Source organism: Culex quinquefasciatus, chromosome 3 (assembly GCF_015732765.1).
Source record: "Culex quinquefasciatus strain JHB chromosome 3, VPISU_Cqui_1.0_pri_paternal, whole genome shotgun sequence".
NCBI classification, from domain to species: domain Eukaryota; kingdom Metazoa; phylum Arthropoda; class Insecta; order Diptera; family Culicidae; genus Culex; species Culex quinquefasciatus.
Genome location: NC_051863.1, coordinates 194792816 through 194917546, shown reverse-complemented (window position 1 = coordinate 194917546; position 124731 = coordinate 194792816). Strand labels below are relative to the sequence as shown.

The window sequence follows — 124731 nt, the reverse complement described above, 5'->3', positions numbered from 1 at the left end:
GCATGTTTTTTTAAACAAAATGCATGCAACAAATATTTTCAGGTAATGAAATTCTATTAAAACTACTTATTCATGAGAAAATTATAATCTGGTTAAAGCTCGCTTTCAAAATCCAAAAAGTCCAAATTATTCGTGGTGACCTCTACCCACACAAAACATAAAACTCCCTTTCATGCAAAATATGAATTAACTCAATCAATTCTAGAGTGACGGGCAGATTGTCAGCCGGTCAATGCATGTCACGGTCTCTCGTGTCGTTCTTTCATAGTTTTTTTCGGCTATCTTCAGAGTCCAGTCCAGAAACTCGATACCTCGGCTGGCCTTTCCAAAATAAACGCACCCAAGAAAGGTAATGGTCGAATAAAAACAAATAAGCATCAACCGCCTTGTGCTCATACTAAAGTGCACACATGAACGGACGACGACGACGATGGCAGCTGACCGAATTTTAGCTCTTTTTCCAGCGCTGAGAAAGAGTTTGATCATGTTATATATTTTTTTATAATCTTAAAAAAAAAATCATCATTAGATATCGTTACCAAATAGAACTACCTACGAATATTTGAAATTACCAATTTTTCTATAATTTCGAGGGTAAGGAAGTTCCACTTGTCTATGATTTATTTTCGGAGGTGCCAACCATAAAAGTGGGGTCATTCGAGGAGGCCTTTTTTACCCCCTCAACATTTATGTACATTTTCTTGTCACGAGGACAGAACAACCACCATGTTCAGCGTACAAAGCTTGCATGCATGCAGCTCACAATGAGAGGCAGATTTGGGCAAGGCAATTTTAGAACCGAACCTAAAAAACCAAAACTGACTACCAACAGCGCAACAGAGAGGACCTTTTGGGTGGGCAGGCTGGCGGCGAACTTTGGGAAGCAGGTCAGTTGCGTAATTTCGTTAAGTGCACACAAGTACTTGGAGTTGTGCGCGGTAGCTTGAGAGCATGAAGAGGGGTCATTATCGTTGGCGAGAAACCACCAATCAGGGGTCTTTTTTTTTGGGGGGATCTATGATCTATGATGCAAAGGTCAGAGGTCTAATCTATAATTAGTTAAATAATAGAGTTCATGGGATGCAATTGAAGAACAAATTTGAATTGTTGTAGATCTGAAAATTTAGCTTTTTTACCAATACATTTTTGTACTCAATTTCAATCAAATGTTTAAAAACAATTTGTTAAACTGCGCTAAATGTTGGACTTACTTGAGCTATCAAATTTACATACAGAAGATCCCAGTATTTATGAAGCATTTTACAAAGACCAAAGAAAGGCGTCGAAACTAGCAATCATTAGACTATCTACTAACAAAATTAGTAGCTCTGCGTTTTGGGAACATTGAGTAGAAACTTTAAAAATATACATCATTTTGGGCCCCGTCAACTAGGTAAGAATTGGATCAACTTTTGAAGGAACGTTCATGGAATGATGTTGAAAGGAAATTCTAAATTTGGTGTACTTTGGATCCTGGCTCGATTTGCGGCTCTGTCTTGTTTTTTAAACCTTCAAATGTTTTACTGTAAACATTCAGGTTGTACCAGCTAACAAATTAATTTAAAAAAAAAAAACATTTCAACTTTCAAATGCACTGAGTCTAAAACCCAACTCTTGACGAACTTTGATCTCAATATTCAATCCATTTTAATCAATTTTATATTTTTAAAAGTATTTGGAAAAGTAAGTGGAAATTTTTTAACAATTTTAGGGAATTTTAGGTTTTAAATGTTAATTTCATGTGTTGTGATAATGATTAGATTTTTGGGTCATCTCTGGCTGTAGTAGCTGTAAAAATTCCTTTCAAACTGTTCGGTGAAAGCCAATTTTTTTCTCAAGCTAAGCATGTTATCTTTTCCTTATGAGGCGCCGAACAACCCTACTCTGCGCAGAGTGATTGAACAGTGGGGTAACCCTATTTTTGTAATTATAAAATATCACGTTTCTTCAAGTTGTTAGCAAGTTTAATCTTTTTCCAGAAACAACGTGGCACCATACTTTCTTTGGCAATGTTTAATATAATATTCTTCTTTCAAGTGCTGTTTTTACAATTTTTCATTTAATCATAAAATCAAGGGAAAAAAGTATTTAAAAAAAATAATGTGATTATGTTTTGAAATTCTCAAAGATAGGCGACCAAGAGTAAGGTGAACTTTTTTGCTTGTTTTTTTTATATCTTAATATGATTTCAAATTTATAGAAAATGGTCGTCAAAAATTTGAAAAATAAAGATATACTCTCAACATGTACACTGCTTGAAACTGTTTTCAAACATAGCCAATAAAAATGTTAAAAAAATTTAGGCCTTTACACATTTTTTTAAATGTGAGCAGCAAAATGTGTCTGTTAATTTAGAGAAAAATATGTATAATGTAACATATCGTATATTGATTTTTCTATATTTTATTTTGTCACTTATAACAATTCAACGTTTTCTAGTGTCAAACCAGCATGATCAAAATTCAAAAATCTCTGATATGACTGAAATTTGACATGGAAGCCCATACTCAAAAAAAAAAAATTAAACTCATATTTTTTGGGCGATTTGTGTGTTCTTATCAGAAATAAGTTGATCCAATAATGGACGTTTTTTGACGATTTTTGTAAAACTATATTTTTCAAAAAATCGTTGGAATGGATGAACCAATATTTTTCTTCGATTTTTTTTTCAGAATTTTTCACGTTACTCAGCACTTGCGGGACCAATTTTGGCCAAACGGGTCGCTTTTCACTCGGATTAGGGTCATATAAATCGAGTTTGAATAAAGATTAAGTTTTCATAAATAGCACAAAAGTTATGTAAACACATGTTTTTCGTAAATATCCGGATTAGAGGGTGGCGATCCTCGAGATTTTAAATTTCCATTTTCAAAAGTGCCAAAAATTAAAAAAGTTATAAGTTTGTTTCTTTTCAATTAATTCAGTTACAATTAATAAATAATTATTCAATGAAACGTTAGCTTAAGTAGCCTCATTAATTTGAGGAATTTTGTAAACCTTTTGATTTTTTTTCCTGCGAAATTAACTTGCTTAGAATATTTATATAAAAAAAAACAAAATTATGAAGATGCTCGATGCTACGCTCGAGAGAGGGTTTTAAAATTGAACATACCTACCTTGAACAGGGTTTTCCTGTTAGAAATAATAAATAAAATAATATTTAAAAAAAACTTAAGTTTTTCATTTCTGGAGTGTAACTGTTAAATATGATTTGAGGTTAATTTTGGGTTCACTTTTTTATTCTCTCAATTATAGTTATTGAAATTTCACTCAAGAGCAGTTCTCTAGGATTTCGGTCATTTGATTTTTTTTGTATTTTTTAATCCGACTGAAACTTTTTTGGTGCCTTCGGTATGCCCAAAGAAGCCATTTTGCATCATTAGTTTGTCCATATAATTTTCCATACAAATTCGGCAGCTGTCCATACAAAAATGATGTATGAAAATTCAAAAATCTGTATCTTTTGAAGGAATTTTTTGATCGATTTGGAGTCTTCGGCAAAGTTGTAGGTATGGATACGGACTACACTGGAAAAAAATAATACACGGTAAAAAAATTTGGTGATTTTTTATTTAACTTTTATCACTAAAACTTGATTTACAAAAAACACTATTTTTAATTTTTTTATTTTTGATATGTTTTAGAAGGCATAAAATGCCAACTTTTCAGAAATTTCAGGTTGTGCAAAAATCACTGACCGAGTTATGAATTTTTAATCAATACTGATTTTTCAAAAATCGAAATTTTGGTCGTAAAAATTTTCAACTTCATTTTCGATGTAAAATCAAATTTGCAATCAAAAGTACTCTACTGAAATTTTGATAAAGTGCACCGTTTTCAAGTTATAGCCATATTTAAGTGACTTTTTGAAAATAGTCGCAGTTTTCATTTTTAAATTAGTGCACATGTTTGCCCAGTTTTGAAAAAATATTTTTGAAAAGCTGAGAAAATTCTCTATATTTTGCTTATTTGGACTTTGTTGATACGACCTTTAGTTGCTGAGATATTGCAATGCAAAGGTTTAAAAACAGGAAAATTGATGTTTTCTAAGTTTCACCCAAACAACCCACCATTTTCTATCGTCAATATCTCAGCAACTAATGGTCCGATTTTCAATGTTAATATATGAAACATTTGTGAAATTTTCCGATCTCTTCGAAAAAATATTTTGGAATTTTCAAATCAAGACTAACATTTCACAAAGGCCAAACATTCAATATTACGCCCTTTTAAAATGTTTGTCTTGATTTGAAAATTCCAAAAATATTTTTTCGAAAAGATCGGAAAATTTCACAATTGTTTCATATATTAACATTGAAAATCGGACCATTAGTTGCTGAGATATTGACGATAGAAAATGGTGGGTTGTTTGGGTGAAACTTAGAAAACATCAATTTTCCTGTTTTTAAACCTTTGCATTGCAATATCTCAGCAACTAAAGGTCGTATCAACATAGTCCGAATAAGCAAAATATAGAGAATTTTCTCAGCTTTTCAAAAATATTTTTTCAAAACTGGGCAAACATGTGCACTAATTTAAAAATGAAAACTGCGACTATTTTCAAAAAGTCACTTAAATATGGCTATAACTTGAAAACGGTGCACTTTATCAAAATTTTAGTAAAGTACTTTTTGATTGCAAATTTGATTTTACATCGAAAAATGAAGTTGAAAATTTTACGACCAAAATTTCGATTTTTGAAAAATCAGTATTGATTAAAAATTCATAACTCGGTCAGTGATTTTTGCACAACCTGAAATTTCTGAAAAGTTGGCATTTTATGTCTTCTAAAACATATCAAAAATAAAAAAATTAAAAATAGTGTTTTTGTAAATCAAGTTTTAGTGATAAAAGTTAAATAAAAATCACCAATTTTTTTACTGTGTATCATTTTTTTCAGTGTAGTCCGTATCCATACCTACAACTTTGCCCAAGACACCAAATCGATCAAAAAAAATCCTTCAAAAGATACAGATTTTTGAATTTTCATACATAATTTTTGTATGGACAGCTGCCGAATTTGTATGGAAAATTATATGGACAAACTAATGATGCAAAATGGCTTCTTTGGGCATACCGAAGGCACCAAAAAAGTTTCAGCCGGATTAAAAAATACAAAAATTAAAATTGAAGAAAAAAGACCGATTTCGTAGAGAATTGCTCACAAGTTAAAATTTACAATTTTTTAAAAAGGATATAAGAGAAGCATTGGCTTATATGAATTTGACCATCCAAAATTGAAAATCCAATGTACTAAACAATTTCGAATTTTTCAAATGTGTTTTGATTAGCTCATATAATTTTGCTTCGATATTTACTAGTAGAAAATCTCCCGGGAGTCTCGACCAAATTTCCCGGGAATCGGGAAGTCCCGGGAATTCCCGCTCGTCACCCTCTAATCCGGATGTTAAATAAATGACCATAAATCGATCCAAATATCATCTCATTATATATTGTTGCATAAGTTATCAAAAACGATTCCAAAGATCAAAGATCTGGCAACCCTGTCTCAAGTTATGACCACTTAAGTGATATTAATGTACTTCTTGAAGCGATCCATCCATTATTCGACCTATTGTTGGATCAGTAATTGAAAGACCTTTCCAATGAGTCCAAACATTGATGATCTGGCAACCTTGTCTCGAGTTATAACCACTTAAGCGATATTTATGTAGTTGTTTGAAGCCGGGTCTCACTTTAATGTATATAAACTATGTACGGATCCATTATTCAACCCAGAACAGAACTCTGATATTTTGTTTCTAAACAAAATCATAACTCAGAATCTTTTGAATACATGATCTGCATTTTTGGATATTATGTGTAAATCATTCAATGAATTATATTTTCAGCTTGAAGCTTTTTGGTCCCAAGAATTTCAAGTTAGCAAATAAAATATTTATTTGATCTTTAAGTGTTACCAGCTATGTTTTTAAAATATCTTTATATTTTTCATAGGAAGGGAATAAATTGCCAACCACCCTTTGTTGCCAGTCGAAAAAAATGGATCAAATTATTTTGGCCAATGCATTAAGAATAACATTTATTGAAAGTGATAGTATCTTGAAATTTGAAGAAATAATATTGATTAAAAGTTTAAATTATCCTGCAAACTTTGGAGGAAAATTTTTCATGATTACATTTTTTACTTTCATCAGCTAATTTAAAACTGAGCAACAAAAAATAACTTTTACGCAAGACAATTTCAAGCTCCACTTGAAGTCACGTTTGATACGGTGCCTATGATTGCGCACCTCAGGGATAAGTGGCCCACTAGGCCACCAATTGCTCCGGTACACTACAAACAGTTTAAGGTGCAATTGTGTCAGTAGTAGCTCCTCGATGACCCACGGCTGGTGCTTTCAAGACATCAACTGTGCCAGGCACCTTGTATCAACAAAGATGAGATAATAGGTTTAAGGTATAAATCCCGCCAAAATCAACAACCGCCTGATGTGTGTAAAGTAAACCGTTTTCTCTTATGTCACTTTCAAAGTGCAAAGTGCCAAGTGCGACGACTGGCGCTTACTAAGCACTACTTTCGGAGGTCTCAGCGTAAACTATAGTGGAAACAACTGATTTTTTGTTCGTTGGGGTAATTTGTTTTTTAGTCAAATCTGAAAATATTTTCGCAAAATAAAAAAAAACTGAACATTCAGCTACTTAATAGTTTTAAAGAACATTTTATAAATTTATCTATATTTTTCAAAAATGCTCAAATTACCCCATCAAACCGATTGTTGACATTTTCTGTCAATTTTGATGGCCACTGTGAAAAGTACACATCAATTCAGAAAAAGTAAACTTACCGTCATCTGGGGCGAATCGGGACTACAGTCTGAATAGGGACAGCAGTGATTAGAGCACTTAAAGGTTTTAAATTTGGAAATGGGTGAAGACATTTTGTTGGTCTGAGTCTGTTCTATCTGAAACCTACCAGAAAAATCAAAATATTGTGCTCTAACATGGTTAAAATGCTGTCCCAATTCGCCCCATGTGTCCCAATTCGCCCCAGTTGACGGTATCTGATTTGCATTTCGAGATTTAATTTTGGCGGACAACCAAACCTAGACGAAAGAGCAATGAACGATCAAGTCAAGTCTTTTTTTTGCATTTATTTTTCAAGTATACAAGCCGAAGCAAAAATTAACACTTAACAAGTTGACCAACACAGAAAGAGACCGTCAAAACTGCCCCGTCGACAGTCGTGTGATTTGTTGTTGCTGCAGATGTTGTTTGGACAATGGTGCAACAAACTAAACAACCACGCGCGATGGCCACACGTGCGCGGCGTAGACTTTTTTGCGTTTTTTGTCAATTTTTAATTTCTAGAGAGTTCTCCGGTGGAAGTTGAGTCAATTATAACGATGCAAAATTGATTGAAGTGAAGAGCAATAAATAACTCAAGGCAATCTATCTGAAACTAAAAACTAAAAACTAAAAACTAAAAACTAAAAACTAAAAACTAAAAACTAAAAACTAAAAACTAAAAACTAAAAACTAAAAACTAAAAACTAAAAACTAAAAACTAAAAACTAAAAACTAAAAACTAAAAACTAAAAACTAAAAACTAAAAACTAAAAACTAAAACTAAAAACTAAAAACTAAAAACTAAAAACTAAAAACTAAAAACTAAAAACTAAAAACTAAAAACTAAAAACTAAAAACTAAAAACTAAAAACTAAAAACTAAAAACTAAAAACTAAAAACTAAAAACTAAAAACTAAAAACTAAAAACTAAAAACTGAGCATGAGCATGAGCATGAGCATGAGCATGGTTGACTGCCAATGAGCTGCTACTCCGTTATTGACGGATCAGCTGAAGTTACACAATGAACCAACAGATGAATAGTGGGAGCTAATCATCCTCACTGTATAACCCCTGAAGATCTCTGCTTTAAGTCAATACCGGCGCCCCCCCAAGGAGATGCAGTTCAACAAAGGTAGGAATGTTAGTCCGATAGTTGAAGTTGCAGACTCATCAGACACAGAGTTTGTCGCTCTATACCTGTTGACACCGCATGAGACCGTTGAATCCACAGCATCTCCTTCAAGCATCACGGGAAGTGGGGGAATTGTGTTAGTAGGGGAAGGAAAGGGAAGGTCAGGATTCATCTTGGTAGATGATATGACCAGAAAGTGAAACATAATCGTTGCCTTCCGAGCTACGACGCTATGAGAAGGACTTATCAATCGCGTATTGTTTTATTTCTTACCGCCGGCATGCCATCCGAGCAACGATGCTTTGGGAAGGACTTTCAAAACGAAATGAATTTTGAATTAACGTATTATTCGGTGATGTACAATTTAGGATAGATCAGGATTCATTTTTGTAAGATGATATAACCAAAAAGTGAAACATTATCGCTGCCTACCGAGTTGCGACGCTTTGAGAAGGACTTATCAATTCCTCAATCGCGTATTATGTTTAACTTCTTACCGCCGGCGTGCCATCCGAGCAACGATGCTATGGGATGGGCTTTCAAAACGAAATGAAAATATAACATATAATTCAACGACGCGAATCTCTATTTCAATGCTTTCCCGATCTATTTCTCGCGGGTTCGCGCGCGTCGATTTACTCTCCGATCGATCCAACGAACACCACACGACTGATGGCCCAACTTCTCTAGGCACACTGCGACCCCCTTTTCAATGATTTCGAGAACTTTCTACCACTTTCCTGCGGGCTCGCGCGCGTCGATTCACTCTCCGATCGATCCAACGAACACCACACGACTGATGGCCCAACTTCTCTAGGCACACTGCGACCCCCTTTTCAATGATTTCGAGAACTTTCTACCACTTTCCTGCGGGCTCGCGCGCGTCGATTCACTCTCCGATCGATCCAACGAACACCACACGACTGATGGCCCAACTTCTCTAGGCACACTGCGACCCCCTTTTCAATGATTTCGAGAACTTTCTACCACTTTCCTGCGGGCTCGCGCGCGTCGATTCACTCTCCGATCGATCCAACGAACACCACACGACTGATGGCCCAACTTCTCTAGGCACACTGCGACCCCCTTTTCAATGATTTCGAGAACTTTCTACCACTTTCCTGCGGGCTCGCGCGCGTCGATTTACTCTCCGATCGATCCAACGAACACCACACGACTGATGGCCCAACTTCTCTAGGCACACTGCGACCCCCTTTTCAATGATTTCGAGAACTTTCTACCACTTTCCTGCGGGCTCGCGCGCGTCGATTCACTCTCCGATCGATCCAACGAACACCACACGACTCAAAACTAAAAACTAAAAACTAAAAACTAAAAACTTAAAACTAAAAACTAAAAACTAAAAACTAAAAACTAAAAACTAAAAACTAAAAACTAAAAACTAAAAACTAAAAACCTAAATCATTTTAGCTTGGAAAAAAACGTCTTACTAAGCGAAATGGAAATTGCAGTTACTCTACCCGCAAATTTACATAAATGCAATATCGGACATCCATTAATGGCCCTCCACAAAAGCGGTAATGACGAAGCTTATATTGCACGGTGACCAGTAAAAATGGTTTAATGCAGAGATTTATCCAAAAACCAAAAAAAACGAGGCAAAAAACAAACTCAATGCAAGAATGACAACGCGAATGAATGATCTCTGCACGGCGAACAAAACACGCGAAACGAGCTCAAGGTCATGAAGAAATAACAATCATAAAAAAATACATGTACCACCTCAACATAATGGCCGGCGATACATCGCAAAGTGTGACTACTCCCTTTTCCGCGAGCGCAATTCTTCGCTGATCGCAGCAACCTACGCGCAGACAAGCTGGTTACTCTCGATGGCCGTCGTGACACAAAACCATTGACCTCCTTGGATGTGTTGCTCTTCCGTAGCAGGGCAAGCTATGATTACGCGACGATGTTGACTTCCGGCTTGGGAAACACCGCATGCTACGATAGGGCAGAACAGTCCTTGAAGCGAAGAAGTTCATGGAACTGAACGAAGGTACTCCGCTTTTCAAGAAGTTCCACCATTAATCATAGGAAGTTGTTGATCTCTGGAGATGTTCGAGTAACGAGACTTTGCGAGTTCAAATGTGACAGATTGTCTCTATTAACACTAATATGTATAGATAAGCAATCCAACAACAATCTCAGTCCAACTGTTGGGGCTATCCTGTACTCACTTCAAGGGTAACAGCTGCAAAGTTGGACCAAGAAGCAAAAAACAAGAAACATGCCCCGTCATGACGAGCTTTTGAGTAAGCCGTTTTTGAAGGTTCCGTTGCGCAGATTGTGACATTTTGCCGGTTTCGCTCCACCTAATGAAGAGTGGCAAACTCTTATGCTTTGTTTATGAGAAGGAGCAATTAGCTGGTCGTAGAAAAGAGCAGACCGTCAAGATCTAGATGGCCTTGGTACGGCAGTGGCTCGGACGGACTGTGCAAGTTTACTTGCGGCAGATGACTACTAGATTGAAGTGCATTTTCGGGCAGCGTCTTTAAAGTTTTTTTTTGGTGCGGTACGGATCTATTGGCAATTATCGCCATTATGACTAGGGGCATTTTGCAACAGCGTGAACCTCCTTCAGCAAATAGTGCTGGGCAAAACGGTGGGCAGAGCAGTTAACCAAAAAATGGCGAATGTGGCTAAGTGCAAACGGCTGTTTGTTTATCAAATTTCAAACACGGTCTAGGTCGCGCTTGCGAAGCACTTCGTCGTGTGTTTTTTTGTTCTTTTGTCATTTTTGCGCAAATGTTTAAATTGCAATTTGGTTAAGATAATTGGGTGAATCGCAATTTGTTTTGAGGAATTTTGGCAGATTGTTTTCAAACGGTGTGAGTTTTATATATCTTTTCATGGTACTTTGATTGATTGATGGACACATTGTAGTGATGTTTCAGTTTATTGTTAATGAATCATTTATAACATTAGAAATAATGCATTCTCATTCTTGTTAACGGTTGGAATGGCAGCGTGTGAATTGATTCGATTTAATGCCTCGTTGATTTATGGACGCATTGTTGCGTGGAAATTTAGATATTTTTTGTACACAGTATATTTGTTTCATTTTCCTCAACGACCAAATAAGCCATTTGGTATCATTGGTTCACCCATTCAAGTCTCTTTACAATTTTGGCAGCTATTCATACAAAAATGGTACGTAAATATTTGAAATTTGTTACTTTTGAAAGTGTCGATTTGGTGTCTTCTGCAAGTAGGTGTTGATGAGGGCTGACTTTTTTTTACAGAAAATCAATTTTCCAAAAAAAAAACTATGAAATTTTTAGATTTTCTGATACGTTTTAGGAGTCAAAACCCCGCAACTTTTCAGCCATAGAAGTGTGGACAAAAATTTTGCCGCTAAGTTATATATTTTTTAAAATTTGTAAGAATTGTGATCAATTAAAATTTTCCAGTTTTTTATATGCTAAATTAAATTTGCACTCGCAAAAATTAATATGTAAGTCTTGATTCAAAAACTTTCACATTTTTTTCGATGTAAAAACATACAATTTCACAAATGTTTCATTCTCAACATTAAATATTGGACAAATAATTGCTGAGATATTGGCATTAGAATATGTGTGAATGTTTGGATAAGACTTAATAAAAACTTAAATTTTCATGTTTCTTTTTGGGTAATTCTCCGCCAACTCACACAGCAGTTGCCCCGACCCCTCTTCGATTTGCGTGAAACTTTGTCCTAAGGGGTAACTTTTGTCCCTGATCACGAATCCGAGGTCCGTTTTTTGATATCTCGTGACGGAGGGGCGGTACGACCCCTTCCATTTTTGAACATGCGAAAAAAGAGGTGTTTTTCAATAATTTGCAGCCTGAAACCGCGATGAGATAGAAATTTGGTGTCAAAGGGACTTTTATGTAAAATTAGACGCCCGATTTGATGGCGTACTCAGAATTCCGAAAAAACGTATTTTTCATCGAAAAAAACACTAAAACAGTTTTAAAAATTCTCCCATTTTCCGTTACTCGACTGTAAAAAATTTTGGAACATGTCATTTTATGGGAAATTTAATGTACTTTTCGAATCTACATTGTCCCAGAAGGGTCATTTTTCATTTAGAACAAAATTTTTCATTTTAAAATTTCGTGTTTTTTCTAACTTTGCTGGGTTATTTTTTAGAGTGTAACAATGTTCTACAAAGTTGTAGAGCAGACAATTACAAACATTTTGATATATAGACATAAGGGGTTTGCTTATAAACATCACAAGTTATCGCGATTTTACGAAAAAAAGTTTTGGAAAAGTTACTTTTTGCGTATCTCTTTGTTTCGTCGTCCGTGTCTGTCGCGGGTGACCATGAACGGCCATGATCGATGACGACCAACTTTTTCAAAACTTTTTTTTCGTAAAATCGCGATAACTCGTGATGTTTACAAGCAAACCCCTTATGTCTATATATCAAAATTTTGTTATTGTCTGCTCTACAACTTTGTAGAACATTGTTACACTCTAAAAATAACCCTGCAAAGTTAGAAAAACACGAAATTTTAAAATGAAAATTTTGTTCTAAATGAAAAATGACCCTTCTGGATTCGAAAGTACATTAAATTTCCCATAAAATGACATGTTCCAAAATTTTACAGTCGAGTAACGGAAAATGGGAGAATTTTAAAACTGTTTTAGTGTTTTTTCGATGAAAATACGTTTTTCGAATTCTGAGTACGCCATCAAATCGGGCGTCTAATTTTACATAAAAGTCCCTTTGACACCAAATTTCTATCTCGGTTTCAGGCTGCTGAAAACACCTCTTTTTCGCATGTTCAAAATGGAAGGTCGTACCCTCCGTCACGAGATATAAAAAAACGGACCTCGGATTCGTGATCAGGGACAAAAGTTACCCCTTAGGACAAAGTTTCACGCAAATCGAAGAGGGGTCGGGGCAACTTTTCCCGATTTCGTGTGAGTTGGTAGAGAATTACCCTTTTCTTTTCTTCACTTTATCTCAGCAATCAGAGATACAATCTTCAATGTTTCTTTGAGGAATTTCAAAGAAATTTTCTGAAACTTTCGATAAAAATATTTTCAGAAAAATATTTAAAAAATAGAAAAAATGGAAATTTTTAATTGAAATCAAATTTTCCCGGTAATTTGAAATGCATCGTAAATTATTCAGATTATGCCTCTGATTAATATTTTTCAACAAAATTGTTCAGAATGGCAACTTTAATGCTTGTCTGATTGTATTTTTTATTCTTATCTTGTGTAAATGAATCCATGATCCACAACCAAAATTTGTCTTTAAGCACATGTAAACAGGGATGCCACATGTTTTTTTAAAATGTCTGTAAATAAGTCTGTGTATGTCTGTACATTTGTCTAAAATTCAAATATATCAATTTTTAGTCATAGAAATCCATCAAAAATTGTGTTTTTAAGCATTAGAAGATTAACGAAATAGGTTTCGATTTATATTTTTACATAATATCAATAAAATGAAGTTTTTAAAAAGTCTGTGCACCTCAAAAAATGTCTGACACAAGCTCAAATGTCTGCAAAACACACACAAATCTGTGTATCTGGCATCCCTGCATGTAAATGAAAAAAAATCACCTAAACAATCCAACTTCTCACGCTTTTTTGAGCATGGGCATGAGCATGAGCATGAACATGGTTGACTGCCAATGAGCTGCTACTCCGTTATTGACAGATCAGCTGAAGTTAAACAATGAATCAAAAATGATTAGTTGGAGCCAACCATCCGTTCATTGTTTAACCTCTGAAGATCCCTACTTTATTAGTCAATACCGGCGCCCTCCCAAGAAGCCTGCAGTTCAACGAAAGGGAGGAATGTTAGTCCGATAGTTGAAGTTGCAGACTCATCAAGCACACAGTTTTTCGCTATATACTTGTTGATACCGCTTGAGACCGTTGAATCCACAGCATCTCCTTCAAGCATCACGTGATTATTATTTTTTTGGGTTAGTAGGATAAGGTATTGGCTTTTCGATGCCTCCCGAGCTACGATGCTATGGGGAGGACTTTCATAACAGACCCGTCGGCGAGCCTTCCGAGCAACGAAGCTATGGGAAGGTCTTTTTACACACAAAGTCACTCACACACAGTTATTTCACTCCACTATTAATTAATCCAAAATGTCAGTGCGTCTTTTATAGAAATGGCTTTTTTACCATAAAAAATAAAACCTTATTCAAAAAATCATACACAATTTACCCGACGCCGTGCCTTCCGATCAACGATGATATAAGAAGGGCTTTGAAAATCACAAAACAATTAATTAAGATCACAAAAAAAAATCACAAAAAACACCAATTACTCAACGAAAATTACGCTCAAGACACAAATAATTCAGTAAGCCATGCTATTATTCGATTACCACAATCACTCACCCCAAACGAACAGCGACACAAAAGCACACAAAAAAAAATAACCAGCATAATCACGATTTCGCGTCCCCACTTCCAGCGCACCAATGATGCTATTCAATCCAACTTCTCACGCTTTTTTACTTGAAAAACTATTTCATGATATCTTGGATTCGGACCGGAATGACTCTTGAGTTAGGTGGTCCATTATCAAAAATAAAATAAAAAAATTCATGAAAACTCAAAGTTTTCAAAAAAGGGAGTAATTTCTCGAGAACTATGAAATATTTTTTTCTTGCACAACCCTCTTTGAAACATTAAATGATAACAATTAAATTTTCATCCAATTTGGTCGCGGTAAACAAATTAAAAAAAAAAATCTTAATTGTGATTTTGGCCGATGATATCATTTGACAAAAAATTTCATTAAAAAGGTTACCAAAATCATTTTTTTTCCATTCCATAATGAAGTAATTTTGTTTCCCAACAAATAAGCAAGATCTATTCCCAGTTGTGAATACATCAGAAACCAAAATTCTCTTGAATAACGTGAAATTTTCAGATGGATTAAAATTTAAATAATAAAATAAATAAGTTCTCTCATTATTATTTTTCTTTTTTGTAAATTCAAAACATTGGTGCCAAAATGTAAAGAAAATGTATACCCCTTGAATTTCGGCAATTCCCAGGACACTCTAATTTGAAATCAACATTTTAAAAGGACAACATATTGAATTTTTGACCCTCAAATAAAAGAAACTGCTATTTTTAAGATAAATTCATATTCAAAGTGCGGTGCGCTAAATAAACATTTTTATAAAGAACTTTTTGTTTGGGTAAGATTTCTATTATTCCATAAATAATTGTTGTCAATAAATCAAAACTTTGTAGCCTTCTTTTCTATGGCCCTAAAGTCGCGTATTTTTGTTTTTCAAAACAGATAAGGCTAATGTTTTTTGAAGTTTATTTCCCTCCACTGTGAGCAATGTCGGGAGGGGGCATGGTTTGAAAATTTTAATGAAAAAAGTGTTTTAAAATGCATTATGCATCTGTCCACTTGTTTTGCCATCATTAGTTTCCAAAATATCTAAGTATTGACGAAAATTTTATATTTAGCGAAAAATAAAATTTTTGCGGTGCTTTACATTGGAATTTCATAAAAATTCAAAACATTTTTAATCAAGCCTAAACATGCTACATATGATTTTCAATGCAGAAAAATGCATTTTAGATTATTTTCCAATGCAGAAATAGTAGTTTATGCAACACGTTGCAAGCATTGATTTTGAAAAGTGTTGCTATTCGATTCTGTTATTTTTGGTACAGAAAAGTAGGCTATTTCGTCGTTCAAGAATGACAGGAAAAGTAAGTCGTTTCACGACGGAATTGCAAAAAAATCATTTTAGAAATTTTGAAGTTTTTTGGAAAAATATTTTTTTTGTTCCCTGATTTTTCAGACCAATTTTTAAGGGGGGTGGGGCGACATAAACTTTGAAAAATATTTGCAACGGCCTAACAGAATTTTAATAAAATAAAAATATAAATTTAAATCTTATAGCTTTTTTTTAACATTTCCAATGTATTTATTTATTTTCGAATATTCCTCTCTTTGCTGAAAAAAACCATATCAATCAGAAAATTTCATCAGAAGATAAATATTTTTGAATATTTAGGGGAAATTCTCGTATGTTTGGCACTCTCTCCTAATTCCATACCATTTTCTGATTTTCACTATTTAATCAACTTATTTTTGTGAAACTGTTGATAGAAACTGGCTTCCTAACCTCCCATTGAGCTAATTATCACTCGATTTTAGTTTAAAAAGCTTTTTATGACCAGTAATTGGAGGAAAAAATGGTTTTGGATCAAAAATAAATGAGAAAAAAGACTTTGAATTTTTCAAAAATATTTAGGCAAGGCCGAATGGTTGAGCCTACGCAGAAATCTTCATTGATCGGTGTTATTAGAGGCGCAAATGCAAATCTTGTGTTGGAACGTGCAATTAAATTTTCCTTATTGTAAAAAAAATTAAACCATAAAGCATCATCTTCCATCCAACGAATCACCCTGTGCCACGACGATCACATCGCGATCTTACCTTCAACTTACCTGAGCCGACGCGATGTTTTCGTGTCTTCCATTCCAGCTCGCTTCCACAAGACATTTATCGCCTTCCATTGACGTCTTCCACCGTGATTCGCGATTCCCGAGAGTTTCCTCTCCCTTACTCTGTTTCTCAATAGGTCTGTCATGCTGGTTGTGGCCTTGCCTGTCTTAGCGCAACCAGTCTTATTTTAACATTTCGAGCGGGCGCAGCACATTCCAGTGAGCATTTATCACACCTGAGAGAGAGAGTGAGAGATCACGCGAGAGGGACCAAGGAGCGAGATGTGGATGTTTGCTTTCTCTTTTGCACCTTCGCAGATCCGTCGTTTTCTCCGATCGTAAGGTATTGTTGGGGCGATCCTGGCGCGTGCTTGATCTCAATCGATCACCTTTTTGGAAGATCGAAGTTCTAATTGGTAAACAGAACAGGATGTCGTCGTGAGAATTTCGGCTGCGAGTGGAATGCTAATGAGTGAGTGATTATCGTCAAGTGATCGCGAGTGATCGTCGGGTTGTTGCGAGCGGATCATTAGAAATGGTAGACATCTTGGGCACTTTCTATAACTGTACAGTGGTCGCGGGTGTTTTGCTTGTTTCGTTTGAAGAACTGTGAGAAGGCTTGAAGATGTTGTGTTAATCAGCGTTTAGATCCAGATCAAGCAAGATTAATAGCACGATCTTCAGAAGAAAGATTGCTCTCATCAGGTGAAACGACCACCAAAAAAAAAAAATAGTACCGTTTTCTCGCGAGAAAAAGTGCGGTGAAAACTGTGGTGTTGCCTCTGTTTTGCCACCTCGCAAACAGGGGGTGGCGGATTGGATATCGGAAGCAGGCAGAGTACGAAATTGCTCATCGAATTTCCAATTCGAAAACTCGAATCGATATCACATTCATATCTTGCAAATATGCAGACACGCTCGAATGGTTCAAACACGGACGACAACAACGAAATTGCAGTGCACTGCCTGGTCTTAATGGCTCATTGAGAGAGTTTGAAGACGATGGCGACGGCGACGACGCACTGTCGGCTGGCGGTGTCTCATTTTCCTTACACAAAAACACAATGAAATACGGCTGAGGTTTGCTACAGTGAAGACATAAATTGCAGGGCACCGTGAATGGGCGCTTATTGTTCATAATTTTGAATCGAATAATACGGAAAAGACATCAAAATATCCTTATCTTTATGAAAAATATAATTGTTTCTATTTGTATGCCTGTTTTTAAGGAACATTTGCAAAATACTGTAAACCGGGTTTAAATGATAGGCAGAAATGTTCAGTTCAAAACTGAAAAAATAGATGAAATCACGAAATAAAAAAAAGTCCAGAAATTTTTGTAGAACAAATTTAAAATAAGTGAGGACAAAATGTTATTCATGTTTCAATGTTGGTAATGGTGGTAATCAAAACTAGTATTTTTATTTAACATCTTTTGAATTTCCAGCAAAGTTGTATAATACTTAAAATTAATTTATACTATCAAAATAAAATAAATAATCTAACAACCATTTGAATGTATTTTTTTAAATACTAATGGTTCATTCACTGTAGTCAATTTAAATTGCACTAATCAAAGTGGCTTTTTAAGTTACTCTGGATTAAAAAAATCAATTTCAACAAAACTAAAAAAACATCATTTAAAAAAACTTCTTCGAAAAAGTGTTCTTTGACTTTGTGTGGCCTATATCAGTACATTTTATAAAAATTAAAAAAAAAATATTTGAGAGATTATTTGAAATTCCGTTAATGTCACCCCGGTTTGCGGTTATCCAATCCAGATCAGCTGTAAAAGAAACAAATTCGAGAATATTTTCTGAATGGCTGAAATATTTACAGAAAGAAAAGAGAACTAAATTAAATACTAAATTAACTAAATAACTAAATAAAAAATGAAGCCTATATTTTATATTGCAATTATTTGTAGACCAAAAGTAAACTAGCTTAAAGGCTACTTAAAGGGCTACTTTAAATTATATTTAAAGTTTTTGTAGTTAAAGTCAGTACATTTTATAAAAATAAAAAAAATACTTGAGAGATTATTTGAAATCCCGTAAATGTCACCCCGGTTTGCGGTTATCCAATCCAGATCAGCCATAAAAGAAACAAATTCGAGAATATTTTCTGAATAGCTGAAATACACAGAAAAAAAAGTTGAATTTGGATTGTTGAAAATTTGGTAGGTTGAATATTACCTCTTTTTTGCGTAATATTACATAAAAAATGTGTAAAAATGTGAACCTGATGAATATTCATCAAAAACTGATGAATATTCATCATTTTCTGGGGTAAAATTAATCATTTTTTTGCCACAAAATCTGTCACCATTTCCTGATGAATATTACCATTTTTTTTCTGTGTATTTACAGAAAGAAAAGAGAACTAAATTAAATGCTAAATTAACTCAATAACTAAATAAAAAATGAAGCCTATATTCTATATAACAATTATTTGTAGACCAAAAGTAAACTAACTTAAAGGCTACTTAAAGGGCTACTTTAAATTGTATTTAAAGTTTTTGTACCTCAATTCCAGTTAAGGTCGAGAGGAAGGGGGATAGTTCAAATAACTGTTGAATAAGCTGTCACAAATTTGCAAAATATCAATGAATTTATCACTAAGCCTTTTTTTTCTTTTTATATATTACGTCTTTTCCAATTTTTGGTTTAAAAATTCAAAATTTGTAAAAAATTTAAAACCACATAAATAAACTTTATGAATGAAATGTTTGCAATCAATTTTTCAAGTTTGCTCAATTTAAAGAAAGTGTCTAGCGGAATTTTTGAAGGAAGGTGAGACAAAAACTTAAAACAAATTTCTGTGGCCGAACAAAAACAGAAATCATGTCTTTTCAATCTTTTTCAAATGAGTTATCATGTTTCATAATTACATGAGCGTTGTGACCTGTAATTCATGATAAAATCTAGATACAATATGGTGTGGTTTTTTAAGTCGGCAGAAAACTTATGACGTTTGCAAAAACACCTCGTTTGTATTTACAGAAAAAATGCAATTTATAAATCTCTTTTCATTTTTTTTCACATTTTTACGTAATTTCTTGAAAATGAAAGATATTGATCATAAATGAAGCAATTCCATTTGAAAAGAGCATAAACCGGAAAAAGACCTTCGATGGGGCAGAATATATTTATGGAGAATCATTGCCCAAAATAATTAGACCTGTATATTTGTTTGGCCACTAGGGTGACCTATGCCGTGCTAGGGTGATCCCAAAAATTGTCATTTCGTAAATTTGCGCAAAAACCCATTTTTTTCAAAAATTAATAACTCCACGCCGTTTTGACCAATTTTTGGACGCAAATAAAAGGTTATTGTTGGCCTTTTAAAAATAGTTTCGAGTCTCAAAAACCAAGCCTAACATTTGAAAAAAGGCGAATGAAAACATGCAATGGCGTTTTGACCGTTTCTTGGCTGAAAAGCTTATGTCTGAAAATGTTTTTATCGGATTCCTCGTATGAAATTTTAAATAACAAAACTAAATATTGGAGGTGTCGGCCGTACGATTTTTTTTGATGAATTATAATTGGTATGACATCTTAATCGGTCATAATAGCACAGAGCCATGATTTTTTTGAAAAAAGTGTTTTTTTTTTTGTTTCAAAAATTTACGAAAATTACCATTTCTGAGACCACGTTAACACGGCATAGGTTACTCTAATGGCTAAACAAAAACAAAATTTAGAACTAATCAATTTGGCCAAGGAACTCCCAGAAATATTTTGAGCCTAATTGAAGAATTTTTTTTCGGTTTATGCATGCTCATTGCAAACCGAATTGCTGAATGATTTAAAGTTAATAAAATGTTAAAACATGTTTTGATCATTTTATTTACTTTAATATTTGTGTTATTATGTGAAACATATTTGTAAATAGATTTGTAGAATATTAATGTTTTTCATTGGTTTAATATTGGTCTTAATTTCATTGAGTAGTGCGGAGCCTGTGTGGACGCTCAGTCCTGTTTTTTTTCGTGTTATTTTCCGTCTCTTTTGTGTCGCTGTTCGAGTGCATGGGGTGATTGGTCATTATAATTAAATAATGGCATCAGTAGTGTGGTGCCTGTGTGGACGCTCAGTCCTATTTTTTTTTCGTGTTATTTTCCGTCTCTTTTGTGTCGCTGTTCGAGTGCATGGGGTGATTGGTCATTATAATTAAATAATGGCATCAGTAGTGCGGAGCCTGTGTGGACGCTCAGTCCTGTTTTTTCGTGTTATTTTCCGTCTCTATTGTGTCGCTGTTCGAGTGCATGGGGTGATTGGTCATTATAATTAAATAATGGCATCAGTAGTGTGGTGCCTGTGTGGACGCTCAGTCCTATTTTTTTTCGTGTTATTTTCCGTCTCTTTTGTGTCGCTGTTCGAGTGCATGGGGTGATTGGTCATTATAATTAAATAATGGCATCAGTAGTGTGGTGCCTGTGTGGACGCTCAGTCCTATTTTTTTTTCGTGTTATTTTCCGTCTCTTTTGTGTCGCTGTTCGAGTGCATGGGGTGATTGGTCATTATAATTAAATAATGGCATCAGTAGTGCGGAGCCTGTGTGGACGCTCAGTCCTGTTTTTTCGTGTTATTTTCCGTCTCTTTTGTGTCGCTGTTCGAGTGCATGGGGTGATTGGTCATTATAATTAAATAATGGCATCAGTAGTGTGGTGCCTGTGTGGACGCTCAGTCCTGTTTTTTCGTGTTATTTTCCGTCTCTTTTGTGTCGCTGTTCGAGTGCATGGGGTGATTGGTCATTATAATTAAATAATGGCATCAGTAGTGTGGTGCCTGTGTGGACGCTCAGTCCTGTTTTTCGTGTTATTTTCCGTCTCTTTTGTGTCGCTGTTCGAGTGCATGGGGTGATTGGTCATTATAATTAAATAATGGCATCAGTAGTGCGGAGCCTGTGTGGACGCTCAGTCCTGTTTTTTCGTGTTATTTTCCGTCTCTTTTGTGTCGCTGTTCGAGTGCATGGGGTGATTGGTCATTATAATTAAATAATGGCATCAGTAGTGTGGTGCCTGTGTGGACGCTCAGTCCTATTTTTTTTCGTGTTATTTTCCGTCTCTTTTGTGTCGCTGTTCGAGTGCATGGGGTGATTGGTCATTATAATTAAATAATGGCATCAGTAGTGTGGTGCCTGTGTGGACGCTCAGTCCTATTTTTTTTCGTGTTATTTTCCGTCTCTTTTGTGTCGCTGTTCGAGTGCATGGGGTGATTGGTCATTATAATTAAATAATGGCATCAGTAGTGTGGTGCCTGTGTGGACGCTCAGTCCTATTTTTTTTCGTGTTATTTTCCGTCTCTTTTGTGTCGCTGTTCGAGTGCATGGGGTGATTGGTCATTATAATTAAATAATGGCATCAGTAGTGTGGTGCCTGTGTGGACGCTCAGTCCTATTTTTTTTCGTGTTATTTTCCGTCTCTTTTGTGTCGCTGTTCGAGTGCATGGGGTGATTGGTCATTATAATTAAATAATGGCATCAGTAGTGTGGTGCCTGTGTGGACGCTCAGTCCTATTTTTTTTTCGTGTTATTTTCCGTCTCTTTTGTGTCGCTGTTCGAGTGCATGGGGTGATTGGTCATTATAATTAAATAATGGCATCAGTAGTGCGGAGCCTGTGTGGACGCTCAGTCCTGTTTTTTCGTGTTATTTTCCGTCTCTTTTGTGTCGCTGTTCGAGTGCATGGGGTGATTGGTCATTATAATTAAATAATGGCATCAGTAGTGTGGTGCCTGTGTGGACGCTCAGTCCTGTTTTTTCGTGTTATTTTCCGTCTCTTTTGTGTCGCTGTTCGAGTGCATGGGGTGATTGGTCATTATAATTAAATAATGGCATCAGTAGTGTGGTGCCTGTGTGGACGCTCAGTCCTGTTTTTCGTGTTATTTTCCGTCTCTTTTGTGTCGCTGTTCGAGTGCATGGGGTGATTGGTCATTATAATTAAATAATGGCATCAGTAGTGCGGAGCCTGTGTGGACGCTCAGTCCTGTTTTTTCGTGTTATTTTCCGTCTCTTTTGTGTCGCTGTTCGAGTGCATGGGGTGATTGGTCATTATAATTAAATAATGGCATCAGTAGTGTGGTGCCTGTGTGGACGCTCAGTCCTATTTTTTTTCGTGTTATTTTCCGTCTCTTTTGTGTCGCTGTTCGAGTGCATGGGGTGATTGGTCATTATAATTAAATAATGGCATCAGTAGTGTGGTGCCTGTGTGGACGCTCAGTCCTATTTTTTTTCGTGTTATTTTCCGTCTCTTTTGTGTCGCTGTTCGAGTGCATGGGGTGATTGGTCATTATAATTAAATAATGGCATCAGTAGTGCGGAGCCTGTGTGGACGCTCAGTCCTGTTTTTTCGTGTTATTTTCCGTCTCTATTGTGTCGCTGTTCGAGTGCATGGGGTGATTGGTCATTATAATTAAATAATGGCATCAGTAGTGTGGTGCCTGTGTGGACGCTCAGTCCTATTTTTTTTCGTGTTATTTTCCGTCTCTTTTGTGTCGCTGTTCGAGTGCATGGGGTGATTGGTCATTATAATTAAATAATGGCATCAGTAGTGTGGTGCCTGTGTGGACGCTCAGTCCTATTTTTTTTCGTGTTATTTTCCGTCTCTTTTGTGTCGCTGTTCGAGTGCATGGGGTGATTGGTCATTATAATTAAATAATGGCATCAGTAGTGCGGTGCCTGTGTGGACGCTCAGTCCTGTTTTTTCATGTTATTTTCCGTCTCTTTTGTGTCGCTGTTCGAGTGCATGGGGTGATTGGTCATTATAATTAAATAATGGCATCAGTAGTGTGGTGCCTGTGTGGACGCTCAGTCCTATTTTTTTTCGTGTTATTTTCCGTCTCTTTTGTGTCGCTGTTCGAGTGCATGGGGTGATTGGTCATTATAATTAAATAATGGCATCAGTAGTGTGGTGCCTGTGTGGACGCTCAGTCCTATTTTTTTTCGTGTTATTTTCCGTCTCTTTTGTGTCGCTGTTCGAGTGCATGGGGTGATTGGTCATTATAATTAAATAATGGCATCAGTAGTGTGGTGCCTGTGTGGACGCTCAGTCCTATTTTTTTTCGTGTTATTTTCCGTCTCTTTTGTGTCGCTGTTCGAGTGCATGGGGTGATTGGTCATTATAATTAAATAATGGCATCAGTAGTGCGGAGCCTGTGTGGACGCTCAGTCCTGTTTTTTCGTGTTATTTTCCGTCTCTTTTGTGTCGCTGTTCGAGTGCATGGGGTGATTGGTCATTATAATTAAATAATGGCATCAGTAGTGTGGTGCCTGTGTGGACGCTCAGTCCTGTTTTTTCGTGTTATTTTCCGTCTCTTTTGTGTCGCTGTTCGAGTGCATGGGGTGATTGGTCATTATAATTAAATAATGGCATCAGTAGTGTGGTGCCTGTGTGGACGCTCAGTCCTGTTTTTCGTGTTATTTTCCGTCTCTTTTGTGTCGCTGTTCGAGTGCATGGGGTGATTGGTCATTATAATTAAATAATGGCATCAGTAGTGCGGAGCCTGTGTGGACGCTCAGTCCTGTTTTTTCGTGTTATTTTCCGTCTCTTTTGTGTCGCTGTTCGAGTGCATGGGGTGATTGGTCATTATAATTAAATAATGGCATCAGTAGTGTGGTGCCTGTGTGGACGCTCAGTCCTATTTTTTTTCGTGTTATTTTCCGTCTCTTTTGTGTCGCTGTTCGAGTGCATGGGGTGATTGGTCATTATAATTAAATAATGGCATCAGTAGTGTGGTGCCTGTGTGGACGCTCAGTCCTATTTTTTTTCGTGTTATTTTCCGTCTCTTTTGTGTCGCTGTTCGAGTGCATGGGGTGATTGGTCATTATAATTAAATAATGGCATCAGTAGTGCGGAGCCTGTGTGGACGCTCAGTCCTGTTTTTTCGTGTTATTTTCCGTCTCTATTGTGTCGCTGTTCGAGTGCATGGGGTGATTGGTCATTATAATTAAATAATGGCATCAGTAGTGTGGTGCCTGTGTGGACGCTCAGTCCTATTTTTTTTCGTGTTATTTTCCGTCTCTTTTGTGTCGCTGTTCGAGTGCATGGGGTGATTGGTCATTATAATTAAATAATGGCATCAGTAGTGTGGTGCCTGTGTGGACGCTCAGTCCTATTTTTTTTCGTGTTATTTTCCGTCTCTTTTGTGTCGCTGTTCGAGTGCATGGGGTGATTGGTCATTATAATTAAATAATGGCATCAGTAGTGCGGTGCCTGTGTGGACGCTCAGTCCTGTTTTTTCATGTTATTTTCCGTCTCTTTTGTGTCGCTGTTCGAGTGCATGGGGTGATTGGTCATTATAATTAAATAATGGCATCAGTAGTGCGGAGCCTGTGTGGACGCTCAGTCCTGTTTTTTTTCGTGTTATTTTCCGTCTCTTTTGTGTCGCTGTTCGAGTGCATGGGGTGATTGGTCATTATAATTAAATAATGGCATCAGTAGTGTGGTGCCTGTGTGGACGCTCAGTCCTGTTTTTTCGTGTTATTTTCCGTCTCTTTTGTGTCGCTGTTCGAGTGCATGGGGTGATTGGTCATTATAATTAAATAATGGCATCAGTAGTGTGGTGCCTGTGTGGACGCTCAGTCCTGTTTTTTTTCGTGTTATTTTCCGTCTCTTTTGTGTCGCTGTTCGAGTGCATGGGGTGATTGGTCATTATAATTAAATAATGGCATCAGTAGTGTGGTGCCTGTGTGGACGCTCAGTCCTGTTTTTTCGTGTTATTTTCCGTCTCTATTGTGTCGCTGTTCGAGTGCATGGGGTGATTGGTCATTATAATTAAATAATGGCATCAGTAGTGTGGTGCCTGTGTGGACGCTCAGTCCTATTTTTTTTCGTGTTATTTTCCGTCTCTTTTGTGTCGCTGTTCGAGTGCATGGGGTGATTGGTCATTATAATTAAATAATGGCATCAGTAGTGTGGTGCCTGTGTGGACGCTCAGTCCTATTTTTTTTCGTGTTATTTTCCGTCTCTTTTGTGTCGCTGTTCGAGTGCATGGGGTGATTGGTCATTATAATTAAATAATGGCATCAGTAGTGCGGTGCCTGTGTGGACGCTCAGTCCTGTTTTTTCGTGTTATTTTCCGTCTCTTTTGTGTCGCTGTTCGAGTGCATGGGGTGATTGGTCATTATAATTAAATAATGGCATCAGTAGTGTGGTGCCTGTGTGGACGCTCAGTCCTGTTTTTTCGTGTTATTTTCCGTCTCTTTTGTGTCGCTGTTCGAGTGCATGGGGTGATTGGTCATTATAATTAAATAATGGCATCAGTAGTGTGGTGCCTGTGTGGACGCTCAGTCCTGTTTTTTCGTGTTATTTTCCGTCTCTTTTGTGTCGCTGTTCGAGTGCATGGGGTGATTGGTCATTATAATTAAATAATGGCATCAGTAGTGTGGTGCCTGTGTGGACGCTCAGTCCTATTTTTTTTCGTGTTATTTTCCGTCTCTTTTGTGTCGCTGTTCGAGTGCATGGGGTGATTGGTCATTATAATTAAATAATGGCATCAGTAGTGTGGTGCCTGTGTGGACGCTCAGTCCTGTTTTTTCGTGTTATTTTCCGTCTCTTTTGTGTCGCTGTTCGAGTGCATGGGGTGATTGGTCATTATAATTAAATAATGGCATCAGTAGTGTGGTGCCTGTGTGGACGCTCAGTCCTATTTTTTTTTCGTGTTATTTTCCGTCTCTTTTGTGTCGCTGTTCGAGTGCATGGGGTGATTGGTCATTATAATTAAATAATGGCATCAGTAGTGCGGAGCCTGTGTGGACGCTCAGTCCTGTTTTTTCGTGTTATTTTCCGTCTCTTTTGTGTCGCTGTTCGAGTGCATGGGGTGATTGGTCATTATAATTAAATAATGGCATCAGTAGTGTGGTGCCTGTGTGGACGCTCAGTCCTGTTTTTTCGTGTTATTTTCCGTCTCTTTTGTGTCGCTGTTCGAGTGCATGGGGTGATTGGTCATTATAATTAAATAATGGCATCAGTAGTGTGGTGCCTGTGTGGACGCTCAGTCCTGTTTTTCGTGTTATTTTCCGTCTCTTTTGTGTCGCTGTTCGAGTGCATGGGGTGATTGGTCATTATAATTAAATAATGGCATCAGTAGTGTGGTGCCTGTGTGGACGCTCAGTCCTATTTTTTTTCGTGTTATTTTCCGTCTCTTTTGTGTCGCTGTTCGAGTGCATGGGGTGATTGGTCATTATAATTAAATAATGGCATCAGTAGTGTGGTGCCTGTGTGGACGCTCAGTCCTGTTTTTTCGTGTTATTTTCCGTCTCTTTTGTGTCGCTGTTCGAGTGCATGGGGTGATTGGTCATTATAATTAAATAATGGCATCAGTAGTGCGGTGCCTGTGTGGACGCTCAGTCCTGTTTTTCGTGTTATTTTCCGTCTCTTTTGTGTCGCTGTTCGAGTGCATGGGGTGATTGGTCATTATAATTAAATAATGGCATCAGTAGTGCGGAGCCTGTGTGGACGCTCAGTCCTGTTTTTCGTGTTATTTTCCGTCTCTTTTGTGTCGCTGTTCGAGTGCATGGGGTGATTGGTCATTATAATTAAATAATGGCATCAGTAGTGTGGTGCCTGTGTGGACGCTCAGTCCTATTTTTTTTCGTGTTATTTTCCGTCTCTTTTGTGTCGCTGTTCGAGTGCATGGGGTGATTGGTCATTATAATTAAATAATGGCATCAGTAGTGTGGTGCCTGTGTGGACGCTCAGTCCTATTTTTTTTCGTGTTATTTTCCGTCTCTTTTGTGTCGCTGTTCGAGTGCATGGGGTGATTGGTCATTATAATTAAATAATGGCATCAGTAGTGCGGTGCCTGTGTGGACGCTCAGTCCTGTTTTTCGTGTTATTTTCCGTCTCTTTTGTGTCGCTGTTCGAGTGCATGGGGTGATTGGTCATTATAATTAAATAATGGCATCAGTAGTGTGGTGCCTGTGTGGACGCTCAGTCCTGTTTTTCGTGTTATTTTCCGTCTCTTTTGTGTCGCTGTTCGAGTGCATGGGGTGATTGGTCATTATAATTAAATAATGGCATCAGTAGTGCGGTGCCTGTGTGGACGCTCAGTCCTGTTTTTTCGTGTTATTTTCCGTCTCTTTTGTGTCGCTGTTCGAGTGCATGGGGTGATTGGTCATTATAATTAAATAATGGCATCAGTAGTGTGGTGCCTGTGTGGACGCTCAGTCCTGTTTTTTCGTGTTATTTTCCGTCTCTTTTGTGTCGCTGTTCGAGTGCATGGGGTGATTGGTCATTATAATTAAATAATGGCATCAGTAGTGTGGTGCCTGTGTGGACGCTCAGTCCTGTTTTTTCGTGTTATTTTCCGTCTCTTTTGTGTCGCTGTTCGAGTGCATGGGGTGATTGGTCATTATAATTAAATAATGGCATCAGTAGTGCGGTGCCTGTGTGGACGCTCAGTCCTGTTTTTCGTGTTATTTTCCGTCTCTTTTGTGTCGCTGTTCGAGTGCATGGGGTGATTGGTCATTATAATTAAATAATGGCATCAGTAGTGCGGTGCCTGTGTGGACGCTCAGTCCTGTTTTTTCGTGTTATTTTCCGTCTCTTTTGTGTCGCTGTTCGAGTGCATGGGGTGATTGGTCATTATAATTAAATAATGGCATCAGTAGTGTGGTGCCTGTGTGGACGCTCAGTCCTGTTTTTTCGTGTTATTTTCCGTCTCTTTTGTGTCGCTGTTCGAGTGCATGGGGTGATTGGTCATTATAATTAAATAATGGCATCAGTAGTGTGGTGCCTGTGTGGACGCTCAGTCCTGTTTTTTCGTGTTATTTTCCGTCTCTTTTGTGTCGCTGTTCGAGTGCATGGGGTGATTGGTCATTATAATTAAATAATGGCATCAGTAGTGCGGTGCCTGTGTGGACGCTCAGTCCTGTTTTTCGTGTTATTTTCCGTCTCTTTTGTGTCGCTGTTCGAGTGCATGGGGTGATTGGTCATTATAATTAAATAATGGCATCAGTAGTGTGGTGCCTGTGTGGACGCTCAGTCCTGTTTTTCGTGTTATTTTCCGTCTCTTTTGTGTCGCTGTTCGAGTGCATGGGGTGATTGGTCATTATAATTAAATAATGGCATCAGTAGTGTGGTGCCTGTGTGGACGCTCAGTCCTGTTTTTTCGTGTTATTTTCCGTCTCTTTTGTGTCGCTGTTCGAGTGCATGGGGTGATTGGTCATTATAATTAAATAATGGCATCAGTAGTGCGGTGCCTGTGTGGACGCTCAGTCCTGTTTTTCGTGTTATTTTCCGTCTCTTTTGTGTCGCTGTTCGAGTGCATGGGGTGATTGGTCATTATAATTAAATAATGGCATCAGTAGTGTGGTGCCTGTGTGGACGCTCAGTCCTGTTTTTTTTCGTGTTATTTTCCGTCTCTTTTGTGTCGCTGTTCGAGTGCATGGGGTGATTGGTCATTATAATTAAATAATGGCATCAGTAGTGTGGTGCCTGTGTGGACGCTCAGTCCTATTTTTTTTCGTGTTATTTTCCGTCTCTTTTGTGTCGCTGTTCGAGTGCATGGGGTGATTGGTCATTATAATTAAATAATGGCATCAGTAGTGCGGTGCCTGTGTGGACGCTCAGTCCTGTTTTTCGTGTTATTTTCCGTCTCTTTTGTGTCGCTGTTCGAGTGCATGGGGTGATTGGTCATTATAATTAAATAATGGCATCAGTAGTGTGGTGCCTGTGTGGACGCTCAGTCCTATTTTTCGTGTTATTTTCCGTCTCTTTTGTGTCGCTGTTCGAGTGCATGGGGTGATTGGTCATTATAATTAAATAATGGCATCAGTAGTGCGGTGCCTGTGTGGACGCTCAGTCCTGTTTTTTCGTGTTATTTTCCGTCTCTTTTGTGTCGCTGTTCGAGTGCATGGGGTGATTGGTCATTATAATTAAATAATGGCATCAGTAGTGTGGTGCCTGTGTGGACGCTCAGTCCTGTTTTTTCGTGTTATTTTCCGTCTCTTTTGTGTCGCTGTTCGAGTGCATGGGGTGATTGGTCATTATAATTAAATAATGGCATCAGTAGTGTGGTGCCTGTGTGGACGCTCAGTCCTGTTTTTTCGTGTTATTTTCCGTCTCTTTTGTGTCGCTGTTCGAGTGCATGGGGTGATTGGTCATTATAATTAAATAATGGCATCAGTAGTGCGGTGCCTGTGTGGACGCTCAGTCCTGTTTTTCGTGTTATTTTCCGTCTCTTTTGTGTCGCTGTTCGAGTGCATGGGGTGATTGGTCATTATAATTAAATAATGGCATCAGTAGTGCCTGTGTGGACGCTCAGTCCTGTTTTTTCGTGTTATTTTCCGTCTCTTTTGTGTCGCTGTTCGAGTGCATGGGGTGATTGGTCATTATAATTAAATAATGGCATCAGTAGTGTGGTGCCTGTGTGGACGCTCAGTCCTGTTTTTTCGTGTTATTTTCCGTCTCTTTTGTGTCGCTGTTCGAGTGCATGGGGTGATTGGTCATTATAATTAAATAATGGCATCAGTAGTGTGGTGCCTGTGTGGACGCTCAGTCCTGTTTTTTCGTGTTATTTTCCGTCTCTTTTGTGTCGCTGTTCGAGTGCATGGGGTGATTGGTCATTATAATTAAATAATGGCATCAGTAGTGCGGTGCCTGTGTGGACGCTCAGTCCTGTTTTTTCGTGTTATTTTCCGTCTCTTTTGTGTCGCTGTTCGAGTGCATGGGGTGATTGGTCATTATAATTAAATAATGGCATCAGTAGTGCGGAGCCTGTGTGGACGCTCAGTCCTGTTTTTCGTGTTATTTTCCGTCTCTTTTGTGTCGCTGTTCGAGTGCATGGGGTGATTGGTCATTATAATTAAATAATGGCATCAGTAGTGTGGTGCCTGTGTGGACGCTCAGTCCTGTTTTTTTTCGTGTTATTTTCCGTCTCTTTTGTGTCGCTGTTCGAGTGCATGGGGTGATTGGTCATTATAATTAAATAATGGCATCAGTAGTGCGGTGCCTGTGTGGACGCTCAGTCCTGTTTTTTTTCGTGTTATTTTCCGTCTCTTTTGTGTCGCTGTTCGAGTGCATGGGGTGATTGGTCATTATAATTAAATAATGGCATCAGTAGTGCGGTGCCTGTGTGGACGCTCAGTCCTGTTTTTCGTGTTATTTTCCGTCTCTTTTGTGTCGCTGTTCGAGTGCATGGGGTGATTGGTCATTATAATTAAATAATGGCATCAGTAGTGTGGTGCCTGTGTGGACGCTCAGTCCTGTTTTTTCGTGTTATTTTCCGTCTCTTTTGTGTCGCTGTTCGAGTGCATGGGGTGATTGGTCATTATAATTAAATAATGGCATCAGTAGTGTGGTGCCTGTGTGGACGCTCAGTCCTGTTTTTTCGTGTTATTTTCCGTCTCTTTTGTGTCGCTGTTCGAGTGCATGGGGTGATTGGTCATTATAATTAAATAATGGCATCAGTAGTGCGGAGCCTGTGTGGACGCTCAGTCCTGTTTTTTCGTGTTATTTTCCGTCTCTTTTGTGTCGCTGTTCGAGTGCATGGGGTGATTGGTCATTATAATTAAATAATGGCATCAGTAGTGTGGTGCCTGTGTGGACGCTCAGTCCTGTTTTTTCGTGTTATTTTCCGTCTCTTTTGTGTCGCTGTTCGAGTGCATGGGGTGATTGGTCATTATAATTAAATAATGGCATCAGTAGTGTGGTGCCTGTGTGGACGCTCAGTCCTATTTTTTCGTGTTATTTTCCGTCTCTTTTGTGTCGCTGTTCGAGTGCATGGGGTGATTGGTCATTATAATTAAATAATGGCATCAGTAGTGTGGTGCCTGTGTGGACGCTCAGTCCTATTTTTTTTCGTGTTATTTTCCGTCTCTTTTGTGTCGCTGTTCGAGTGCATGGGGTGATTGGTCATTATAATTAAATAATGGCATCAGTAGTGCAGTGCCTGTGTGGACGCTCAGTCCTGTTTTTCATGTTATTTTCCGTCTCTTTTGTGTCGCTGTTCGAGTGCATGGGGTGATTGGTCATTATAATTAAATAATGGCATCAGTAGTGCGGAGCCTGTGTGGACGCTCAGTCCTGTTTTTTCGTGTTATTTTCCGTCTCTTTTGTGTCGCTGTTCGAGTGCATGGGGTGATTGGTCATTATAATTAAATAATGGCATCAGTAGTGTGGTGCCTGTGTGGACGCTCAGTCCTATTTTTTTTCGTGTTATTTTCCGTCTCTTTTGTGTCGCTGTTCGAGTGCATGGGGTGATTGGTCATTATAATTAAATAATGGCATCAGTAGTGTGGTGCCTGTGTGGACGCTCAGTCCTATTTTTTTTCGTGTTATTTTCCGTCTCTTTTGTGTCGCTGTTCGAGTGCATGGGGTGATTGGTCATTATAATTAAATAATGGCATCAGTAGTGCGGAGCCTGTGTGGACGCTCAGTCCTGTTTTTTCGTGTTATTTTCCGTCTCTTTTGTGTCGCTGTTCGAGTGCATGGGGTGATTGGTCATTATAATTAAATAATGGCATCAGTAGTGCGGAGCCTGTGTGGACGCTCAGTCCTGTTTTTTCGTGTTATTTTCCGTCTCTTTTGTGTCGCTGTTCGAGTGCATGGGGTGATTGGTCATTATAATTAAATAATGGCATCAGTAGTGTGGTGCCTGTGTGGACGCTCAGTCCTGTTTTTTCGTGTTATTTTCCGTCTCTTTTGTGTCGCTGTTCGAGTGCATGGGGTGATTGGTCATTATAATTAAATAATGGCATCAGTAGTGCGGAGCCTGTGTGGACGCTCAGTCCTGTTTTTTCGTGTTATTTTCCGTCTCTTTTGTGTCGCTGTTCGAGTGCATGGGGTGATTGGTCATTATAATTAAATAATGGCATCAGTAGTGCGGAGCCTGTGTGGACGCTCAGTCCTGTTTTTTCGTGTTATTTTCCGTCTCTTTTGTGTCGCTGTTCGAGTGCATGGGGTGATTGGTCATTATAATTAAATAATGGCATCAGTAGTGCGGAGCCTGTGTGGACGCTCAGTCCTGTTTTTTCGTGTTATTTTCCGTCTCTTTTGTGTCGCTGTTCGAGTGCATGGGGTGATTGGTCATTATAATTAAATAATGGCATCAGTAGTGCGGAGCCTGTGTGGACGCTCAGTCCTGTTTTTTCGTGTTATTTTCCGTCTCTTTTGTGTCGCTGTTCGAGTGCATGGGGTGATTGGTCATTATAATTAAATAATGGCATCAGTAGTGTGGTGCCTGTGTGGACGCTCAGTCCTGTTTTTCGTGTTATTTTCCGTCTCTTTTGTGTCGCTGTTCGAGTGCATGGGGTGATTGGTCATTATAATTAAATAATGGCATCAGTAGTGCGGAGCCTGTGTGGACGCTCAGTCCTGTTTTTTCGTGTTATTTTCCGTCTCTTTTGTGTCGCTGTTCGAGTGCATGGGGTGATTGGTCATTATAATTAAATAATGGCATCAGTAGTGTGGTGCCTGTGTGGACGCTCAGTCCTGTTTTTTCGTGTTATTTTCCGTCTCTTTTGTGTCGCTGTTCGAGTGCATGGGGTGATTGGTCATTATAATTAAATAATGGCATCAGTAGTGTGGTGCCTGTGTGGACGCTCAGTCCTATTTTTTTTCGTGTTATTTTCCGTCTCTTTTGTGTCGCTGTTCGAGTGCATGGGGTGATTGGTCATTATAATTAAATAATGGCATCAGTAGTGTGGTGCCTGTGTGGACGCTCAGTCCTGTTTTTTCGTGTTATTTTCCGTCTCTTTTGTGTCGCTGTTCGAGTGCATGGGGTGATTGGTCATTATAATTAAATAATGGCATCAGTAGTGCGGAGCCTGTGTGGACGCTCAGTCCTGTTTTTTCGTGTTATTTTCCGTCTCTTTTGTGTCGCTGTTCGAGTGCATGGGGTGATTGGTCATTATAATTAAATAATGGCATCAGTAGTGTGGTGCCTGTGTGGACGCTCAGTCCTATTTTTTTTCGTGTTATTTTCCGTCTCTTTTGTGTCGCTGTTCGAGTGCATGGGGTGATTGGTCATTATAATTAAATAATGGCATCAGTAGTGTGGTGCCTGTGTGGACGCTCAGTCCTATTTTTTTTCGTGTTATTTTCCGTCTCTTTTGTGTCGCTGTTCGAGTGCATGGGGTGATTGGTCATTATAATTAAATAATGGCATCAGTAGTGCGGTGCCTGTGTGGACGCTCAGTCCTGTTTTTTCATGTTATTTTCCGTCTCTTTTGTGTCGCTGTTCGAGTGCATGGGGTGATTGGTCATTATAATTAAATAATGGCATCAGTAGTGCGGTGCCTGTGTGGACGCTCAGTCCTGTTTTTTTTCGTGTTATTTTCCGTCTCTTTTGTGTCGCTGTTCGAGTGCATGGGGTGATTGGTCATTATAATTAAATAATGGCATCAGTAGTGTGGTGCCTGTGTGGACGCTCAGTCCTATTTTTTTTCGTGTTATTTTCCGTCTCTTTTGTGTCGCTGTTCGAGTGCATGGGGTGATTGGTCATTATAATTAAATAATGGCATCAGTAGTGTGGTGCCTGTGTGGACGCTCAGTCCTATTTTTTTTTCGTGTTATTTTCCGTCTCTTTTGTGTCGCTGTTCGAGTGCATGGGGTGATTGGTCATTATAATTAAATAATGGCATCAGTAGTGCGGAGCCTGTGTGGACGCTCAGTCCTGTTTTTTCGTGTTATTTTCCGTCTCTTTTGTGTCGCTGTTCGAGTGCATGGGGTGATTGGTCATTATAATTAAATAATGGCATCAGTAGTGTGGTGCCTGTGTGGACGCTCAGTCCTATTTTTTTTTCGTGTTATTTTCCGTCTCTTTTGTGTCGCTGTTCGAGTGCATGGGGTGATTGGTCATTATAATTAAATAATGGCATCAGTAGTGCGGAGCCTGTGTGGACGCTCAGTCCTGTTTTTTCGTGTTATTTTCCGTCTCTTTTGTGTCGCTGTTCGAGTGCATGGGGTGATTGGTCATTATAATTAAATAATGGCATCAGTAGTGTGGTGCCTGTGTGGACGCTCAGTCCTGTTTTTTTTCGTGTTATTTTCCGTCTCTTTTGTGTCGCTGTTCGAGTGCATGGGGTGATTGGTCATTATAATTAAATAATGGCATCAGTAGTGTGGTGCCTGTGTGGACGCTCAGTCCTGTTTTTTCGTGTTATTTTCCGTCTCTTTTGTGTCGCTGTTCGAGTGCATGGGGTGATTGGTCATTATAATTAAATAATGGCATCAGTAGTGTGGTGCCTGTGTGGACGCTCAGTCCTATTTTTTTTCGTGTTATTTTCCGTCTCTTTTGTGTCGCTGTTCGAGTGCATGGGGTGATTGGTCATTATAATTAAATAATGGCATCAGTAGTGCGGTGCCTGTGTGGACGCGCAGTCCTGTTTTTTCGTGTTATTTTCCGTCTCTTTTGTGTTGCTATTTGTGTACATGGGGTGATTGGATTTCTTCTTCTTCTTTTTTTATTTATTTTTTGTTCGCGCGTTCGTTGGCCGATGAATTTTATTTTTGTTCTCTTTATAAAGTTTTCGATAGAAACGATCCGATTTTTGTTTTTTGAGACAAGCAAGTCGTATTGCTGGATTAAGTCCTTTCCATATCATCGAGGATCGGAAGGCACGTCGACGGATATGTTTTAAGGCTTATGATATAAAATAATTTTAATGAATGAAGCCCTTCCTACATCACCGTTGATCGGAAGGCACGCCGACGGAGAATTTTTGGAGAATCGCGGTCGAATTAATACTATATTTAAATCCCTAGATAGGTATCTTTCCGCAGCCGGCTGGCTAAGATTTTTAAAATTTCAACCGATAAACAAATTGCTCATGGTCGCATCACCTACCACAGTGAATCCTGACCTCATACCCATCTTACTAACCCCTCAAAACTCATGTGATACTTTGTCGGAGACGCAGTCGATTTGGCGGTCCCATCACTCAAGTATCGGACTAACATTCCCATCCACTTCCCCGTGTCTTACCACTGGTCGTGGCCGGCGTCGGTATTGATCAGCACGATAGGGACCTTTGAAAATTGCGAAGGGGTGATGATTGGTTCCTACTTTTCATCTGTGGTCCACGGAGCAATGTTTGGGGGTTCTGGTCAATAACGAAGTAGCAGCTACGGGTAGACACCAATGCTATGCTATGGTTTAATATTGGTCTTAATTTCATTCAAAAACAAACAAAATTTTTCGTATTGTAATGGAAACGCCACAAAATATCCTTCTAGGTAAAATTGATCAAGTATTTTCAAAATAGTGATTTAAGTGGGTTTTATTTTGCAAATTCCAATTCATTCGATGTACATATTTTCCAATTCGTGCTATGAAATTTCACAAACAAAATTTTGCATTTCTTCAAAGATGCATGATTACACAAATTTACGGTACCTCCTCAAACATTATTGCATTGATTGTTCCGCACGCACGTTCCCTTTCGTTAACAGCGCTAAAATAAGCTCGCGCGCGACTCGCCATACCATCCTTAACTAATTAGTCCCCAAGTGTCGCGTGTATAAAAAGTGTGGGTGTGTGGGTTGAGAAACTTGGCAAGCACACAACAGAAATGAAAAAATGAACCTCTTGTCGTGACCCCGTCAAACGACGATTGCTCCAGAGAGTGGAGAGCTCAACGGTGGCACAAGACAGTAACCTCGATTTTTCCTTTCCTTCTTTCCTCATTGTGTGCATCTTTCTTCGTGAAATGGTCCGCGCAGTATTAGATGTTACCATAGAGCGACTTGAACACATCTTGACCGTCTAAATCAACCGGGGGCTAATTACGGAGGAAAAGTTGCACTAGCTAAGGCGGGCAAAAATGAAGCCACGTCGCGGGGGTGCCTCCCGGGGCTACGAGGAGATGGACGGTGCCAATGTTCCGACGTACGGAGGAACCCGAAACGGAACCAGTTCCGGCGGACCACCCAGCAACGATCCGTCCAGCCCGATCAATAACAACAACAACAACAGCGTCGTCGGAGGTGGAGTTCCGCCGGAGTTTGAACTGGCCTCGGTGTCGGTGGTTCCGGACGATACCTTCACCGTAACGCAGGCCGTCAACGCCCTCGGCTTCGGGTGGTTCCAGGTGAAGCTATCGCTGTGTGTTGGGCTCTGCTGGATGGCCGATTCGATGGAGATGACCATCCTGAGCGTGCTTGGGCCGGCGTTGCACTGTGATTGGGGCATTACCAGGTATCAACAGGCGCTCGTTACGACGGTGGTGTTCCTCGGGATGATGCTGAGTTCGACCTTTTGGGGACACTTGAGCGATCGGTACGGGAGGAAGCCGGTGAGTTTGGTGATGATTTGTTGATATTTCGGATTCTAATATGAGAATCTTGTTGTAGGCATTGACGTTATGTGGAGTTTTGCTGTTTTTGTACGGACTGTTGAGTTCGGTCGCACCCAGTTTTGGATGGCTGCTGTTGCTGAGAGGATTGGTTGGATTTGCAATCGGCTGTGTACCACAATCGTGAGTATCTTGAAGTTAATACTATTTGTGTATTTCAATATTTATTTTTTTGGTAATCCAAAAACATTTTTTTCTGCACACAAAAAACAAATTTCAAAGACACTAATAGTAAAATATTTATTTTATTTATAAATTTTTAAGATCTTTTACCTTAAAACATATTATTTAGTAAAACATAAAATATCTCTTAAAATCATTTGAAGATAAATGAAAACTTGAAATGTGATCCCAACGCAGTAGGGCTGGCCATTTTAAATTGTGCAATACTTTTTCGGGTGTTCTCGGATGTACTGCAATGAATAATAATGACAAGAATAGGGACGTAATCTAATCACAAGACTTTCCAGCATGCTTTTTCGGACTGGCTGCGTTTGTGTTAGATTAGGTTATATTAGATTTTTGAAACATGTTTCAACCATAAACATTAAAAAATAACGAAATTTACTAATTACAGTTTTACAAAAATCAAAGACAGAAATCAAATCAAGGGGCGAAAACATAATTATCATAACTTGATTACCTAATCATAAATCTATATCAGAAGTAAACAGTTTTTAACAAAAATTCTTAGGTCTATTCTTAACGGTGCTGATTAACCAGACATTTTAGTTTCTCATAAAGTATGGACATTTATGTAACAAATTTTTTAATTTCTCCTGAAGCATTTTTTAAAATAGGATTTACATCAAAGTTAGTCTAAGTTCCACGATTTAATTGTTTTAATATTGTGTCCAATAATTCAACAACTAGGAAGAAAAAATAATAGAAAAAATATATATGTTGCATAATTTGCATTAAATTCATGACTTTAAATTTAATGGGAATCTATATTTAGATTTATTTTAGTTTTTTTTATAAATTAAAGGTGTAAGTCATTTTATTCTGTGCTAAGAAGATGAAAATAAACATAAATTTAAAATAATATAACAAAAATTTTTACATTTCAAGCAAAAATTGATAAAAAAATTTCAATGTATCAATACTTGACCAAATGAAGAAAAAAATATTTAAACAGGATTTTTTTTTACAATCAATTGCACGTGTTTTTCACAAAATTAGTCAATTAATAATCATTATTTTGGTTACTTGACAGCATAAAATAATAAAATGGAATAAAACTTTGAAAATATTGTTGATAACTTTAATTATTTTTAATAGAAAAAGCTAATTCTAAAAAAGTGAAAGAAAAAAACATTGCATTAAGGAAAAGTTTTTTAAGGAAAATATTGTTGTGTTTATAAAAATATTTTTTTTGCAATTCCGCCGTGAAACTATTTACTTTTCCTGTCATTCTTGAACGACGAAATAGCCTACTTTTCTATACCAAAAATAACAGAATCGAATAGCAACACTTTCCAAAATAAATTCTGAAATGTTCTACTTTTCAGCACTCAAATGGGTGCTGAAAAGTTGAACTTTTTAGCACTTGTTTCGAAAAGTAACACTTTTCAACATTTTTTTTATTTAAACGATTTATTGACAAAATACATGAAAATTTGACATAAAATTTCACTCAGTGTGTGTTTTTTGGAATTGCAAAAAATGTTGTATGGAACTCGTTGCAAAACTTGATTTTTCAGCACTCGGTGAACCTCGTTGGATAAATGTACGACTCGTGCTGAAAAAATCCTCTTTTTGCAACTTGTTGCATAAACTACTATTTAGGCATTCTTCGATTATTACTTAGTGTCACAAAATTAATTGTGTAAATTTTTCTCATTGTATATGCTTAGTAAAATTTAGAAAAGAAATTTTACATGAAATAACACAAAAAGAGTTAAATTGAATCTTTACCAACCTTACCAAAAAATCGTATATTTTCTGAAATTATCACTTAAAGCAGCTTAATTTAATTTATACTAGCAAAAAAGTTGGCTATTTCTGAAAATAATATTGCAAAAAATAAGCAGAAATCAACTAGCAAAATGCCATGTGCTCACTTTTGGTACCGTGTAGTGAACTCCGAAATTTTTATCACCATCATTAATATCAACTTTACAATCATCATCAATATTACACAGTTTTCCTAATCAATAGATCAACAGAAGTTATATTACCTTGAATTAAATTAAGTTGAGTACAGAATATGAGTCACTTTAACGAAAATATGAACAAAATGTTGCCACAATTCATAAGGTAATGTAAGGTTTGAAGATGATTATATTTCAAAAATGTGTCAAATAATCTGCAAAAAAATTTAAACTGAATTACAGAAATCAATGTAAGAAACATTGACACAATCATGTAACTTGAAATTAATTCAATGAATAAAATTCAATCCTTAAATCTTAAATAAAGATGGCATAAGTAGAAATTACTTTATACCATGAAAGAGTTCCAAATAGACTCATCTAATGATTAGCCTTGATTTTAAAGACATTTGCAAAAAAATAGTTGTGGAAAATAATGTATGTAATAATTTATTAAATAAGATTTAAAAGAGATACTAAATATGTAGATCTATTCAATACATCATTTTGATATTTCATAATTTTATTATTTTCGAAGGTTCGACCTTTTATGGACATACCGTAAACCGGGGTATCATTGATAGCAGGGGTGACATTGTCAGGCTGAAGATTTTTTTTCAAAATGACAATAAAATATTTGAATGAACAGATATGGAATCATACTGCGCTTAATGGGAAAGCGTTTAAAATTCCTCAAGAATCAAATTTCAAATAAGTTTTAATAAAATTTTACGATAGAATTTATTAGCATAAGCATGAGCATGACAAAATTTTACAAAAAAATATAAACAGGATTATTTTAATTCTCCTACAGTTTCATGATTTTCTCAGTAAAAGTAAGTTCAGAAATCAGACTGCATATTCGAATTAAGTTAAGTTTATCTATTTACACTTAGAACAGTGTTTGTTTTCAAGTTAGATTTAAAAAATATGTTAAAATTTGCAGACATTGTCAGTAGAACAAGTTCAAGCTGTGTACCACAATCGTGAGTATCTTGAAGTTAATACTATTTGAGTATTTCTTTATTTCTTTTGTTGGTAATCCAAAAACATTTTTTTCTGCAAACAAAAAATCATTATTTCAAAGGCACTAATAGTAAAATATTCATTTTATTTATTTATTTTTAAGGTCTTTTACCTTAAAACATATTATTTAGTAAAACATAAAATATCTCTTAAAATCATTTGAAGAGAAATGAAAACTGATAGAAAATAAATGGCCATTTTAAATTGTGCAAAACTTTTTCGGGTGTTCTCGGATGTACTGCAATGAATAATAATGACAAGAATAGGGACGTAATCTTACCACAAGACTTTCCAGCATGCTTTTTAGGACTGGCTGCGTTTGTGTTAGATTAGATTAGATTAGATTTTCGAAACATATTTCAACCATAAACATTAAAAATATATCGAAATTTACTAATTACAGTTTAAAAAAATCATCAATCAATTTACACTAAGAACAGTGTTAGTATTCATGTTAGATTTAAAAAAATATATAAAAATTTGCTGACATTGTAGTAGAACAAGTTTCTTGGCAAACATAAAAAAAATGTGATTCATGCTACGAAATTGTCAAAGTGGCAATAATAATTGATTTTTTTTATGATAAAAGTTATTCCTACTAAATTTTGATTGAACTTATCAATTGATTCAATTGAAGTAACCTTACTAATGGTCCATTTGACACAAAAAATAGATTTACACACTTTTAAGCTGAAATTTGTACGAATGTAAATGTGAATGAATAAAATGTTCAACCCAACTTTATTCACTATTGAAAAAAAAACTTTATAAACGCGCATGGAAATTTTGTGTTATGTTTTAAAATGGTAAATTTTGAAACAAGCCTTACCGGCTGAATAATATCTGAAAATTGAATTTAACTCCTAGCAATGTAACCCCGGTTTACGGTACTTATCATTTTTTTGTCCTTTCTCCTTCCAGCGTAACACTGTACGCCGAGTTCCTCCCAACCAAGCAGCGCGCCAAATGCGTCGTCCTGCTGGACTGTTTCTGGGCACTGGGCGCCTGCTTCGAGGTTGCCCTAGCCCTGGCCGTCGGTCCCAATCTAGGGTGGCGTTGGCTTCTGGGCCTTTCAGCGGCACCGCTGTTCGCCTTTGCCGTTATCACTCCGGTAACTAGATTGGCTTGATTGGCATGTTTTTCAGAGGTTTTTCAAATATTTCTGCTTTTTGCAGTGGTTACCAGAATCTGCACGCTACCACGTGACCAGCGGTCAAAGTGACAAGGCGTTGACCACGCTTGAACAGGTTTGTGGCTCTTTTTGACGATGTTGTAGAAAAGGTTAAAACATTATTATTTTTAGATCGCAAAAGATAACAAACGACCGATGCTGCTCGGTCGCCTGGTGGTGGAGGGTCCCAGCGGATCTCGCGGCAGTTTCAAAGCCCTGCTGGGAAGTTCGCTTCGCAGGACCACCCTGCTGCTGTGGTTCATCTGGATGTCGTGTGCGTTCTGCTACTACGGATTGGTCCTAATGTCGACGGAGCTGTTTGGCGGCAAGAACAAAACCATAACGCCGGACACGGAGAACGACTGCCACCCGTTGGCCACCACCGACTACATGGACCTGCTGTGGACGACGCTGGCGGAATTTCCGGGCATTTTCGCGACGATCTACGTGATTGAAAAGTTTGGGCGTAAAAAGACGATGGCGTTGCAGTTTCTGTTTTACGCTGGCTGCGTCCTGCTGATTACCGTTACCGAGGTGTAAGTTGGTTGGTGTCTTTGCTGATTTTGACGTTTCTCACGATTTTTAACTTTTTTCAGTCGCGTCTTCCTAACGATCATCCTGTTCATGGCCCGTGGCGTTATCGCCGGACTCTTCCAGGCTGCGTACGTGTACACGCCGGAAGTGTACCCAACGGCGCTGCGTTCCGTCGGAGTGGGAGGATGTTCGGCGCTGGCACGGTTGGGCGCCATGGCGACGCCCTACATCGCGCAGGTTCTCTTCCAGACGTCGATCTGGAGTGCGGTGTCGGTGTACGGATTCTTTGCGGTTTGTGCCAGCGTGGCCTGCATGCTGCTGCCGTACGAGACGCGGGGAACCGATATGGGGCAGTAGGAGAGGGGCGCGGACGCGATGCCCCGAAACACCAACACAAAGATACCTCTTCGATGGGATGCACTCACGCACACTTTAGGAGATAATGCGATTGTTACTCTTTGATACAGTTAAGCTTTTTGTTTGCTTTTGTTGACCGAAGATTCGAGTTGTTTTTTGTACGTTTTAAGTAGTGTGTACAAAATATATACAAGTATTTATTTATATTAAATATTGTCCTATTTAATTTTATTGTTTTTTTTTTTTTCGAGTAAAGTTTGACTTGTCGTAATTTTTGAAGTTTTCTCTTTTAGTGAAGGGTTTGGGAAGCCATCTCGTACTGTTTCACGAATCTCACCAATCGGACAATGGTTGACGGAGTGATGCCTTGGATCCGGCTGGCTGCGGCGATCTGGAAGTGTCAAGATTTTTTTTTGTTATTATTTGACTTAAGATTTTACAACTTACAACTCACCGTCTGAGGTTGTATGTGAACCAGTTTCTCCTGTTCCTCAAAAGATAAATTTAGAGATTTGCTAAAACAATTAACAAAAATTAAAAGTTGTGATCTTAAATCAATATTTTGCTCAACTTACGAAAGGTAGTCAATAGACTTTGGAATATGGAGTTGTTCATGTTTTTGAACTTCCTCAACCTCCTTAATCTGGTCTTGAATGGACAAACTGTAGAGGGCCTCAATCTGAAATGAGTACTTCTAAGATTCCAGCAACTCTAAACTTCCTTCAAACCCACCTTCAACCGCTCGCAAAGCACCCGATCCTCCGAGATCCACCCTAGCACCGTCGGTTCCAACTCGCACAGCTGCTCCGTCTTCACATCATCCACCGAAATCGCCAACATCTCGAACGCACTCTTGTAGACGCTGGACTTGCCCTGTGCCAACCTCAGCTGCTCCTTCCACGTGTTGCTCCCCTTCTTGATATCACTGAGAAGTTCAACCGCCCGCCGGATTTTGCTCCGAATTGTGACCATCTGCTGGTAGCGTTCCTCCGAAACGAGTCCTAGTTGGTAACCCTTCTCCGTCAGCCGCAAGTCGGCGTTGTCCGGTCGAAGACTGAGTCGAAATTCAGCCCGACTGGTGAACATTCGATAGGGTTCGTTCGTTCCGAGTGTGGTTAGGTCATCTACTAGAACTCCCAGGTATCCCTCGGTTCGACTGATTAATAGTTGATCTCGTTCGAGGACCTTTGCAGCGGCATTTGCTCCAGCAAGAACGCCCTGTGCGGCCGCCTCCTCATACCCGGTAGTTCCGTTGATCTGACCTGCGAATAACAACCCGCGAACGCGCTTTGTCTCCAGCGTCGGCAAGAGTTCCCTCGGATCAACAAAGTCGTACTCCACGCCGTAGCCGGGTCGAGCCACTTCGGCCTTCTCCAAACCACGCAGGCATCGAACCAGCTTGACCTGTTCCTCCTCCGGCAAGGTACAGGACAATCCATTCGGGTAGATCAGCTCACTGTCGAATCCCTCCGGTTCCAGCCAGATTTGATGCGTTTTCCCCCCGAATCGAAGCACTTTAGACTCGATCGAGGGACAATACCGCGGACCGGTCAACTCTTCGGTCACGTGCCGATTGCAGTGCAGATTCCGCTTGACGATCTCGTTCACCTCTGGGCTGGTGTGCGTCAGGAAGCAGTCCAGCTGATCCTCGGCATGCAGCCATACGCGATCGTTCATGAACGAGAACGGCACAGGTGGGTTGTCCCCCGGATGTCGTTCCAACGTGCTGAAGTCGATGCTGGAAGCTTTTATTCGCGGAGGAGTTCCCGTTTTAAGCCGGGCTAGCTTGAACCCAAGCTGTTCTAAGCTGGTAGCAAGTCCGATCGCTGGTTCATCCCCGATCCGTCCTGCTGGACGCGTCTCCAACCCTATGTTGATCTGACCCCTCAGGAAGGTCCCCGTCGTGATGACCAACGACTTTGTACGGATCACATCACCGTTCTTCAAGCTGATCCCCTCAATTCTCCCACCTTCCAACACAATATCCTCAACGGACGCCTCCACAATATCCAACCCTTCCGTCTCACCAAGCTCCCTCTGAATCACCGCCCTGTACAACCCCCGATCGATCTGTGCCCTCGGTCCCCAAACGGCCGGCCCTCTCCTTTTATTCAAAACCTTGTACTGAACGCCACTGCGATCACAAGCCCTCCCGCAAACCCCGTCCAGCGCGTCAATCTCGCGAATCAGATGACCCTTCCCGATGCCCCCGAACGACGGATTGCAGGACATTTCACCGATGGTGGCCCGCTTTTGCGTCACCAGCAGTGTCCGGGCGCCCATCCGAGCCGCAGCCGCGCACGCCTCTGTCCCGGCGTGGCCGCCGCCGACCACCACAACATCGTAAGACGCGGAATCTCCTTGAGTTAGATGGCTGTAAGCGGGGCACTTGTTATGCAATGGTTTGACGCTTGACTTGTAATGCTTACCAAATGCTTTGAAGCTGATTTAGGGCTAAAATACGCCTAGAAGCTAGCAGCTTCGAGTATTTCAGCATTATTTCGGATTTAGATAATGCTTTCCAGACTTAGATTTATACTGCTATGGTGCACCGGTGGATGGACCACTCTGTGTTACGAATCAGCGCAAGAAGAGAACGTCAAAAGGAATGTTTTGGTCAACGCATCGAAGCATGCGCGATAAGGTACGTCAAACAATTATGTTTCATTGTGTGTTTTGAGAGTGTCATCATTACGACTATTTAATTGAACAAAAAATTAATTTCTCATTAATAATTTACAATTTCAATAAAAAAATTAAAAAAAAAACTATTTAATTTTACACCAAAGTGCGACCAAATTGATTATTTCTAAAAGAAATACTCAAAACAAACCAACTTCAATACAACATGCCCTTACCAAACAACGCAACATCCGACCACGCTGCAACACGCGCCCTCTCGATCGCAGCAGGCGTCGCGACGTTGATCGCGCTGAAACGCGTTGCGCGCAGCGCAGCGCAACGACGTCGGCGTCGACGTCGTCATTCGTTAGATCGCAGTTGGCGCGTAAAGATCGCATAATTCAGCGCGCGCGCAATTTTCGATATTTTTTTTCGGAAGCAAAAAAAAACAATAATCACTGTTGGTGAGCAACGGATTACAACTTGAAGGTGACAGCGATTAGTTGTGGTCAATTTAACTTTACCGCGGATATTTGGACGGTGTTGATTGCTGGCTCGTTGCTGAATCGGCCCAGCGCGACTAGTCATCAATTGTATGAGTGTGTGGTTATTCCGGTGCGCAAACGGATATCCAGCAAAACGTGGCACAGTTTAGAATTGGAACAAAGTGTAATTATCCCACACTCAGATATGGGAGCTGCGAACGCATCGGGTCGACTGCAGTCGTGCGTGATTTGGATGTGATAGAAATTTGCAATGGAAAATCAAACGTGGCGAAAAAAGTGTTTTCCAAAGTGCATTCAACGATTTTCATGAGGAAAAAAAATCAATTGATCATTGTGATGAAAAGTGAAGCGATTTTATCACTTTTATTTTTATATTATGCAAACAAAAAAAACTAAAGATATTCACAGAAGCTCACGCTAGTGGAAAACTCATCACAAACAATTTGCATGAATAATGACGAATTAAAAGCATCCAACGAACTGATTGATCTCATTTGGCTGGTTCTAGGTTTCGTTTAATTAGCAATTAATGTTGAGTCTTTGGAACATATTATTACCCTGTGTACTATTGTAGCCTGGGAGTAATGATTTTTGTGAAGTGATAGGCCATTATTTTGGTTCTGATCAATATGAAAACAAATGATTAACAGTAGACTTGAAAGTAATACAATGAAAAATTTGACAACAAAATATACCAATATTTGACTTATTGTATTGCAGATACTGTGTTTTCGCTAAAATCATTTGCATTTACAAAAATCTTTAGTAAGTGAGTGTTCAATTTCCAAAATCCGTCAAATTTTGCTCTTGGCCTTAATAACCTTTAGAATTACATATAGTTTTGTTGAAATTGTTGATTGACAAATGCCATGGATAGTTTAATGTGTAGTTTAAATTGATAATAGTTTTAGCTCGTGATTTTTTTTTTCTTAAACACAAAAGAATGTAAAATTATGAAAGTTGATGCTATCATATTTTTAAATCTCTGTTTAATGTGTTAAATGAGAATATAATTTGCATATAACGTAAGAAAAAGTAAAAATTTATATTAAAAATATTGCAAATACATAACATAACAATACATAAACTCTTTGCATTCACATTTTTAAATTATTTTCTGGAATTATCAAAACCAAAAGTTTCGTAAACCTTTCTGAAACATAAAAGAAATACTTAAAGATGCTAACTTTTGATGAATAGGCCGTTTGAGATTTGCTGCATTTTGCAGATATGTTTTGCATATTGTTCCGATTTTTGACTTTCTCAAATTTAATATAAATTAGATTAAAGCCGTTGAAAATATTTTTCAAAGTCTGTGTCCATGGCATGCCACGAAATTTAAATTTTTGACCGCGAAAAATTATATAGTCTCTATATATTATTAATATCACAGCTTAATTTTCAGAACAATTGCCTATTTATTCCAGTTGTTTTGCAATATCACTGCCATTTTGTTTTTTGTTGTTTTGTACATCGAAGTTCATTCAAATTCAAAACATTTTTAACAAGCTCAAACATGCCAAAAAAGATAGCCAATGCAAAAAATTGCATTTTAGATTGTTTTCGGTTTATCAGACGTCTAATTCCAATAAAATTTTTAAGCTTTCTGAAAAGAAACCATAGATTTTTCGGACCAATTTTAAAGAGGAGTAGGGGGAGAGACATTAACTATATTTGCCACGGGCCAACTCCTAGAATAATGGCCTATCTACAATCACTTAGCTTAGAATAGTTAAGTAAAGTAAAACTTAGAAAATGTACACAACTTACGGCCGTCATCCACAATCAACTTAGAAAATTTGCTGGGCTGATATACGTTGCTATGCAGTTGTTTGTTTACCTTTGATATGGAAACGTCAACTTACCGTAGATTTTGAAATTTTCCAAACCATACGTCAAGTTTCTAATTTTATTCCTTTTCATTGTAGAAGATCAGATTCATTTCCATTGATTCAAACTCCTAAGCTAAGTGAAATTTTCTAAGTTAAGTGATTGTAGATAGGCCATAAGTAATTTTCACAAAATTTATACTTCAACAGGCTACAAAGTTGGAACTAGGAAGTTGTTCGTCAGCGTTTCGAAAATATTTTTGATGATTTTTGTTGCTTTTTTTTCATGAATTATTTTAACATTTAAAAAAAACATTATTCGAAAATCAACATGCAAACGGTGCACTTTGTCAAACAAAATTGAAGCCATTTTCAATCGCAAATTCTATATAACAGTCCAGACTAGATTATCCAATGCTTTGATTATCAAAAGTTCGATATCCGATGGTTTCTCAGGAACTTCGGATATTGTGGATTCTCTTTTCAGTCACATTTTAATCAAATTTGAGTATTTGAATGTCTGTTACATTACTAAATGCATCATTTTAAAATTTTATCGCTGACATTTTGGCCGCCAACTTTGATTCAAATATATTATATTATTGATATTATATCAGCTTGAAGACACAAAACAACGCAAACAAAACCAAAGTTCGTGATTCGCTATGTAGTCAAAATTTATTTTTTCCGAAGACTTTCGGATAATCGAGTTTGCAACGTACTCCCAAAAAATATCATAAGTCATATGAAGTCATATTTTGTCCAAAGATGATTTTTTTGGTTCCTTACTAAATTTGAAAAAAAAAAACAAAATTAGGATCAAAAATTATGTTGAGAACTTAACAAATATTTATTTATGTATATTTATTTTAAAAAGGGTATTATTCTCTGCAGGCTTTTTTTCAGAAAATCACTATAACCAACAACTTTGAAAAATCGATCAGAAAATTCCTTTTCAAGATACAGATTTTCGATTATTCACATGACCTTTTTTTATGAGCAGCCAACAAGTGTTTCAAAATTCTAGGAAAAGCAACAAAAAAATTGCAAAATGGTTCAATTTTTTTTCTTCTGTGAAATTATGTCATCAATATTTAATCCGGATAACCCAAAAAAGCATAAGATTAAATAATCCCCCCAAAGATGGTAATGTTCCACTTAATTAACTTTGCAACTACCACCTAGTAGTACCCGCTTTCGGCCAAAGTGATTGTGATTAGTTCTCCTTTTTCGCACATTTGCTGGGTGATTGTGGCCTGGCCCTCTAGCCGCGAAGCCTAAAAATAGCCCCCAGGGCTGTTTGCCGCAGAGTTCATAACCGATCAATAAGCGCGCAATCGTTGCGTTGTCTGCGAAAAATTCGCCACCACCTGTGTGACCTGTGATTTTTTTTTATTTATGGTTCATTAGTCATTTTTGGGTTCTCCTACAGCCAATTGAAACGTTACCCAAAAATGAAGCAAATTAGCCTTTTTGGCAGGTGTGTGCAGTAAATCAACACTAATTGAGATGGTGTTAGATAAGTGGTTGAAGTAAAACTCTGGTAGAAAAAAAAGTGAATAGAAATATCTCGAATGAATATCGGAACCTGCCTGCAACAACCGGCAGCAAAATGGCTCAGAAAAACGACGACATGTTTATGATCACCAGCATTTGCCTAGCCGCAGCCATACTCATCTTTGCGTTCGTGTACTTTGTAAGGTAAGCAGCTCCGTAAAAAAACAAATCTGTAACGATCGCAGATCGAGGAGATCAACTGGATTTAGCTTGGTTTAGATTTAACTATATCTTAATTAGCGCTGAGGAAAATGCAATCAGTTTCGAACAAATGCAGTCTATTTGACCTTTTGCATATTTTGAGCTATGTTTGTCGAAACTGAACTAGTTTGGCGCCAATCATAGAAGGCGCTTTGATTGAGGCACGTGCGTCAAATCTCAGCCTACTGATCCTGTAGAATTGAACAGAGGCAAACGTTTCATTGAGTACTTGTACGTTATTTTATTTGTTCAGCTGAAAACGTTCTTCTATAAATATTCCTCCGATAATCCAGCGTTCTCCAAGGTCCAATTGCCGGCTTTTAAAGAGCGTGGAATATGTTGTGCAGCAGCAGCAGAAAAAAAAATATCACCACGTAGAAACGGATAAGTTCAGTTGCCCCAAGTCCACGATCAAGTCAGAGTTGTGTTGTTGGAGGCAGGTGGCACTTTAGAAGACAAACCGCGAAATCGGAAATACATCTTAGCTCTACTAGGGAAGGCAGACGACGACGACGACGACGGTGAGGTTTCAAGGCTGGTTTGCCATTTTTTGCCTGAACTTCAAACGGGGGCTGGCTTTGCTAACCCAGTGACTGAGCGGATGGATGGGACCCCCTTAATGGAAGGGGGTGGTGCTGACTGGTTTTAATCGGCAAAAGTGATTGGATTTGTGGTTGGTAGGCTGCGTTATGGTTTTATATTATTATCGTATCTGGGGGTGACTATGGACCACAAAACGATACAGCCATAGTTTTTTTTTCTTTTCAAATGAATGAAACTAAAAACCATTCAAACTATATTAATTTAATGCACAATTCACTACGAAACTAACTTTTTATTATTGATTTTTTTATATGGCTGATTAAAGCCATTTCGCGCCATACAATGTTGGCAGTTGTCCATACAAAAATGATACTGAAAATCTGTAGCTTTTGGGAGAAAATTTGTGATCGCAAGGTAGTAGGTTTTATGAGAACCATTGAAAAAAAAAAACATTTTTTTCATATTGAAATTTGCTTCCAATCATCCATATTTTTAATCATTTTTTTTTTTTGTTTTTTTATATGTTCTAGGGGACAACACCCGCAACTTTTGAACAATAGAGAGGTTGTGACCAAGATTTAGAAAAACGTGACTCTAATAAATATTTGGAAAATTTTGGAATCGAGACTTACATTTCAAATAGCCATGACTTTGAATGTTTGGACTTTTGGGTATGTAAGTCTTGACCAAAACCATAGGTCGTTCAATCGTCAGTATTTCTCAGACAAATTTTAAGGACATTTTTTGAACTTTTTGAAAAAAGGTAATGAACATTACTTCGAAACATGGAAAAAACTACAATTTTTCAGTTCAAAATTATTTATTAAGCAACTGGGTCATTCCATCTCTACTGAGTACACTTTTGGACTCGATCTTCACCGATTTGAACCTAACTTGGAGGGAACGTTCATCTATCGATAGTTAACAGAAATTCCATGTTTGGTGCTGATCAGACCATCCCTCTATTTTTGGCACCGCCCTTTTTTTTGGCGATTTTCTTAAAAGCTTTTTTTTCTTTTAATCATAACTTTGCAAATACTTGAGCAAAAGACTTTCTACAGATTGCATTTTACAGAAAATTGTCCAGGAAATTTGATAAAAATAAAATTTTAACCCTTAAATGCCGACTAATATTATAATTCAACGTTTTAAGTATTAAAACTCAATATTGACCTGTTTCTTATATTTTTATTTGATTTATTGTATCACCATCGTATTCCCCTGACAATTTTACATAAAAGTCAATGTAGACATCAAACTAAAATGAACTATTGGCGAGATACAGCGATTTTACTGAAAAAAATGATTAAAGATTAAATTGGACACTTTAATTTAAAAATTTAAAAAAAAAATCTAAGGAAAATAAAAATAAGAAAAACAAAACTTCTGATACTTAAAAAATCTAAAACTCTTTCTTTCTAAAATTAAGTTAAAAATTAAGTTTAAAAATTCTGGAATTAATTTTTTGAAATAAACGAATCCATTGATTATCAAATTTTTAATTCTTAATTCTTATTTTATTAAATTCTTGAAGAATTCAGAAATTCTTTTGTTTTGAATTTAAATTTTTGAGCTTATTTTTTTGATAAATTAAAAATCTTATTTATGCGCAGCGTTTTTAAAAAAATTGAACTTTAAAATTTTTGTTTTTATTTTATTTCAAATTTTAATTTAAACAATATGTCAATTTAATAATTTTAATTATCAAATTAAAGTTTTTTGAATATTTGAGTTTTGAACTTGATTTTAAAGCATTGAATTTGTTATTTTTTAATTTTGTTTTGCAAAAATATTTCACATTAACATTTTTTGAATTTCTCAATTTAAAACGTTGTTTTTGATACTGGAGCAACTCTCTACGAAATCGGCCGATTTAGACCATTTTTATTTTTTGTATTTTTTTATTTGACTTAAACTTTGTGGGGCCCTTCCATATGACCAAATAAGCTATTATGCGTCATTGGTTCACCCATACAAGTTTCTATACAATTTTGGCAGCTGTCCATACAAAAATGGTATGTGATTATTAAGACAACTGTAACTTTTGAGTGAATTTTCTGATCAATTTGGTGTCTTGGGCAAAGTTGTAGGAATTGTTGAGGACTTTTGAGAAAAAAATAGGTACACGGATTTTTTTTTTGCAAATTTTGTGATCAACTTTTTTTTTCACAAAAACTTAATTTCCCAAAATATGTATTTTTTTTATTTTCGAGATTTTTTATATGTTTTAGGGGACAAAAACACGCAACTTTTGAGTTATAGAGAAGTATGACCAAAAAACCTGTCGCTGAGTTATAATTTTTTGAAAAAATTGGTATTTTTGAAAAAAATCTAAATTTTATACAAAAACAAAATTGACCTCAATATTTATGTAAAATTGAATTTGCAATCGAAAAGCACTCAACAGTTTTTTTATAGCCACCGAAAATTTGATTTTAACGAAATATTTGCAGTTTTTTGATTTTGAAAAATAGTGACTATGAGTGACCATTTCTGAAAATATTTTTTTGAAAAGTTCAGATAAATTGCTATGAAATTGTTTAAGAGACATTGAAGATTGGACCTCTAGTTGCTGAGATACAGCGGCACAAAGAAAAAAAACCCGGAAAATTGAAGTTTGCTAAGTCTCACCCAAAAAACCCATCATTTTCTAATGTCGATATCTCAGTAACTAATGGTCCGATTTTCAATGTTAAAACATGAAACATTTGTGAAATTTTCCGATCTTTTCGAAAAAAATGTGTTGAAACTTTTTGAATTAAGACTTAAATTTTAAAATGGCATAATTTTGAATTTTTGGCCCTTTTGGAATGGCCCAAGTTTGAGCCAAATAAAAAAATACAAAAAATAAAAACGGTTAAAATTGGCCGATTTTGTAGAGTAATTGCTCTCTAGCTAAGGTATTTACAAAATATTCTCCTCAAAATGCTGGAAAAATTTCTTCATGATGTTGAATATTAAAGAAAAATATTGTTAGGGAAATAAAAATAAATATAAATTAATTAAAATAAATAAAAATAAATAAAAATAAATGAAAATATATACAAATAAATAAAAATAAATGAAAATAAATAAAAATAAATTAAAATAAATTAAAATATATAAAAATATATAAAAAAAATAAAAATAAAAAAAATGAAAAAAATGAAAATTAAAAAACAATAATAAAAAAATAAAAATAAATAAAAAAATAAAATAAAAGAAAATAAATTAAAAATATATTTCTTTGATAATTAATGCATGCAGATTTTTTTTTTACCATATTTCTTAACATAAAGTTTTTTTTAATTTATTTTCTTTTTGTGTAAAATTATTCAGTGTCAAAACCGTGGAGATTTTCCCCTGTCCCCTTAAAAAAGAGGAGCATCAACACTTCCCGTCTTCCGAATCCCTTTCCTTGTCCATGGTGCGCAGTGGAAATCTGGTTCGGGTGGAATTGATTCTTTTCCCCATTATCTTTTCCTAGGCAACTTGGGTTTAGACAATCATCACTTAACGTAGCAAAATCCAGTCTGCAATCCACTAAAATCACCATCTCCTAGCGAAGCGAAAATTATTCAGTTTCAAAAAGTGAATTCATTTGGCTGAATGCAGTCTATAAAATCGCAGTTCAAATTAAAAAAAAAAAAAAACATTTTTTTTCAACTTTTCAAGTTTTTCAAAGATTCAATCTTTTAAGAACATTTGAACTGATTATTTTCAGTTCTATTTTTTAGCAATTAAATCTCAAATCTCTAATAAAACATAAGAGTTACAGTAAAGTTTGCGTAAAAATTAAAAAAAAAAAACTTCTGATTGTGTATTTGAACGTTCCAAACTCATCCACTCATCCGCAAACATGAGCATTCCAAGCCGGAAGTTTAAAATTCACTTTGTTTACTATTTTTTCAAGAACGTAAAAAATCGAAACCTGTTAATTAACCGAAAGTCATTACACCGTTACTAAGGTAGTCGATAGTGCATTTTTAAGGGATTCTGGGGCCCTATTGGCTACTTACTCACATGCATTCCCACATAATCACTAGAGCGAATTCCACACAACCCCCTACAAAATTCTCAGTAAAGATTGAAAGCCTACTGTGACGAGACGCTTCTGCGGGGAAAAAAATGAGCTTAATCACGATTGATGATGGCTTTACGAGAGAGCGAACAAACAGTTGCAGATCAAGATGCGCTCCGATAAGCCAGACACGCGTCACGCAAGATTTGTGTTCAAACTGCTGAACAAAAGTTCAGCCCAGAGAACGATATGCCAAGGAAAACAATGGAACATTTGCCTCCCTGGGCCTGAGGGTGGATCAGGGGCCAATTAGTGTGTTGCAAACACATACTACGAGTGCGGGGGGTCGTGCATAAATTACGAATGTTCTAATTTAAGTTTGTCGAACTCGATTGAAAACGAATTTTTCAGATGCAAACTATTGATTTGGAAGTAATTTATGGTTGCCCCCTCTTTCAAAAAGCCGCTCATAGCTGTTTATTCATGCACTCCAATACTAGCAAATCTGTGTGAATTGTTTTGATTATTTTATTGTTTGATGAAAGTGTGATGGAATCTCGTTATGAGCTCGTGTACATTCTTCTACAAAGATTGTTATTGTTATCGCGTGTATGTGAGTTTGCGATGCAGTTCGAACACATCTTCACTTTCAAACACACAAACATTCGAACAGAGAAAAGCTGAAAACAGTAGCAAATAGCGCAATAACTTAATTTATGGGTGGGCTGGGCAAATTTGCGCCGGTTTTTATTTTTAATTTCTGCTGACAAATCGTGACGAGCGGCCACTGGGGGCCAGGGGCATCCGTTTTAGGAAGTGGAAGTGATTTGCTATCAAAAGTGTCCCCGAGAGCGGCTGATGAGCGGAGCTGATGTGCGCCCCGGGTAATTAAGTGCGGTGCTATCACTTTGAATTGACCAGGGTGGATGACATTTGCTGCCGGGAGCACTGGCTTGGAATGCTAATGTAGTGCTGTATACTCCCTTGTGGGTTGTGTGCATTTTGAATACTCGATAGAACTTTATCGGAAGACTTGATTTTCATTTTCCAAAATACGGTTTTTGTAAAATATTTGTTGATTTTATGTGGGTTTCAAACCATTTATTTATACTGTCTGTTTATACATAAATTGGTCAGCCATTGCAGCTTTCCACGCTTAAAAAATAAATTACTAGAAATTCTTTGCCAACAGGAACTTTTCATCAATAAAAATATAATAAAAATGATCACCTTTTATTCTGCCCTAAAATATTGAGAAACATGTCATTTTATGGATAATTCTATGTTTTTTTCGAAACTGCAATAACTCAGAAAGGTCATTAATCGATTAGAACAAAAAATATATTTTAAAATAACTTTTTTTCGAACTTTGCAGGGTTTGTTTAAAAGTGTAACAATATTCTACAAGCGGTTGAGCAGCCAGATTCTTCAACAGCTTTCAGAATGTTACGAAAAATTTTGTTCAATATGAAATGATTTTTATCACTTCTGACCAGTTTACCAGTTTGAACTGCAGGGCTGCGAAGTCGGGTCATATTTCAAGCGACTCCGACTCCGACTCCGACTCCGGCTTTCAGATCCAACCGACTCCGACACCGACTCCAACTCCGGCCCACCAACTCTAGCTGACTCTGAATCCGACTCCGACTCCAGCTTTCAAAAAATGGTTGGCTCCGACTCCGACTCCACATATTTTCAAATATTTCAAAAGTTAGTTTACTATTATTTCGAAAACATTGATAAATAGGATTATTTAAAAACTCTTTAAGTGGAAGAAACCGGAAAAAAGTTTCTAGTTTTACAAGTTTTAGACGTTATTGAAACAGAAATAAAAAAAAACATCAGTTTTGGAGGCATTTTCAGAAGAACAGTTTGGTAAGTAAATTTGGTTTTATTTACTTAACCTAAAATTTTCATTAAATTGATTCAAAGCTAAAACATTAAATTGTTATGGCCTTAATGATCAATTTAAGAAATAATTTCAATTTGCTCACTTTTAAGTTGACATTTATAAGAAGCACAGTGACTATCATAGTCACCTTGTATTTATAAATAACAATTTTAAACGAAACTATGTTTTTAAGCTCCATTGAAATTTTTAAGACGTACATGGACATCACGCCAAGGCTGATGAAGTTTATTATTACAAATCAATGCATCTAAAAAAAATCTTCGTGGTAATAACGCTTAAGGGTCCTTTTCAAATATCCGTGACCTAGAAAATAATTTACCTCGGAATTTTGGATTTATTTGAATTTTTATTTTTTTTATATACTTAAAAAGAAGCGCGCGATACTTCTTGCATCTTCACCTAAAACAAAGATTTATGAATGGTCGTGCGCCTTTATGAAAATATATGAAAAAACTTAGAATTGGATAAAAACAAAAATCCACAGGATAAATATTTTCTAGGTCACGGATATTTTTTAAATCTTGAAATCCTGTCCTATCCTGAAATCTTGAGATTTTTTCAACGATAATTTGCAACAATATCAAAATAGTTTGCCTAAGGATCAACATTCTCAGACACTTTTCGATTGACAATTTTGACAATTTTGACAATTTTGACAATTTTGACAATTTTGACAATTTGACAAAATCTACAAAGTTGTATTACAGACAAAAACAAACATTTTAGGCTAATTTTGTGTAAAAATTACCATTTGGACGTCTGATGTGGCTCATGTACTGCTAGAATAAGAGAATTTTTTGTTAAAAAATATGTTTATGTTGAGCGGCAGTATCTGGTTTGTTTCTTTATTATATTTTATTTATTTCTGTTTATGGCTCTAAAGAAAGTATTACAGTAATATATTTTAAAATTTCTTTAAAAAAAGTTAATCTTTGAATTTAATTTTTGAATTTCTTTTAAAAAAACATTGAAAATCAAGATATGTATCGGAAATACAAAATTATTTTTGTTCGAAGATTTAAATCACGCTTGGTTATTTTTTTAACACAAATCATGTGAGTGTGAGTAAAAGTTGCCACTAAATTTAAAAAAGAAGGAAAAATTTAAGAACTTCCCAAATTGAAACAAAAAAATGTTTACAAGCTATGGTTTGAACATTTAAATTAAAAGAATGCTTTTAATTGCATAATGCAGTTGTGTTGCAGTCTTTAGTTTTCTAAAAAACTCGGATTGGAAAGTTTTTTTACAGTACTTTAAAACCATTTTTTTTCAAAATTTCACATATTTCTCAACTGATTTAATAATGATTAAAATGAATTTCAACGAAGCACAATGCATTTTATATTGTTCACGATATTGCAAGTCATATTGGAATTTTGAATACTTTTAAAATTACACGGCTAATTTTTCGAGCCAAATATAACCTAAAAAAAGTGACAAATCTTCAAGAAAACATATTAAAAAATGAATCAAAAATCTAGTTTTTCCCTCAACCTTGCATTAAGTACGTATGAACAAAATTTCATCCAAATAAAAGAAATCTTAAAAAAAAATAAACAAGAAACAAAAAAAAAGTGGAAAAATACGATTTTAACGTCGAATGAAATGTAAGGTCCTAAACATTTCCTTGGAGTAAAAATAGGGGTTTCGTGAAAGTAGATGATTTGATTTTTTTTTCTAAACATTTTAACCTCGGACTTAAACAAAAAAAGCATTCAAAAATTAGAGGAATAATTTAAAAAAATATGTTCGCAGATATTTTTTTTTTAATTTGTATTTTTTTGTTTTATTGGTTACGATAGTTTGTCAGTATAAACTGTGCATCAGGTTAAGAATGGTTTCTAACGATTGTTTTAAATATTATGAAACTGTATTCGAATCGTAGCGTCATTTTTGACATTAAATAGTTTGCCTCCGAAACATCAAAGATAATTTAGATTTTCGATTTTAATATTAATTTTAGCTTATGGAACTTCTATAATTAAGAAATTCTGAAGCTTTCTGATTTTTCCCACTTTTTATAACATTTTGAAGATTTTATCGATTGAACTTTTCTATTTAGCAATGTATTAGATCATTGGATTAGAAGAAGAGTTGTCCAAATAAATTAATAACAAAAATTTAAAAGATTTGGTTAACAAGTACAATTTTCAAAATACAGTCCAGACTCGATTATCCGAAGGACTTCGGATAATCGAATCTTCGGATAACTGAGTCACGAGAAAAAAAACTTGGCTGTTCAGGGGTCACACTCTAAAGTGATTAAGAATTTTTAAATCCAAGAAGGCGGGCAAAATAGCGGTGATGAAACATAAAAAAATGCATTTTGCAATTTAATAGGCAATTAGATATATTAAATTTGACTACACAGAACTCGAATATTGTGTTAAAAGTAAAACAATTAAATAATACGAAAAACATTTATTTTTTTTGTTTGTGATTCGATTATCCGAAGTCCCTTACAAACCTTCGGATAATTGAGTCTGGACTGTATTAAATCACTTTGATTACTCAATAATTACTTTTAATCACTATAATTACCATTATCGACTTACTAAAAAACATACGGGAATTCTTGATTATAACAAACATTTACATAAATCGTCTAATGATATCATTTTTATCATTCTATTCCAGAAAATTCTTCCAAGGAGGCCAGTTCAAGAACAAAGACATCCGACTAGACGCCAAGGTGGTCATCATCACCGGTGCCAACTCGGGCATCGGCAAGGAAGCAGCAATAGTAATTCTTTCTCCCTGTTTTAACACCAATATAAGTAAATAATAACGATTTCCCCGTTCTAGGAATGCGCGAAACGAGGTGCCCGCGTCTACATGGGCTGCCGAGATCCCAACCGGATGGAGAAGGCCCGCCAGGAGATCCTGGACAAGTCCGGTAGTCAAAATGTGTTCGGGTTGGACCTGGACTTAGCGTCGTTTGAGTCAATTAGAAAATTTGTGCAAACGTTGGTTGATGGTGATACAATTTTATATATTTTGATACTAATTGAATTTTATTTATTTTAGATTTTTAAGCATGGAGCGAAGATTGCACGTGCTCATCAACAATGCAGGTGTTATGGCCTGCCCTAAGGATTACACCCGGGAGGGATTTGAACTGCACTTTGGCACTAATCATTTGGGGCATTTCCTGCTGACGAATCTACTGCTGGATGTGATGAAGAGGACTACCCCCTGTGGGAGGATCGTGACGGTGTCCAGTTTTGCGTACAAGTGGGGTAACATCAACAAAGATGACATCAACAGTGAGAAGGACTACCACGAATGGGAAGCGTACACCCAGAGCAAATTGTGCAACATCTTGTTCACAAGACATCTGGTCCGGAAGTTGCGAGGGACCAAGATCACCACGTACTGTTTGAATCCGGGGACGATCAACACCGAACTGACCCGGTATTTGAACCGTTGTATGATGTAGGTTTGAGTCTATGCTAAAAAGTGTTCAAAATATCTCAAAAACTGTTTTCATTTTTAGGATCGCAGCGAAACCATTCCTGTGGGTTTTCTTCAAATCGCCCAAATCCGGTGCCCAGACGACACTGTACTGCGCCATGGAACCCACCCTGGCCGGAGAAACCGGGAAGTATTACAGTGACTGTAAGCTCAAGGAGCTGGAACCACACGCCAAGGATGATGCAATGGCCGAGTGGTTGTGGAACATCAGCGAAAAGCTGACGGGACTGAATCATCATCACCATCATCACCGGTGAACAACAACAGCCAATCGGCTGTCGGAAGGAAGTCAGCTTTTTGCATCAGACCTATAAATTGTGTGCTGGTGGAAGGCCTCCGCCGTGCTGAGGTTACTCCACGCGTTTATTTCGTTATCGTTAAGGAACTATTTTAAAGTCAAAGTAAAGCAAAACTCAATAAATCGTGTGTAATTTGTCACCCGAAACCCTCCCGAAATGATCATAAATCCTTCCAGTTTGGATCGTCAGCAGCCCAACGAATTAGTAAATAAAGTCACGACGTGCTCAATCAAAGTGTGCCAGCAGTGCTGCCATCCCGTCATGTCACACGCCGACTGGGTGTCGCGTGGCACTACTCTAGCCGCCGCCGTAGTAGTAGCTGATGTAGCAGCAGGCCATGATGACCATGTGGGTTTTGCGCGTATCGATGGCACGTGCGCCATGTCCGACCGCCTGTGCCGGCTTGTAATCAAATAAGCTGGAATTCTAGACGGCGGGAAACGTCGTGGAAGGCAAGGGCAGCGCCGGGAAGGAAAATGTGGAAATTATAACTGGGAAAAGCACGAGACGGAGGAGCTTAGGAGAAGGTGGAAAATGGAGAAAGAAATGGTTCTGGCAGGGAGCCCTGAAAGTGCTACATTTCGATTATTGAACAAACATTTTTAAATTGGTTGTTATAGTAATAATAATTTTTATTTTTGAATTTTGAATGCAATATAAAAGAAATTTTCAACAAAATTAAAAAAATAAACATTGTAGCTTAAAGGGTGCAAAATTGATGTATAGGCAGAAACATGATTTGAGCCACAAGTGGGCACCTTAACAATATTAACTGGTCTGAACCGTTCAAGCATGCTACGGGCTTCTATTTCTAATGGCTTGTGGTGGATACTTTTAAGGAAGAAATAGCGCCGAAAATATGCTTTATGGAATGGGCCACGTGACATTGACCTTGAGTGTTGCTTATGGATTCAATCATATGCTTGGTAAATTTTAGCAGGGTTAATTTTGAAAATTTCGGCGGAGACTCAACTCGAGGGGAAGTATGAAGTTTGAGGTCCCCAGAAACACGTGCACTTTGAATTTTTCAAAAATATTTAGATAGGGCCGAACGGTTTTTTCTGCAAGGTTTGTGAGCTTCAATACACAAATATTGAAAAGCAGGTGTGGAAAGGTGATTTGATTGTTTTTCTTTAATTTTACTTCTATTTTCTTAAAAAATAGAGGTCTCCTGATAACTTGCCCCCGGATTGTTTGAGGGATTGGTGGAGGAAGAGGGGAGAGGGAACGGTTTCGTAGGATATATTGGGACCATAAAAGATAGATTGAAAAAGGATAGAATACTTGTACCAATATTAAAAAAGCAAAACTTTTTAGTTTTTCAAAACTATTTAAATTTGAAAGAATGGCAAAGTCTATACAATATTCCACAGATTTCTATAAATAAATTGATTATTATATAATATTTTCAAAATAATCTTTTTTTTTAAGAACCGCCAATATAAGAAAAAATAGAAAAAATAACAAAATCGAGAGTCAAAAAAATATTGTAGAAGCCGAACATTTTTTAGAAGAACTGCTCATGTTTCAAGGGATGGAAAAACTAACAAAAATATTACGACAAACAAGAAAAGGTTTTTTTTTTAAATAAAAATAAACCTTCAACAAATTTTAGAGGTCGATTTTTTTTTGGAAGAACAGCTCATGTTTGAAAGAATGGAAATCTTCTCAAAAATGGTTTGGAAGTTATTCTGTTTATTTTTTTAAAAAAAAAAAGATCATTGGATAAACCAAGTTCACAAAAAAAAATCAGATTTGTCTGTAAGAAATTTTTTTATCAAGAATCTTCTAGAAGTTTATAATAATAATTAATTGTTTTATTTTTTCACATTCGACCTTTTGTCCCTTCGACCTTATGTCTTTCGACCTTTTGTCGCACATCCGATTTAAAGACCTCCGCACCAAAGAGCTTACAGCTGAAAGTATTTTTCTATGATTGTTTAGGAAAATGTGAACATCCATCACAACATCTGATTCTAAGATATTATTTTTGAAAAAAAAAAACGGATTTTGGAATATCAACCGACCTTAAAGTACCATGCTACTCCATCGAAATCAGTTTCCCGTATATATTGCTGGAGACGCATGGTGCTTTATGTTCAAACTAATGCACCGAGTTCCGATAAAAATCATACGTCAAAATCCTTAATGTCCTTGCATTTTTTTTTTTCAAGGTTTATGTCACCCATCCTTTCTCTTAAAAACAATCAGGGAGCAAAAACTTCAAATAAAATTATGAAAATAGAAGTCTAATCAACAGAACACATTTTCTGTATTGATAATCATATTAATCATGTTTGTACTCGTTTAAAAATATTTAAAAAATTTCTAAAATATGTTATATTAAACATTCTGAAAAATAATGCAAAACATTTCGATATTTGGGCTGTTTCGACTCGAGACATTCAAGGCATATACAGTTCAAAACAAGTCTAATTATGTTGTCCAAGAAAATCCCATGTCAAATTTGAAACTCCTGCTGGTTTGGCGTGGAATCGCAAATTTCTTAGCTAAATGATCGTGCTAGCTTGCGGCACGTCACTTAAAGTACTAAAAATCGTGGAAGAAAAAAATATTTGCTATTGATTTAAGCTTATATAGAAAACGTCCAAGCGACGCTTAATAGTGCAATTTTGAGAAAATTTAAGTAGCTGCTGATACATTGTTGGTATTCAGTAGACACACGCACACATTTAAAAACATGTGATACCAATTGAAAGCTATTCAGACTAAACACAGTGAAAAATAATGATAATATAACATCTGAGAATGAGTTCATCTTATATGTCAGAAAAAAAATTTAATTTTACCATTAAAATGTTGAAATTTACCTTCTTTTTGATGTAATACTACTTTTCATTCAAAATTGATGTAATATTATAGCTTCCAATTTTACACTTTCAAAATTTACTTATTTTTTACTGTGATGTACTGTATTTTTTTTTCAAGTGCACAGTCAAAAATTGTGGAAATGTGGAAAGTGTGATAATGATCGTGTGAAAATGATTTTTTTCTTCCTCATTTTTTGGAGCATTTTTAAAGCGAGGAAGCCTAATATCTTTGCAATGGTCTCATTAAAAAACAAAATATTGGTTGAAAATATCAGACTTCTCAATTTGAAACAACGAAAAACTTTTTTTCGATATTTTTAATATATTTCTAAATTTCATTACAATAACTACCATGCGATGTTCTGTATAAATAATATAACATCGTGTCAACTCATCATCTTTTCATTACAACTGGCTAATCCTTATCGCAGCCCCCTAAACCTGCCTCTGAATGAATCACAACACTTTTGTTCATTCATGGGGCTCCAATTTCAAAAGCCGAACGAAACGCGATCTCTTTGGAGGGGTCGCTCACAAATTCCATTTTTTTTTTCTTTTCCTAGATGTTGTTTCAAGCAGGTTTTGGCTTAGAATTCGCTGTAGCTACGATGAACTCAAGCGCCAATCTTATCTCGACTTGTGCGATAAGGTCCGATTAATATGTGCAAAAATCACTTCGCGCTGAATGAAAATAACGCTTCTCACTATAGTATTTTTGTCGAACGTCGTCGTCTGAACGTTGGTAGTGGAAATCTGCTTTGGCTTCCCATTTAGCAGCAGCTTTTTCTTCTGCTTTAGTATTCTATTTGCGTTCACGCGGTCGGGGCGTTCGTATAAGGTGGGTTTCGTTAGGGTGATGTAATAATTTGTGATAGATTTAATTCATATTGGATGTAAGTGATACTTCAAAAATTGGACAGAAATATATTTTTTTACTTTTCAACAAACTTTTTGAAAACTGATCACCCTATTGGAACCTTCGTGTAATCGCTACGACTAAATAAAACCATTTACTTAGCGCGCCCGCCTCGCTAGTAGTGAACCGGACCTCGTCCAAGTCACTTCGTACGAAGAAGCTCCCCTCCTGATAGTGAAAAATTGAGTCATGATTTCCCTTCCATACCTCGCGTTGTACTCATTTCTCGGGCTGGTGGGCTTCCGACTGTTGAGGTAAGTCGCGTAGAACTTGTGCAAGTCAAGGACGCAGCCCTTTGACACTCTGTAATCTCTCTTGTCTCGATTCTCAGGTTATTCATTGAGGGAGGCCAATATCGCAAGCGAACCCGTTGCGATGGAAAGGTGGTCCTGATCACTGGGGCCAACACCGGAATCGGAAAGGAAACGGCCCGCGATCTACTGAAAAGAGGTGCAAAGGTGTACCTGGCATGTCGATCGCTGGAGAAGGCCAACCAGGCCAAACAGGAACTGGTGGCCGAAACGGGTTATCCCGATGTTCACGTGCGCCAGCTGGATCTGTCCTCACTGAAGTCAGTCCGGGAATTCGCCGCCAAGTTTCTCGCCGAAGAACCCCGTCTGAATATTCTAATCAACAACGCCGGAGTGATGGCCTGTCCGAAGGCCCTCACCGAGGACGGGTTCGAGCAGCAGCTTGGGGTGAACCACCTTGGGCACTTCCTCCTCACAAACCTCCTCCTGGATCGGCTCAAATCGTGTGCCCCCAGTCGGATCGTGAATCTGTCCAGTCTGGCGCACCGGTACGGTACCATAAACCGGCAGGACCTGAACAGCGAACGGTCGTACAACCAGGTGACGGCCTACTGCCAGAGCAAGCTGGCCAACGTGCTGTTTACGGGGGAACTGGCCAGGCGACTTGAGGGCACCGGCGTGACGGCGTATGCGGTAAGTGTTGAAGGAAAAGGGTGTTTTATGCTATCGTGATTGCGGTTGAGCGCTGATTTGAGTGTAATTTGAGAGAATCGTAAAATCAAGAAATAATTCCACGCGAAAAACGAATGAATGAATGAATGATGCAGTGACTGAAACCATAAAAGTGTAAATTTCTTAATAACAGTATGGAATTGTTTTTCTTCGGAACTCGTCAGATTTGAGATTATAAGCTCATTAGGCTAATTTAAATGTGAGCTGTCTGTGAAGAAGCCCGTGAACAATTTCAACTCATCAAAAAAGGTTGCATTGTATCATTATCTAATTTTGGAGCTACAACAAATGACGATTTTTTTTAACATTTTCAGTCTCCCACGTTAACATTTTTCTAGTTTCATCGAAGCAAAATCAAGCAAAAAATCAACTTTTCCAATCCAATCAGTCAAACGTGTGACGAAACAATTTTAATTATCCACACTATTCATGCTTTGGACTGATTTTCCTTGCCTCTGTCTGTTAAACGTTTCTTTTTTTGATCAACCTCGAAGCCTGCCCACCGGCAAGGGTTGAAACTAATTGATACTGTTTTGATTGGAAAAGCAGCCTTGTTCATTGGATTTGAAGGTGTACGATTTGTATATTGAAAGCTTTCTGTTCGTGCCAGCGTTCAAGTCTCTCCATTTTGCGTTGGTTATTTTTGTATCCAAGTATGCTTTTGTTCTTCTCGGTGTTTCTTTTGATTGAGTTAACACTTTTAAACTTGACTATTGAATACAGTCGACTCTCTGCATACTGCATACTTCGATTGTCTTTATTCCTCGATATTTTCTCTTGCTTGAAGGATCTCTTCCTCGACGGTCCTTTGGATTCTATTTGCTTTAAATATCTATTCCGGTTGTCAATAATTTTACTTTCTCATGGCTTGCATAGACATTTTTCTTTGAAAAACGAAGCTTTGAAGGGTGTTTGACATTTATTTGTTTTTGTTTGCTGGACGTTGCCATGATTCTCTCCTATAGCTGGTCAGCAAGAAAAAACAAATTTCAATCGAGTCTTCATTTTGCATCGTTCTGTAAACTGATGCTTCTCTTCCTCGACGGTTTCTTGGATATTGACAACCAGAGAGTAGACTGTATTTTGATTTTTGAGTTCTGTCTATCCAACTTTGAATGATTAGAACAATCGAATATTTTTTTTAAATTGACAATTTTTAAATTAAAAAATGTTAGTTAGTAATTCTTTCCCTTAACCCATGAAGAGTATCGGGGCCGCATATGCAAAGGGGATTCAGTGGCTATTTCTTAACTTAATGTTAACAATGTTTGGGTTGATGGAAACATTCCATATGTCGCCTCCCTAAGATGTCATGATAATGTCCAGATAAGGTCAACAGTTGTGTTGGTCCGAGCCGGGATTTTAACCCCGATCTACCGCTTACGAGGCGGAAGCGTTAACACTATGCTACAAGGCGCGGCTAAAAAATGTTAGTTGTCAATATATTTGAAAAATATATTTCAAGCATATTCGGAGAAATATGATGGATGGAAACTTTTTCAGAACGATGTATGGTTATTCTATCTTAGGAACGAAAAGATCAATCTTCAATGATTCTATAGAAAATTTATAGAACATTTTCAAAGCTTTTAAAAAGTTTACTACACTTTTTAACAATAGTTGTTTAGAACTTTTTGATAACAAATTTCGGTTTACACCGAACATTTTAATATTTAATGAAGAATTTAATACCCGTGAGTCAGAATTAAATTGAACAAAAAAAAACATCCGATATTTATAAGGCCAATGCAATTTTTGTGGCAGTGCGTGGCCGAATGGTTACGCTGTTCGCTTTGTAAGCGGATGATTCTGGGTTCGATTTTCATCTGCTGCAACCTTCCATCGGATGAGGAAGTAAAATGTCGGTTCCGGCCTTGGTTGTTAGGCCGTTAAGTCATTCCAGGTGTAGGAGTCGTCTCCATGCCATAAGTACAAACAACACACCAAACCAAGCCTACTCCGATGGAATCGCTGGCGGCGGTTGGACTCACAATCCAAAGGTCGTCAGTTCAAACACTGGGGTGGAAGGTTCCTTGGAGTAAAAGAGGTTTGGGTGCTCTCCCCATTCAAGCCTTCGGACTCGAGCAGAAACTTGCAATAGAGACCACAAAAGAAGTTGTTGTGTCCATCCCCTTCGAAATCTTCCTAAAAAATCAAAATATTTCTTCCCAATTTTTTTTTGCTGTTTTTTTTGTATTTTAACACATCGTACAAATAAAAACTATGTAGTGTCAAAAGTTTGAGTGCCTTTTGAGGGACTTAAACTTGTTTAATATTTTTTTTTCTTTTTATGTTTTGAAGATTGGAGTGGTTCAAAATGTTTTGAAAGATGAATATTTTATCTTAGAATCTTAATAAAACTTATTGCTTCTCGAAAGACTATCAAAGATATGTTTTCGAGAAAAATCAATGAAATCAAGTTTTCTTGAACATATTTCTTCCTTTTAACAGTTATTTTATGTTTAAGCAAAAAATCTTAACGCTGCTCGAAAAATACAAAAAAAAAAAATCAATGATTTCAATGAAAATTTAGATTCACTCACCAATAGTTCCATTTCAAAATTGCACTGGCAGATGAATAGTTTAGATTTTTTTATTAAGGCATCGTTTAGGCCATCTAAATGAGCCAAATTCAATAAATGTCAATATGTAGTAGGTGAATTTAAGTATTTAGAACAAATAAAAAATGTTAAACTTTATTTGGTTAAAAAATAGTTCTTTTGCTAATTCATCATAATTATTTCTAAAATCTAAGTTTTCTGTTTATTTAAAACCTTTTATGTTTGATTTGAAGTTTGTTCTGCAATTATCAAGGTTGGTGAACAAATTATTTTTTTTTGTTATTTTTGAAATGTGTTACTTATTGAGCATTCTGCTGAATTGATGCAAAATCCCACATTCTTCAAAGAAAACGTTAACAATGTTAATTATTGCAAACAACCATTTTTTCATCGCTGTAAATTAAAGAAATTTTAGCTATAATTTTTAATGATGAACCAAAACCTTCGCACAGTATTTTTTACTGAAAGTAGCTATTATAGTAGTTAACAAAATGTAAATTAGTTAAATCTTAATTAATCCATGGCGTTTTTTTTTGCGTAATTAAAAACAAAATATGATGATTGTTCTAATTTTAAACATTTAACGAAAAATTAGTTACACATTTTTTCTGAATTCAAAACATTCAAAATGGACTTGAGAAATGAAAACAAGCAATATTTAGTAAGTTATGCATCAAGTTTCCAAATATTTTTGTATTTTCAACATTCTTATTTCCACACATTTTTTGCGATTGCTTGATTGTTCATGTCAAAAACAAAAAAAAACCTCGAAAAATAATCCGTTTTGGTGGATGATTCGAACGTTTAACTTTTCAGCACTGAAATGAGTGCCATAATGATTGTTTTGCAATTCCGTCTTGAAACTGTTTAATTTTCATGTCATTCTAAAATGACAAAACGGCATTTCTCTACCAAAAATAAAAGATTCGAATAGAATCACTATACAAAATAAGTTCTGAAAAGTTATACTCTTCAGCACCGAAATGAATGCTGAAAAGTTGAACTTTTTAGCACTTGTTTCGAAAAGTAATACTTTTCAACACTTGTTTGACTTAAATTGTAACGCATGGATTTTTGAATAACTTTTTTTTAAACGTATTGGAAAGTTAAACTTTTCAAAACTCGAATGAGTACATGCTGAATTTTCAGCACTTATTTTTTGGGAAATCAAAAGCAAGCCATTTTGGTATTTAAAAATCTATTTTAACTGACATTAAAAGATCCGTAAAGAATTAAAATTTCGTTTACATGATGTTGTAAGCATTCCAGGTGCGGAAGTTGAGCCTCGAAAAATATTTGCAACGTCCTTTTTCACAATCGATTAACCATTCAATTTTTTTTCCACAGGTCCATCCCGGCACGGTGAACACCGAGCTTCCACGACACATGGGATCTTTGTTCTTCTTATTTGAACAGTAAATATAACATAAAGGTTGATAATGAAAAAATACTAAAGTGATTTTTATGTAATTTTCCAGCAAATTTATCAAGCCAATTCTTAGCTTGGCGTTCAAAACCCCCCGTTCTGGAGCCCAAACTAGCCTGTACGCGGCCTTGGACCCCAGCCTGCTTCGTGAAAGTGGAAAATACTACGCGTAAGCATTTGCCTTTTCAATAAACCGATTTAAGGATTTTAAATTTGTTTTTTTTTTCAGTGATTGTGGACCCCGAACACCGAGCAAGGAAGCTCTGGACAAAGATACGGCCAAGTGGCTGTGGGATATGAGCGAAAAGATGACTGGACTTGCGAGCAAGTCTTCCTAATTTTGTTTTGTTATTTTTTTGTTTATGTTGTTAATGGTCAGGGACATGTGATATCGCGAGGACAAGGTCAAAACGGAACGATCTACACTTGTCAATAAAATTTATTTGTACAATAAACTACATATAATAACCACAAGAGATGGAAAGAAATAGCTTCACTGCGTTTGTTTTTTGATTAATTGTACCTTCCTGTCTCTCTCTCGATCTCTCAGTGTGTTTGTGTAGGTTTCTAACCGCTAAGTCGAATACAGATAATACTTACTCAATTAAAGTACAGTTTCATCACGGTGCGCTCTGCTCTTTTCATTTTGCTTGCATGCTTGTAGAAAGTGGTAGGTGTGATGAAGGAATTAAACTGCAGGGGAACTTGAACTGTGTCCGCTTGGTCCGGGTTTACCCGAGTCCAACGTCCAGACACATCATTACCACGAAGCCGGCCACGGTTCCCCAGGTCGCCAGGAGACCGTTTCCACTGGAAATTTTTTTAAATTTGATAAAGGAAATTAAAATATTTTGGTTTGGCTCACCTAGCATGCGCTTCCGGCAAGATATCATCCGCCACGATGTAGATCATGGCTCCAGCCGCAAACGACAGCGCGTACGGCAAGATGATGCTGGCCAAGCTCACGGCCACGGCTCCGAGCACACCGAAGATCGGCTCCACCATACCGGACAGCTGTCCGTACCAGAAGCTCTTGAACAGCGAGAATCCGGCCGCGTGCAACGGCAGACTTACGGCGAGTCCCTCGGGAAAGTTCTGAATGCCGATTCCGATGGCCAGATTGCGGGCCGCTTCGAACGTAGCCGAATCCGTCGTTCCAATCGCTCCAAAGCTCACTCCCACGGCCAGACCCTCGGGAATGTTGTGCACCGTGATGGCCACCACCAGCAGGATGATTCGCTTCCACTGGGACAACTGGGCATCGATCTGGCTTTGGGTGGCGTTCGTATAAAGCGATTGTTCCTTCTGCGATTCGCTGCCCTTCCTGCGCTTCCTCGAAACATTACCATGCTGGGCGTTCAAACAATCCGCAAAGCTCTCCATCCCAATCGCCAACGAATTGTCCGCCGGATTCGGAGCAACCCCCGCGTAAGAACTCCGACCATGCTCCAGCGTCGAAACCTGATCATCAATCGCAATATCCGCCTTGTCCTTGTTAGTGTGCGTCAACGCGATCATCATCGTCGGACTGTTAATCCCCAAAAACGAAATGACCCGATCCGTCCCGTAAACAAACACGGCCCCCAGCAAAAACCCAATTGCCACCGGAATGAACGAAAACTCGCCCTTACTCCCGTACATATTGGAACTCTCCGCCAGCTCAATGGCCGGTGCCAACAGCGACCAGAAACTGGCCGCGATCATCACACCGGCGGCGAACCCCAGCGAAATGTCCAGCGATTTGCGTTGATTGCCGCGCAGGAAGATCACCATGCCGGAACCGGCCGCCGTGAGGCCCCACGTAAGCAGGGTGCCGAGCAGGGCCTGCGTCACCGGACCGTAGCCTTGGATCATGGTGGCGGGTTGCTTGCAGGGCGATCAGCTGTTGTGCAGTCTAGTCGAGAAGGTTCGCGGTGAGGTGGGTGGTGGGTGAAGAAAATCTGTGATGAGAATTAATTATTATTGAAAAATATATAAAACTTTATGTTTTGCAATAACATTATGATCAGAAAGAGTATTATTATCATTGGAATTCTTTAAGAAAATTTGCATCGAAGTTTTCAGAGAAAATTGATTTAAAAAATAAATACTGAAGGCTGGACAACATCTCAAAATTTTTTTAAAAAGAAAAAAAATAGGGCACACCATACATGGTTTATGCACACTCTATAAGGCCATTACAAACTTTTTTTCTCCCTTCTTCACTATTTTCACAAAAACAGGGCAAGTTAAAAAAAGTTATTGGAGATTCATGATTCATTTGAAAAACAAAAACAAAGGATATCGAACCGATTTATTTTGTGACATTTGTAAGCTTGAAAAAAAATTGGTAAAGCAGAACTGCCATGATTCCTTAAACATTTTGTAATATTTTAAAAATTGGGATTGTAATTTCAATTATGAATCGAAATCGATAAACACCTCAATTTATAGTTTTCGAAATCTTTCACTTTTAATTCAATGTTTAGTGGAAAACTAGTGCTACAATAGCCGTAGATAGTAAAACACGCGAACTGAAAAAAACAGGAGGATAAACTTGATCATATGTTTTTAATAACAACATCATTGGATTAATCAACACATGTATGATTTAACCAAAAATAATATTTGAGAGAAAAAAAACCATAAGCAGTACTGCCCAAAATTCCAATAATAATTAAAATATTTCAAAAAACATAAAAATACACGGATAGAAATTATTTAAGCAAATCCGGTAACTCTGTGTTGTTGAATTTGACAACATCGAAATGTTTCAAAAACCGTCAACATTTGTTTCGATTTTGAGAAAAATGTTGTCGGTTTTGAAAACATTACCAGCAAAATCGAGAATTTTTTTTCCGATTTTGGAAACATTTCATTTGCTTACAGGATTTCTTTTCGTGTAGTTAAGTATTTTGTTGATTTTACTAGATTGCAAATAAAAAAATAACAATTACTAAGTCATTTAAAAGACAAAGGGGATGACATTGAAAAAACACTTTGTAACTATTTGCTTTTTAAGAAAAAGTTACGAGATATTTGCAACTTTATCAAATAGACTTCTATGATTTTGTTAAAAACTCAAAAACTAAACTAGGGAACTCAAGCCTTATGTATTTTTTTCAGTTTACGATCGAACAACTATGGTCCCTTTGGAACGAGCTGTCAAGTCGGATGCTTACTGTCAAAAAGACTGCGAAGTTATTTTTATTTTAAATTTCATTAAACATTTATTTTAAATCCTTTGCGGTCGTACTAAAGGTCATTGTGCTGATAAAAATAAGCATTGTCGTTGTGAACAATATATCACAAATTTAAGCTTATTTTAGGACCCAATTGATGCGCTTTATTTCATCAGTTTCAGCAGATTTGGTTTTCTTTTTCAACATGCAATGTTTCGTCATTCTTCTAATTCCTGAACCTCATCTTGTTTTATCAATTATTTGGACCTAAATTCACATCAAAATTGTCAAAACCGTGCCATTAAATGAATTTTTCCACCAACTTAAATTTCAAAGTTATTTGGAGGCTGTAGTAAATGCCACTACGATAGAATAATAAAATGAGAAAAAAATTTGTGAATTTTTGACAGCGTAACGGGGAAGGTTGAGAAAAAAATTATGGTACTTCTCAAAGTTTAATAAAAGCTTGACATTTTGTTTTATTTATTACACTTGTGTATTGCATCTGTATGCAAGCTTCACCAAATTTGAGAATTTAAGTTCCAAAATCCACGTGAATCATGGATGACCCCATTGACACCAAGTTTTTATCTCTAGACGAACTTGAGCTACAAATGATTGAAAAACTTGTCTTTAGAAGAAATCAACAACAAGGAATGGTATCGTGACGATCCGCCTTCATGAGATATCAAATTCGTAATCAGACCGACATTACACTTTAGTGCAAAGTTTCACGGAAACTTTTCAGATTTCGGGTAGAGAATCACCCCCTATATATTATCAGCACTTGTTTTGTTTCTTATCAGTATCAACCAAAATTTGTCAACTTTTTTTTATGTTAAATGGGCAAGAAAGTAACGCGGCGACATGTTTGTTGAAATGTTTATGAATTGTTTCTGGGATTTTTCTTATTTGCTACACAAATCATTGTAAATTTTTCAGTTGTACTCACGTCATATAATCGGTCTCAGATAGCTGAAGCTGGAGCTTTTGCGAATGATAGCCAATCGTTTCGTAGTGGTCCTAAAATATAACAATATCAGTTATTATTCGATGTTTGCAACAAATTAATATCAATCGTTGTTCAGATATAAACTCCGTACCCCAATGACGCGTAGTTACTCATCAGGTGAACGACGTGACACTGTCCGACTAGCCAAAGAAACGGGACGGGTTTCCGGAACCAAAGAACACAGCTAAACTGATCTCTCAAACACGTCCAAAGTGAGAAATGCACACATTTGATGTAATCCGGCTGTGGGCAAACGTTACAGCTTTTATAGTGTTGGCTGCTCCAGATTCCAGCCCCGGGCATCAGTACAGTAAACTTAGATGTGTTTAGTACGGGAGGTAGTCCTTAAGAGCAAACATCGTAAAGCGACTCCCTAGTGTAGTAAAGCCGAGGTTTGTTTGTTCTAATCGACCGCGCGACGAGGGGTTGTCCGATGAACAAAGTAGACTGGTTTTGAAATTCTCCTTACACGGCATGCAAATCATGTGCTACGTGCTCACGGCCATAGCCTGCTGTGCTGGCTCGATTGGGGAAGGTCATGTCATGCGGAGCAGACAACAAGATCAGCGTGATGTTGCAACCTGAAATTGCTGATCCAGCATTACTTGGGCAAATCTTTGAGCAACCCCTCGTCGAACACGGGAGCAATTCCCCGTGTCTTTGCCGAGGAAGTACGTGACCAGCGAGCAGGGCGCGATATCATGGTAGGCCATGTCTTCAGCAGTCGACGCGCGGTGTCTTATCAACTCAAATTACGACCAACGCAGAACGCTACGAACACGAATATATCATAAAGTAATAATCGAGCACTTGCTGCTTAGAGTAGGCGACGATGAAGACGACAACGCAGCGGATACTACAGCTTGCTACGATGTCGAGTACAGAGCGGAACTGATCGCCGCTGGAACGACAGCTGTCGAGAGGACATTCACTTGTGGGAAGTTTGTTTTGATTCGGTGATATTTTTGAGCAGATTCAGCCATTTCTTCTGAACTCCCTCTCTCTCGGTCTGCACTATCAGCCGTCAAGAATCGTCGTGGCAGCTCGGCAAAGATTGAAGCGATAATTGTTGGTATTACGTGGTCAATCGACGACTCACTATCCCACACTTGCGTGTTCACCGTAAGTATCCAGTCTACCGACTAATTACCATAAAATAAAACTAGACTAGCCGTCTTACCTTCACGACGACAGTTCCCGGGTTCGGGCCTTTGTCCAAACCACTCAATGGAGCAGTTTTTCGGTTCAGTTTTTCAAGGCCTCCTTGCCACAAACATTCTCGACCGCCGTTCACCACCCTTTTTTGTTCCTCGCTGGAGGAACTCTTCCACTAAACCGACTTACTGAACTGAAAGTGATGGATCTAAGTTCGCCAGTCAATGAAGATGTGCAGTCCAGCCACACACACACACAGCTCGATTCTCTTTCTCTTCTGCCGTTTTCGTCTGGTATAGTACCGATGGTTGTTACTTGCGCTTGTCAGCCGATACGCCAACATCAAAACCGTGAACGTGTGAAGGCGAAGCAGGCGGTGTGTGGTGGCGGCTTGTTGGGAATAAAGGGGGAAAACAGATTGTGGGATGTGAGTTGGTGGCAAGAGGGTCCTATAACGGGGTGGTGCGTTGTTCGAACTTTTTTCTGAGCATTCCCAACATGAATCACTATTTTCTTTGTTCTTTTGAAAGAAAAGTTCGAAACCTGTAGATTTCAGTTGCAATTTGAAGACAAGACTAATCTTTCGCAATAGGTTTATAAAGAACTTCAAAATTGAACTTGAGATAAACACTTTCTTGACAGCTCATTCCTATCGAAAAATTAAAAATGGGTTTAGAACTGTTTCTTGGCATACATTTTAACAATTACAACTATAACTTACAAAAGGCTTTGGAAACCTATTCGAAAACAATCAAAAAGCAATAAATAGAAATTTTATCTATTGGACCTTTCAAAAACAACAGTCGAATTAACGACTGCGAAATTTTCCAACTTCATAACAGATTTTAAATGTGTGGCCAATAAGACAGTTATGCAATTCTTGAACAACATACCGTGTTTACAATACTGGTGGAAACGTCAATGAAGCAAAAGTATAGTTTGTTTGTCGTTGCGAGGTCGACTTTGGTTGTAGACCGTGGGCTAAAAATTCCAATTGGAATCAATAAAATTAAGTTGGGATGTGCTACATATGCAAAACACAAATGTCAAGAAAGCCGTTTAACTTAACTTAAAATCGTTTAATTCGATGATTGTGTGCTATTTTTGTGTTGCCTAGAAAACAATACCAGCTTAGTAATAGAATGCACTGAATTAAACTGGAGTGACATGGATAAGTAGAAGATTTTTTCTTAGATTCGAAAAACGTACGGAATTGTATGAAATTATACTAACCGTGGTAGATAGTAATAACTTTAGGAAGTAGATTTCATAAAATTTTGAAACTTTTAATAAGTCAGTAAGCTATAATACCGAAAATTCTTATTAAAAAAACTACTATAATTTTCTCGAAGTGTCATGATTTTCTCTATGAAAATGAGATTGAATCAGAAAGCGCAATGCATTTTCGAATTCTTTGGGCAATTCTCCACAAAGGAGAAGATAAAAGTTGTTTTTAATTATTGAATTTTATGTGTATAAATAACAGAAGAGTGCTATCGACTGGTGGATCAATTCTCAAATTTAGTTTTAAATTCTAAAATTTAGTTCTCGGCTTATCATAAAAAAAAAACAAAAATTCGATTTACTTGCTACTGGGACTGATAAGCTGAGAACTAAATTTGAGTATGTGTATAAATTTAAAGGCAATTTATGGGCATAGTTAAGGCTACCAACTGTAGGGTAGGGTAGTCATCAATGAGACACTTTTGGTTTTCAACTTTCAACGATTTTGCTAATTTTTCCATTAGCATGTTTTAATGAGCTTTTAGTTGCATTATCTTTCTTTTAATGTTTTCTAACATTGACCAAAATATGAGATCGATCCGACATCTACAGCCAGAGTTATTCAACTGTCTCATTGTAGACGCACTTGGCAGGAACAATGAGACAGCTGGGGAACAATGAGACACTTTACGAAAATCAAATGTTTTCTAGCAAAACATCATGTTTTTGTATTGTTTCATTGCAAGTGACTTGCCTTGAACATTTTAGAGCAATTTTGCCAACATGAAACTTTTAATAACAAAAGGTACACTAAAAAGTATTGAAATTTTGTAAAATCCATAAATTAATACCAAATAACTTAGTATTTTTGGTTAAATCAAGTTTAAACTCTATAAATATGCCAAAAATCACTTTCAATTCATGTTTTGAAAGATTTCCATCGATTTTGAAAAGTTTATTGAAGAAAAATCAAAGTGTCTCATTGTTACTCATGGGCTAAAATGAGTGGGGAACAATGAGACAGCCCTGGATTCTGGGTATATTCTAAATTTTGGCCAAACTTAATGAAAGGACATTATAGCCCAACTTAATCCCTATGGAACGTCGAAAGAAATTTGAAGAAATATTAGTTTTGGTGTAAATGGCAACCTACGAGCGAAAAAGTATTTGTTGTCCATAATTTACTTTTACACGCATAATCAAACATTTATGAATTACTTTTCAAGGGAGCGCCCATAACTAAAGCCACTAATATGGCAGACGTGTATCCAGTAGACACACCTTTCCCCCAAATATGAGCCTGATTGGTTGAAACTACGACTTGTGAGAGCCATTTTATCATTGTTCCCCGTGTCTCATTGATGACTACTCTACCCTACGATTTTTTTCCTTACAAAACATATTTATTAAATAAAAGATCAAAAGGCTTTCTAAAGCTTGTGAAAACATTGTGTTGTGCTTGTATTTATAGGACCTTTCCTCTAGAAATGTTTTCGTGAAAACACTGACAACGATATTATTCGTAAAAGCAAACTTGATATTTCGTTAACTTTTAAACGTTTAACAAACATATTTCTAATTCTCAAAGGGACCATCCATAAACCACGTGGACACTTTTTTGTAAATCTCGACCCCCCCCCCTCCCCCCTCGTGGACAATTGTCCATACAAAAAAAAAACTTATTTGTATGGTGCGTGGACAATCGCCATATCCCCCTCCCTAAAGTGTCCACGTAGTTTATGGATGGTTCCAAATTTATTCCTTGACATTTTTTGTTATACCATGGTGTCATGTCGGTTAAGTATACGGATTTTTGCTCAGCAAGAGTTGGTAGCCTTAGGCATAGTCAGTAAAGTAAATTTCATACAAAAAAATAAAAAAAAAGATTTCAAATTTAGCGTAAATGCTATACAAAAAGGAAAATTTTAGAATCATTTTTTTTTGTATGAAACTTACTCTAAAATGTTTATAAGCTTGAAGATGTTTTTTTAATTTTGTTTGAAAAAAATCCATATTTTGACAAACAATTAAAAATTAAAAATTATTAAGCAAAATTCAATTTTTTGACAGTTCTACCTGATTTTTTATACATTTTGTTTATTGAAAACTAAACCGGTACATTTAGGCCGCAGCAATTTTTTTTTGAAAGTTTTTATCAAAATCGGTCCATTTCTTTTCAAAAAACTTCCAAATTTCAAAGGATATAAATGTTTAATATCAATTTTTACAATTTTAAATACATTTTCCTGCGTTTAAAATCATATTAAGCATGTCTGGGATCAATCAAAATTGTTTTATTTTTTTTTTTGAATTTTTTTTGGCGAAAAAATATTTCTTTGGTTTTTGGAAATTTTGAAAACTAATAATTGCAAAACAACTGGGCAGGTGTAAAATGCATTTTAAACACTTTTTCTTTCAAATTTTAATACCACGGCATGCAATTTCAATTTGAATATAAATTTTTGTCAAAAGGACTTTTATGTAAAATTTGACGCCCGATTTGATGGCGAATTTCGAAAAAAATGATTTACCATCGAAAAAAAAAAACAAAAATGGTTTAAAAAAGGTTCACATTTTTGTTACTTAACTGTTAAACATTTTGATACATGTTATTTTATGGGAAATTTAATGTACTTTTCAAATCAACAATAAACCAGAAGGGTAATTTTTCATTTAGAACATTTTTTTATTCAAACATTTCGTGTATTTTCTTATGTTATGTTTTAGAGTATATTAATGTTCAATAAATGTTGTTGAGCAGACAATTTAAAAAAAAAAAATGATGCATAAAAAATGGTTTGCTTGAAACCATCAAGAGTTACCTTAAGAGCGAGTTTTTCACCGATGTGAAACAGGTCGTATCGAGGTGCTCCGATTTGGATGAAACTTTCAGGGTTTGTTTGTCTATACATGAGATGAACTCATGCCAAATATGAGCCCTCTACGACAAAGGGAAGTGGGGTAAAACGGGCATTGAAGTTTGAGGTCCAAAAAACATGAAAAATCTTAAAATTGCTCGAATTTCCGTAAAACTTCATCAATTCCAACTCTCTTAGATGCATTCGAATGGTCTTTTTAAGCCCTTCAAAATGTGCTATAGACATCCAGGATTGGTTTTACTTTTTCTCATAGCTTTTGCAAATTACTGTTAAAAATGGATTTTTTTAAAACCTTAATAACTTTTCCCAACAGCCTCCAACACCCATACTCCCATAGGTCAAAAGTTAGGGAATTTCATGGACTATAAGCCTATGGAAATAACTTTTTGGCCAATCGCAGTTTTTCTCATAGTTTGACGATTTTTCTAGAACAAACATTTTACAACGTTAGTTTTTGCCCTGTAGGCCGCCATAGCGGCATTTTTTGGTCTCAATTTTGTCATATTCGGAATCCTCGGACAATTTCACGTAAGTTAGAAGTATTGGAGTTGTAAATTTGATTGGAAAAATTGCCGTTTAGAATGAATTAAAATATTTTTTAACAATTTGTTGGATTGGGGGTAAAACAGGTTTTCGCCTACTTGATACAGCATTTGACGTATTGGTCATAGGGTTAATAAGATCTTTTTCTTTTTTCAAAAATGTTTTATTTAATTATTTTTTAAAGAAATATTACAACTCCAATACTTCTAACTAACGTGAAATTGTCCGAGGATTCCGAATATGACAAAATTGAGACCAAAAAATGCCGCTATGGCGGCCTACAGGGCAAAAACTAACGTTTTAAAATGTTTGTTCTAGAAAAACCGTAAAACTATGAGAAAAACTGCGATTGGCCAAAAAGTTATTTCCATAGGCTTATAGTCCATGAAATTCCCTAACTTTTGACCTATGGGAGTATGGGTGTTGGAGGCTGTTGGGAAAAGTTATTAAGGTTTTAAAAAAATCCATTTTTAACAGTAATTTGCAAAAGCTATGAGAAAAGTAAAACCAATCCTGGATGTCTATAGCACATTTTGAAGGGCTTAAAAAGACCATTCGAATGCATCTAAGAGAGTTGGAATTGATGAAGTTTTACGGAAATGCGAGCAATTTTAAGATTTTTCATGTTTTTTGGACCTCAAACTTCAATGCCCGTTTTACCCCACTTCCCTTTGTCGTAGAGGGCTCATATTTGGCATGAGTTCATCTCATGTATAGACAAACAAACGCTGAAAGTTTCATCCAAATCGGAGCACCTCGATACGACCTCTAGAACAAACCGAGCAGAATCTACAAATACTGCCTCTTAAACAGCCTTGATCAACGAATAACAACTTTTTCAAAACTTTTTTTTTCGAAAAATCTTGATAATAATGGAAAATTGCAAAATGTTACGTCTCTCACTTTTGCCCCCATTTACTTTGTTTCTTCGATGTCAGACAGGGATCGCAGCAACCGATGGTCGACACTCGACTGACATCTGGATCAACTTGATGGTTGTTTTCGCAAGAGTTTTCGTTAGTTTGATTGAGTATTTTTCATATTTTTTTTCATTCATTCTTATCATGTTGATGCTTTCTTGTAGGTTTTTTGCTGGCGATTTTCTGAAATTTCGTTGTAAAAAAATAGTCAGATGTTTTTTGTTACAACCTGCACTCAATCACTGTATGGCTGTGATAACGGGTTTAAACAAAATAACAAAAAAAAAGAAATCAGTTTTTCTTTCATATTTATTCTAGAACCAGTCTTATCATCAGGAAACAACAATTAAAAAAAGAACACCTTGACTAAAGCCTTAACGAATCCGATTTTTCGTCACACAGAAGCAAATTTGTCAGACTGTCCGACTGAGCCAACTCACTGGAAGCACTGTCAAATGGTTTCACCTTCTGCGATTTGAGTATCGCTTCCATGTTGAGCGTTGCAGGACTGCCCTGGAGCACGTGGTCCTGCCCCATTTTGGCTGCTTCAACGTCTATCACAAAGATTGTAACTGCCGAATTGCGCACTGCAGAGGGACTATCTTGTATTTGTTTGTGCTTTCAAAGTTGATTTTGGGACTTACCTTTCGGTGTGAAATTTGAGAGTGGCATGCTTGAGGCAAGCTGTGAGATCGGTCCCTTGACTCCTTTGAGATATGATCGAAAGGTGCAGAGGTACATCTTGTGGGCAGAAAAAATGTTTTTAAAAACACTGAACTTCTTTTTATGGTTAAACCACTCAATCTCACCGTTACGCAAAGACAGCAGAACGCGATAGCCCATATCAGGGTGGGATGCAAATTGAACGGTAGCATCTTGGACTTCCTCTGCTCGATGATCCACTTTCGGCCGGCACTCGATCGCGACTAAACGCAAGAGTCAAGAGATTGAGGAAGCTGCGTGTTGGTCGCCGTCAAGCCGGCTTAGATTAGGGCAGTCCCAATTGTGGCGCGCGGCAGCATCGACGGTTTGGAACGAAAATTGACATCCGAACAAGCAGCAGATAAGGATTATCACCACACAAGTCTGGGGCACTTCGTTTTGGGTTCTGACACATGCGGCTTGAGCTTGTTAGAACAAATTTGTTGTCAATGAAGTTTTCGTGAATGAAATGGTAGCGACACACGCTGTAAACACACTAATTTGCCGAATCATGAGGAAGGTGATTGCAGTCCAAGCGGAAACGCGAAAAGATTTTTTTTGTTTTTTTTTTTTTCAATGAAGATGGATTGAAAACAAGATAAAAGTATTATTAAGATTAAATAGACAAAATTGACAAAATTGACAAAATTGACAAAATTGACAAAATTGACAAAACTGACAAAATTGACAAAATTGTCAAAATTGTCAAAATTGACAAAATTGACAAAATTGACAAAATTGACAAAATTGACAAAATTGACAAAATTGACAAAATTGACAAAATTGACAAAATTGACAAAATTGACAAAATTGACAAAATTGACAAAATTGACAAAATTGACAAAATTGACAAAATTGACAAAATTGACAAAATTGACAAAATTGACAAAATTGACAAAATTGACAAAATTGACAACATTGACAAAATTGACAAAATCGAAAAAATTTACAACATTGACAAAATTGACAACATTGACAAAATTGACAAAATTGACAAAATTGACAACATTGACAAAATTGACAAAATTGACAAAATTGACAAAATTGACAAAATTGACAAAATTGACAAAATTGACAAAATTGACAAAATTGACAAAATTGACAAAATTGACAAAATTGACAAAATTGACAAAATTGACAAAATTGACAAAATTGACAAAATTGACAAAATTGACAAAATTGACAAAATTGACAAAATTGACAAAATTGACAAAATTGACAAAATTGACAAAATTGACAAAATTGACAAAATTGACAAAATTGACAAAATTGACAAAATTGACAAAATTGACAAAATTGACAAAATTGACAAAATTGACAAAATTGACAAAATTGACAAAATTGACAAAATTGACAAAATTGACAAAATTGACAAAATTGACAAAATTGACAAAATTGACAAAATTGACAAAATTGACAAAATTGACAAAATTGACAAAATTGGCAAAATTGACAAAATTGACAAAATTGACAAAATTGACAAATTGACAAAATTGACAAAATTGACAAAATTGACAAAATTGACAAAATTGACAAAATTGACAAAATTGACAAAATTGACAAAATTGACAAAATTGACAAAATTGACAAAATTGACAAAATTGACAAAATTGACAAAATTGACAAAATTGACAAAATTGACAAAATTGACAAAATTGACAAAATTGACAAAATTGACAAAATTGACAAAATTGACAAAATTGACAAAATTGACAAAATTGACAAAATTGACAAAATTGACAAAATTGACAAAATTGACAAAATTGACAAAATTGACAAAATTGACAAAATTGACAACATTGACAAAATTGACAAAATCGAAAAAATTTACAACATTGACAAAATTGACAACATTGACAAAATTTACAAAATTTACAAAATTTACAAAATTGACAAAATTGACAAAATTGACAAAATTGACAAAATTGACAAAATTGACAAAATTGACAAAATTGACAAAATTGACAAAATTTACAAAATTGGCAAAATTGACAAAATTGACAAAATTGACGAAATTGACAACATTGACAAAATTGACAAAATCGAAAAAATTGACAAAATTGACAAAATTGACAAAATTGACAAAATTGACAAAATTGACAAAATTGACAAAATTGACAAAATTGACAAAATTGACAAAATTGACAAAAATGACAAAAATGACAAAATTGACAAAATTGACAAAATTGACAAAATTGACAAAATTGACAAAATTGACAAAAATGACAAAATTGACAAAATTGACAAAATTGACAAAATTGACAAAATTGACAAAATTGACAAAATTGACAAAATTGACAAAATTGACAAAATTGACAAAATTGACAAAATTGACAAAATTTACAAAATTGGCAAAATTGACCAAATTGACAAAATTGACAAAATTGACAAAATTGACAAAATTGACAAAATTGACAAAATTGACAAAATTGACAAAATTGACAAAATTGACAAAATTGACAAAATTGACAAAATTGACAAAATTGACAAAATTGACAAAATTGACAAAATTGACAAAATTGACAAAATTGACAAAATTGACAAAATTGACAAAATTGACAAAATTGACAAAATTGACAAAATTGACAAAATTGACAAAATTGACAAAATTGACAAAATTGACAAAATTGACAAAATTGACAAAATTGACAAAATTGACAAAATTGACAAAATTGGCAAAATTGACAAAATTGACAAAATTGACAAAATTGACAAAATTGACAAAATTGACAAAATTGACAAAATTGACAAAATTGACAAAATTGACAAATTTGACAAAATTGACAAAATTGACAAAATTGACAAAATTGACAAAATTGACAAAATTGACAAAATTGACAAAATTGACAAAATTGACAAAATTGACAAAATTGACAAAATTGACAAAATTGACAAAATTGACAAAATTGACAAAATTGACAAAATTGACAAAATTGACAAAATTGACAAAATTGACAAAATTGACAAAATTGACAAAATTGACAAAATTGACAAAATTGACAAAATTGACAAAATTGACAAAATTGACAAAATTGACAAAATTGACAAAATTGACAAAATTGACAAAATTGACAAAATTGACAAAATTGACAAAATTGACAAAATTGACAAAATTGACAAAATTGACAAAATTGACAAAATTGACAAAATTGACAAAATTGACAAAATTGACAAAATTGACAAAATTGACAAAATTGACAAAATTGACAAAATTGACAAAATTGACAAAATTGACAAAATTGACAAAATTGACAAAATTGACAAAATTGACAAAATTGACAAAATTGACAAAATTGACAAAATTGACAAAATTGACAAAATTGACAAAATTGACAAAATTGACAAAATTGACAAAATTGACAAAATTGACAAAATTGACAAAATTGACAAAATTGACAAAATTGACAAAATTGACAAAATTGACAAAATTGACAAAATTGACAAAATTGACAAAATTGACAAAATTGACAAAATTGACAAAATTGACAAAATTGACAAAATTGACAAAATTGACAAAATTGACAAAATTGACAAAATTGACAAAATTGACAAAATTGACAAAATTGACAAAATTGACAAAATTGACAAAATTGACAAAATTGACAAAATTGACAAAATTGACAAAATTGACAACATTGACAAAATTGACAAAATCGAAAAAATTGACAACATTGACAAAATTGACAACATTGACAAAATTTACAAAATTTACAAAATTTACAAAATTTACAAAATTGACAAAATTGACAAAATTGACAAAATTGACAAAATTGACAAAATTGACAAAATTGACAAAATTTACAAAATTGGCAAAATTGACCAAATTGACAAAATTGACAAAATTGACAAAATTGACAAAATTGACAAAATTGACAAAATTGACAAAATTGACAAAATTGACAACATTGACAAAATTGACAAAATCGAAAAAATTGACAAAATTGACAAAATTGACAAAATTGACAAAATTGACAAAATTGACAAAATTGACAAAATTGACAAAATTGACAAAATTGACAAAATTGACAAAATTGACAAAATTGACAAAATTGACAAAATTGACAAAATTGACAAAATTGACAAAATTGACAAAATTGACAAAATTGACAAAATTGACAAAATTGACAAAATTGACAAAATTGACAAAATTGACAAAATTGACAAAATTGACAAAATTGACAAAATTGACAAAATTGACAAAATTGACAAAATTGACAAAATTGACAAAATTGACAAAATTGACAAAATTGACAAAATTGACAAAATTGACAAAATTGACAAAATTGACAAAATTGACAAAATTGACAAAATTGACAAAATTGACAAAATTGACAAAATTGACAAACTTGACAAAATTGACAAAATTGACCAAATTGACAAAATTGACAAAATTGACAAAATTGACAAAATTGACAAAATTGACAAAATTGACAAAATTGACAAAATTGACAAAATTGACAAAATTGACAAAATTGACAAAATTGACAAAATTGACAAAATTGACAAAATTGACAAAATTGACAAAATTGACAAAATTGACAAAATTGACAAAATTGACAAAATTGACAAAATTGACAAAATTGACAAAATTGACAAAATTGACAAAATTGACAAAATTGACAAAATTGACAAAATTGACAAAATTGACAAAATTGGCAAAATTGACCAAATTGACAAAATTGACAAAATTGACAAAATTGACAAAATTGACAACATTGACAAAATTGACAAAATTGACAAAATTGACAAAATTGACAAAATTGACAAAATTGACAAAATTGACAAAATTGACAAAATTGACAAAATTGACAAAATTGACAAAATTGACAAAATTGACAAAATTGACAAAATTGACAAAATTGGCAAAATTGACAAAATTGACAAAATTGACAAAATTGACAAAATTGACAAAATTGACAAAATTGACAAAATTGACAAAATTGACAAAATTGACAAAATTGACAAAATTGACAAAATTGACAAAATTGACAAAATTGACAAAATTGACAAAATTGACAAAATTGACAAAATTGACAAAATTGACAAAATTGACAAAATTGACAAAATTGACAAAATTGACAAAATTGACAAAATTGACAACATTGACAAAATTGACAAAATTGACAAAATTGACAAAATTGACAAAATTGACAAAATTGACAAAATTGACAAAATTGACAAAATTGACAAAATTGACAAAATTGGCAAAATTGACAAAATTGACAAAATTGACAAAATTGACAAAATTGACAAAATTGACAAAATTGACAAAATTGACAAAATTGACAAAATTGACAAAATTGACAAAATTGACAAAATTGACAAAATTGACAAAATTGACAAAATTGACAAAATTGACAAAATTGACAAAATTGACAAAATTGACAAAATTGACAAAATTGACAAAATTGACAAAATTGACAAAATTGACAAAATTGACAAAATTGACAAAATTGACAACATTGACAAAATTGACAAAATCGAAAAAATTGACAACATTGACAAAATTGACAACATTGACAAAATTTACAAAATTTACAAAATTTACAAAATTGACAAAATTGACAAAATTGACAAAATTGACAAAATTGACAAAATTGACAAAATTGACAAAATTGACAAAATTTACAAAATTGGCAAAATTGACCAAATTGACAAAATTGACAAAATTGACAAAATTGACAAAATTGACAAAATTGACAAAATTGACAAAATTGACAAAATTGACAAAATTGACAAAATTGACAAAATTGACAAAATTGACAAAATTGACAAAATTGACAAAATTGACAAAATTGACAAAATTGACAAAATTTACAAAATTGACAAAATTGACAAAATTGACAAAATTGACAAAATTGACAAAATTGACAAAATTGACAAAATTGACAAAATTGACAAAATTGACAAAATTGACAAAATTGACAAAATTGACAAAATTGACAAAATTGACAAAATTGACAAAATTGACAAAATTGACAAAATAGAAAAAAATGACAATATTGACAAAATGGAAAAAAGCACAAAATTTTATTTTATTATTAAATATTTTTGATGAAAGTATTTTCTCAGAACGAAATTGCAAATATGCATTATCTTTTATTTTAAGAATATGTGACTCGCCATGATTATATAAAAAAGGTTTTAAAAAGACGTTTGTGATATTTTCTACGCATACAACCAAACACTCCAAACTTGTTTTCTTTAAATTTATTCTAACATTTCAACAGTGATTGAAATAACATTTGAATAACATTATATTTTCATGTTTCATTTTTTTGCTGAGTGTGTTTTTTTTTGCTAGATTTTTCTTCTCTTTTCTCTCCACCGTTTGCTTTTTTGCTGGTTTCCACATGTTTTGCTGGTTGCTTTCCACATGTTTTGCTGGTTGCTCTCAATTTTTTTTTAGTTGCGAATTGGTTTCGTTTGCTTTTCTTTTTTTTCGGATTTTACGATTTGCTCGAGACAAATTAATTAGTTTGCTTGCTTCTTATGTTTCTTTTTCTTCTTCATCTTTGCTTGCTTTAAGTACAATACCTCTAATAGTACAAAAGTAGAGCGGGGGAAGGAGTATTTCGTGAGACCAAAGGTTAATCCACTTTGCGATTCGCGTAAAACAACTGGAATGGATTTAGTTCTTTTTTTTTTGTTGGTTTGTCTTGGTTAAAAAATGGTTCGATTTTGTTTAAAACTGATTTGCTTGCACGTGTATATAAGATTTCCTTTTTTTAATTTTAAATAGTGGCACCCCTCTCGACAGAAACGAGGGGTAAACCGATAATGATGATAATACGATCAAGGTAAAAATATACGTTATGATAATAAAGAACTAGCTTACGAACAGTCTATATTCTTGATTGTTTCTCTCACGATTTGTGGTTTTTTCATGTTTTGTTGTCAATCGGTGGCGATTTCTGCCGGCAGAACTTTCTTCATTTGCTTTCTTCGATATCCGATTAGGTGGTTGTAATAGTTTAACTTTGTTTCTTTTTTTCTAAAATAACCCAAACTATTGGGAAAATTTGTAGTTGTTCAAGATTGTAAACGAGAAACCGGGATTAACTTGCACGTCGCTGCTGCGACTAACTCGAAATAGAGGTTATATTTTCATTTCTTTTTTAATGAGTGTGCGAGTGTGTTTAAATAATTTAGTGTGTGTGTGTGTGTTTTTGTGAGTGGGATTAAATAAATAATAATTTAAGATGGGGGTGGGACTGGGCCATTCGGCAGAATGACGGTCGGCGGAATGACGTTCGGCAGACAACCAGAAGGCAGAAAAGGTCATTCGGCAGACAAACATTCGGCAGAAAGTACATTCGGCGGAAAAGTACGAATGGCAGAAAAATGTTCGGCAGAAAAGGTCAAATGGCAGACAGGGTCATTTGGCGGAACGTCGATTGGCAGAAAAGCACATAAGGCAGAAAGGTTCATATGGCAGAAAAGTACAGAAGGCAGACAAACAAATGGCAGAAAAGATCATTAAGCAGAATATATCTTAAGGCAGAATATTATTTGGCAGACAAAGTCATTTTTGTCTAACTTCCTACCAGCAACTTTATCGAGACAGAACCCAGTGAGACAACCTGGACTGAGCTTACGACTTAACCTGTAGGTCCGACGGGGCCAACATTCAATTTCCCGTCCGACGGCAGGCGTGACCAGACAAATCTTTAAAGGGCATAAAATTTCCGATCTTTTGCTGCCCATACATCAATGTTTTCTATAAAACCCACGTTTTTAAATACCTGGGCTTTTTGCCCAGTTTGATCCACTAGAAAAAAAATTACGAAAGTCCATACATTTTTGGCAGATTGCTCAAACGAAACCATAACAACGTTTTTGCTTAAGTATTTAAAAACGTGGGTTTTATAGAAAACCTTGATGTATGGGTATCAAAAGATCGGAAATTGTATGCCCTTTCCAATGCCACAGAGATTGACTTGTGAATCGTGGACCGGTTCGGATGCCGGCGGATTTTCCGACGACGAAATTTCGGGTTTAAACGAAATTCCAACGAAAAATTTATTCTATCGATACAAAGACTCCCAAAACGGTGTTATACCCACAATTAGCAATTCTATGGTAATATATTGACGTTCAGTTAAATTAAATGTTTGCAAAACTAAGTTTAGATAAGTTTTATATAGAATTTCCAGAGTTATTTAAACTTTCATTCTAAGTAAGTAGTAAACTTGATATTCAAACCAAATTATTTTGTTAATCAGTCAAGGATGCCTATTTGGAGTTGGGAGACTGGAATTATGGTGATTTATCAACAAATAACTTTATTTATGTTAATTTTTCGAAAGGTGTAGGGGAGAGTGGGGAGACTTGATCCCCTTTTTGTATCGCACATAACTCTGCCAATTTCTCACAAAACTATGAACTTTTGCAAGAATTGAAAGCTTAAACATACAACTATGTTTGGCTAATAAGGGTATTTCATCAGATAAACTCTTCGAATCATGCCAAGCGTTTTAAAAAAATATATTAAACCGCCATTTTCAAAATGTTGGGAGTAATTTGATCCCCTATTCAACATTTTGAAGAAATCTTAAGCAAAATGTTTCTTATTCATCCAATCTTTTAATTTTCTATAAGTTACAGCAATTTCACATTAAACCTGTACGTTTGTTTTCAAAATATAACAAGTTTAGCATGCAAAATATTTAAAAACTTAAAATTTTCTTTTTTAGACCAAAATTGAGCATGTTTACAAAAGCTGGTAATTTTTGTTTACAAAACTTTTGAAAAATGGTTCAAACTGCAGTAAGTTATGTTCAACTATACTGAAGGAAACTATGTACGAAAACCCAGCTCAATTAATTAATCTTGAGGCTGATTCCAGTGACTGTAAAAATGCAGGGATCAAGTCTCCCTAAACGTACTTTTTCAAACAATTGTTTGTAAAAATAGTATGACGATAAATTTAACGTCAAATGCGGAAGGGTTTTGGAGTTGATATGTTTATCAAGCAATTCATGTATAAAAAATATTTTTTTAAATAATTTTTGAGTGTTTTCTATACTTATCAAAACAAAGAAAAAAGATCTCTTGGAAGTTTTTTGCAGCACTTTTTAGAAAAATGTGTGTAACTCAATCTAAACATTTTTTTAATTTTTTTTCTTTGTTTTCTACAATGAGTTTTAGTTGATTTCACACAACTTTCTAGAACAAAGCCAATTGTTTTACCCACATGCTGACGAGATACAGGCTTGGGATCAAGTGTCCCCGGGGATCAAGTCTCCCCACTCTCCCTACAAACTTTTGTTGCACCTTTTTTATTTCTTTTATGGAAATCATCTTTTCATGAGCTTTTATAGCAAAATGTTCGGCATGAGTTTCTGAATAAAACGTAGTACTAGGTTTTTGACAAACTTTTAATTGTTTATATGTTTCATCACAAAATGTGTATAGTGCCCAAGGGGTGTAAATATTTTTTTTACATACAGTACTTTCTTTTAATGTGTACCAACATTGACCAAAATATGACATCGGTATTACGTCTACAGCCCGAGTTATTCAACTGTCTCATTATAGACGCACTTGGCAGGAACAATGAGACACTCTACGAAAATCAATTATTTTCTAATAAAATGTCATGTTTTAGTATTGTTCCGTTGCAGGTAACTTGCCTTAATTATTTTAAAACAATTTTACCAACTTGAAACTTAAATTAACAAAAGTTATACCAAAAAGTATTAGAATTTTGTAAAATCCATATATTTATACCAAAAAACTTTATGTTTTTTGTTAAGTGGAGTTAAAACTCAATAAATTTGCCAAAAATCACTTTCAATTCATATTTTGAAAAGTTACATATAGTGCGTCCATCCCGGGAATTCCCGGGACAAAACTCCCGGGATTTTTCCAAAACCGGGAATTTCCGAATCCGGGATTTTTATATTTTATCCCGGAATCCCCGAAATCGGTAAAAATATCAAATTTTGGTCTGGAAATTCAGATTTTGTTGTGGAATAGATGAACAACGATTAAAAAATAAAAATAAAATATTAAGCATAATTTTACTTATAGAGAATAATTGTCAGATCCGTAAATTGCCGTAAATTGCTTAGCGCTTGAAATATTTTCGCTTCACTTTTATATTCATGAATTTAAATTGAAAAAAAGTAATTTTAAATATTTTTTTATGAAACATCTTTGGCAACAAAGACGAATGTATCGAATCAGAACAGCTGTTTTAGTTTATTTTTTGCATAATGTTTTGATTTTTCTGATTGATTTCGGTTAAAACAGAAACAGAACAAAACAATCAGTACACCGATCTCCAAATTAATTGCTCTGAAATCTCGTGTACTTATTCAGTTTGTACTTCAGATTTTCTCCAGTTGGCGGTAGGGACATTAAGATAATTTGTAAAATATTGTTTGTTATGATTTTATCTGCTGTTTTTTTATTTGTTGTTTTAGACATTTTAAAAAATTGTTGAAGCTTTTCTGGTCATGTCATATAAAAATAAAAATATGTATTAATAAGAGACTTATTTAATTTGAATCACACTGGATTAAAAATTTTGATACATTTAAAAACCAAAGCACAAGAAAGAGCAAAAACTAATCTTTCAAGCTATTTAAAACGGCTATTCTTGTTCAGATTGAAGAGTAGATTTTCACCAATGAACAGTATTGAGCTAAATCCATGATTTTTATCGCCCTAGTTACATAGATTTTGAAAAGAAGAAAAATCAAAGTGTCTCATTGTTACCCATGGGCTGAAAGGAGTGAGAAACAATAAGGTAGCCCTGGATTCTCGGTATATTCTTAATTTTGGCCAAACCAAATGAAAGGACATTGTAGCCCAACTCATTCCCTATGAAACGTCAAAAAAAAATCTGGAGAAATGTTAGTTTTGGTGTTTACGGCTGCCTATGAGCGAAAAACTAATTTTTGTCCATAATTTACTTTTACACCCCAGAATCAAACATTAATGAATAACTTTTCAAGGAGCTTCCATAACCAAAGCCACTATTATGGCAGACGTGTATCGTGTAGACACACCTTTCCCCAAAATATGAGCCTGTTTGGTTGAAACTACTACTTGTGAGAGCCATTTTATCATTGTTCCCCGTGTCTCATTGATGACTACTCTGCCCTAACCTACATTGTCGTGTTTGCCATTATCATTAGAATTGTGAAATTTTGTGCAGTACAAGTGAAAATTATTCCCAGTCAATCAATCGAAATTCTGAAACAGACCCCAAAATTCGTTTTAAATACTGAGATATTCCACAAAAACCAAAAAAACTTCGTGCATTTTTGTCATTTTCCATATGAAAGAAGTTTCAAACTTGTCGTGCTATCTTGACACAGCCTGAAATTTGATGTAAGTGCGACAATCGGGTACTAAAGCCCTATGTAAATTTTTATGAACAACTGTAAAAACACGATAAAAACCATTTGTGATCACTTTTTTCATTTTAATGCAAAAAATATTGTCAAGACAACATTTTTCGATGGCTCAAGTATGGTCCCCTTGGAACGGGCTGTCAAGTAGGACCTTTCCTGTCAAGAAGGACCGTGAAGTTAATGTTTTAACTGGTGGATCAATTCTCAAATTTAGTTCTCGGCTTATCAGTCCCAGTAGCAAGTAAAACGAAAATTTTGTTTTTTTTTATATATAATATCATTTTCAAGGGTTTTTTTTTAAATTGAATTAAAAATCCATTTTAAATCCTTTGCGGTCGTTGTACTCAGAAAAATAAGCTTTATCGTTATGACCAATAATATCACAAATTTAAACATCATTTTAGGACCCAATTGGCCAAAGGCATTTCAGGTCAGAAAGCGTTTGACACAGATACGAGCTCGACTACCGTAAACCTTTTCAATTATATTTCGGGACTCCGGCAACCAAATTCAGCCAAACTTCGGGGCAATGCACAGAATGGTCAACTAAACATACTGTAATTGTTATTGTTTACATTGCGTGCTCTCGTTTTTGTTTATTCAAGATCAAACTTTAAAACTCGTTTTTCTCGGAACGTCAAATACGACGTACGACAAAACAGCACGACAGCGATAAATAATTGTAAAGAGAGGTTTGGATTATCTTAACGTGAAGACTTCCATCATTGTCATGATTTTTGTTCAAAGATATAAATTTTGCGTCGCTTTCATTATTTTCACAAAATTCCTCCAACAAGTTGTTTAGAATAGTGCCCTACACATGCTGATTCTTTTTGGTAACGATTATCCCATTCCTTGAAAATTTATGGAAATCGTCATTAATCAATGACTGCCAAGTAGGACGTCAATGACTGTGCCACAAAATTTTATAAATTTTGAAGCACATTTGATTTAGATCAAAAATTCTTTCAGTGGCTTCAAGAAGGTAATAACCGGCACATGCTGATTCCTTTTGGTGCTGAAATTCGTTAAATTGAATTTAATACAGAATCTATATATATAAAAAAAATTCGACGGTTTTGTTCGAACGCGAATCAGTTCAATACGGAGTGTCGGATCGAGGTGCTTTTTGTTGCGTTAGGTTGGTGTAAGCCCAAGGAAGGTTTATATGCTAAAAAATTTCCACTTTGGCCACTCTTTGAGCGATTCCGGAGCATCTGCAGATTGTATGGAAAAATGTACGTAAACTCAAATTTTGATCACAGGAGGCTGAATTAGCAAAAAAGCAAAAACGTCAAAAACGAAAAAAGCAGAACGAAGTTTGTCGGGTAAGGCTTGTATTTTATAATGATGATGATCAATTTTCTTCGAAAATGATCAACGGCTTCACCTCAAGCTAAGAACCAGATTATCCGTTCGACGCAGTGATGGACGCAGAACTTTGCGGCTGTCATCATAGCCTGCCTGTCATCGACCATTGAACATAGTATGCTCTGTAGATTGTTCAACTGACAGATCACAGAAAAATCGAACTGGCGCAAAGTGCTGCGTCCACCACTGCGTCAAACGAATAATCTTGTTCTTACCTTTACCGTTTCAAACCTGTGGACACCTAGTTTCGAGTAGAAATCACGCAATAGAGAAACGCCAAGATAATGCTGAAGCTCGAACAAGTTATTTGTTTTGTATGATTGACCTGAAAACCGAAATTACAGCACACCACAATGGTCCTGAATAACAAAACCGTGCGTCGTCGCTAGAAAACCGCTTAACAATGTCGAAAAATATTGATATTTTGAATTTTGACGTCGTACGGTTGCACGGACGACAAACGATGGACGGACTCAGCAAGGTGTACAAAAGTACCGCGAAAATGTGATCTTTTTGTACTTTGATTTTGAGTCTAAACAAATAGATTTTTTAATTCATTATTGTTTTGTGTATTGTTTTCGAACGTTTCCAACTAAGAAGAGATCCTGCCAAACAAAGCTTTCTGCTGAATGGTTTTCTGCTGAACAACTTATTCGGCCCAATGAGTTATTCTGCCATTTGTACTATTCCGCTCAACGACATTCTGCCAAACGACTTATTCGGCCTAACGAGTTATTCTGCCATTTGTACCATTCCGCCTAATGACATTCTGCCAATTGATTTTCTGCCAAACAAGCTTTTCTGCCAAACGTATTTTCTGCCGAATGACCTTTTCTGCCGAATGACCCATTCCGCCGATTGTTTTTCTGCCGTTCGGCTTTCCGCCGAATGTCATTCTGCCGAATAATTTTCTGCCGAATGGCCCAGTCCCTTAAGGGGTAGTCACATACCAAACTAAAATGTGTCTTTAAAACAAAAATACTGCTTTGAACTCTTTTTTTGTGTCAAAAAACGAACCAAAACGGAATCAGGAACAGAGCATGAAACGTTACACTTTCGGGCGGACGATTTCTTTCAGTGTACTGCGTCGCCTACTAGATCAGCGAGCTGTCACTGAAAAAAATCCTCCGAGGGAGGAAAAATGGCTACTACCGAATGCTATGACGAACAACAATAATAACATCGTTTTTTGTTTGTTTTGCTTATTTTTTTTTTGTTTGCCCCTCACACGAGGAATGCTCTACATCCAGCGATTACAACTTTCTGCTTTCTTTAAATGTATTTTGCTTGACTACTACTCGAAATGTTTATACGTATTCTCTGATGCCTTCTTGAGGAGAGGAAAAATGGCGGCGGATGTCTCGTTCTGTGGAAGCAACATCGAAACACGGGGAAATACATTTGCGGAAAAAGTTGTCGGTTTTCGCCTCAATCTCCAATTTATGAAGAATAAACGGTTTGAAAAGTTTACAAAAATACATCGCGAATGAAGAAAAGTTAAGTATTTTGTAGTAGCACATCGGTTTTGAAAGTTCCATGTTTGTGTGTGTTTTTGAATCATAGTGTGTGTGTGTGTGTTGTGTTTGTTTTTCGCCTACTAAGTCTCACTTGCACGTGCGTGCGCTCCAATGTGTGTGTGTGTGTTTTGTAACATCGTGTTGTTTTGTCGATTAAATATAGAAGAGTTGAGCAGATTAAGTCTTGTTTGTTTTGTTTTTATTTTGTTGAGTTGCCTTCAATGTTTCAATTTTCACTTGTATTTTACGGTTGAATGTAGTTGTTTTGTATATATAATCTGGGTTTCATCTTCAAGTATCCATTTTTTTTTTTTGCTTTGTTTCCTACCCAAGTTCATTAAAAATACTTGTTCTCTGAAACGTTAAATAGTCTCTGTTCACTACTATTTACAAATTTTGGGAGGGGATTTTTTTTTTGCTGCAGTTTTTAAGTATCTTTATTTTTGTTTGCATTCCTTAGATTGATAGTACTTTATAGTGGTTCACCTATACATACATACACATTGTTTTGTTTTTGTTTATTCGGTTTTCGCCTGTCAGTTTCATTCCTTTCTCTGATAGTTGTCTAAAGCTATGTATTCTTTCAGTTTTTGTATGATCTGAAGCATTATAGTTTTCAAATTTTCATAAGCTTTTTACAATTTCTCTGCGTGTAGCGTGTTGTTTCTCTTTTCTCTATCGTGTTTTGCTTTTATGTTGTATATATAGAACATTTTGTATTGTCAAGAAGTTGTATTTTTATCTCTCTTTGTTTTTCCTTTACTCTTTGTTTTGCAAATAATGGTATCTATCTGTTGTGTTATCATCTGCTTAAAAATTAATAATACTTTGTCATTTGCTCGGTGCTGCAACACGATCGAGCCACGTTCAGTACAGTTGGGTAAAACAATCCAGAAAGATTGCATTTTTATATCAGTGTGGGTGTGTTTTTGTTTGCATTGGGAAGGAAGGAAATGACGGTTAATGCCCATGTAATTAGCTGATTGTATTGAGCGATATTTTTGTTGTTGTTAGCTAACTGATTTGGCAAACGTAAAAGCTGCTCTAATCCTGTGTGATTCGATATTGTCGAGATATTTGTATCTTTTTCTTTTCAAATTGTCAAGTTAACAAGCAAGTTTTTTGTGTGAGTGTGGTTCTAGTGTAACAAACCTAAAAGCGAATTTAAATTCATTAATTCCAGTCTCGTTAAAAGTGTAGCAATAGTTCAAGCATTTGTTTTTATGTCTTTTGGTGGTAATCTTGTCTGGTTAAAACGCTCTGCTACAGCTTGATATAAATGCAACATTCGACGTAACAGTTTTGGGTGTAGAAAACTAACAGCTGTTTGTTTTTGATATCACACGCATTCCCGGATTTGTCTTGAACGGAACTACGTTAGGTTTCTGTGTTTGAATGTGTGTTTGTGTTGTGTTTTGTGGTATCTTCTCTTACACAAGTTTGTCTTTTTTGATTATTTTTATGTATAACTAGAGATAACATTGTTTGCTATGTACATTTACACACTATAATGTGTTCAAGTCTTTAATAGTTTTTTTGTGTGTGTCCTTCATCATTTTTGGATCGCAGAAAAGCTTGGAGTGAAAATTGGGTCCAGTCTACATTTGAATGTCTCAAAATAACGCTGTCAAAATTGACGGAGGAAACATTTCACAAAGAATCCACCAAAAGCTGAAAATGGGAATATGACTATGGGTTCTCAAAGTTTGATGATGAAATATTTCGTAAACAATCCATCAATGGTTGAAGATTTCACATAGAAAATTAACAAAACAAATCTTCTGTCCAAAATCACTTCTTTTGAGTTATTCTCTCCGTGTACACTCTAGAGCAAGCAGCTGTCAAGTGTTCAGTGCTCTTCGGTTTTTCGAGATTTTTCGCCGTAATTGACCGTAATTATCCGTGGGGGTTTGCTCCTGCAGCATGCCAAAGGCCAACCGCGGCCGTGGCAGTTCGAGTGCGGCCTCGAAACACCCGCGAAGTTCGTCTACCGGCCGAGTTCAAAAAGGTAAACAAACCAACGCCGCGTCGAAAGTCATCGCGCGAAGGAGGCTGTGCGGTGAAATATTTCATTCAAGTTTATTACAATACCGCCAATTGTCGTGTTCAGGAGAGCAGCCCCAAAAGGACAAGGCAACGCACAGGTTCTTCCGGCCAAAATCTGTCGACTAGTACATCAACTTCAGCCAACATTCTCAATAGAAGCTGGATGATGGGGAAAACAATAACAATATAATAGGCAGCACTGGATGCATGAGGTGAGCATTTTCAGTGACGGGTATCTATTTTTGACAGTTTGGCTTTTGTTTACGTCGCGGCATCTGATGTTTCTGTTCGATGCTTGTTTACGCTTCAATCACTCAGATTGTGACAAGCTACTGGAAGTCCTCAGATACTGTCTCAAATTCGGTAAATCGTTAGTGCAAGTGACTTCATTCGACAAAACAAAACTACGACCTGGTTGTGGAAGAATTGAAGCGTACCAACTTCAAGTTCTACACATTCGACCCCGTTTTGAAGACAGCTTTTAAGGTTGTATTACCGAGTTGCCAAGACCGTCCACTTTCTGACCTGAAGGGTCTCATGTGCCGAATTAACGCCACGGAAGTATTTTGTTGTTGGGTATACTGCCGGTTTTACTCCGAGAACCCGATGGAAGTAGCGAATGCTACCGTTTCCGGACTTGGGGGACAACGCTGAGCAAACCAAGTCACGCCCAAGTGCGCAAACTGTGGAGGTAACCACACCAGCAACTACCGTGGATGCAGCGCACGAAATATCTACCTCGAGAAGCAGAAGAAGTATGTTTTTTTTTAGTTTTTTTTCTGTAGTCAAACAAATTTTTGCCATTTTCAACATGAATTAGACGTCAAATCGAAAAAAAAGAATATATATCATTTTTGAGTGGGATTTCCTCAATTCTGGTTGCATTTCCAACTCCAATCTCCTCCAAGATCCAAAATTATGAAGAATGCATCGCTTTAGATATCTCACACACCATCACGCCACCGTGGAATGTCTTTGTCAGGGGGAGGGGGAGATTGTACTGTACTGTATTTTAAGAATTAGATTTACTCTCACTTTCGGGTTACGTGGAAATGAATTTGACAAAACGGAGACAGATTAATGGGGGGGATATTGCATTGTGCGCATTTTGTGGAATTGAAAGGACAGTTTGCTAACCATCAACAGATATGTTTTTTATGTGTGTGTTTTTCACATTGAATTATATCCTGTAACGTTGTTAATTTGTTTGTTTTTTTTTGGAACAAATAGAAACAATCCACTACTAACTCTGGTTTTGCTACACCATTTTTTGATAATGTAATCTTTCTCGACGATCTTCGCCTTTTTGACGGAACGCGCGCAGCGTTCTAAATTATAGGCCGCACAAAAAAGCATAAAAGTTTTCTGTTTCAAGTAAGTAGAAAAGTAAGCTAAAACTGTACAGAAGTTTGCATCAATTTTATTGATTTTTCGTTCAATAGTTCGTTCGTCTTAAAAGAAAGGTAGGAAGTAAACTTGGTTTACCCGTGATTTGCACAAATGGTGGCGAATGCAGCGTAGGTTGCATTCCTAGGAGAGCAAGTAGAACACAGGATAGAGGATCAGTCGGAGAAGCTGCAGCAACAGGGTGACGACCAGCGCGCACAGAAGCATCCAGTCCAGCTTAGATCTCGACTTCGACAGGCATGTATCAAAAATAAATCACCTCTTCCTCTTTGTTGCTCTTGGCGGAGTCCTTTTTGTTGTTCTGCTGGCCGCCGCCAGGGCTGCCTCCGTTGTTGTTGTCCGCGGACATTCCGGGGCCGCCTGCTCCCGGATGTTGCGGCGGCGGAGACTGCAGACTCGAGTGTCGCGACGACAGGGGCGTCGTGTGGATCGAGTGATGCTGGGGGTGGAAATGCTGCTGCTGATGGTGTTGGTACTGCTGCTGCTGGAGATGAAGCTGGTGCTGGTGCTGTTCGTGGAGTGACGCCGAACGGTGCGAGTGCGAGGGCGACGGGGACGAAGGCGAGTGCGGATGGGACTGGGACGCGGCGGGGTTGCCCGAACTGGTGTAGTGCTGCGGGGACTGGTACTGGTCCGAGCTGCGCAACCGGTAGCGTTCGGGGATCTTGGGGTAGGTGTTGGTTCTGAAGGGGGAGAGAAATTAACGTTGAGCTGGGTGACCTACATTTTAAGGTTGACCTTATGTCTTTCGACCAGTTGTCATCTACTTACCTCGTCGCCGGGTTGCCCGTCTGAACCTGCACCTGCTGCTGAATCACCGCCGGACTACTTCCGGTTCTCGAGTGGTTCGGTAAGCTCGCGTTAATCTACAAAAGACAACATTTGAACTCACTCCTAATCAACACAAATAAAATCGCCTCAATCTTTTACCTTCTTATCCGCCAACTTCAGCGGAAACATCTGCATAACTCCGGCTCCGCCCGCATTCCCAGCGCCACTGGCCCCGGAACCGGCCATCAAACTGGGACTGCTTCCACCGCCCGGTGACGTCACCGAGTTGTTGTTTGACTTTGAGCTGCGCGGGGGAAAGCGGGCGTTAATCGTTTTGATGATCTTGGGGAAGGTCGGAACTTACCTGGACGACAGCGAGGACAGCTTGAGCGGTAGCTGCTGCTTGATGGTCGAAGCGTTCATCTTTGGGGCGTTTGTCGCGCTGACCAGATTCACCGGTGGCGTCTTGGAGGTTACTTTAAGGGGAGAAATACCATCATTAGAACCGCCTAGATGAAGTGGTAGAGGGGAGTTGACTTACTGCTAGCGGTTCTCCACTTGTCCTTTCTCCGGTCGATGGTGGTGATCGGCGTTCCGCCGAGGCCGCTGTCCACGTGATACTCCTCACTGTTGCTCGACAGGTCGTCGTGCTGCGAGGTCATCGCTCCGGTCGGTACCGGTAGGGCAACCTGTAACACATAAGATCGAATGAAATCCGGATCGCAGATGACTCAATCAGCAAACTTACACTCGGTGACAGCAGCAGCCCCTGGCTGGACAGGATCTCCATCTTCCGGTACAGCTGTTCCCGCTGCTGCTTGATGTCCTCCTGCTCGGCCCGGATCTGCTCCTGCAGCGTCTTCTGCGAGAGCCGCTGCTCGTCCAGTTCGCGCTCCTCCGTTTCCTTCTGCTTCTGCCAGGCCGTCTTCTCCTCCTGGAGTTTGTCCTGCAGGTTGCGCAGCTCTTCCAGCTGGTCATTATGGCGGTACATGTTCTTGGGGTTCTCCCGGAACGAGTTCAGCTGGTGCTGCAGACTTTGGATGGTGGTCATCTGCTGGGAGATGATGCAGAGCAGCGTGTGCAGATGGTGGGACACGTGCAACGCCGCGAAGCTGTTGTCTTTGGCCTGCTCCGTGGTCAGTATATCCGGGGTCATCAGCTTCATGGGAGCGTGACTGAGCGGACCGGGCGAAAACGGCGGTCCGCCCTCCATCTCAGAAGCGTTCGACTCGCGCTTCTCGTAGCTTTCCCGGTTCGTAAAGTATCCGGCGGACAACGTCGACAGGACGGCGTCCCGGGACGAGTTGGTGATGCATTGTTGCTGCTTGGACCGGCGCTCGTCGAATCCGCCGAACGTTTCAGCCCGCTTTGGTAGCGTTGGCGAGATGTACACTTCGCTCTGGCGTTCGCCAACCGAGCTGCAGGACCGCGACAGGGGCAGTCCGGTGGCCGCCGTGTACAGGGACGCGGCCAACGTGCTGATCTCCTGGATCGTGTTCAGCACGCGCTTCCAAATCTCGATCGTATCACAGTCGTCTGAGACCAGATCCCGGTAGGAGCCGTACTGCGAGATGAACGCCTCGACCGTCGGACCGAGCTGGTCGCTGTTGTGCTCATTGTCCAGCAGCAGGCTCAGCTGGAGGGCGATCTTCTCCTCCAGCAGGATCGCCTGCTCAAAGTCTTTTTGCCTCATTTTGCCTGAAAGACGGAATTCCAGGTTATGATCAAGTCCCAAAAATTATTATATCGAAAACTGTCTGGATAATTGAATAGTCACTCGATCGTTCAATACAAATTATGGTCTAATAAAATTTATTAACACAAGATCCTCTGTAATTATTAAGTCAAATGTAATTACAAAAGCCGACTCGGTCCTAACCAGGTCTCAGTACCGAAAAGGACCTAATAAAAATAATTTTATGAAAAAAAATATGAAAAAAAAAATCAAATAAGAAAAAAAAATTCGTTAGAAATCTTTCTTGACTCTTGACCTTCTATTTCAAAATTTTCAAGTTTTTCATGTTTTTGAAGTATTTTAAGTATTTTAAGTATTTTAAGTATTCTAAGTATTTTAAGTATTTTAAGTATTTTAAGTATTTTAAGTATTTTAAGTATTTTAAGAATTTTAAGTATTTTAAGTATTTTAAGTATTTTAAGTATTTTAAGTATTTTAAGTATTTTAAGTATTTTAAGTATTTTAAGTATTTTAAGTATTTTAAGTATTTTAAGTATTTTAAGTATTTTAAGTATTTTAAGTATTTTAAGTATATTAAGTATTTTAAGTATTTTAAGTATTTTAAGTATTTTAAGTATTTTAAGTATTTTAAGTATTTTAAGTATTTTATGTATTTTAAGTATTTTTGTTTTCTAAGTATTTGAAGTCTATAAATATTTTAAGTATTTTAAGTATTTAAAGTATTTTAAGTAATTAAGACAACAATAGTTAAATTAGTTTAGAATCTTCAGTATTTTTTAATTTTTAAGCATTTGAGTATTTTTTGTTTGTTTATTTTTTAAAAGCATTTTTATTTTTTTAAGTATTTTTATTATTTTTATTTTTTTTAGTTTTTTGAGGTATTTTCATGATTTTTAGTATTTTTAATATTTTTATAGTTGTAGTGGTAAAGTTTGAAATATTTTTAAAATTTTCTAAAGTTTTTTGAAATTATTCAAGTTTTTAGAATTAGTAAAAATAAGTTCAAGTTTTTAAAATTATTAAATTTTTAAAATTTTCCAAGGTAATCAAGTTATTCAAGTTATTCAAGTTGTTCAAATTGTTCAAGTTGTTCAAGTTGTTCAAGTTGTTCAAGTTGTTCAAATTGTTCAAGTTATTCAAGTTATTCAAGTTATTCAAGTTATTCAAATTATTCAAGTTATTCAAGTTATTCAAGTTATTTAAGTTGCCGGGACCGTGGTGTAGGGGTAAACGTGAAGGTCCCGGTGGCAAATTTTGAGACGAGATTTGTCTGATCACGCCTTCCGTCGGATGGGGAAGTAAATGTTGGCCCCGGTCTAACCTAAAAGGTTAGGTCGATAGCTCAGTCCAGGTGTAGGAGTCGTCTCCCTGGGTCCTGTCCTGATGGAGTCGCTGGTAGGCAGTTGGACTCACAATCCAAAGGTCGTCAGTTCGAATCCCGGGGTGGATGGAAGCTTAGGTGTAAAAAGAGGTTTGCAATTGCCTCAACAATCAAGCCTTCGGACACCTAGTTTCGAGTAGGAATCCCGTAATCGGGAACGCCAAGGCAATGCTGTAGAGCGAATAATTTGATTTTGATTTGATTTTTAAGTTGATCAAGTTATTCAAGTTGATCAAGCTATTCAAGTTATTCAAGTAATTCAAGTTATTCAAGTTGTCCAAGTTATTCAAGTTATTGAAGTTATTCAAATTATTCAAGTCTTTTAAGTGTATAAAATTTGAATTTAAATTTATTCTTATTTTTAGTTTTTTTCAATTTATTTGTTAGTTTTTATTATATTTAAAGTTTTATTCTTTCCAAGACGGATATTTATGCTCAAGAAAAACTAGTAGATTATAAAAATAAAATATCTTATTAATTGATTTAATGTTTGATCTAGCGGGCAAACTATTCAGAAATCCAGAACTCTACCTTTAAAAAAACATCTTGTCACATCTAAACTACAAAACAAATGGCTAAACCAACGATCTACGATAGTCCACGGACAGTTTACCTTCCAGTTCGGTCGTTCCCATCGCTTTTGCAATGTGAAAGTTAGTGAGTAGGGAAAAACAGAACAAGCAATATCTAGTTTAGTATACAGCGAGCTTACTAGCGATAAGTTTGTTTTTCTGGAGAGTCGATATGTGTTAGTTACACCAAACACGTGAACGATTAACGTTTAGCTTTTCAGTGTAGACACACACCACATCGATGTTCAGTGCTTTGTGGGTTATAGCCGAGCATATTATTCACGAGAAAGTTATTTTCCCAATGTAACACTCAAATTCAACACCCTTCGATCAGTTTTGCTACACCAAACTACTGTTTCATAAATCATCTAAAACGAGATACTCACAGATAATCTCACGAATGTTAGCTTGCTTAGCGTCTATCAATTTTTGGCGTTGTTCAGCAGTCATGTAGTCCTCCACCTCGGACTCGTCCGACGGGCAGTCCAAAACAGCCGCTCTGCGAAAAAATCGGACTTCAAACCACCACGAATATCAACTTTCAACACAAACGTTACCTTATCGACTGAATCCACACGTTCTTGTCCTTTGGGTTCTGCACCTTCAGCTCGAACATCTCCGGGTAGGCCGGATTCGACGAGATGATGTAGATCCCGCGCGACTCGGTGCCGGCCTTCTCGCGGATCAGCAGCTTCTGCAGCGATACCACGCCGGCCTGTAGAGGGGAAGGATGGTGTGGGGTTTAGTTACAGCGGTACAGTGGTTGAAATGTTTTAAAATGGGGTTTTGGAGAGCATTGCCATTATTCACAATTATTGTTTCGCAGTTTCGATTAGGATCAAAGTTTTTTGAAACATTTCACCGGTTACAAATCCGTTCCAAGAAAGTAATTCCTCACCAAACATTTTAACGACATGGCATGGAAAAGGTAACTGGTGAAACATTTCAAGTGGCCATAGCCGTACTGTTAAACTGAAAATTTTGGCGGCTCGGATGATTAATGAAATATTTCATCAGCAAACATTGACAACCCAGGGCTTTTGTTAATTTGATTTGGTTAACCGCGGTGGATTTTCTTGAAATAATTCGATCTGTCAAAAATCCACCAAAGCATCTACCGGTAGATACTTTTGTGCGATCAATGTGGTAGATGCTTTGGTGGATTTTTGACAGTTCGAATTATTTAAAGAAAATCCACCGCGGTTAACCAAATCAAATTAACAAAAGCCCTCCCATGTTGATCAAATGCAACTAAGCAACTTCCCCATGTTGTCAAAGTGAATCTAAAAACGGTACCCACCTTATTCTCCGGCGTAAAAAACGAGTACTTGTGGGAGTTCTCCAGCAGGAAGAACAAGCAATCGGACAGTACGACCACCAGTACGGTTTGCATCTTGGACCTGCCCTGCATCAGCGTGGCGACGCCTTCGAATCTGTAAAATAATGAAACATTTCAGCTCATAATCTTGACACGCTCCCTCTCATTCTACTCACTTCAGCTTTCGATTGCTCGAAATGATGTCCGACTTTTTAAACTTGTCCTTCTTGAAGATCGCGTACGACTTGGCGTCGATCCGCTTGAAGATCTCTAATTGACGGTCCTCCTTCTCCTTGTCCGCAACCCGCGCGTCCACATCGACCAGAATCTCCTTCACCAGCTGCATCGCCTTCTGCAGCTTCTCCTGCTCGATCTTGTCCTCCCGCGAGCTCTTCAGCAGCGGATCGATCAACAGCGGGTACTTGGTCAACCGTTGCGTCACGAACAGAATACACTCCGGAATGCCCTTCTTCTTCAGCAGCGGGTTCTGCTGACAGTGCTTGTACCACTCGGCGAACGTGTTGTCCCCGGTCATGTAGCACTTGAACGTGCTCAGCGCGGACCGGTGGTTCGAGCAGAACTCCCCGTACGCCGACTTGAGCTTCTGGGCCGACATGGCCGAGAAGAAGTCCAGCAGGATGTCGGCGATGCTGTCGACGACGGCTGCCTCGCGCTGCTTCTGGCGCAGCTTCTTCAGGAAGCTCGTGTGCAGCTCGGTCAGGTCGAGCAACCGCGGGAACATCCGCTCCAGATTCAGGTGGCTAAAGTGCTTCTGCAGGCTCTCGACGAACACTTTCTGCATGACTAGTAGGGTTTGGCAGTGATGCTTCTCCGTCATTATGAACTCGTAGATGTGCTCCTGGCGCTTAACCTGTGGAAGAAATTGAGTCGGATTAGATTAAATAAACAATATTTCTTAAAAAAAATCACCGTCACAATAAAAATACTTTCTGATAGAATTCGTTTATTTCCTATAGACATTTAATAAAAATAAATATACGATGTTCTATGGTCTTTAAGCGGTAGACTGTTAAATTCTTTAAATTTGACAATTTTTTGGGATTTGCATGAAATATTCCATCAGTCGAGTCATAAACATAAGTCCGATATTTTCCGTTATTAAATCGATTTCATCAAATATTTAACCCATATCGCGTAGCAAATTCTCATTGCAAAACCATTCAGTAAATCCTCCAAAATTATCACCTCTTTACCCAATGCAAAAGGCAAATGTTTTTTAAAGGTCCTTTAAAAATATCTAGAGTTATATTTTGATTAGTTCTTATAAACATATGATAGACAATAATTTATAGAACTTTAAATGAACTCTGGAACTGAGTTATATTATTAATTTGATAGATTTTCTTTGAATAATTCAAACTGTCAAAAATCTACCAAAGCATCTGTGGTAGTAAAGTATCCACTGCGATCTAATGTAATCTATCTGTAATAATCTGCGATCTACCGCGATCAATTTTTGACAGTTCAATGTCAACGAATTATTTTAAGGAAATCCACTGCGGTTAAAAAAAAAACAAACTTACAATGCAACTATGTTGTTGAACTGATAATATTGATGGATTTATTATGAAAAGTTTCATCGGTATATTTTCTGAGCCGTATTGCTGAACAGATTTTGGTAAATCCATGGTAGAATTTCTTGAAATATTTCGTTCACAAAAAAACTGTGGTAGAAAAGTGTCCACTGCGATCTACCGCGACCATTTTTTTACAGTTCGAAAAAAAAAACGAAATATTTCATGAAAATGTACCACGATCTACAAAAATCTGAGCCGTATTCTTAAGCCCACAGTAATTTGGAACCCCGCTTTGATCTTGAAGTCCTGTACGATCGGGGTTCCAAATGAGTGTGGTCTTAAACCTCCAATTTTGGTGGATTTTTCTGAAATATTTCATCAGTAAGTTTTCTCATGTCATGTCGGTAAAAAGTTTGGCGAAAATTGGCAAATTTTCGCCAAACGTCAGACTGACAAGTGCCATAAAATAGGTGCGTTGAATTTTTTCCAAAAAATCCACCGAAATAGTAAGTTTAACAATACCATGCCATCAAACCAACGAAATATTTCGAAAATTAAATAACTCAACAAACCTGCTTATCCTTGAGCGACTTGACGATCTCCTTCGGCACGCTGGGACTCCACGAGTCGTGCTCGTCGATGGCCACGCCCAGAATCGGTTCCGCGCCGAGGTCGTGCGGTCCGATCGGTGCCTCGTGCAAAAACTCGTCCCGAATGAGTGGCGTGTCGTCCGAGTAGCTGCGGAGCAAACGGGTTAAGCACGGATGTGTCCACAAGTTCGCCACATTTTTTTTGGGTTGGTTTGTGAACACACACACGCGCACACAGTCACACACACACACACACACACTTGCAATTAGGAGCATTCTGGTACTAGTTTGGATCACGCTCTGATCGGTTGGACATTGGTTAGGTTTGCTTGGTTTAGTTTAGTTTAGTATTTCGAAAGAAAAAAATATATATTTCAACATTGAAAAACAATACTCAAGAGGAGAAAATGTCACATGCGTTCGTACAACTGGACCAAAATACGATATTTTGTTTTGAAATTGTAGCGAAACCAAAAGCGAAAACTGCAACTGATGAAACAGAATAACGAAAGATACACAGTATTGTTTGTAGAAATGAAAAGTATGCAAAATGGGCTGCAGCGCTCTGACATCGTGAATAGTTAAGCAATAAAAATACTAAGAAATTAAACCCACGAAAAGCTCTTGAATGACGGAGACGCGCGCATTTCTAGGTGAATTGAGAAATTAGAACAAAACCGATAAGTTATTTTTCCAAACAAAAACAAACTTTCAAACGTGATTAAATCTTCCGTTGAGTTTTCTTCCTTATTTTTTCCGACTGTGAAGGGGGAGGAGGGTGATTTGTGTGTTCTGTTTTCTGAGAGTTTAAAAGCAAACAAAAAAATACTCACTTTGAGTTGTCATTTTGCATGTTGCCATCGTAATAGTCTCTGGCTTGATCATCGTGGTGCGAGGAACTGTGGCTATAGCAAGCAAATATGTAAACGAAAGAAAGAAAGAAAAAACACAATATGAAAACGTATAAATAAAACTGACGAAAACCAAAACTGAGAGAAAGAAACGGTTCTGCCGAGAGTCGAATACTTGAGTAGTAACGAGGTGGTAGTGGTGGTGGTTGTGGTAGTAGTAGTAGTTGGGACATAACTCAGAAACGAGAAACTCAAGAACGAGAAACAATCGCAAGATAAAACTCATCAACAAGATAGCATGTTCTTTTTGTGTTTATGTGGAGTTTTTACTGAAAAGATGTATGTTTTTTGTTTGAGAGTTCTGAGAGAGACCTGTTTGCTTGATATTAAAAATAGTTTTAGCTCTTTAATCATTCAAATGAGATTTAATTTACAAAAAAATGTAAATTGTATTTAAAAATGTCAACAGTTTTTTTTCTAATTCCAACAAATTAATCGATTTTTCCTGTTAAACTAATGAGTGATGAATGAAATATTTCTTTAGTCAAATTTGACGAACCCTATCAGATCGACATTTTTCTTATGACCGACATCTTAAAGATTTGAGCCAACAACAATTTTGGTGGATTTTTTGGAAACATTTCATCGCATAATTTTAAAGACACATGTCTGTTTGACATTTGGCGAAAAAGTGTCTATCCCAGCCAAATGTTTCACTGACATTGTTTGAAAAAACTTACCGATGAAATGTTTCAACAAAATCCACCAAAACTGTAAATTTAGCAACACGGCTGGTGAAATATTTCATATATCACTCACAAACCACTGAGTATACAAAAACAATTTTAATTAAACAAGATGTTTAATATTTGAAGAGTGTTATTTCTCATAATTTATCAAAAGCAGTTCTTTTCCATAAAGATTTGGTTAGTGTTTATTAGCGCTATGAGCAAAATTTGATGTTTTTGAAATATTTCAAGCAAAAGTACGAAAATCACAAGAAAAAAATTCACCCTTGCATTCTAGGTAAGCTTTGAGTAGTTTTTGTTTTGCGTTGCAAAACCCTGTAGAATTTGACCGCAAAATATACTCAGATTTTTGTTGTGTCTGGTGTGAAAAAAAAAAAAAATTCTGTGTCAACACAAAACAATACAAAAAAGTTCGATTAAAACACGTGATCTGCACAAACAAACGAGTAAACGTTAAAAGTAGTGATGTGGTAGTGAAGGAGTTACGTAAGTCAACAATCGGTGTTGTAGTAGAGAGAGTAGTAGTGGTAGTAGTGGTGCACTTCTGATGACGAACGTAGAGAAATGTGGGTGTTAGTGTGATGATGCCAGTAGACAAAAACAGAGCGGAAAAATGAGAGCAGTTAGCCAAACCTCTACTTTAAACTTTGAAGTTGTTTTTTTTATTCGCAGAGCAACTTTTCAAAACGAACTTTACTTCGAAAACGAAAGTGACCCGCGAGAGTGGGAGTGAGGGGGGGGGGGGGGTGAAATGTTTCACGCAAATCTGAAACACGCGACCAACGCGGAATGCACTGAGAAAATTTACATCGTTGATTGGATGGGTTTGACGACGTGAGTCACTTGGATTTGGAAACTAAACTACTCGTTAGCTATCTACTCGAAGAAGTACTATGTGACAGAAAGCGAAGAGGCAGAGAACAGTTTTGAGTACGTACAGAACTGGCAACGAGGATGGATTTAAATATTTTTTATTGCTCAAACGTTTTACTGAGTAGATGGAAATCGTAATGTTGAGTATAGTGGTGAATAATTGCACTTGTTTTTGCAAGAAAGGGTTGTTATATATGTCAAAAACCGGGCGGGAAGGGAAAACTTTCAAGAAATTCGAGAAACTTTTTGTTGATATCAACGTGGTGATTATATAGAGTTGTATAGAGAGACAGAGACAGAGATAATATATATATGTGAGTAGAAGTAGAGTGAGAGAGAATTTTGGCTAGCGTTACCTGGCGTGAGTTGAAACCACGCCTAACTTGTTTGCGACCAATCTCCACGGAGAGTAGCATCCAGTCATTTTCTTGCCGCTTTTTTCACTGATTGGTTTAGAATTTGTTTTTTTGTGGTGGTCAATGATTGGTATTGTTTTTTTTGTTAATTGTTTTGTTGGTCAAAGTTCACGCGATCAATATTTGTCGATTTGCGGATTGGGGTTAGCATTAATAATAACAAGAATAGAGACATGGTGGCTTATTATTACCGTGATTTTGGTTAATGATTGTCTCACACAACGGAAGAGTGTTTGAATAAAATGAAACAAATGAGAAGTTGTATTGTTTGTAAACAAAATAAAACCGAAAAAATATATGTAGATCTTATATCAACTGACTAATATTAGTGAAAACTGTATACAGGTACGATTAAACGCTGAATGAACAAAATAATTACTGTTTCTTTTTAAATAATTCATTCATCGAAACAAAAAAAAAACACATGTCATGATTTAGAACGAAACCCGATAAGAAGCAAATCAAAACGACTGAAGCTGAAAGCAAAGTTTTGTTAAACTCATGGAAGCCGTAACACAAACTGAAGGTCAGTCAAAAAACGCAAACACAACACTTGGCGCTTCACAAAAGTTAGTATTGAGTAGTTTGAAAGGAACATAAAAATAAAAATAAACTGGTTCCATGTAACACATTCATATCATGGCAGATCATTCGCTAGTTATGGCAAACAAATGCAAGTTACATAAGCGTTCGAGTAAGTTATCATCGCCAGTAATATCTGGATGCAGTTTAGGGTCCTTTCTAGTTAGAACAGTACTGTTTAATTGCTTCAGCGCGCTCGTTCGACACTGTTGACACAAATCGCCCCTTTCGAACGCGATTTCGCAACACCGTTTGCTGGTTTATCATGATAAATATGTTTAAAAAAAATACTATCTAAGTTTCGATGCAAGTACAAAAAATGTCAATCTCAAAAAACGAAAATATCATTATTTAATGCAAAAGTTAAACGACAGCTAACAAATCTTCAGTAAACGGAAAAATTTAAATCGTTCATTTACCTGTTGGTGGAGTTCTTTTTGCTGGAGCTCGATTTTGGCTGCACTTGGAAATATTTCTGAAACATTTCAAACGTCAGTGTCAGTGTTGTTGAGCGAAACCCTCCCCCCATCTAGTTACCTTTGCAATTTTAGCCTTACACTCCACGGCATGCTCCTTGTACGTGGCCAGATTTATAACCGCGCCACAAGCTGTCAAAAAAAAAAAGTTTAATGAACTTTGTAATCAAACTCTAACTGAAAACTTACCGTCACATGTCGAGTTTTGGCCCTTGGTTTTGTTTTTGTCCTTTTTCTTGCGGAAAAACAGTGAGCCTCGTTTTCTGCGCTTTTCCGGATGGTCGGTGTAGCCTTCGCTGCTGTAAAATTGAGTCAAAATTAAGGTTAACAAAATCTGCATTTGATGTATTTGAAATATTTCAGCACCAAACAAATTTCGTTTCCCTTCTAAGAAGATGCCGTTTGTCTAAGCGATTGACATGTGAGCGACGTGATTGAGATCTCGTGAATAAACACAATCGCAGTTCATGAACAATTCTAGCAGAGTTAGAATACGGTTGTAGCTTTGAACAAGATAGAGATAGTTTAGTCACAGCAGTAACTAGATGATACAATAACAAAATAAAAATTAAGGCAGTTTGTTCCATTTAATTTTAGTTTTGTACAAAATTTTCATTTTATTTGAAAATACCCACCAAACAAAATGACAAACAACATTCTTTTAAAATCAGAGTCTTGTAGACAACAGCAGTTTTCCCATCTTCAACGTTTGGTGGATGTAGAATAAAATATTTCCCCGTCAATTTTGACAGCACATATCGGTTCGACCGCTGTCACAACATTAGATCGACATGGTTTGTCAAATTTGGCTGGTGAAATATTTCATCAATCTTCAACCAAACCGTTGACGATGGGAAAGCGACTTGGGCGACCATCGTCCGGCAAAATTTCCCACACAAAGGGTTAGCAAAACACACAAAAAACACAAACACAGAGATGATGAATCGATGAAGTTGGTTAGTCGAACCCCACACTAATACAGACAAACACAACCCCGGAACGAGTAAACTCTCAATGGAAGACAAAGAAACACATGGTAAAAGAGGATGTATTTTGTTCCGTTCAAACTATCGAATAAACATTAAAGGGTAAAAGAACTTCTGGAGGCGTTATTAGTTGTAGATCTACACGTTAGACAGAGGGGAAAGGGATAGAATTGACAGGAAAAGAGGACAGGATGATTCCAATATTTTGACAGTTTCAAGAAGTGATGAGATTCTCAGGAACGAGGGAATCATGAGAGTATGAGAGCAGCTAACAGGTTAGCGGAGAGAGAGTGGGAGTGAGAGAGAGTACAAGCAACAAGGACTTACTTTTTGTCTCTCACACAAAGTAGTGACCGATCGTCGTGGGTTTCATCTTCACTGTCGGAAAGATGCCTTGAACTAGCGGTAATGGAGTGGATATTGGTTTTGTTTGTTTTTTTTTTTGTTTTTAGGCGCGTGTGGTTGTGTATGTGTGATCAACAGGAGAAAAAGAAAAACGGATAAAAAAACGAAAACACATAAAATTTAAGCACTAAGCTAGTTGGTTCAACTCTGGTTGGATGTAATTTTTAGGTTATATTTTTGATAATTTCTGTGCCAATTGGGGACGATTCGGCGTTAATGCAGTCGTTGAAACAAAATAATAAATATTGGGAACTCAAAATACTCAAACCACTTTTACTTGGACATTGACAAAGTTCAATCAAAGCACTCGAATACAAAAAAGTTCATGCGGTTTCATCCTCTTCTTGGCGCGCAAAAATCGCTAGCAATCAAAAATATAATTCGTAAAACGACGTGCACAAGCTGAAGGACATCAAAAATGTTGGTTCTTATTATATTTACAAAAATCAGATTCATCATTTTTAAGCAATTATTTTTATTAGAAAATTAAATATTCGATACATAAAAAATAAACAAATAAAAAGGAAGTTTCCGATCTTCAACTAAGCCATGAAATGTTTCACAAATAATTTGATTTTATTGATTTGAGCATTCTAATCATTCTAAAGAGTTGCATTGTTAGTTAAATTTTCTTGAAATATTTCGAACTGTCAAAAATTCACCAAAGCATTTGCCACATTTATCACACAAAATACTGTGGTAGCAAAGTATCCACCGCGATCCACCGCGATCACTTTTTGACAGTTCGACGCCAACGAAATATTTCAAGAAAATTTACCGCGGTTAACCAGAATCAAATTAACAATGCAACTGAAATCTTTCTACCCAATTTGACATTCTGGTGAATTTTTTAAACGTTTCTTTTGTCAAATTCACAAATGACACAAGCCTTAAAATAATGATCGATGAAATGTTTATTTTATGAATAATTGAAATGGCCAGATTAATTATTATTAAGTATTTTTTTGTGTTTTTTTTTAAACGTTATACCGAATGATTTAATACTTTAAAAAACACCGAAGTTGTATTGCATTGTAAAACTGCCAAAAATACCAGTAAATACTTTTTTACCACAAGTTTTATTGTGCTCAATGCGGTAGATAATATGGTAGATTTTACTAACGAAATATGTAAGTAAATCAACAACAGAGGGCTTTTGTTAATTTGATTTGGTCAACCGCGGTGGATTTTCTTGAAATAATTCGAACTGTCAAAAATCCACCAAAGCATCTACCGGTGGATACTTTTCTACCACAGATTTTTGTGCGATCAATGTGGTAGATGCTTTGGTAGATATTTGACAGTTCGAATTATTTCAAGAAAATCCACCGCGGTTAACCAAATCAAATTAACAAAAGCCCTCAGATTTACCGAAATTTGTTATACAATGCGGCTCAATATTATCAAAGCTTACTCTTGAAATATTTTAGTCATCATGTGTTGTTTAACTGACATTTTATAGGGATTATTTGAAACATTTCATGACACAAATTTCGGGACATTAGTCAGGCTGACATTTTACATAGAAGTGACGAGCTCCGCCAAAATTTTTACCGGCATTATTACATTTAAAAAAAAGTTTCAGAAAATTTCACAATTTTTTATGTTTTACAACACAGCTGTAATGAAGGAAAGTGCCGTATTGTTAAACTGAATCGTTTATTCTTTGCTAAATGTCGCCCTAGTCGTATTGTTAAACATACAATTTTGGTGGAAAATTTAATGGAACATGTCAGGCTGACGCTTGACGAATAAGTGTCAAACCCCGCCAAACTTTTCACTGACTTGACATGAGAAAACTCACCGATGAAACGTTTCCATAAAATCTACCACAATTATCAGTTTAACAATATACCTCCTAGTTGCATTGTTCAACTTAAAGTTTTAATGAAACATAAGGTCCTTATCATTTAAGTCAATGTATACAAAAAAGGTTTTACCTTCGGTATATTGTTGAAAAATAAAATACAAATACAAATACAAATACAATTTTGGTGGATTTTCTGGTAATATTTCATCGCACAAATTTATGTCAGACTGATGTTTGGCGATGAAATGTCAATCCTCGCTAAACTTTTTACCGACTTTGCACCAGAAACCTTACCGATGAAACGTTTAAAAGAAAAAATCTACCAACATTGTAGGTTTAACAACACGGCTCCTGAATTGGGCCACTAATGTTTTGCGATGAAATGTTTCAAAAAAAAATCCATCAAAGTGATAAGTTTAACAATACGGCTTCTAGAGTCGAAAAAAATAGAATGAAATAGTTCAGAGCTGACTTGTCAAAATGGTCACTTTGTCAGTCTTATAATAAATCATAGATGGAGAAAAACTGGTCACTTTGAAGTTTAAAATTGCCTTAGATTGTTTAAAATTACGAGATTAAAAAAAAACATTCATGATTTTAATAAATATTTTAGTTTTGGAAAAAAATATTGCAAAACTAAAAGAAACTAAAACTCATTCAAATTCACCAGTATGTTTAGCTCCAATGAATACAAAGCTTGCTTTGTTCACAAAACAAGTTCAAATGACCCAAATTTAAAAAAAAATCTGCTCAAAGCTTTCAATTTTTCTAAAAAAATAAACCAATGAAATCTGGGACACTTACGGAGTGGCGTTGTCCTCCTTGGCACCTTGATTGCGAACCGGCGCAATCGACGGCGTCGAGATGCTCTTCTGCAGCGGGATCCGACAGACCGTCGGGGCCAGGTTCCGCTTGGCGACGATCTTCTCAAAATCGCGCTGAAATTAAACCGGGAAAATGTTAAGCCTAAGTCAATGAAAACTTGCGAGGATCTTACCGCCAATTCCGCCTCGTTCAGCGAGTGCGTCGATATGCCACCGGTACTGTTCCGGCTGGTTCGGTTGTGCAACCTCTCGGCGGCTCGCAGCGATTCCTGCTCCTCGCTGTCCAGGCTCGACAGGCTGACACTGAAACAAAAACACAGTTAGAATTTATTAGAACTTGCGTTGACACGCTTATCCTACCTCTTGTGCGACGACTTGGCACACTCGGTCAGGTCCTCGATCGCCGTCCACGACTTCCGCCGGTCGGTGTTGAGCCCGTACATGGTCTGCTGGTGGGGCCAGATGCCGCCCGGGTTCGAGATGGTCAGATCCGGCAGCGACGGGCACGACGAGAACAGCTTGTTCGAGGACAGCGTCTGTCGGGAAAGAGTTATACCGTGTTAGTGTCGTAGATCTAAGAAGGGTAAGAGGCGACGGAACTTACCGAAGCTCCGATCAGTCCAGCGCCACCAAAGTTGGTGTTCTGGATGGTGGAGTTCTTCATCTGAACCACACTTTCTCGGATGCATTGCAGGTGGTTCAGCGTGTCCTCTGGAAGGAAAACAAAACGTATCAGTTTAGTCCAAGATTCCACCCAAGTCAACTCTCGAAGCTCACCCAAAAAGTTATACTTGGCCCCCGGGCTGTGCGGGGTCACGCTGATGATTGGCACCATGTTGGCGTGGGGGTGGCCGTGCTGGCCGTGGCTATTGTTGCTGTTGTTGATGGCAACGCTATTGCCACTGTTGCCGACACCACCGCTGTTGCCGAGGATGTTGTTGCTGGTGGCCGACTGCGGGTCGCAGTCACTCAAGCCGGTATCGATGACGATGTCGCTTAGCTTGCTCTTGTTGTTGCACTTTTCCACGATGCTGCTGCTGTAGTTGTGCACGTTGTTGTTGTTCGGTGGCGCTGACTGAAGCTGGTGTAAGAGAAGGTCCTTCGGAGTTACGGCGGTGTTCTCATTGCATTTGAGCAGGCCGCCTCCGCCACCGGTCACCAGCGGTGGATTGCTGGAGCTTAAGTAGTCTATCACCACGTCGCCATCGTTTTCGTCATCTGTTCGGGAAGGGAGGGAATGTTAGTGATTCTGCCAAGTAATGAACGGTGCCGTATCCATGATGTCCCTGAAGCTCGAATGATTCAGATAAACCATGAAATACTGATTTGTGATTTATTTTTGACCTTTTGTAGAATAAATCAAACACCAGAAATTACTAAACTAAAACTAAAACATCACATACAATATAAACGTAAAAAGATCCAAAAATAGTTTTTTTTTAAGACAACAATTAAAAGAAAGGTTGTTAGTAGAAAATAGATTTTGTTTTACAATAAACAAGATCGTATTAGGTAACCGAAAAACCAACCCACACAATATAATATCAAACTTAATATAGATATTTATTTGAGATATGTACCATTCGAATTAACAACCACAGGTCTTAGCGGTCCCTATTCCTACTCGGCCCGAGGCATCCGAATCCTTTAATGGAAAGATCATGCAAACCTTGATTCAAACTTATTTTTATACCAAGCACCCTTACTACCCCTTGATTCATACGGGTGACTTATGGATTTCGAGTCCAACTGCCGACCAGCAACTCAACCGACTCCTTCACCTAGAAGGACTTCCTACACTTGGAATGACCTCACAATCTTACATGGTACTACCAAGTGTTTGCTCTGCGGTTCCAATTAAATATTATCTTTTTGAATACTGAATAAAAACAGTTAACATTGGCGGACGGCTTACAAACTTTGTTCAACATTTGAAAAAAAAGGAAAATTTAACAGAGACCAGGCAAACTGTTTAAGTGAGCAATGAATCAAAAAAGTGAATTTGTAAAAAAATGTTCGAGTTTTCCGAAAGTTCTAGTAATATTAAAAAATAATATCATATTTTGTTGTGGACACTTGACAATTTTTTAAGCAGATTAATGATTTCCTGGGGGGTCCCTATTTGGGACCTACTACGGACCAACTCATTGTGGCAATTTCTCAAGAATATTTCTTGATTTTTTTATAGAACTATAAACAAATGTGAACATTAAGGTATCCCTTTCCCACCTTATGTCAATGTTTTTCAATTCAATTCATTTTATTTACCGCAATAGCAATTTTACAACTTGTGTGAATGGCTGGTTCATAGAGATTTGGTGTTCCTTGCAACTATTTCCTTTTCGTTAACCGCTTGGTAACAGAAGGTTCTTCAAATGCAATTAAACAAAAACTAGGGAAAATTTGGCCAAAAAAACCTAGTGAGATCGAAACTTATGTCAATGTCCATCGGAGTAGGCGGGATACACTCAATGTTTACATTTGTTTATAGGACTTAATCAAAAATAAAGTCTAGAGTTAAACCATAATACAGTCGACACTCTGGTTGTCAATATCCAAAGGACCATCGAGGAAGAGAAGCATAAGAATTTGTTCTCTTGTTGATAACCAGCTATGGAAGAGAATCATGGCGACGTCCAGCAAACAAAAACAAACGAATGTCAAACATTGAAGGGTTCGTTTCTCTAGGAAAAATATATATGCAAGCCATGGGAAAGTGAAATTATTGACAAACGGAAGAGATTTTTAAAAGCAAAAAGAGTTTAAGGGGCCCAAGAGCAAGAGAAAATATCGAGGAATGAAGAGAATCGAAGTATGCAGTTTGAAGAGACTGCAATATTCATCGGTACATGGAGCAATATTGATATCGACAAGATCGACAGCCAGAGAGTCGACTGTATGCCATTTGCGACTGATTATCTCATGTGAAAAATGTTAAAAAGTATTTTGATGAATTTTGGTCCTTAAAAACCATTTTGCCATCATTGACTAAATTTGTTATTTCAGACCTGAAGGGGTTAACGTAGTTTTCTTAAAACTTCAATAGTTTAGTTACTATTCAAGGTATATCGTTAAGTTTTATTATGTGGATCGCAACATTTTAAAACTTCGACACTGTTGTTCATGAAAGGTTATTAATAGGCTTAGTGATTTTTCACGTTCGAAAATTGCAAATTTCCCGGGAACCTCCGTTTCAAAACACCAAATTTCACGCAAATTTCACGAAACGATAAAAATGTTTAAATAACTTTGAAATTTTTGTGTTTAAATCACAGAAACTACTTTTTATGCTTCATTATATATCAATAAACAATTAAAAATTTTAATAGATTTGAACGAGACACAAAAAATATCTCCTTATTTTCAAAAAAGGTCCACCTAGTTTATGGATGGGCTCTATATATATTTTGAAATAAAATTTAGGGCATGCGTAATCTCATTTATTGAACTGCATTCTTAAACATGCGACTAACAAAATCAATAAGTTTTTGCTGATTTGCTTTATTTTATTGAATTTCATATCAAAGCAAGATTTAGAAATCTCGTCCAGCAAAAAAATGAGTGCAATAATTTTATTTTTTGCGACATTTGACACATTAACATTTTTTAAAGGTTTTTATCTCTTTTTACAAAATGTAAATTTTAAATCAAAAGGCAGAAATAATATAACTTGTAACGAAATCGACTTTTAATTAAAAATTAAAAACAAAACAAAAAGTTCTATTTTATCTTTCACAAAAATCGTCCACCCAAATATTCCAATGTAGTTGAAATTTAACAGAACTCAGAAAAAATCTGTAATTTTTTTTTAAGTTGATTTCAAAGCATTCATTTTATCTTGAATTAAACAAAGCTTGATTCTTTTGATTGCTTTTAAAACTATATCTTCCAAATAAAATAGCAGTAAAATTTGCAAAACAGCGAATGAAAATATTACTAAACTTAGTTTATTTAAAAACTGAAAAATCTGAACAATTCTCCAAATGGTTCATATCAAGTTTTTCAATTAAAAACTTATAAAAATTACTTCAATAGTCTACACTGAAATAAAAAAAAGTACCAAATTCATTTATTCTAGGAATTTTGCCTCTTTTCCTTGTTAAGTAATCGGGTTTTTTGGATTACTTAATAAGGAAAGGAGCCAAAATTCCTAGAATTTAGGAATTTAGTACTTTTTTTTTCAGTGTATGGATAAAATATTTATTATGTAATTATTTTGGAAAAAAAAATTGAGAAAATTGATAAATATTACGAGTTTCACGCCGTCTACGAAATCGTCAGAAATCACTAAAACTTCACATTTTAAGTTTTATGGACAAAATAGTGTTTTTTTTTGCACCCAATATGGATGTCGTCAATTCCATGGCTGTGAAGTCGGAGTCGGTGAAGTCGGATTTTATGAGCTGGAGCCGGAGTCAAAAATTTCTGGTAAACCAGGAGTCGGAGTTATCTATTTTACAGATCAATTGATTTTATTTACCGTAATAAACATTTTACATCTTGTCTGATTGGTTGGTTCATAGAGATTTGGTGTTCCTTGCAACTATGTCTTTTTCATTCGCCACTAGGTACCAGGAGGTTCTTTAAATGAAATTAAACAAAAACTAGGGAAAATTTGCCCAAAAAACCTAGTGATCCGGAGTTTTCTAAAATTCAACACAATTTATAAACTTTGTATTATCCAATATTTTTTCAAAAAAATTCAAAATTAGTTTTTTTCTCAAATTAAATTTTTCCTAATACTTAGATAATAGGAATCAAATGATTTCCTGAGCGTTTGAGTGTTAATCCCACCTTCCCGGGACCGTTCCAAAACAAAATGTTTGAAGAAGTTGGGGCAATCGAGACAGGAAAATTTGAAAAAATAGGTGCAACGGCCTAAATTGGTAAATGGTCCAATATTTGTAGAACAGCTTTGGCCTACTGATTTTCAAGTCTTCGTAAAATTTTGTTAGTTTTGTTTTTAACAGGTTCATCCAAGGTTCAACAATCTAATTACTACTTGTTCTAGTATTACCTTTAGATATGTTAGGCCGGTGAGGAATGTTACCCAAGCAGCATTTATTGTTGCCAAGCCTTATTTGCAACTAATTCAAAACAATCCAGAATCGCTGTGGCAACATGTACGCAACACTCCTGGTGACAAAAAAAGCGCACGACAACAACGCGATTGGCAACAATAGCCAGATAGCTGTGAACGTGTTGCGGCAATGTTTCCTATGCGATGCTAATTTTTGTAGGAGAAATTGATGGTGTTACAACAATGTAACAAATATGTTGCAAATAAGTCACCATTTAGGTGAAATTTTTGGTTGCTTGAAATCAAACGTGCACCCGAAATGATTTCAAGCGCAACAAACTTCTAATTAATTTCTCATTAAATATGTTTCCGCTTTGGTTTCGCTACAAAACAAAAATGGATAAGTCTGGAAAAATAAACCTGTCATATTTTTCGTCGATAACAAACAAAATTGATTTTCTTAAATGTATAGAAGGTCTATGTCTTTGGCCATTTCAAGTTTACCGAGTAAAATTGCATTCAACTCATGATTTTTTGATGCGCCCTCAATCTTTTTAAAATTTGTTATCTTTTTTTGGAGCCATTTTAGTATCAAAATTAAAAAAGTTGGTTAATATATCTGAAAATTATCTGAGCATTAATACCAGCTACGCAAATGTAAATTTTTTATCAAAACAATTTACAAAATGGGTTTAAATAGCTGAAAATTGATGGTTAAATTATGTTTTCCAATCTACCATCATGGCGCTTTGTATACACAGGGGTGTATTCAGGAATCTTTAAAAAAATAAGCTGTATGAAAATTGCTGTTTTTATGCAAAATCAATAATCTAAAGAAAATTCAAATTTGCTTCACAAATCATAATTAATTTTGCTTTTGCTTGAGTATTTTCAAAAATTATGTTAATTTTTGTAAATTTTCGATGTACCGTACCGCAAAAAGTTTTTTTTTTTGCTAAAATTGTTGTTTCGTCAAATCATCCATTTTTGAAAACTAATGATTGTAAAACTACTGGGCTCGCATCTTGTTGGGGGCCCAGAAAGTGCGCGGTAGACAGCTGGAAACTGAATTGTACAATTTAAACTCTTTTGAAGTAGTTCTGGTCTTCCACTATTCACTTCCAGTCTCCGCCAATACAGCATACTGTCCACTGCTTTGATGCTCCCCCTCCGATACCCGGTCCTATTATTAGGTACCGTAAACTGGGGTGACTTTGATAGCCCGGGGTGACATTGATAGAAATTTGATTTGGCCACTAATTTTGATACATCCAATGTAACAGTCACATTTTTGCATATACTCAGACATACTCAAAATTCTCAAAAATGTTTAGATATTAATTTGACGGGCATTTGAAAAACCTATCAAAGTCACCCCGGGCTATCAAGGTCACAGTTTTCGGTACACAAAAAGAGTTTGCATAAAACCATAGAACATTCACTTCCAAAAGTCATGAACACAAGGATAGTCCCCTATATGGAGAGGCGAAATGTTACTCTTAGGGTTCCAATCGAACTGTCAAATCGGGGATCCAATCGAGCAACAAGACCGTGCAAGAAAAAGGTCAGAATCAATTCAAAATAATTTTGGCCAAAAATCGAGATTAATAAAAAAAAAAATCACAAACATTGTAAAACTGTTGTTTATAATCTGATTGTTATTGTTATGTTTGTGCTTGTTCGATACAAGAAACGTGCCAGCACCAAAGAAAAACTACAAGTTTTCCAACCTTAAATTTGAATGACTTTGTGTTTTTTCCCCAGAACATTTCACTTCGCTTTATAGTGGTCGAAGTCACCCAATTCCAGGTAAACAAATGAAAAAAGCGTCTTAGTAACCAGTTTCGTTAGAGTGCAAGAGCGAGTGCTATGATTGAACGCGCAGTGACATTCCGTCAGTTGTGTGCTATCTTGTGACAACGACAATTTAGTACTTTTCGAGAAAATCGATTTTTAAAGTTTGTTGGTAAATAATTTCAAAATTATGAATGATAGAGCCAAACTTTTTGAAGCAATCGGTTCTTATACTATCGCTTAACAAACATCCAAATTTCAACTAATTTGGTTACACCAGTTAAAAGATACAGTGAATAATGTAAACAAAAATCTGAAAAGCACGTGTCACAAGTGTGTTTCGAAAGTAAAATTTTACTACGTGTCACAAGTGTGCACAGAATTCCCATACAAACTAAAATAGGCTTTAATCAATAGTTTAACTGACTTAATCAGTATATTTTCAAAAACAAAAGGTGTCACAAGTGTGTATTGCGATATCCGGGAAACTGAAGCGAGTTTCCAAAATCGGGTTAAAGCATCTTGTAGTGTTTGTTAAGTATAGCAAAACGTCATCATCAACTCATTTTCGACCAAAATGGTCTATGTCACAAGATAGCACACAGCTGACGATTCGCTAAAATAGCATGCGTGCTAGCCGCTCACCTTCCCTTTCCTGAACCAGAACCAACAGTCAAAAAATAAATAAAATTTACAATCCATAGCCATAATGGATTACCGAACAGAATAATGCCAATCTTAAAAGTTCTATGATTTTTAATGTGTTATTTTTATGTTCGATAAAATATTACTTCATTTTAGGCTATAGCCCCCAATATAACCCCCGTTAAACATTATAAAATTGATAAATTTAAATATAAATTGAATAAATGTGATAAGATTACTGAATCATTCAACCTTAGTACGTCCCTGCTTATTGCTCTTTCAGCAAATTGCCACACTTCACCTCTGCTGCAGCAACGTTTCATATATGTTGCAACAAAGTTGAACATACATATCGAACACCCCAATTTGTGTAACGTCGTGGTAACATAATGGAAACATAACATTTTATTTGTCTAAAGAACTGTCAAACGAAAAATGTTCTCGAAATGATGAAATGTGTTTGTTAGGTGTGTTGCAGAATAAAACTTCTGGATGGCGGATGGTTCTTGGTGAGTGGTTCCCCTCCTCCTTGTAAAAAAGCAAGTGGGGTGAGGAACCGGGCGCAGGTACCGTCAGCCCGACGCTGGTTTCGGCTTTTCCGCACCCCACAGAGGTTGTTGTGTTGGGTGGTGGATCACCTACTGCCGGTCGGAACCGGGAAAGAGTCTCGCCAGGAAAACTGATGGGCAAGGCTGCCCACCGGCGGTAAGCTCAGTGGCTACGGGTAGGCGGCCAAGTACGCTTCCCGTGTGTGTGCAGAGTTCCGATTTGTATCCAACCGCCGAGTTTTGAAGGTCATCCTGAAAATCACACGAATAAGTTTGGGAAATCATCCTCATCATAACTAGCAGAATCATTTTATGAATAGTGAAAACGATATTGGCCGATTTATCATATTCTCGATTTCGGTCGATAACAGTGTGGAAAAATCTAGGTGGAAGTTCTTCATGCTCCAATACTTCTTACCGTAAGTCCGTTTGGACGGAATTTTGGGTAGTTGTTCAATTTGTTTAAGCGCATTAATCATTATGAATTTTTACGACGAACTGCATAAAATTGATTTTTTTCGCTGAAGTTGTGTTTATGTCATGGCAAACGATATTTACAATTAGCCAAGCAATTAGCTTTATCAAGGAAATATTGCTGCAACATATTCGCAACATTCGCTGCTCAACATGATGTATGTTTTTTGTTTGTTTCAACATTGGTACAATAATGTCACCAAAACGTTGCATAAATAAACAAAATCCAATTGTTGCCTCAGCAAATAATGGTAACTATTTCATGAAGAAGTATGTTTCGATGTTACATTTTCGCGAATTGCAACATTGTTGCTCCCTTGTTGAAACTTATTTGGACTTAGACGTTTTTAGCATGTTGCGCGATGCTGCTTGGGTAGTAATCTACTTAATATGGTACAGTAAAAGTGGTGTAAGTGTAGTGTCTATGTTCAGGATAGCATTTTACTCCTAGTTTCAACTCGCTAAACAGACCAATAAATACAAGGGTGTAGGACAGCGGAGATAGTTAGGGTAGGGTGCCTCAGAGGGAGAGCGAGAGTGGAGGTGTTCTAATGAATATTCGCCAATAAAAGAAATTTGGCCTCTACAGCCAACGAGAGAAGAAGCGAAGTGGTAAAGAAGCAAACAAATAAAGAACGCTTTACCTGATGACAACAGTATCAACTGTTCCGAAGCGAGCTGATCTTTACTATCCATTTTATAAGCAAAATTAACTGTTTTTTTTTTCTTCTTCTTCCTCTTTTACTGCTCTCGATTGTTGTCTGTCTCTGAGTATGTTGTTGTTGTTGTGGTGGGGGGGTATGTGGGTTCTTTCTATTTTTTCTTTACTTTTGCTGATGTTGTTGTTGTTTCGTTTCTCGGGTGATGCGTCTGTACTGTGGGGGGAGGAGGTGGTGTTGGAAAAGAAAGGGGAGAGGTGCAAAACAAGCGCTGCATTAAGTATACTTAAGTTTGCGGTGAGGAATTTGCGGGCTCGAGTTGAGTTTGGTGTTTGAATCGGGCAAGAAGCACCTCACACACACACACTTTGGGTTGTGTTGTCTCACTCTAGTTTGCCTCTTTTTTTTATTATTTGTTGTTTCTGTTTCGTTTGCAACTACATTTTCTGTGTTTTCCTTATTTAATGTTATTATGCTGATGGTAATGGTGGTGAGATGTCGGTGCGATGGCTATTTAAAATGGCCAGCAAAATTAATTCATTTTTTGTTGTTGTTCTGGGCTTGACTTTACTTGACGTGTATGAAATGAAAAAAACCGAAGGTAAAAAGAGCAAAAAACTCACACAGAAATGCGAGAGAAAGAACGGTTCAAGTACAGGAAGAAAAGGGTTTCCACACACTTAGAGAGCGAGATAGAGTAGGCCAGGAAGGAAGTAAGGAAGAGCGGAAGGACGGAAGGTAAAAATCGGAGAGCTCATCGAGCATGAAGAAGCAGAGTAGTAGGCGATTCACACTTGCACACGATTTATCCTTGATGATGATGACAAAAGTCCATGCTTGCTGCGTTTGCAGGGGACCAATCGGGTTCTGATCCGCTTTTTGTTCTCTCTTTTTTTCCAATCCAGGAAGGTTGAATATTAATAGAACACTAACTGGGATGGAAGGATTAATCGATGGTGTTTACACACAAGTATACACTACACACTCAGGGGCACACACTAGAAACAAACTGTTTTTTTTTTTTTCTTCCGGAAAAATAATTTTCATACTAATCATAATTTAGCTATTCACAACACTAATTGAACAATTCGCACTTGTGCCAAAATGTGCAATTTTCCGCTGCCAAGCCTACTACAATGAAAACACACACACACGCACACTCATTCCGTTGCACAAAACAGCCCACTTCGGCACACTAGATCTGCTCCAGTTTCCGTTGCATGTTAATGAGACACACACACCGCGGGCGCAGCAATTTCTGCATAATTTGAGGTGCACAAATGTAGAAAAATACACACAACAGGTACTTTCTTCAATTTTTGGGCCTCCCAAAGGCCCAAAGAGACACTTGTAATACCTTCAGCTGCGTATGTATACGTACGTATACGTCTACGAGGTGAGGTGAGCTCTCGAGCAGCGAGAGAGAGAGAGCGCGCAAGAAAGAGCTGCAAGCGAGCAACAAGAGCAAGAGAACGAGAGCACACGGTGGAACAACAGAGAGAGCAACAGTGTGTTGGAAAGAGAGAAACAAAAACGAAAAAAAAAAGTTAAAGAAAAAAAAACTTTGAACCTGTAGAGCTCTTTTCTACATCGACATTTTGGGCAAAGTGCACCCAGAGCTGACCGAAAAAAAATCCCAAAAACGCTCGTACCGAACTTTACGCGTCGCACACCGGGCACTGGACACGTCCCGCGCGTTACATGGTCACTTGCGCACCTTTCAAGCCGTTTTTTGACACTTTACGGGCACTGCGACGGGGTGAAAAAATCCGAAATAAAATCCGTTCCGTCCGAGGAGGGTCCGTCTCCGTCGATCCGCACTCAAAACTTCTTCTGGTTCTCTGTGTCTAGTGTCTAATTGACTACGACGGCGGGCCAAGATGGCATCGGGCAACACCCTGGAGAGAGTGAGCGAGAAGTGTCCGTGTCCATGCGCCGAAGTAGTGGTGATTCCAGGTAGGCTTCTCCAGCTGTCTGTCTGTGGCCGAAAAGGGGCAACGAAATGGGGTGGAGAAGGTAGCTTGGGTTGGTCCGTTTGTCTGTGTCGGTGAGAGCGCAGTGGTAGCCATGGCAGGGAGTTAGTTGCGTTTTGTAGCAGTTGGAGGTGCCACAGCAGGCTGTCAAGTGGAAAATTATTAGTCTCAATGACATAAAGCAGATGGCATTGATTTGATGAGCATATTCTAATGACTTCACAACTCTCAGCTGCTCTCCATACTTATTCAGTGAGGAGAATATGTCAACATCGACTCTACTCTATACCCACCAGGGTTACCAGGTCTGAACAGAAAAAAATCTGGCAAAAACCTGGCAAGCCGCTTTTCTCAAAATAATGAGCGAAATAGTGTTCAAAAATTATGTATTTTCACTTTTTATGCATTATACCTTCACAAAATAAACATCCTACTTCAATTCAACAAAGTCTGGAAGAAATAAAAAATTAAATTTTACAAATTGCCACTCAAAAAAACTGGCAATGCCAGATTTATCTGGCAACCTGGCATCCCTGATACCCACATCAGACGGACGGGCGAATACAAAAACCAAATTGACATGAGATTATATTATGCATTGTGCATTGCGTTCTCCTGCATTTGAAATCATTTTTAGAATATTTATGTTTATTCAAAAATCTGTTGATTTTTTGTATTTTTTTTGTACCGCAACCAATTTTTTATCGCCAATTTTTTTTGTTTTATCAAATCTTATATTTTTTAAACAAATGTTATCAGAACAACTGCAGTAATGCATTTCAAAACACTTTTTTCCTTATAATGTTGAAAACATGGAATGTTGTATAAATTTTTATATTTTTTTTGCGATTAAAAAGTGACTCTAAAACCATGACAAAACAAATAAAAATGAATGTTAAATATGCCAAATACAATCAGAGACAATCAT

At 36.6% G+C, this 124731-nt stretch overlaps 7 protein-coding genes across 20 annotated transcripts; 3 read left to right on the top strand and 4 right to left on the bottom strand.

Annotated features, from left to right (window-relative positions):
- Positions 1–16600: 16600 nt before the first annotated feature.
- Positions 16601–42100, top strand: LOC6043929 (synaptic vesicle 2-related protein). The gene is made up of 7 exons (XM_001861477.2): positions 16601–16884; positions 36077–36648; positions 36707–36831; positions 40749–40938; positions 41003–41074; positions 41131–41534; positions 41595–42100. The coding sequence occupies exons 2-7, from the start codon at positions 36178–36180 to the stop codon at positions 41887–41889; spliced, it is 1557 nt and encodes a 518-aa protein (XP_001861512.1). The 5' UTR covers positions 16601–16884; positions 36077–36177; the 3' UTR covers positions 41890–42100.
- On the bottom strand, positions 42087–44460 carry LOC6043930 (protein MTO1 homolog, mitochondrial). Its single transcript, XM_001861478.2, has 5 exons — positions 44319–44460; positions 42622–44263; positions 42465–42568; positions 42344–42404; positions 42087–42280 (listed from the first exon to the last, which is right to left on the bottom strand). The coding sequence occupies exons 1-5, from the start codon at positions 44384–44386 to the stop codon at positions 42179–42181; spliced, it is 1977 nt and encodes a 658-aa protein (XP_001861513.1). The 5' UTR covers positions 44387–44460; the 3' UTR covers positions 42087–42178.
- A 402-nt stretch (positions 44461–44862) lies between these two features.
- On the top strand, positions 44863–58954 carry LOC6043931 (retinol dehydrogenase 12). Of its 6 annotated transcripts, none has more exons than XM_038262178.1 (6): positions 44863–45000; positions 48327–48547; positions 57697–57802; positions 57865–58025; positions 58087–58494; positions 58556–58954. In XM_038262178.1, the coding sequence occupies exons 2-6, from the start codon at positions 48459–48461 to the stop codon at positions 58788–58790; spliced, it is 999 nt and encodes a 332-aa protein (XP_038118106.1). In that variant the 5' UTR covers positions 44863–45000; positions 48327–48458; the 3' UTR covers positions 58791–58954. The 6 variants fall into 6 exon arrangements, with proteins under 6 accessions (XP_038118106.1, XP_038118108.1, XP_038118103.1 ...); XM_038262180.1 differs by having other exon boundaries at positions 48315–48547; XM_038262175.1 differs by having other exon boundaries at positions 48279–48547.
- Positions 58955–62490: 3536 nt separating this feature from the next.
- On the top strand, positions 62491–68039 carry LOC6043932 (retinol dehydrogenase 12). Its single transcript, XM_001861480.2, has 5 exons — positions 62491–62833; positions 62911–63523; positions 67471–67538; positions 67602–67718; positions 67779–68039. The coding sequence occupies exons 1-5, from the start codon at positions 62769–62771 to the stop codon at positions 67885–67887; spliced, it is 972 nt and encodes a 323-aa protein (XP_001861515.1). The 5' UTR covers positions 62491–62768; the 3' UTR covers positions 67888–68039.
- LOC6043933 (zinc transporter ZIP11) lies at positions 67971–73260 on the bottom strand. 2 transcript variants are annotated; one of them, XM_038262772.1, is made up of 5 exons: positions 72903–73260; positions 71814–71965; positions 71663–71733; positions 68415–69489; positions 67971–68359 (listed from the first exon to the last, which is right to left on the bottom strand). In XM_038262772.1, the coding sequence occupies exons 4-5, from the start codon at positions 69401–69403 to the stop codon at positions 68281–68283; spliced, it is 1068 nt and encodes a 355-aa protein (XP_038118700.1). In that variant the 5' UTR covers positions 69404–69489; positions 71663–71733; positions 71814–71965; positions 72903–73260; the 3' UTR covers positions 67971–68280. The 2 variants fall into 2 exon arrangements, with proteins under 2 accessions (XP_038118700.1, XP_038118699.1); XM_038262771.1 differs by lacking the exon at positions 71814–71965.
- Positions 73261–78809: 5549 nt separating this feature from the next.
- LOC119770150 lies at positions 78810–79465 on the bottom strand. The gene is made up of 3 exons (XM_038264524.1): positions 79253–79465; positions 79088–79184; positions 78810–79030 (listed from the first exon to the last, which is right to left on the bottom strand). Exons 1-3 carry the CDS (start codon positions 79316–79318, stop codon positions 78810–78812), a joined length of 384 nt encoding a protein of 127 aa, XP_038120452.1. The 5' UTR covers positions 79319–79465.
- Positions 79466–92856: 13391 nt separating this feature from the next.
- On the bottom strand, positions 92857–123753 carry LOC6043934 (rho guanine nucleotide exchange factor 18). Of its 8 annotated transcripts, none has more exons than XM_038265782.1 (25): positions 123401–123753; positions 121816–122046; positions 113468–113908; positions 113295–113401; positions 113051–113226; positions 112864–112993; positions 112671–112804; positions 109979–110050; positions 108855–108964; positions 108727–108797; positions 108609–108664; positions 107548–107634; positions 105552–105623; positions 104701–104866; positions 102767–103461; positions 102573–102705; positions 101830–101987; positions 101659–101771; positions 101314–101337; positions 98372–99321; positions 98165–98312; positions 97988–98099; positions 97783–97927; positions 97624–97718; positions 92857–97535 (listed from the first exon to the last, which is right to left on the bottom strand). In XM_038265782.1, the coding sequence occupies exons 2-25, from the start codon at positions 121865–121867 to the stop codon at positions 97097–97099; spliced, it is 4686 nt and encodes a 1561-aa protein (XP_038121710.1). In that variant the 5' UTR covers positions 121868–122046; positions 123401–123753; the 3' UTR covers positions 92857–97096. The 8 variants fall into 8 exon arrangements, with proteins under 8 accessions (XP_038121710.1, XP_038121711.1, XP_038121712.1 ...); XM_038265783.1 differs by having other exon boundaries at positions 123483–123753; XM_038265784.1 differs by lacking the exon at positions 101314–101337 and having other exon boundaries at positions 123401–123752.
- Between the last annotated feature and the right edge of the window lie 978 nt (positions 123754–124731).

What these genes read in the sequence shown, in the direction of transcription:
- LOC6043929 (XM_001861477.2), top strand. Translation starts at nt 36,178, where the DNA reads ATGAAGCCACGTCGCGGGGGTGCCTCCCGGGGCTACGAGGAGATGGAC. An exon ending in CCTTTGCCGTTATCACTCCG is followed by an intron (nt 40,939 to 41,002) that starts GTAACTAGATTG and finishes TGCTTTTTGCAG; the next exon opens with TGGTTACCAGAATCTGCACG. An exon ending in CGTTGACCACGCTTGAACAG is followed by an intron (nt 41,075 to 41,130) that starts GTTTGTGGCTCT and finishes TATTATTTTTAG; the next exon opens with ATCGCAAAAGATAACAAACG.
- LOC6043930 (XM_001861478.2), bottom strand. Translation starts at nt 44,386, where the DNA reads ATGCTGAAATACTCGAAGCTGCTAGCTTCTAGGCGTATTTTAGCCCTA. An exon ending in AATCAGCTTCAAAGCATTTG is followed by an intron (nt 44,264 to 44,318) that starts GTAAGCATTACA and finishes CCCCGCTTACAG; the next exon opens with CCATCTAACTCAAGGAGATT. An exon ending in TTCACATACAACCTCAGACG is followed by an intron (nt 42,281 to 42,343) that starts GTGAGTTGTAAG and finishes TGACACTTCCAG; the next exon opens with ATCGCCGCAGCCAGCCGGAT.
- LOC6043931 (XM_038262178.1), top strand. Translation starts at nt 48,459, where the DNA reads ATGGCTCAGAAAAACGACGACATGTTTATGATCACCAGCATTTGCCTA. An exon ending in GCGTTCGTGTACTTTGTAAG is followed by an intron (nt 48,548 to 57,696) that starts GTAAGCAGCTCC and finishes ATTCTATTCCAG; the next exon opens with AAAATTCTTCCAAGGAGGCC. An exon ending in ATTAGAAAATTTGTGCAAAC is followed by an intron (nt 58,026 to 58,086) that starts GTTGGTTGATGG and finishes TATTTATTTTAG; the next exon opens with ATTTTTAAGCATGGAGCGAA.
- LOC6043932 (XM_001861480.2), top strand. Translation starts at nt 62,769, where the DNA reads ATGATTTCCCTTCCATACCTCGCGTTGTACTCATTTCTCGGGCTGGTG. An exon ending in GTGGGCTTCCGACTGTTGAG is followed by an intron (nt 62,834 to 62,910) that starts GTAAGTCGCGTA and finishes CTCGATTCTCAG; the next exon opens with GTTATTCATTGAGGGAGGCC. An exon ending in TTGTTCTTCTTATTTGAACA is followed by an intron (nt 67,539 to 67,601) that starts GTAAATATAACA and finishes GTAATTTTCCAG; the next exon opens with CAAATTTATCAAGCCAATTC.
- LOC6043933 (XM_038262772.1), bottom strand. Translation starts at nt 69,403, where the DNA reads ATGATCCAAGGCTACGGTCCGGTGACGCAGGCCCTGCTCGGCACCCTG. An exon ending in TTGCCGGAAGCGCATGCTAG is followed by an intron (nt 68,360 to 68,414) that starts GTGAGCCAAACC and finishes AAAAATTTCCAG; the next exon opens with TGGAAACGGTCTCCTGGCGA.
- LOC119770150 (XM_038264524.1), bottom strand. Translation starts at nt 79,318, where the DNA reads ATGCTACCGTTCAATTTGCATCCCACCCTGATATGGGCTATCGCGTTC. An exon ending in TCTGCTGTCTTTGCGTAACG is followed by an intron (nt 79,185 to 79,252) that starts GTGAGATTGAGT and finishes TCTGCCCACAAG; the next exon opens with ATGTACCTCTGCACCTTTCG. An exon ending in CTCAAATTTCACACCGAAAG is followed by an intron (nt 79,031 to 79,087) that starts GTAAGTCCCAAA and finishes GTCCCTCTGCAG; the next exon opens with TGCGCAATTCGGCAGTTACA.
- LOC6043934 (XM_038265782.1), bottom strand. Translation starts at nt 121,867, where the DNA reads ATGGATAGTAAAGATCAGCTCGCTTCGGAACAGTTGATACTGTTGTCA. An exon ending in AAGGAGGACAACGCCACTCC is followed by an intron (nt 110,051 to 112,670) that starts GTAAGTGTCCCA and finishes CATTACCGCTAG; the next exon opens with TTCAAGGCATCTTTCCGACA. An exon ending in ATGCAAAATGACAACTCAAA is followed by an intron (nt 104,867 to 105,551) that starts GTGAGTATTTTT and finishes TTTGCTCCGCAG; the next exon opens with CTACTCGGACGACACGCCAC.